Genomic DNA, 144,179 nt, shown 5'->3' on the forward strand with positions numbered 1-144,179 from the left:
AACCTGCACTGCCATCACACAGTACCCGGGTAGCTAGTGTTTCGCCTCCATCAAAATGCCGCGTCCGGTATCGAACCAGCGACATTCTGGTCGGAAGCCGAGCACCGTAAGCACTATACCACTGCGGCAGACGAGACAGGCATTGAAAAATTTCTTATGCTACACTGCTCTCGTGTCATGCGCAAAATCGCTCGCGTTTTCTGCTAATAGTTTTTTTTTCACTTGTGTGTACCTTCTCATCTTTCTGCAACCTCTTTTCTCCCCTTTATCCCCTCCCCAGTGCAGGGTAGCAAACCGGATGTGCGTCTGGTTAACCTCCCTGCCTTTCCTTGCATCTTTATCTCTCTCTCTCTCTCTTCTCTCTCTTTATCTTTTCGGTAACATCTCCGTTTACGGTCTTCTATTCCTTTTACCCGAGTTTTCCAGCACAGGGTAGCCAGCTGGTCCAAGAACTGGCCAGCCTCCAGGTCTTTCAGAGGCCTAGCCAGAAATGCTTTTCGGGGAGAAAAGAGGGAGAGAGGGGTATTCAGGCATCCTTTGTATAAGATAAAAGAGAGAGAGATTGAGAGATTTTATTAGAAGGCAGAGAGTTCGGCCTGAGCTATTGTGCGCTCTAGCCTGCCACTCTATACAGGGGATAAGGGAAGGGGTAAAAAAAAAATAGGGATAAAGGATGGTGATGGTGACAGGATGAGGTGGTGCGTATGTACTGTAGCCATTTATCATAATACCCTAGAGCTTAGTATCCAGTCCAGTGCTTTTGATAGAGTTTAAAACAGCCCTTGTAGTAGTTTTTGACCCTGTTTGGCCGCAAATTACTGACAAAATGTGGATTTCATTTAGTGGCGTTCGTCCAGTGCTTGCCAATGTTGATTGATTGATATGTGGGGTTTAACGTCCCAAAACTACCATGCATATGATTATAAGAGACGCATAAAATTAGTACCAGTGACAGTGGGGCTTGAACCCGGATTCACTGGGTGTCAGCCCAGTATTCTACCAGTGAGCCACGCCGGTGCTTGTGCCAACGTTGAAGTTGACATCTTCTTTTGCGTTACGTACGATGGGCAGTTACAAAATATACAGGCTAAAGTTTCGCGTCCTTGGCAGTGCTCACAATGCGGGCGATGTAAAAGATCAAAATTTGAAAGTGTTCTAGACTGAGTGTGTTGCTATGGCTTCATAACTGCAAAATAGTTCGCAAAACGAAGACACAGGAAGAACAGAAAGGTTAAGCGCTTGGTCCCATCTGTTCGTCCTGTGCTTTCGTTTTTGCGCGTTGTTTATATGTTCGTGTGTGTGTACATGTGGGTGTGTCGACCCTTTTATTGAAGGCTACCTGGGCACCACCATAGATCTCTCTGGGTCATTGTTAACGTGTGTGACCCCCCCCCCCCCCCCTCCTTAATGCGCTGCCGAGGCAGTGACGTCAGCTTTTGTGGTTCTGTGCGACAGCCCAGAAAGAAAAAGATCCTCCTCTCCGTTGAAAAAAAGTCTCAATATACACAGGCATAACCTAAATATTACCCTTCTCCTGCTAGCAAGAACCCTTTCTTGTTAACCAATGCTGTTTTTTTTTTCATCTATTCCTCTTCTCCCAGTTTTCTTGTTTTCGCTTCTTTCTCGTGCTCAAGGTTTACATTCTTCTTTGTATTTAGCTCCTTCTTGTCACGTTGAGGAGGCAGCCTCCGTATCTTGACGAGCGAAGTTGTTCTCGGAACCCGAAATTGCGCTACGGGGAATTCGTACGAACGCCGGTGTTTAGAACCTTGAACCGCGCGAGTCTCATCACCCAGCTCAGAAGTGTGCAGTTAGGAAAACTGGCACTGATCTATATCATAGGAAGTTCCGAGGAATGTCCTGTTTGCACCAAGAAGATAGAATCGGCCACTGCTTTAATTAGGAGGCTTTGTGACAGTGGAAATCCGTAAACACAGAGTTTCGAGAAGTCAACATGTGTCGAGATCGGCTTACTCTGTTGTGACTGGAATAAGCATATTGTTGAAGTGTTTAGCAGAGCTCAAAAAATACTAGTTCTTAATGTGTTTTGCTGAATGTCCGTTCAAACGTACCAACAGATCATAAATTCCAATAAACATAAATCCTTTAGGAAAAGCTATTACGCTTAACGCTGTGCGTTCATGGGAATATATTTGGTGCTTGTCCATAGTAACTTCTAACGCAACAAAACACCATGAGCTTGTCAGATGTGCATCTCACTGGTGGCCTCTTGATAACCGAAAATGCATAGTTTTTTTTTGCATTCCCAGATCTTAAGGTAGTCTGTTGGGACATTTGCAAAACTTGTCGTCTATTGCAGACGTTCCAGCTTGAATACAAAACAGGACACCACGCTGTGACCTGTCGTCTTGGGTCGTTTTGTTGCGCTAAATGTTACCATGGAGAAGCTGTAAGGTCTCCCGCTGAAAGACGAAGGTCTTGACCGTGAAATCCAATCGCATGAAAATTTCGGGTTAATGCGAATAACTATAGGTAACAACGCGTAGGCTCAGCCAGACCTATCTACTGCAATTTCGTGCGGCGAAGTAATTATAAAGTGATAAAGTCACATGGTTCCTCACGCATTTGCCGAAGATTATTCGAGGACAAAAACTAACTTCTTTTTGTTCTCAGTCAATTGTACTTATAATTCTTCCCTCCTTAACCCCCCTCTTCGAAAGCTTTCTGCATCTCCCATGCTTTAGTAGTGTCTTCGAGATCAGCCCACCGTTGGCCAAGCGACGATGTCATGCGATGACGCCATCGCGTTTTATGACAACATAGTGACATCACAATGACGTCACAAACAGATTGATCTGTGACATCACGATGAAGCCACATATCGCAATGAGAGAACCAACAGGGGTAGACGACATTCTTGTTGACGTAAAGGTAAAATAGTGAAACATGAGCAGGTTACACAATACCTTAGAACGGTTGACGGTGAGTGGATAGTGCGATAACATGCTTTCTAGGAGACATCTTGGCGCGCACACAATAGGCGAAAAAAAACGAAAGGCGAGAAGACAAACGGGCGCGCCTTTCGTTTTTGCGCGCCGAGAAGTTTTAAAGAATCTCCTCCAAATTAACTCGCCCAACTTTTGATACCATTAGATAATAACATGCGTGCCAAGTTATGGCAGCCACTCACATCGGCCAACGTCCTGCTCGCTTCCACATGCTTCAGTGTATATGCAGGTGGTAAATGTACACTGTTGCGCGCCACGAGTTGCGGCTGCAGCCTAGGTCGCGAACCCCGAGTGCGTATACGTTGGATGCGTGATTCGGGACCACCTGCTGTAGCTTGTTCGCATACTTTGTGGAAGACACGGAACGCATCCTTTCCGTCTTTCTGGTCCCCCCCATGCGTCGCTTTGTGATGTCCTCGTATACTTGCTTATCGTACCGTTATTGTTGCAGACAGACAGACAGACAGACAGACAGACAGACAGACAGACAGACAGACAGACAGACAGACAGACAGACAGACAGACAGACAGATGGACTGACGGACGGACGGACTGACGGACTGACTGACTGACGGACTGACTGACTGACGGACGGACTGACGGACGGACTGACGGACGGACTGACGGACGGACTGACGGACTGACGGACGGACTGACTGACGGACGGACGGACAGACAGACTGACGGACGGACTGACTGACGGACGGACGGACTGACTGACGGACAGACGGACGGACTGACTGACGGACAGACGGACGGACAGACTGACGGACAGATACTGACGAACAGACTGACGGACAGATACTGACGAACAGACAGACAGATAGACTGATGGACAGATAGACTACGGACAGACAGACTGACGGACAGACAGATTGACGGACAGACAGACTGACGGACAGACAGACTGACGGACAGACCGACTGACGGACAGACAGACTGACGGACAGATAGACCGACGGACAGACAGACGGACTGACAGACAGACAGACGGACTGGCAGACAGACAGATGGACGGATAGATGGACAGATGGACGGATAGATGGACAGATGGACGGACAGATGGACGGACAGATGGACGGACAGATGGACGGACAGATGGACGGACAGATGGACGGACAGATGGACGGATAGACAGACAGATGGACGGATAGACAGACAGATGGACGGATAGACAGACAGATGGACGGATAGACAGACAGATGGACTGATAGACAGACAGATGGACGGATAGACAGACAGATGGACGGATAGACAGATAGATGGACTGATAGACAGACAGATGGACTGATAGACAGACAGATGGACTGATAGACAGACAGATGGACTGATAGACAGACAGATGGACAGGTGGACGGATGGACAGGTGGACGGATGTACAGGTGGACGGATGGACAGGTGGACGGATGGACAGGTGGACGGATAGATAGATGGACGGATAGATAGATGAACGGATAGATAGATAGATAGATAGATGGATAGATAGATAACGATCACGTGCTTCAGAACTTCACTCCAAAAAGCAAAAGAAAATCTGTGGATGACACTTTACTCGGGTGCTTATTTCAATCCCTGATGAGAGAGGGGTATTGACGTGTGTTCCATGTCCTCATTACACTTCATGGCCAAAAATGAAGATTCATTATACCAATGAAGACTCGACAATCAGCGCTTCAATCGATAGACAAGAGATATCCGTGTCACTGAAACCTGCTAACTTCTAGTCTGTATGGAAATAACCATGGCGGTCAAAAGAGGGGAAAGATGGGAGAGATCTTCAAGTAAGTTCCAGTCATATGCGTTGAAGGAGAACAGGGAGAGATGAATTTTATCACCTTGACCAGACTGTTAACGCACAGAACTGGAAGGTCACCTCATTACACGTAGAAGTAACCAGCTCATTCAATGACTGCGTAGCCAACCCTATCTGGCTCAACGCAATCATAAATGAGCTACGCGTAGCTGTGTTATTCCACGTAGCCAGCACTATAGCTGTCCTCTGGACTTGCACTTTTCTGCTGAGGTATTTTGTTGGCGATGGTGTTCTGTTGACCATAGGTGTCTTGTTGCGTCCCAAGCCATACGGTCGAAAGTGTTCGACAATCTGCAGAACTTGCAGTGTCTTGCATATGCTCCAGGATGACTACTAAGTCTGAACGCTAGTTAGTCGAAGCATCGACACGTGAGCGTGATCGTTCCCGATCAATCGTGTTGTTCGCCTTCCTCCCTGGTTCTCTTCTCTCAGCATTGCCACCGCTTTCGCTCGGGCTTAAGTTGCGGCGCATTTCCATCTAGCTCAGTGCGCTTCTCGGAGCATGAAGAAGCAGAAGATCGCGAGTTACAGCGCGCAGGAAAGTCGGCGTGTTTGAGGGGGATCTGGTCTGATTTACGGCTCTCGTGGCCCCTGGCTCCAGCGCCGGCCACGGGCTGATTTACGCACCGGCTGGTGGGAGCTCCTTGTGAGCGCCGCGCCCCCACACTCTCTCTCTTTCGCCCACCACAAACCACTGGTCAGAAACGTTGAGCGATTCGCGGAAAGAAAGGAAAAGGAACGAGAGACGCATCCAACTCAGTATCAGAAGTTGCGGGTGGGAGGAGGAGTGCGAGACAGCTCGGCAACAACTACCGAGCCCTAGATGTCCATCCGGATGACGTAACGTTAAGCAAGCTGCGTACGGCGGCAAAGCTACGCCTTCGGTGATTAGACAGAAACTGTGGGAAGGAGAGGTTGAGGGGTAAAGAAGAGCCTTTGAAGAGCGGATGGCAACAACAGGTGCATAGCGAAATGAACTGCTCCCGCGGATGTTTCAGCGCCGCAGAGCCTGTCAGGGTGGGATTGGCTTGCCTTCTGAGAGACAGCCTTAAGCATTCGATACACGATTCGAAAGAACGGCATATTGACGGGTGTTAAGGGATAATCGTAAGAATATTACTGCGAACACGGACCAACACTTGCTGGCTGCTGTACGAAAGCTGAATCGAAGACCTCCTTTAAGTCAACTTCGGACAGTTGTACCTTCATGAAAATGCCAGGTTATCAGTGTACCTGTTAAAATACGACATTATGATAGATTATCATGTGTCAGATGCCCCCGTCACATAGTAACCTAAGGTGTGTGGGGAAAAATCTGCCCCATACGTTGACCTAATAGGAAGGAGGATGGTTCAAAAACTTCGCCTCGCCCCCTTCCCCTGAAGAGAAATCCTGCGCGTGCCAATGCTCACACGGAAAAGAGGTGTCGCGTTCAAAAATTTCCAAATTTTTTACTGATTGCTAAATAGCAAACGCTCGCCTTCAGCCATCTTCACAAAGTGACGTAATGTTTCGCTGTTTCGCTTCGTTTGGATGTCGAGTAAACTACGAATATTCTCTGGCCCATTTCTCCGCGAAGTAAAGAAATAGAGTTATTTGGACGGAAAACTGGAGATGTTTGTCTGGCTTTTCACCTGATGGGCTATTTCAGGTACTGGGGGATGTATATCATACATACTGTGATAAACTCGTAACGCATCTTTTCTGTCACCTCAGCGGATGAGAAGGGGGTGTCTAAAGGAAGCGTTTCCATCACCACTGTGTTTGTGATTCTGGCATTCACGTCTTATTTGCCTGACTACGCAGCACCGAGACACACCACCGCGGCCACATCCCGTCTGCTTGTTTCGACCACGCTTCTGCCCAAAACAATTTTGGCGACATGTTGTGTCAATAGAGCGTTTTAGTAATGCGTACGCTGCGTACGTGGCGGCGTTGCGTACGTAAGGACGCCACGTTCTGCGTAGTGCGCATGCGCAGACCACAACGCGCACGTATCGCGTTACGTACGCAGCCGCTACGTACGCACGCATGAGATGCGTGCGTGCGTACGTATGAGGTGATCGCGCCGCTCTCGAACAAGTTCGCGAAGCGCGAGACTTCGTTTTGCAAAATGGCGGCATCGAAGCCAAGCACCGACCGGCTCTGTGGCTTAAAATATGGCCGTAGTCTGGCTATAACACTTGGATTGGCTCACATTGGCTGTCAACAACACGTGTTTCTATTTTGATCTACCAGATGACGCAACACGCTTCACGCTCGTTACGTACGCGGGTACTACGGCGTACTAAAAGCCGATGAGTGGCAAACGACGCCACGTAACGCAAGGCGCTTGCGTGATGCGTACGTAGCACCATTCCGCAGTACTAAAACTCTCTATTGTCTAATGCATGGAACCTAACCGAGGTATTGTATTGTTATGATATCACGGGCCCTCCTGGCACATTTTCCCGTCGTTGTCGTCGCTGTCATGTACAGTACTTCAAAGGCTCCAAAATGTCATCTCGAGCCACAGGACGCTGCGTCAAAGCGCTGACTTCATGACGTGCATAACGACGGCTAGCAATCGACGTTTCATGCCTGGTCGGAAGTCATTAAAAGGTCATAATTGCTTTGCGAGACGGCTAATGAAACTTGTGTATGCTTTAAAGGGCGCGCCGCCAAACAAAGAAGGGAAACTCACTTGGACAACGCTGTTCTTTAACATTTTTTAACTTCTTAACCGCAGTATACCGACGTTTTCGGGGTGACGAAGCTCAAAAGCAACCCAGAACGAGAAAAATAACAAACTCAAGAAAAGTAAATATGTAGAGGATAAATGAAAGAAGAAACGGTCGTACAGAGCCCACACAGAGCACGCGTTTTAGCGTCTGTTGAAAGCTCCGCTTTTGAGACCCGAGTCTCCGTCGGTGTAAGCGAGGACGGCGCCGTTACAGTGAGAATAAAAGGAAGGGCTGCAAGCTGGCTACGGTTTTAAACACGTTTCCAGAAAGCGCTTTTGCTTGCTTTAGAGCCACGTACTTCGACGTCGTACGTGGCTGGCTGCTTTACTGTGCCTCGAGCGGCTGCGTCTGCTAGATAGTATAGAGACGTGCGCTCAGGATGGTGTGGGGTCAGCTCCTTTTCTGAAGTTATTGAAAACAGGCGTACTTGGAGCCACCTTCGAGAGTTTTCTCTGTCTTCTTTGGATTTTTTTTAGAACTACGGCTTCTTTAGAAGGGCCCGAGACACGCAAACGAACAATTCCCGTCAGGGTGGCGCCATTCTGAAGTAGCTAAAAGGCAGAACGGCTCTGCCTTCTTTCACAAACGGGCGGAGAAGGAGAGTGAAGCCTCAGGTGGGTCTTCAGGTGTAATGACGCGCTGCCGTCAAAAAAAGCCGATTGCACAAATTTGTTGAAGTCGTTTGTACACCATGGCATTGGATGAATGTTGGGTATATTGTTCCCAAGAGAAGCGCACAGAAACGAAACTGCACGTACGCTTTTCCTCACTCACCCTATGTCGCCCACCACGTCACTCTCCTCTCACTCTGTCGGGCAGTCACTCGTTTTCTAGCTACTCACTCACTCTCTGTCTCTCCGTCACCTACTTCATGACTCACTCACTCTTCCAGTCATTCACTCACTCAACTCCGTCACTCTCTCAGTCGTTCACCGACTCAACTCACTCACTCACTAACTAACTCACTCACTCACTCACTCAATCTCTCTCAGCCACCATATTTTTCTGACTACCCCTTCTAGTTACTCAAACCACTCACTCCCACCCTCCATCACTCCCTCCCTCACTCTCTTACTCACTCACGCACTGAGTCACTTGCTCAACGCACTCACTTATTCATGTACTCCTCTCTCACTCACCCACTAAGTCACTCCCTCCCTCCCTCCCTCCCTCCCTCACTCACTCACTTACTTTGCGCACGCACTCGTTTGCCTACTTACTTTCTCTTACTCACTCACTGAGACCCTCACTCACGCATCCACCCAATCACACTCACTTATTCACCTACTCACTTTTTTCACTCACCCACTGAGCCTCTAACTCACTCTTACCTCACTCACTCACTCAGTCAGTAAGTCACTCTTTCACTCACTTACTCAGTACACTCACCCATTCACCTGCTTTCTCACTCAGAACACTCATCCATTCACCCGCTCTCTCATTCAGAACACTCATCCATTCACCTGCTCTCTCATTCAGAACACTCATCCATTCACCTGCTCTCTCACTCAGTACATTCACTCATTCACCTGCTCTCTCACTCACTATTTTACTCACCCACTCATTCCTGAATTGATGGTGGGACGGATGTGTGGACTTAATTTCAGAACAAGATATTAAGGCGGAGTAAGTGCTGGTTCGGAATGTCCTGCCAATCATGCCTGTGATAAACATATCTGTTGCAAGAGAAAAGCAAAAATAGCATATTTATATATGCTAATTGTTTTTCTTTTGCTTTATTTGTAACAATCAAGTGGAAAGGGGTAGCCGTCTCCAAGTAGCAGTGACGAAAACTCCTTTGTTTATTTTCTACTTCAATAATAAAAAAAGCAGATTGTCCACAATATTTAGGCTGATTTTACCAAAGCATTCGACACTAATAACGACCACATTCTTTTCATGAGGCTTGCAGCCATAGGCATGACTGGTCCTGCACTATTATTAATAAAAAATTACCTGCTCAATAGAAGTCAAGCTGTAAGTCTGCTAGATTTTAAATCTACACCGAAGGTAACAAATATTGGAGTACTGCAAGGTTCTATCATCGGCCCACTTCTTTTCATAATTTATATCAATGGCCTGCCTACTTCTCTAACCCCTGCAGAGTGATTACTTTACGCAGATGACACAGCAATTGTTAACACTGATAAATGCTTCCCATCTCTGACACAAAAATTAAATAATGATCTTTCAAGTTTGACAGCTTGGTGTTTCCATAAAAAGCTACACATCAATCCCACCAAAACTAAATTCGTTGTGTTTCCCTCTCACCAACGTGAATATCATCCTATCCCGCCAATATATATATATATATATATATATATATATATATATATATATATATATATATATATATATATATATATATATATATATATATATATATATATATATATATATATATATATATATATATATATATATATCAATTCGCATTTGAAGCAGATGATGAGGCTACTTTCTTGGGAATACAACTTGACCGCCACCTGAAATTTCATTCTCATATTGCTTTCCTGCGAAGAAAAATGGCTTACGGCATACTTGTTCTAATTAAAGCCCTTGATGTATTTTACCAAGCTATACTACTTTCATTGTACTACGTTTTTATTCATTCTCACCTTAATTACTGTATCACATCCTGGAGCAATACTTACAGTAGTCTCCTTGTCTCTCTCCAAACCATGCAAAATCAATATATTGGAAAACTTACCCATAGTAACCATTGCAGCGATGCTACATTACTCCTACATGTCAACACCATCCTAACGGTCAGTGACACTTTCAAATTAAAGCTAGGCATATTACTGTAAAAGGAAATTAATGATCGGCTTCTTTTGTACATTATCCCTCCATATAATATAGTGAATACTAACTGGACAAGGTTCACACACAATCGCAATTTTACAGAAGGTTCACACTAACAACAGCAAACAAACAATTCACTTCAATGGAATCCATTACTGGAATACTATACTTCCGGCAATCAAAACATCGCAATGAATTGGCGAATTCAAAAAAAGAACTGAGGACCTTCCTCTCATCTCTTTCATGATCTGGGTAGTTCTCGTCACTTCTGCAACACTACTATTCATACCATTTCGCAACATACGTAAAAGCATCGCGACATCATCGTTCATTGCTGAAATTAAGCGTCAGATTTGTTTTTCGTTCATTGTGGATTTTTCATTGGCTTTCACACTGCATTCATCTGAAAACCATCTAGGGATGCTCAATTACCTTTATTTGTTATCTTGTCTTATTTCGGAATTTCGTCCGATTTTAGGAGTGCTGAATCACCTTTATTTTGTATGTTGACTGATTCTGAAATTTCGTCTGAAAATTATGAGTGTTTTTGGATCTGCTTTTGGATCTTGTCTTTTTTTTTTCTTGCCTTCTCTTGCTATGTTTCTTAGACTAACCTTTTTTTCAGCTTGCGATGTATTTTTTGTCTATTTTTTTTCCTGATGTATTGCTATTTCAATTAATTTTTTCTATATTCCTTGCTGTACTTAGGAGGTCCCGATTCAGTATACGACTATGGGACCTCCTTCTGTATACAAAAAAAAAAAATGGTAACGCTGTAATGACGAAAGAAAACATTTTTTTTCTGATTCTGTTTCCTGAAAGATTTTCAATAGGTGGAAGTTGCTTTGTTTACGTAGCACGTATGATGCAGGCGAGGTGCTCTCACTATGCTGGACTTATCGAAAATACAGTTAGGCTGATGAAAGTGTAAATATTGTTAATTGTAGTTAATTGGCATGTGTTAATTGTGAGAAGTTGTTTGAATGACGTACATTACACACCATGTGGCACGTGAACTTCGCACGAAGTGGCAGCTGACCAATAAACCCTCGTATATACTAACTTGAGTCGTTAGGTGAGACACTTGCTTTTCATGAACAAAAGAAGGGGAATAGGAGGCGTAATTCGAGGCTTGAGGGTCACTCTTGGCGACAGAAAGGGTGCTTTTTCACCCGCTTTAAATTATTTCAATTTACTTGATAATTAGATACCACAATCAAGAACCGTACAATTAACGTCTTCTATGATTTCTTTAGCCTAAACGGAGGGAACCGGGCTCGTCCTGGCTTGGCTAGGCTTTTACCCTCTCACCTGTCTCTCACCCACCTCTCGCTAAACTATACTATGTAAGGCTATGCTGCACATGCTACCGACGCTCGCCTTCGCACCATGGGGCCGCGGGTTCCAGTCCCACCTCGCGAAGATTTTTTTTTCGTCAGGTATTTCTTTTTCTCTCTTTACTTATCTTTCACTCTCTCTCTCTTTCAGTACTGGCTCTCATGCCACCCCTTGCTATATGTTACTGTAGACCTCTCCAACGAAGGGAACGATCACCTCCTCTCTCAGCTGTTGGATGGAGGTAAAAAGGCTGACGTCACAACCTCGGTGGTGTACTTTTGGAAGGTCAGGCATACTAACAGCCCAGAGAGGATTATGGCGACACCCAGGGAGTCTTGGTTAACAAGGTGCATACATGGCTATGCTTGCTCCCTGTTCTTAATCTTTTCTTATTTAGCAGGTGCCTTTCTGCCTCTTACTCTGTCTTTTTGTGTCCATTTTTTTATCTTTCTTTTGCTCCCTTTCTTTCTCTCTTTTCGCACCGGCTTTCTTTGTACGTATAGTTCTCCAACACTCTGTATTTTTTACACTCTTTCTTTTCCTTTCTGTCTATTTCTCCTTCTTTGCTGTACTATACAATACACTGCTATGGTATACGCTGCTAGCGTGCCTATACAGCCGAGTGTAATAAAGAAGAAAATATATATCGCCCAGAAGTTACGACTCTCGTATTTTTTATCGTGTGGCCAAAGATTCGAGTTCCACCGCGCTCAGAAAATTTTTTTTTGCCAAGGATTTGTCTATCTTTATATTTCTTCCTATTTCTTTCTGTGTTTCTTTCTATCACGCTGTACTCGTTCTCTTACCCATCAGAGTTATCGCCGGACAAAATCAGCATGCTTTTTCTGGAAGTGAAGCAGAAAAGAAAGAAGACGAAGGGGACACATGCCGATTCTGGATGATGGTTGTTTTCCATCTACGACATACGGTGAAACCTCGACCATCCGAGCGCTGCTTTGATGGTCCTTCGTTTGTTCATATACCAGATGTAGCCACACGGCAGTCGTAATAACGGCTATCATGTGGGAATCGTTGCCGGTGTTGGTGCTCGTGTCCTTGTCCTTGTACCTAGAATTTACAATGCTATCTGGGATTGACAAGAAGCAGTTCAAAATCACCAGGTTGATATATGACGCCGACGACAAGGCCTTGATGCAGATTTACACTCAATGTCAAAATTTACGAGTCAAAACTCGGTCGAATACGCTCCCAAATCTCTGGGTGGTGGTGGTGGTGGTTGTGGTGGTGGTAACAACTTTAATAAATAAAAAAAAAACTCCGGCACATTCAAGGCCTGGGTCTATAGGTCGCCCCCGAGAAGAACCAAAGAGCCCGTCTCCTCGCCACCTTACGGGCTTTTGATAGGGGCCCGACCCCGCGGCGTTGCCCTGTTTAAGCCACCAACGCAATCTTTTGCATAAATAAAGTTTTGTTCATCTTTTGACGTGGATGGGTGGCATTAGCATTGCCTCACGTTTGACGGGTACTGCTTGACCTCAATCGACCGGACAGAAGAACGTGTGAGCGGGATTTCATCTTTCAGAAAAGTTCTGTCGCTTCGAGTTGCCTGTTCCTTTATTCATAATGGCACCAGCCAACTGGCCTGATGTTATGAATAACCAGAGTTGCCATTGGTGGATTTTTTTGAGTAGCCAGGGTTGCTCGCCGAGTGGATGACGACACGCGGAGTTTATGTGTGACCGCATCACGATGACTCTCCCCTCGCGGGACTGGAACTGTCGTCCATCGGATAATTCAATAAAGTCTTTTCTCTCTCTCTCTCTCTTGCGCAAAATTGGCTAACTTTTCACCACGTCTGGCGAGGAAAATGTCCAGTTAATTCCATGACTATTTTCTGGCAACCTTTAAACTACTAGCTTTATTATTCAAAATGGTGTTATTTAATTATCAATAGCAGATCATCTGATCATAATATAATCTCTTTTATATGGACACAAATTTGGCGAGATTATTAAATGACATCGTTACTCTGGCGACTTTTGGCTTGACTTCTGGCACCTTTTCATGTCCACCCAATGGAAACCCTGTGGCAACATAATCACCACCACCCTGTAAATAGTGCAGCGTAATAAAACGACAGAGCCCAGAACCTTCGCTATGAATCCATTCCATTCTAAGTTTCTTTCACTTCAATACTATTATAGAACATTCCAAGAATTCAGATCAGCTGTTCAGAAAACGATTATTTGCTGTGGAGCTCATAAAGCTGAATACAGCTTAAATAGTGCGAACGGTAGTGCCACACCCCTAGCGATTCCCTCCATTGCACGCGCGCACAGATGACGTCCTAGTGCTTCGCAATATCGATCACTTGACAGAGTTTCGCATTGAACCATGGTATTGATTATTTTTTCTTGCATTTTTATAGGTTGTTCACTGGGTACTTATCTGTATTCCAATGATTTGTTGCCTATTTACATTTTTATAGGTTGTTCACTGTGTACTTATCTGTATTCCAATGATTTGTTGCCTATTCTTTTCTCTATTTTTGCTGTCTTTACCAATTACTTGTTATAACATATATCTAAACCTTAGTCTGTATTTAATTTGAATTTTTTGACCTTTTTTCGTTTTTGACGTTTATTGTTTGTAATTTTGCTCATGTAACCCCCCCTATGTAATACCCTCTCACGAGGGCCTTTAGGGGTATTATGAATAAATAAATAAATAAATAAATAAATAAATAAATAGATAAATAAATAAATAAATAAATAAATAAATAAATAAATAAATAAATAAACAAGCCAGGCGCACGTTGCTCTGTCCCCTTGTTATTATCTCTGTGGTCTTAGGAAAAACTTGCATTGTAAACAATTAAATGCACAAAGAAGAGGGCATAAACTTTATTGGTACAAAAATGAGAGAGAATGGGAGAGCCAGACTGAACGGTGCGCTGGACCGGGATTCAGGGGGCCGCAAATCTGGTAGGCCAGTCCATCAGCCTGGCCTGCGTATACGATACCTCTTCGTGCTCCCATGCAGCTGTTGAGGGCACTGCTGCAAAAGCTCATACATTTGGTCGTTTCCTGCGTATGCTAGGCCAAAGTTAGTACATTTGTGTAGCTTCTCTTCTTGCCATATTGCTCCAGCCTTCCCAGGCCGAGTATGCAATGTAAACACATCGAATGCTCGGCCAGAGAAGGGCTGAGAAGCCCTTCTGAGTGTCATCGCTTTAATCCTAGTGCTCGAAGGCTGCTAACTAGTGCCTTGAACGACGACTTTATCCATCTCCAGACGAAACATTAACGACACTGTCTAGCAGCCGCCAACGACCACAGCGTCACCTCTGCCAGGCACGTTAACTAACCCCCTAAGTGACAGGCCGAACGTTTGGTTTCGAGCGTCAGCAGCGTCCAGCTTCAGGTTTGCGTGCGTACCTTCGCTATGAACACGCCACTCTTCGCATTTTTTTTTACTCGTCCTTTAGGGCCGGAGGCCTGGCTTGCCGCCGAATGAATATGAGCAGCTCTCAAGGCACGGCGCTCGCTTCGCTAAGGAATTTACGACTGGTCCGCCTTTTTTAGCGACCACAGCTATTCTGTATACAGCTCGGGGCCAGTATCCACCGTTCGCTCATGCACACTGGAGAGCTCTCGATGTGCCCTGAAGAGATGTCTGGCACGACCGAGCCGTGCCGGGAACTTAAAGAGAGAGAGAGATAGAGAGAGAGAGGAAAAGCAACTTAAGAGGACGGGGGAAGAAGAAAAGAGAAGGAAGGCAAATATTTGTCGTTACGCTGGCGTGTGGATAAACGAACAGCTGAGCGCGCTTTACATGGATGGCTGAAGGCGTGCTCGCGATTCCACGTAACGCGGGTTGATGCCGTGGTCTTTCTGACTTCCGCTAGACGCCTGCTGCGGAATGGCGTCGGCCACGCCGACAGTGACACGTGACTTTCGCAGATGGGGCGCGCCAGCCGCGGTGAATGTAGAATGCGTCCTAAAAGTTCGTGCAGCGTTCGATAGGCTTCGTGAAGGCCTGTATACATGGCTTGCACTGACTTCGTCGTAGCCGCCATGTTGGGAGACCAGCTTTGTCAGATAGCTGCATCTGGGCTCGTCAGGCGGGATGCTTCAGCTGTAACAGACAGACAGACAGACAGACAGACAGACAGACAGACAGACAGACAGACAGACAGACAGACAGACAGACAGACAGACAGACAGACAGACAGACGGACGGACGGACGGACAGACAGACAAATGGATGAACAGATGAACGGACAAATGGATGAACAGATGAACGGACAAATGGATGAACAGATGAACGGACAAATGGATGAACAGATGAACGGACAAATGGATGAACAGATGAACGGACAAATGGACGGATGGATGAACGGACAAATGGACGGATGGATGAACGGACAAATGGACGGATGGATGGACGGATGGATGGACGGATGGATGAACGGACGGGTGGACGGACGGATGGATGGACGGGTGGACGGACGGATGGATGGACGGGTGTACGGACGGATGGATGGATGGGTGGACGGACGGATGGACGGATGGGTGGACGGATGGGTGGACGGACGGGTGGACGGACGGTCGGATGAACGGATGGACGGGTGGGCAGATGAACGGATGGACGGGTGGGCAGATGAACGGATGGACGGGTGGGCAGATGGGTGGGCGGATGGGTGGGCAGATGGGTGGGCGGATTGGAGGACGGATCGGAGGACGGATTGGAGGACGGATCGGAGGACGGATCGGAGGACGGATGGGTGGACGGATGGGTGGACGGATGGGTGGACGGATGGGTGGACGGATGGGTGGACGGACGGGTGGACGGACGGATGGACGGACGGACGGACGGACGGACGGACGGATGGATGGATGGACGGATAGATGGATAGATATTTTAATGGTATCCAGGGAATGTCAACCTGTTTCATCGCTAAGCCTGTTTCATCGCCAACTATATACAATAGTTAGCTGTGAATTCTCGCACGCAAGCTGCAACGTTCCGACTTCGTAACGGTGGCACTGAAGTAGCTTGCCTATGGCCTTGAATATGATGCACTTGCGCCACCTTATAGCCATTACCACTGTAGTAGCGAGGGGAGAGGGTTCAGCCCTCTTCCCCGGAAATTTTTCTATTTTGCATGTGAGTACATACACGAACGCGTACAAACGCCCCTGAGAACATACATCATCACCACCACCACCACCACCACCACCACCACCACCACCACAATCATCATCATCATCACCACCATCATCATAATCATCATTATTATTATTACCATGGTCATTATTATTATTATTATTATTATTATTATTATTATTATTATTATTATTATTATTATTATTATTATTATTATTATTATTATTATTATTATTATTATCACGGTCATCATTATCATTATTATCATCATCATCATCCCCACCATCATCATCATCATGCTAACTGCGTCGACTGCAGGACAAAGGCCTCTCCCATGTTCCGCCAGTCAACTCGGTTCTCTGCTTGCTGCTGCCACTTTATACCCGCAAACTTCCTAATTTGATTTGCCCACCTAACTTTTTGGCCCCCCTTCACCCGCTTGCCTTCGCTTGGAATCCACTCTGTGATCTTCAGTGACCAGCGGTCGTCTTGCCTTCGCGCTGCATGCCCTGTCAATGACCATTTCTTCTTTTGAGTTTCGACTATGATATCCTCAACACGCGTTTGTTTCCTGATACACTCTGTTTTCTTCTTGTCTCTTAGGGTTAGGCCTATAATTTTCATTACCATTGAAATCGGCGTTGTCTTCAGGGCAAGTTGAACCAAGCGCACATTTTGAGGGTGTGCGCACGAATTCTTCTCACAAATTTCCCAGCAGGCCTCTACTGCTGGGCTGTACAAATTGTAAATATTGTTGATCCGTTGTTGTAGTGCTTTTTGTAATCCTCCAGGTTTCTGCTCCGTAAGTAAATACCGGTAAGATGCAGCTGTTACATACCTTCTTGTTGTGGGACAGTGGCAATCTACCATTCATAATTGGAGAATGCTTACCAAATGTGCTCCACCCCATTCTTATTCTTCTCCGCGATTACTACCTGTTTGAAGTAGACGTGCACGTACGAACATACATGAAGTATGGCTGAACCTCTTTACCCTTCTACCTCCCTGCCCCCCCCCCCCCCCCCAAAAAAAAAAGAAAATTGGTCATGCTACTAGTACGGAGGTTCGCCATGTGTCCGACGTGACGTGCAACGCGGATGAGCCGAGCTTGCGAAGTAATGTTCAGTCTGAGAGTGGATAGCGAATTTCGACCGGTTTCCGCGTAAAATCTTTCTCATTTGTTTTATTACATCTGCAGCGATGGATTACAGCAGACGCACAGTCCCCTGGTGACGTCACAAACTGTGACTTTATGTCTATATGACGTACGTACGCAGTACACGTCGAAACAAACACAAACACCACAGCGTGTCGGAAAGGACCGAGATTTTTTTTTCCCCCTCGTACCTAGGTTATACTCATCCCATTTCGAACACAGGCGAGCTTGGACTACGTCGCGGTGCCTGCCTCCCATCCAAAGGAGGCCGTGCGGGGCAATTAACGAGGCGACTCGGGAAAACAGCTGCCCGAGCCACTTTACGACCTTACCTTCGCACACCTTTCCCTCGACTGGGACTTCGCGACGAGCTTGCTACAAAACCCCTCGCCGAAATGCGAGAACCCATCCGCTCTCTCCTCACTGGCACGCAGCTCACACTCGCACACACCTCAACCGAACCTTCTTCTCGAAAGCGCGCAGAGTATTTCTTCCATCCCGCTGGCAGCGTGCATGCCGGAGCGCAGCTGCTTGCCTGCCGTCCTACCATTCCTGTAAACAGCGCTCGCTCTGTATATACCTGGCCGGGATTGATTGATATGTGGGGTTTAACGTCCCAAAACCACTATATGATTATGAGAGACGCCGTAGTGGAGGGCTCCGGAAATTTCGACCACCTGGGGTTCTTTAACGTGCACCCAAATCTGAGCACACGGGCCTACAACATTTCCGCCTCCATCGGAAATGCAGCCGCCGCAGCCGGGATTCGAACCCGCGACCTGCGGGTCAGCAGCCGAGTACCTTAGCCACTAGACCACCGCGGCGGGGCATATACCTGGCCGGGAGTCATCACCCTGTTTCGCCACTGGACCACCCGGCTCGGTGGTCTAGTGGCTAAGGCTTTCGGCCGCTGACCCGCAGGTCACGGGATCGAATCCCAACCACGTCTTCAATTTCGATGGGAGGCGGCGATGCTTGTGACCCGCCTAGATTTAGGTGGACGCTAAAGAATCCCAGGTGGTCGAAATTTCCGGAGCCCTCAAATACTTAGCAAGGGTGGCTTGTTGGCCTTGCTGGTGTAGCGTGTTCATAAAGGTAAGCACGGCACCGAATTGATGGGGACCTCCCGTCCTCGTCAACTGAGTGCCGCGCTAACCTTTCAGAACACCCACCACTACGACGTCTCTCGTAATCTTGTGGTGGTTTTGGGACGTCAAACCAGAACAATTATTAATGAAGCTAGAAAACTGACCATCGGTGGCGTCAACATGGGTGGTGCAAAATACCATCGCGGGACGACGTCCCCTCATGGCGTCACGTATCGACAAAATTTCGGACATCATCATGACATCCCGTCTCATAACGTCGTGTCACAAGATGACGTCATCGCATGACGTAGTCGCTAGGTCAAAAAAGGGCCAATCGCAGAGGCAGCACAAAACCACGTTAGTTGCAGAAAGCTTTCGGATTGGGGACAAATACTTGCGGATTGGGGAGGATCAATACATCGAGTTAAAAGAAAGAAAATCAGCAGCTATGCCCTGGTGGAGCGAACACCGAGCAAATAGCGGAGCTAGTGGTCTTGATCCCCCTTCCCTCCCTGCCCCTCACTTTTTTTCCCCAACATCTAGCTGATGCCGCCCAGTACGGCGTTTCCGCCCCGTTTTCAGTAGTATCTATAGATACTAAGGGTCAGATGTTATCCTCGGCGTCGGTTTGAACCACTTCTTCTTACAAAGCAGAACAGATGGCCATTGCACAAGCATTCCTTGATCCACAAAGGACTGATATTTATACGGACTCTAAATCCGCGGCTAGGGCCTTCACTTCTGGTTCCGTGTGCAAGGAAGTTCTGAGAACTCTCGCTCACAAGGAACTCGCCCTCCACACTATTATTTGGTTCCCTGCTCACCTTGGCTTGAGGGTCGGAGGCCTTGCCAATGTCAACGAGCTAGCCCACTCCAAGGCGCGAGGCTTCACTTACCGCGCCGGGACTTGTGCTTCTCAGAAAGAGCAGTCAGCCCCCAGCCTTCATTTTAGGGACATTTTGACTACCTTCAACAAGATCACGAAGCCCTATCGATTAGATCGTAGGTCCTTTCCATTGCCACCCGAAAAGTTGTCTAGGCCACAGGCAATCTCTCTTCGCATGTTTCAAATGGGAACATAACATAGCCTCGTAACCTATAGCCATTACTCCGATATTTCAGAACATTGTCCGGACTGCCAAAATCGCAGTGATTTTAATCACAAGCTCAAGAGGTGCCTTTCTTTACAAAGAAAAAAAAAGAAGAATTTTCTGAAAACTCCTTTCATTTAATGCTCACGAGTCCGGTTCTCATACAACAACTCAAGGCTGTCCAGAAGGCCCACGAGGCAGTGGTGAGGCTGGACCTCCCCGTCCCAGCGTGGGGGCGGCCCGCGATCCTTCCCCTATAAAACGGGAGTGGAATCCTTCAGGACCCCCAATAAAAGTTTTTCCTCCATCCATCTATCTTGCTGTATTAATATGACCGTGGCGATGGACGCCACAGACTAAAGAAGCGGAAGAATCGCTGTCAGAGGAAAAAGAAGAAACGAAATATTTCTTGTATTGTCTGATCGGTGTGAGTGGTAATAAAAAAGTAGCCATCTTCAAAAAACAGCGCAATAACACGAAGACGGGGAAGGAAGAAACAACAAGACAAGTGATGCTCGCACCTAAGACGCTTATTAAAGAAGACAAAATTTTTCACAACATGGTTCGCGTGCTCAAGGATATATATAAAACATGAGTAAAAACCAAACGTGTGCGAGAACCCACCACGTGTATGTCAAAATCACTTGCTTGAAAAAAAAAAAACCTGACCACCAAATGCCTGAAGATAAGTCAGTAATAAAATTTTGAGTTGTGAGTCATCTAAACAAAACACACTCTTAGCATTTTTTTTTCGAAGATGAGTCATAACTTCAAAAAGCTGGCCGTGAGGTATGGTATTCTAGTCGTGTTTTCCGTTTCAAATAAATTGGCGCAGCTGTGCCAGCGGATCTTCCGCGCTAAGCTGCAAGGATGCCAAGAGGAGCACGTGAAACTTTTCCAGAGTTGTGCCATAGGTGTCGCCAACGAGATTCCCCTGAGTTCTTGAAAGTCCTTTATAGGACAAACGTGACGGTGCTTTAACGACCGCCTCAAGGAGCAGGCCAATACGATAGGAAAATCTGACTGTGCGCATCTTCCTGCGCACGTTAAGTGATGCTCGCATGTGTGCCGCGTTTCGCGCAAGTTAAGATTTCAGGCAAGGGTAGGGATCAAACGGTTGATTGATTGATTGATTGATTGATTGATTTGTGGGGTTTGACGTCCCAAAACCACCATATAGTTATGAGAGACGCCGTAGTGGAGGGCTCCGGAAATTTTGACCACCTGGGGTTCTTTAACGTGCACCCAAATCTGAGTACACGGGTCTACAACATTTCCGCCTCCATCGGAAATGCAGCCGCCACAGCCGGGATTTGATCCCGCGACCTGCGGGTCAGCAGCCGAGTACCTTAGCCACTAGACCACTGTGGCGGGGCTAGGGATCAAACGGCGAGAAAGCCATTAGAAGCGTTTAACACTAGAGAGAAGGGGTCTACCTCTGTCAGTGATACACGAATTGTGCTACATGGACCAAAGTTATTCTTTTTTTTTTATACACAGCTTTTCCCTATGACGAGTACGACGTCACTTGTTCACGCATCTGCGCATGCTCAGAAGATTTCTTGGCTTGCAGCCCTCGCTGTCAATAAACAGTTGGTGGTTCATCTGTCTTTCTTGCTTTCCGTTCTTCAAGTTCCGAGCTCTGCACCACAGATAACGTGTTCAGCCAAGGAAGGAAGAGCAACGGTAGTAGAAAAGAAGGAGGAAATAAGAAGAAAGGAAAGAGTGGAAGTGAAGGAAGGAATGAAGAATTGAAGTGGAAGAAATGAGGGAACTCTCGCCTTCTGTGTCTTTGATAGTAATATCGCGGTTATGGGACGCAAAACTCCAGACATCATTATCATTATAATTAGACTTTTAAAACAGAAATGCGATAACGTGACAAAAGGAAAACCACCAGCTTCGCCGTTTAATCTGTGTACGAAGCGGATCTGGTGGGCTTCTTTTTTTTTTTTTGCGGTGTCACACACACAAAAAAAATGTGATCGTCCAATAAATGTTCTTTTTGCGTAAATATTTGGCCACAAACTACTTTACAACCGGATACCTTGTACCAAAACTCATATTCGTGTGCAAGAAGGAGGAGGTGGCCGCCCCACTATCACTTAAGAGAAGGGGGGGGGGGCAAAGTCAGCCCCTTATATAGACATATTAGGGAGGAAGGCACAGAAACGTAGCTTCGTCCCCCCCCCCCCCCCCGTCTTCCATGGAGGGGCACATTGTGCACCACGCCATTGCCAACTACGGCTCAATTAAATAGGTCAGTTTTATAAGGATCACCCCGTATTATTTAGTGTGTAATGATTACATGAATTTAAAAGATATGTTGTACGATTTAAGGTGACGGTACCACCGTCGCCATCTTGCGAGTAGTTTCTGCTTGAGCCACCAGAAGACGCCACTAAGTCACGTTTGGAAAAAAGGGAGGAAAATGCACTCTCCGCCGTCGTAGCATGCAGTGGCGAAGAGCCTGTTCCTGCTGGAACTAATCCATTCTTTTCGGGGGTGCGGCTGCTCCCATATCTCCTTTGAAACGTTTTAAATGTGCGCGACGCCCTCCCCCTCCCCCCCCCCCCCGCTCCCAATAACAACAACAGCAACAAAAAAAAAAAAGGCACGGACCCGAGAGCCTTTGTACTCCCCAGCAACTGTCTGGAAAAGAGCTGCCTCTCTCTCTCCTGGTAACCTATAACTATTTACAATAGAACGGCTGAACGGCGCTGCCAAAAGGGTTGCTGGAAATAATGGTTTGGTTTCTGAACCGACTCTTTCTCTTCCTCGCTAAAAAGAGTAGAAAGAAAAAGAGTAGAAAAAGAGTAGTTCTCGAGGAAGTTCTTCAGTGGCCCTGAATACCAGCAGTGTTGGGTCGCGTGGTAATTATAGATTTCTCCACTGTCAGCAGCTTTGGTTCGACTGTGAATGTAGTGTGGGTGTCGCGCATGGTCCGCTTGATACTTATGTCGCTACATTCAGAAGCTACCCAGGAAGCTCCTTTACACTACTTCCTAGCTATCATTACACAAAGCCCCTTTTCGGTGCCTTGCAGTGAGCCAAAAATGGTGATTTTGTATGCATGAACGACAGAAGGGCTTTGCCTTTTTGCTAGCGAGAACACTGAGAACATCCAGAACATGAGGCGTGACATTCCTGAAGTACGTTTTGAGAAGTCTTGGTGCTGATCTTGCCCCTTCGTATGAATGTGGAGTGGTGAACACGTTTAGAGCGAGAAAAGCAGTCAGGGAAGCAGAAGTTTTACAGGTGTTTGCAAAGTGGGCGCCAGGTGCAACACCCTCTACGACGGAGTTGCCTTGTCGGCGCTTTCGGGAAACGGGAGACAGCATGAACGAATGGATTCGCAGCGCGCTGTTGAGTACTCAACCAGCGCGTAGCAATGGGCATTTCTGAGAACGCGGCATCCGCTCCCGTCGTAGTGTGATGACGTCAAGAGGCCTCAGCTAGTCTAGAGGGTATTGGCCAGGGGTCGCTCACTATTTTGCAAAGGGCAACATAAAAAAAAAAGAAAAAAGAAAGATTTTTTTGTCGAGCCAGGTGGCACACTTGTCACCACCCCATTATAACGGGGACGCTCATATCATCCATCCATCCAACAAGGCTGTTGCAGTGGTGGTGCGCGACGCAGAGGTAGTGATTTACGTGACAAAAATTGAAGGCGTGCAGACTAACTATACGAACTGGTACGGGGTGTGTACGCCTGTGGAGTGTTTTAGTTTATTTACTTGATAGGTGTTTTTTTTTGTTCTCTGGTTAGGGCGAATTAATCTTGCCCGCCCGATACAAAGGGATCAGCCTCAAATCATTAGAGTCAATGGGCCTTTTTCAGGTCCGAACAGCGCCTCCAGTGGAGATCACTGAATTCGAAACTGGGAGTCCGTGGCCTCCGAAGTTATCCGCCACGGCCCGGTAGAAAAATCTCGTAGGCCTGGTATTTTTCGGGATAATTTGCAAACGACGCCAGGTGCCCTTCAGTTCGCACCTGTCGCCGCCCTGTGCAACGTTTATAGAAGCTGTTTGGCTCTGTTACTCCCCCAAAACATGGCGCCAAGTCACCACCACTTGCACCACTTCGCATGCGCAGGCTAGTCTCCCGAAAAAAAGTCCATTGTTATCCTAGTTCAACCAGCGTCAAGTGAAATATTCAAACACACATACACTGCCAGACACTCGTCACCTCCCTGCGATGGGAAAGCGCGCTTCAGATAATGTCCTACGGGCTTCAAAAATATGGGGAGGCAAGGTCCAGTTCTTTGTGTCCTTCAAAAACGCTTCTACAGTCACCTGAGTACAAAGGCGAGCAACCAAGCAATTCCTGGAATCTTTGGCACAATAGCCTAACCTGCTGGCTATGCATTCCTGATGTACAGTGCAACACGCTTTATTCCCTTCTTCCTTTCTCTCTCTCCTTCTCTTTCTTTCATTTTCAGCAGGATTTAGCCACTGAAGTCTAAAGAAGTCCATCCGTGTTTTGGCGGCTTAGTTATGTTTAGAAGCGCCACTTTTGACGAACGTCGGAACTGACGTGAAACAACTTGATGTTTTTTTTTGACAGATAGCGCCACCGTCAAAAAGTGTTTGCGAGCTTTATTATTTTTGAAAAATCTTTTGTTTCAAGCACCGCTTCGTAAATTTAGTGAGTACTGGTGATTACAAGACACTACATGGTCCTGCTAATGTGCAATACTTGTTGTGAATTAGCCTACAAAATACAAAAAAAGGAAATTTGCACGAACCTGGCAAGCAGAAAAATGAGCTAAACTCACTGCTGTCCTACAAATTTTCTAATTAACTTACGACAATTTTCTCTTCATAGAAACCTAGGGAAAGGCTTGCTGATTTATTATTAAAGATTTCAGAGTTTCAGCTTGGATAGTTTTGTCCCTTCGTCGGTAATGCCTGACCAAGTACCGCCATAAATTGCCGTATTGAAGGAGTAATAACTCAAGAACTGTTCATCAGAACACAAAACAACTTCGCGTACACATAATGTACACTGTAGCCTGAAAACCCATTCAATATTGTTGTTCTGCACAAAATAGAAAAAAAGTTATTTACTCATAAACTTTCGTTATTTTGCCCATTTTCATTAGAGCGTGCATCAATTTCTAATTGCTTTACTGGCAATATCTCTTCATAGAAACCTTGCATAACGCTTCGTTAAAAGGCTCAGCAAATTTCATTTCGTTATGTTGGACAGTTTTGCTGCACTGGCAGTACAACGGAGGCTTGTACAGCAAAAACGCTGTTTTTTGCTCACACTGTTTTAATTGCCATGAAATAACACTCTAGACTAGGCGAAAATACTAGTTGTCATTAGAAAGCGGAGAACGTAAACTTTCTAATGCAATAGAACTCATATTCTTCCATTGAGCAGAGCAAGCACAGTGAGCCAGTAAACAACGACTAAAATGTCGACCTCTTGCCACTGGAGTGGGACCGCCACCTTAAGGTACTTACTCTACCACGGCCACTGCAGTTGTGTTTTTATCCAGTGGTTGGGACTACACACTACGCTACAGGAGGGTGGCAAGTTGTTACGCTCAGCGAACTGGGAGCGCAGAGAAAAACACAAAGGACGAAGCGAGGAACCACACAACACGAGCGCTCATTACTCTGCGCTCCCAGTTCGCTGAACGAAGAAAATGAATTACCATCTGGCCCACATTTTGATCCTTTTGGAAGTTGTTACGCAGAAGCGGAATATGTGGTGACACGTGTGTGTTTAGGAAAAAAAAAACTTCATATGTCACAGACACTTAATGTCGCTAAAACACGTGTTCAGAGTAAATCTTCAAAGATTTAGAGCGTTACATGCACTCTACTATGGGAGAGCCATAAACCATCACGATAGCTCTGTTTAGAAAAAAAAAGTTGATGATTTAGAGCACTTGGTGCTCTACTACAGGAGAGATGAAAGCCATCCCATGTGTTTAAAAAAAAGTGTTTTATTAATTTAGAGCACTAGGTTCTACACAATCATCATCATCATCATCATCATCATCATCATCATCATCATCATCATCATCATCATCATCAGTCTGAATACATCCACTGTAGGACAAAAGCCTCTCCCATGTTCCGCCAGTCAACTCGGTCCTGTGCTTGCTGCTGCCAATTTATAGCCGCGAACTTATTATTCTCTTAGCAGTGCCATTTTTTGGGCGTGTTGGTAAAGGGAGCTTGACGACATATTGAGCGCTAAGAGACAGGGACAGGAGAGAGTGGACACCACAATGCGCTAGCGCATTGTGGTGTCCACTCTCTCCTGTCCCTGTCTCTTAGCGCTCAATATGTCGTTATTATTCTCATCTGCCCACCTAACCTTCTGTCTCCCTATTAAGTTACCCTTAATGACCAGCAGTTGCCCTGTCTACGTGCTACATGCCCGGCCCATGTCCATTTACGCTACTTGATTTCAACTATGATATCCTTAACCCCGGTTTGTTTCCTAATCCACTCTGCTCTCCTGTTGTCTCTAAAGGTTACACCTACCATTTTCCTTTACATTTCTCGCTCCGTCGTCCTTAATTCAGGCTGAACCCTCTTTGTACTTTCCAGGTTTCTGCTCCGTAGCTAAGTACCGGCAAGATGCAGCTGTTATATACCTTATTCTTCAGGGATAGTGGCAATGTACCTGTCATGATTTGAGAGTGCTTGCCAAATGTGCTCCACCCCATTCTTATAGTTACTTCAATATCGTGGTTCGGCTCCGCGGTTATTACCTGCCCTAAGTATACATAGTTATTTACAACTTCAAGTGCACTATTACCGGTCTCGAAGCATTGCTCTCTTCCGAGGTTGTTGTAAATTACTCTACTACGGCGGAACGTAAAGCTGTCCCTTCGTTCGGAACGTGGATCAAGACCAAGGAGGTTTGTGTGTTTAGAAGAAGTTGTTAACTATTTAGAGTACTTGGTACTCTACTATGGGAGAGCATGAAGCCGTCCCGAACTTTCCGTGTGACCCGTCCTGTGTATCACCTGTGTGTCAAGACCCTTGACAGTTGGGTCACTTCCATGACCATAAGCATTTTCACGCGTTTCATGTAGTTCCTTTAGGCATACAGATAAACTTTTATGTCGCTGGTTCTAGGTCGAAAACTTGAACGCCGTCACAAACTTTATCGAATATTTTAATATCAACGCTCAGCCAAGTGCTATATCTTGGGTGCAAACGACGAACTTTTGTTTTCCGGTAATCATTACCTTAATTACATTGACAGTGAAGGAGCACTTCGCGCTCCTGACGGAATCCAACCACCACTGCTCTTCTTGACTGAAAGTCTTGCCGTTTCACATAACCAACGCGCCGGCCTTCCTTTAGGCCGCGCCAGCTGAAGGTGTGTGGGAGCATTGTTAATAGAGAAGAATTTTAAATTTCACCTTTCGAGGTAGTTCTTGAACTTTTCTATCGCAACAGCAAGTGTCCCCTTTTCAGAACTTCAGCTTTTGAAAATGAACAGGAGCCGTATCCAATGACTCGTTATTGCCTTCCAGCGGGCTGCTGAATGCCATGTGGACAGAGCATGGCTCCGTTTTCGTAGTGAGAAGTATCGGTATATAGATCGAAAGGTAGTAAAAAAAATCGGGTAGTGTCAGCACTGGGTCAGATAAAATAATCTTGATGGATTGAAGTAGCAGCCTTCACACTCCACGGTCGACACAAAGAGAACTTCGTGTTGTGACGGTGTCGTTGGGCATATTGTTTTCATTGCGTAGTCCTTGATGAATGTCCTGCATGAGGTGACCAGCTAGACCCAGGAAAACTCGCAGGGAATGCAGATCATGCGACTTGACAAGACTTAAAAGTCTACCAAGCAATATATTCCTCGTTAGAGTTTTCTCGAATGGATAAACTTTTATTTTGTCCTCCAAAACACAGATCACTGCGTTGTGGGCCGCTCCCTTTGGGGGGGGGGGGGGGGGGGGCTGAGATGCCGAGCTCTTCAGCCACCTCGCGAGCTTGGTGGACAGCCCATAGCTGATCTACCAAGGACGAGCTGCGGATTGCCACCTCCCATCTGGCAGAGGTGATGTTCGATAAATGAGCGAATTTGGTACACTGCCAGAGCATATATGTTCTAATGAAGCTATTGGCTATAGAATGCAACGTATTCATCGTCCATCGCATCACGCTGTCCTGTGGGAACCACTACGTTGGACGAACCAGTAGATGTGTAAATGTGCGGATAAGAGAGCACGACAAGACAAAGAACCTGCTACGCGATGCTTTCCTCGCTTCTCATGTTCAGTCGCGTGATATAGGAGGTCAATGTTGAACAGAACTTTCTTTTTAGATCATTATGAGGACGAACTCAACCCCCTCATAATAGAAGCTAAGCCTTTCGATGCTAGGCCAGAGGTTGGCTACGTTTTAAGGTGAGCCACCTAGTTGCAAGACAAAGAAATGGTCTATTCGAATTGATCTTTTCTTTTTCCCTCTTTGCCGGTACCGGCAAAGAGGAAAAAAAAAGATCAATTCGAATAGAAATCATGTTTATTTTCGGGATGCATGTCACAAGGGTGAAATTTGCAACCATCTGTTACACGCAAAAACCCTATTCGAGGTCGAAACTGACATTCAGGCCTTCAGTTTCAGTAGTTACAAGGAGACGGAGCGGGTTCTGGTGCCAATTTTTGGGCTGCAGGCTGTCGACCGTCATCAAATGATACTATCTGTTACGCTGTGATTATATAACTCGTTACTAAGCTGTTTAAAAGTGTGAATACCTCGTGCATGCTTCTTTGTTACTGCCACGTGGTCTGCGTTCACTATTGCGCTTGTAGTACGTACAGATATAAAAAAGCCCGGTCTCAAAAAAATAGTTTTTAAGTGCGAAGCATTTCTTGGTGAACTTCGGCGACACTGAGCGTATCTATCTATCTATCTATCTATCTATCTATCTATCTATCTATCTATCTATCTATCTATCTATCTATCTATCTATCTATCTATCTATCTATCTATCTATCTATCTATCTATCTATCTATCTATCTATCTATCTATCTATCTATCTATCTATCTATCTATCTATCTATCTATCTATCTATCTATCTATCTATCTATCTATCTATCTATCTATCTATCTATCTATCTATCTATCTATCTATCTATCTATCTATCTATCTATCTATCTATCTATCTATCTATCTATCTATCTATCTATCTATCTATCTATCTATCTATCTATCTATCTATCTATCTATCTATCTATCTATCTATCTATCTATCTATCTATCTATCTATCTATCTATCTATCTATCTATCTATCTATCTATCTATCTATCTATCTATCTATCTATCTATCTATCTATCTATCTATCTATCTATCTATCTATCTATCTATCTATCTATCTATCTATCTATCTATCTATCTATCTATCTATCTATCTATCTATCTATCTATCTATCTATCTATCTATCTATCTATCTATCTATCTATCTATCTATCTATCTATCTATCTATCTATCTATCTATCTATCTATCTATCTATCTATCTATCTATCTATCTATCTAGCCACTTACGTTTGGGTGCTCTCGGGGTCACCCCCTTAACTTGGCGTGAACCAAAATTAGCATGGGAGCGGAAGATGGTTTCACGAATATGACGTGCTGTTCAAGACAAGAATATTATCACAATGCCATCGCCTACGTCGTCAAACCCTTCCCGCCAGACGGTGGCACATACCCACGGGCGGGTATGTGCCGTTGGTATGTGTCACAGGGGATTGACACTTAGTACCTGCCGAGGAACGACGAGAACACATATGGGCAATTTTAACGCGCAAGCGTTAGGAAATACCCGACATCGGCAGCGTCGACCCAATGAATGCAAATAATAAATGTTAGGGTCCCAGCTGGAATCAAACCCAGGCATTCTGCGTGGCGATGAAGCATTTTACCAAAGAGCTACGCCAGGTCACGAAACGACTTTTCAAATAGACGCTAATCTTCCTGAAACCTCAATAGTAGTTGCAGTGCTGCCTACCCAATTTTATAAACATTTTGTATGTACTAAGTTGGTTTATGTAGCAGTGTCCAGGGCTAGCACCTTCGTGAGCATCATCGCTTCAATCAGCTTCTGGTGTTGTTAATACGCATGTTCCAGTTTGCATCGTTGCGCAAGTGCAGACAACTGGTTATATAAACATTTGCAACTATTCTACATATGTCTGTGCGTGCAAACTTTGTACATATATTTGGCGTTACTTCATGACGTGTCGCTCAATAAAAAATTGCAACATGGTCACCTTCCCTTCGCATGCCTCGCATAACGTCAATTCCAAGGTACGTGCGATCTGCTTTTTTTTTTGTTGCTGCACCACTCACGGATAACTATCGCTGACAATGAAGGAAATGTTGCCTATAGTCAAATCACGCGTATCCTAAGACGTATGAATGCGGTATACCAGTATTGTCAATGTTTTTCATGTTAGGTATAAAAATAATCTTTATTTCCAGCATGTACTTCTTTCAGATTATATCCAGCCCGCATTTTAGTGATATTTGCCTTTTTTGAATAACTTATACGTTGTCACTTAGCTACCTTCGACGCGTTATGCAGTCGTGCGTTTTGCTCGTACCTGAAGAGCTTAGCATCGCCTGCATCGAAATGAAACGCTCATTGCGCGCAGTCATCAAAGTTCACTGGTTGATTTATATGTGGGCCTTAACGTCCGAAAACCACCATATGATTATGACAGACGCCGTAGTGGAGGGCTCCGGAAATTTCGACCACCTGGGGTACTTTAACGTGCGCGCAAATGTGAGCACACGGGCCTACAGCATTTTCGCCTCCATCGGAAATGCAGCCGCCGCAGCCGGGATTCGAACCCGCGACCTGCGGGTCAGCAGCCGAGTACCTTAGCCACCGTGGCAGGGCCATCACAGCGGTGCAAAAGGCATGACCAAATGGAGCTGCTTGTCAATTGCTTCTTGTCACACGTAATATGTGAATCCGTTCCAACTTTGGGCTTTTTTGTGTTTCTTTTTCTTTGTTTTTTGAGTGATTCATGATCTGTGAGAATATTGGAAATGCTGTGTTACATCCTGTCTATGTTCTCTTGTTTGTACACGCCGCTGAAGTGATTTTGTTACACCAGACAGTTGTACTCTCCTGAAATGTTGTTACCAGTTTGCAATAAACTTCCCTGTCTTTCTCTCTCTCTCTCTCTCTCTCTCTCCTCTGTTGGCGCACGAGACGGCTTTATGCTCTCCCATAGTAGAGTATCCTAGTAATCAAAATCGTTAACCACTCTTTCTCAACACACAGGCCCAGTAGAGTACCCAGCACTCGAAATCGTTGATCACTTTTTCTAAACACAGAATATCGTGAATGCAGGTCAGCATCATCGCGAACTCGTTTTTGGCGTAATTTTTGTCGACACGGCCACATCAAGTGTGAGGCCCGTGGTACGGATTTATGCTCTACGATACTAGATTACCAAGTACTTTAAATCGTTAACAACATTATCTAAACACAATCCACGTGACCTGAAGAGTGGTGCCCCATCACACTTATCAATGTTGTTTAAAAACTCCTTCCTGACACTCTAGCACACCGCTTCAGTCCGTTTCTTTCATCGCTCATAGCTCCCCATCAAGTCTGTTCCATTGCGGGCCGCGACATTTATAGCCACACCTGGCTCACGCGTGGCATAATATGGTATGCCACTGGGCAATGCGCCCAGGGTTTACTTGTTTCCTTAGATCAGGAAAAGGCTTTGGACCTCGTTGAACATAGCTATTTATTCAACGTCTTAAAAGCATTCGCTTTTCCTGTCAAGTTCATCCGCTTTGTTCATGCTATGTATGCCAACTTCAAGAGTATACCCTTTTCCTAGATTCGCTTGAGAGTCGCGAATTCCGGGTTACACGAGGAGTCCGTCACGGTTGTCTTCTCTCCCCTATATTCGTCATCGCCTCCGAACCCTTCCTAAAAGGCTATCGAACGAGATCCACAGATTCGTGGCTTACCCCTGCCTGGTTGCTCTGAAGTTGAAGTAACTGCCTACGCCTGTGATATTATTCTGTACGTACACAATGAACAGTCACTGCTGCACGTCCTGAATACCTTTTTCTAGTTTGGTGGAACTTTCGGTGCTTGTTTAAATTTATCAAAAAGTCAGTATTTTTTTATTGGAAACCCTGTCGGTCATCCTTAAATCATGTTACCTTTGCAGTGGTTCCCCAACACGTAGATACTAGGTCTCGCTTCGGTATACAGGTAAATATTTGCGCATCTGTTGTACAAGCTCTAGCACAAAACATAGATGTGGCTAAGCACTTTTATTTTCTCTTCTTAGAACGCCGGTACTTGTCGCAATCGGTCTATGTCAGCAAATTTTGGTACTTGTGTCACCCTGTCATACCCCCCTCCCCCTTACCATCATGTTTCACAGAAAATTAAGAGTTCAATCAGCTCGTTCTTTTCGTCTGGTGGTACAGAATTGTTATCGCGCCCCACGTTAGCCCAACCGCGCAACCGAGGAGGCATCGCATTCCCCGACGTGGCCGTCACGGCTTCTACCTTATACCTGTACCTTGTACCTTCTACCTGTTTCCGCTCCAGGGTTGTACACGTTCCTTTACAGCAGGAACAGAAGCGCGTTCCTTGTTCCTTCCAAATTTCGGAATGAGTTCCCGTTACAAGTTCCTGTAATGCGAAGGGAAACCGTTACAGTTACATTTCAAAAATTTGAACGTGCCGTTACATTAACTTTACGTTTTACTTTATGATATAAAGATATTGTTTCTCTTAACCCTCAAACAAAATAAAGTAAGGTCATATTACGCTACACGTATTACACGAATTTGACATGGCGAACAGCAGGTTGTACGAAAGGAATCCAAGTAAACACTCTAAGTCGAATTTTCATAGAGTGGGCCTAGCCAGGTGACGTCAAGTTTGCTCGCGCATATAGGGAACTAAATAAAGTTGTTTCACTCTCTCACTTACCACCAGCCGTAATGCACAAACTGCAGCTTGCGTGCTCGTCTATTTCATGTCCCACACGTGGGGCACGTTCCAAGTCAGCCCTCAGAGAAGTAGTCAAGACACTGCCCTTCGGGTGATGATATGTGTGGTTTAACGTCCCAAAACCACCATGCGATTATGACAGACGCCGTAGTGAAGGGCTCCGGAAATTTCGACCACCTGGGGTTCTTTAACGTGCACCCCAATCTGAGCACACGGGCCTACAGCATTTTCACCTCCATCTAAAATTCAGCCGCCTCTGCCGGGAATCGATCCCGCGACCTGTGGGTGAGCAGCCGAGTACCTTAGCCACTAGACCACCGCGGTGGGGCACTGCCCGTCGGGTATTCCAATGGAATATCACCACACATTCGCCACCTATATATTTACACCTTTTTCATGGGAAACAGGATCGAAAGAAACTATACCAAGGCGTTTATTGATCAATGACTCAATATATTCATGGTCATTTATATGTATCCGTAATTAATTTTTTAAACCTTGTATTCTCTTAGTTTCGCGCTGTTGTTGCAAACCAAATACTTGTGTTTACATTTCATAGGAGGTCCTATTTCAGTGTATACTACGGGACCTCCTTCTGTATATTCTTTTTTTGTACATCTTATTATAAAATAATAAAACTTGGTTTCATGTGATTTTGATTTTATTTTAGTGTTAGTAGACAGTAACGTCTAAAAACACATTTGGAACTTAGTTAAGTCTCCTGTTCACAGTCAGCCAACATGTTTTCGAGTATTTTTGTCTGTTTTTCTGTTTTCTTTTCTCTTCTTTCTATATATTTTTCTCTTTCTCGTACATATTTCTCTCTCTCTCTCTTTCTCTCTGCAGTCACTCTTTTACCTTTTTTATTTCACTATCTTTCTTCATTTCGTGCTATTTCTCTTTCTTTCGCACTCACTGTGTCTCTCTGCCCCGTTCTCGCCTCTTTTTCTCCTCTTTACCTTACCACCATTTCCAAATACATTGCTATACTACGATGTGCCGTGCTCTGCTAGCGTGCGCGCATGTTTCAGAGAAACGCGTAGCCAATGATTTCCTCAACATTTCACTTCATTAAAATGGTCAGTCAGCTAAGAAATACGAGCACATCGAAAGCCAACCAGATTCGCATATGCATTGGTGAAGTGCTTATACATCCCTATCGCCGTTGCAGAGTAATGATTAGGAAAAGACCGTGACTTGATATATTCGCTCTAGAAATGAATGCCGACTATTCAGTGATATGTGTTCGTCGTTGAACCGCGTTATGGGCAGAGAACGTATCAGTTCTCTGTCTGTATTGAATTCATTCAAAGTGTCATGGCTATGATAAATGGACGCCACGAAAGCAAAAAAAAAAAAAATCTGGATCACCAAGTGGTTACGAGGGTCGCCTTCGAATCCTGAATAGGTGGTGTCGAATCTCGTCTCGCCGAGAATTTTTTTCCGACTTCTTATTTCTTTCTCTAAGTCTCTTTCTTTCACTCTCTTTTTACTCGTTCTCTCACCCATTGGAGTTATTGCATCCCACGCTGGCCAACACAGTGCACGAATTCTGATAGCGAAGCACCAGCTGAAAAGGGTGATGAGTGTACGTGCTTAACTGTTCACGATAAATATAACTTTTTTATATGACAGACGGCAAACCTGAAGCATAGCAACTCTGCAGGAAACAATGAACTGTCCCTTGCGCGGTTGGTTGGTCTCGGCTTCACTCGCTTCCTTGAGTCTCCGGCGCGCGTCTTAAAGTGAAAACTAGAAGGCAGCGTAGACACGTGGCAAGCAAGTGGTACATTTTTTTTTTCGTGCCTGACGTGGTCGGCCATGCACCCTGTTGTACGTGATGTGCTGCGTGCGTGCACGTATTTGTTGAATGTTGTGGAACGTTTACAGTAGGAACGCCGTTTCCCGCCCGAAACCTTTCCATCGTAGATGTAACGCATTACCGTTACACTTACACCGATCCTGAATAGAATGGTGGCATTACTCCATTCCTCCCAAAAGGATTTAGTTCCTGGAACGTCGTGCCTTGTAACACCATTCCATACAACACTGCTTCCCACTTTATTGCGCGTGTTAAATAACAATGACACGCTGTGCAGACACTCGCACGTTACCATAAAAGTTCATCCCTGCGAGTGCCCGATGGTCCTATCAAATGTGGTCCACAATCCTCCCATTTACCGACTGCGTATCGTGCCCTGCTGGCCTTCCATCGCCGTCTAGAGACTACATGCCCTGGAATCGATGTCGCCGAAGGGAAAGTGCTGGACACAATGGCCGCCCTTGCGGAGCCTTTTGTACCCCGACAGCGCGCCACACGATCATGAGTCGCCCGTGAAAGCACATAGCTGCAGCGTCGTTACCAGGTCATCTTCGTGACTTTGGCGATGAGGCTGGGTCTTGCTCCCCACTCGCCAACGGCTGCAACGATGGCAGGCGGTAGGCGTGTTCCCTTGCCCCAACTGCGTCGTGGTTGAGACCAGCCGGCATGCGACGTTCGAATGTGATGGGCGCCCGCCTTTCTTGGCGCGCGGACCGTGCTGGTTTTCGTGGCCAACGGGTCCGAGAGTTCGTGTCCGGCGGCCGGTTACCCCGGGGTCGTTTCGCGGCACTCTTAGTAGTTGCCGGCCTGTTCAGCCTTTGGCGTAACCGCTGCGAAGCCGCCGCGGCGAATGACAGTCGACGTGCCTTATGTGGCTTATATTAGGGTGCATGAGGCGTGAGGTGCTCGCATTCCTCTCCGAGGAGCTCTTCTTGCAAGAGCGCGAGTTTCTGCGCCATTGGTCATGCCCTTTTGTCAACGTTGAGCAACTTATTGAGCAACAGGTGCAACTTATTTTTCAGCTGGCATGATGCTGAGCCACACCGTCAGGTCGCAGTTGAAGTTCTTGTCGCCTCGCCCTTTCGAACTGTGTTCGCCACCTTGGTATCTCATGCCCTGATAATTTAACCCATTCCACATGGTGTCTATTGTAAGTTATATGCATTTGTTATTATGTTGACACGACTTCTGCTGTTCGCTATATGTTAAAATGTTAGTTTTTGTTTTGTGGTGATGTTATGTGAGTAGTACATTCACTGAAAACGTGAATGTATTCCTGACCACTGATTCGTCACGCATAGTTTACGCTCTATGCATTGTGTAAATAGTTTTTTTTTCTGAACAGCGAGGCCCACGTGATGGATTTATGCTCTGCCATAATTGAGTGCCTTGTACTGTAAATTATTAACAACTTGTTATAAGCCAAGCTTCGAGAGTCTTATAATTTTTTGTTTTTTTGTACATAGTCTAAATAAAGATTGTATGAACAGTATTGACTCTCTTAAAAACTGGGGCGTCTAGTGCTCTCCCATAGTAGAATACGCAGTATTCTAAACCATCTGACGTATCTTTTAAATACTCTGTCAGGGACGGCTGCTATAATTCTCCCGTATCATAGTATAAGCAGTATACTCTGAATAGTAGATGTGTTCGTTGCTTCCATGCAGGATATTTACGAAACGCTGCGCATTCGCTGAGGACGAACAAAAGTCGAGAACCATTCGGTGCGGCAATAATACAGTGGTGCACGCGAAATCGACCATATCATGCGAACGTCGCTCTGTCTTTTCAATGATAAGGGCGAAGCCCCATGCGGCGGAGGCTTCTCAGCCCGTGGTGTCCGTCACAAGGAGGAGTACTTGTACAGGTGCTCTCCTCCACGTACAGCTTTCCTTCCCTTCATTGCAAGCCCCGCCGCGGTGGTCTAGTGGCTAAGGTACTCGGCTGCTGACCCGCAGGCCGCGGGTTCGTATCCCGGCTGCGGCGGCTGCATTTACGATGGAGGCGGAAATGTTGTAGGTCCGTGTGCTCAGATTTGGGTGCACGTTAATTAAAGAACCCCAGGTGGTCGAAATTTCCGGAGCCCTCCACTACGGCGTCTCTCATAATCATATAGTGGTTTCGGGACGTTAAACCTCACATACCAATCAATCAATCAATCAAGCAATCAATCAATCAATCAATCAACCAATCAATCAATCAATCAATCAATCAATCAATTGATCAATCAATCAATCAATCAATCCCTTCATTGCAAAGAAATGTGCGTGCGCGGATGCGGCATGTGTGTGCTCTTCGCGCCTTCTTTTGCATTCGATTTGTGCTACAGCCAGTTAATTCTGACGATCTATCGCAACAACCCCACTTTTCTATTCCCGATAAGAGATTAGATTTGCGCATTCGAATCGGCTGATCACTGACAAGTGGACGATTGACAGAATGTTATTTGGTGGATGTCGGCGCATACAATAGGCAGGTTCACCAGCGCTTCTTTGGGGGCCTGTTTATTTGAATCTGCCTTTTAACGGCATCATGCGTGTCGCTTTTGCAAATAGTTCTGTTATTGATTGAGGTAGTACAAGTACACCTCCCATCGTTGAGTACCAAGTACTCATAATCGTTTAACATTTTTTCTAAACACAAGTACATTAAATCGTTACCCACGTTTTCAAAACACACAAGTACTAGAAATCGTTACAAATTTTTTTAAAAACACCCCACTTTCCATGACACCAACTAGAACTATGCGTCCAGGTTAGTCTTTACTTTTCATTATGACTTCTGTGCTACATATTATTTCATTGAACGTTTAAGGTTTTCGCAGTCCGGCAAAGCAGGCTGAAGTGATTAGTGTCGCCCGTGCTGCAAATTGTGATCTTTTGTGCCTCCAGGAAACAAATATCTTCTCGCTATCCGACGCGCTTGCTTTTAAACGAAAGTTCGACCTAGATTATTATTTCTTTTTCGCTACATCTCGTTTTACGGGAGTAGGTTTTATTATTTTTAATCGGGCTCTATTAGGGGATCATCATGCTTTTTACGATGGTGTGGGCAGGGTTTTGGCTTTAGACTGTAGTTACTTTTCTTTCAGATGAGGGATACTGTGTGTGTGTATGGGCCATCACAAGCTGGACAGTCTAATGACTTTTTTAGAGACCTGGATGTGTTTTTTTCTTGACGGTCGTGATGTCATTCTGATTGGCGATTTCAACTGCGTTCTAAATACGCGGACCGATGTACAAGGTCCTGGCTGGGGCCGGTCTGCTTAAAATTCACGCGAGCTTCAACGCCTTGTCCACCACTTTGCATTACTGGACGCGCACAATTTAGTGCACGGAAATACCTTTTTTTGAAAATGGTGACGTGGATGATCCTCCAGCAGGCTCGACAGGGATTATATCCCACGTGCGTTAGGGGCGTTTGTCTCCGATCTATTCGTTCCCTCCTTCCCACCTTCTCCTCTGTCTGATCATCGGCCTACTGTCTTGAAGCTCGAAGTTCCATTTCCTTTTTTGAAACAGCCATGGCGTCTTGATGTTCGCGTTCTGCAGGACGCGCGCTCAAGATCACATTTGTCACGCGCAATACGTGTGTCGCTCGCGGCGTCTGGTCCTGAAGATTGGGATGCGCTTAAAACACAGTGGCGCCTGCGCTGCGCAGTGGAGGGGCGTTCGCTTCGTCGACGCGTTTCTGAAGAGCTTGATGATACTGCGATGAAGTTACGCATTGCTTTGCGCGCCGAGACGCCTTCTCCTCTGATGCGAGCTTGGCAGCGTGAACGCTTTCAGCGCTTGACTGCTGTTTCGTCCCTGGCGGCAGCAGCATGGCGCTGTAGACACAACTCATGTGCATATCCCGAGGTGCTGCGCTACGCGAGACATTCGTTTTAGGGGCGAAGCTCCTTATAGCGGCACCCGTTCGTCCCTCGTAGCCGTCATAGTGTGTAACAATTGTTACATTTTGACCTCCAAGGTGGTGCCGGTGGGAGATTTCTTCTGTGCGTTGTTGAATGATAAAAAAAAAATAGTGCTCAATGTACATGTCAATGGCTGCTAATGGGGAATAAGAGAGAGGAGCATTCGGCTTTTAGTTAACACGCACGCTGCGATCCCCATTAGTAGCCATTGGCATGTACATTGAGCACTATCTGACAAGAAAGGGTTGCTACGTTATACTCACTGGGTGTAACCTCCTTAGTTTTAGAAAGGGTTAGCGAGCGTTGAGCCACTGTGCCATGAATACAATAAACTAGTATATACCATGAACTCGAGGTGGTTAAAGGTGGGAAGTAGATACGAAGCGCAAGCCGTAAGAAAGTAAAAGCCGAATTCTCTGTCTCTAATTTCCCATTAGCAGCCATTGGCGTGTACATTGAGCACTATCTGACAGGAAAAGGTTGCTACGTTACACTCGCTGGGCGTAACCTTCTTGGTTTTGGAAAGGTTTAGCGAGCGTTGGCCCGCAGTGCCATTAATACAGTGAACTAGTATATACCATGAACTCGAGGTGGTTAAAGGTGGGAAGTGGACCCGAAGCGCAAGCCGTAAGAAAGTGTGCATGTGCCACCTCTCGTTTAGTCCTTGGAACGTCCGCTGGATGGCGGTGCTTCTATAGGGAGAATATATGATGAAAAGATGCGAGATGGTGATACTTGGAGTATTGAATAGATGGACGAACGAACACACAGACAGATGCATGGATAAACGAATGAACGGACGCAGGGGCGGATGCATGGACGAACGCAGGAACGAACGCGCGAACAGACGCACACACGGATGGGCGGATGGACGCATGGACGGTCACACAGACGGACGCATGGACGGACGAATGCTTCGCCCCACTCTGCATCATTTACTCCGTGGATATGCTGCCAATTTTTTGGGGAATCACAGCCATCTGCCTCTATGACAGCACAAATACCACCTGCGCAACCGCTTCCTACGCGTGATCGACCTGTTTTCTTGGCGCATTTTGAAGCAATGTCGTGTTCAGCCATGCGGACTAACTGTGATGAAACACCTTCAATGTTTAGAAGTTTGCCCCGTATTCCTCAAGAAGCTGCAGATTGCCTGCACATCCCTCTGTCGGCTGAAGAGGTTAATGCGGCACTGAAATCTATGAACCGTGGAACGGCCCCTGGGCCAAACGGTTTTCCTGTTGAGTTTTACTTGACATTTTAGAATGAGATTGGTGCTACCTATGCCGCGGTTATCCGGCGATGCTACGAGGACGGTGTCTTCCCATCCAGTTTTCGAGATGGACGCATTGTGCTTATTCCAAAACGTGATGCTTCCTGTGTTTAATTATGAAGATTAGAGACCTATCGTGCTCCTCAACGTTGACTATAATATATTCACGGCGGTAGCAGTTCCACGTTTGAGGGGTCTGTTGAACACCCTGGTAGGTCATCACCAGACTTGATCAGTGCTTGGACGAGAATTACAAAGCTTGTCATTTACCACACGTGATATCATAGCCTATACTCTGTCACGATCTGCGCGTGGTATTCTTGTGTCTTTGGACCAAGAAAAAGGATTTGACCGACTAGAGCACGCCTATATCTTTAATGTGCTCACAGCCTTCGGATTTTCTCATTCGTTTTTGGAAATGATTAGAAATACCTACACTGGTCCGAAACGCACACTATAGTTCTGGGTGGCTGTGAAAGTGCTGCCTTTTCCATAACACGTGGGTTCATCAGGGATGTCCATTGTCTCCTTTGCTATTTGTCATCAGTCTTGAGCCATATGTACGTGCTATTGACGCGGATTCACGGGTCCGGGGTCTTGCGCTTCTTGGTAGCAGTGTCGTAAAAGTCACAGCTTTCGCTGATGATTTAACCTTGTACCTTTCAGATGAAGATAGCCTTTCACGCAGCCTGCGTGTGTTTTCACAGTATGGCGACATTTCAGGTGCAGCGTTGAACACCTCCAATTCCCGGTATTTTTTATTTGGCTCTCCAAACTCCAGGCTTTGCGCCAGTTTTCCTAATCAGCCGGCCGCGTCCCTTCGTATTTTATAGGTATTTTATCAACTACTACGGAATTCGCGAATCCGTTTGGTTAAGCGCTCTCGAAGAAGTAAGACTGAAAATTCAGGATGCACGGGATTTTGACTTCCCGCTTCTTGAGCGGAGGTACCTTGCTTGCACAGACTGTATTTTGCGGTTCCATTTGGTACCTTTCTCACGTCGTGCAACCATCTTTACGTATCGTACGATCACTGCAGTCTGCTTTGTGTTCTTTTTTTTTTGGTCAAGCGGCACTGAGTTGGTCTCTCGTGCGGCACTGGGACAGCAGCGTTCTCAGGGAGGCTTTGCTTTCCCTTCAGTGTCCATACGCTGTCGGCTGCTGGCACTGCGTTTCCTTTTGCGCCTAGTGCAAGGCGAGGATTCTCCCGCACGAACGTTTGCATATTACTTTCTGGGTACTCACCTTCGGCATTTGATGCCTAATGTCCACCTTAACAGGGGGCCGCAGTCAATAACGCTTCCTGCGTTTTATGCAACAACTGTTGCATTTTTTTTCCATGTCCAGTTGAGCTGTACTGGCATAGATGTTTTGAACAACCACATAGTTGAGACAACTGTGCTGCTTTGTTGCTTTCGTTGGTCCCCTCAGCCCACCGTGCTCGCTCTAGACGGGTGTCTTGGAGCTCCTTAACGGCTTCTTTTCTGCCTGGACACCTCCGGGAATTCATGTGACGCCTGGGATGGGGTGTGCTTCCCACTCTCGACCGCCTCAAAAGCTGGAAAATGGTCCAGTCAGCAACACGTCCGAACTGCACCCTTAGGGAAACAAATCAGCATTTTCTGAGGCATTGTGTGATAGCTCGCGTTTTTTTTTTTTTTGGAGAGCCGTACATGCCGGATTTCTCTGCGTCAGAGTGAATTGCTTCGTTTCTTCTGGGCGTTGTTCGCGAGGCCGCTTCGCTTGTCTTCTCAATGTTGCCGGCTCTTTCTGCCTCTGGCGCAACCGCTGCGAGGCGGTTGCAGCGGGCCGCCGCCGCCGCGCGCTCTACCCGATACTAGAGCGATTGTACTCGGAGCTGCTGTCTGTTTTGTCGGAGGAGCTCTTCTTTTTCGGTGAAGAGGAATTTCTTCGGCACTGGTCTTGCCCGTTTGTGTTGGTCTGTGACGGACGAGTGAAACTTGTCTTTCGGCCGGCCTATTATTGGTAGGGTGATCTGTCGATGCGCTGGCAGAAATGGCATGCCAACATGTAAATATGCAAAATGTACATATTCATGTTTTATTTATGTCTCTTGTTTACCTTGAAATATTTTTTGTGGTTGTGTTTGTGTGAACCATCGAATGTACATGTTCTTTCAACGTCATCTCATATCCCTGTTCATGTAAATGACGTCTGTTTTGTCATCATCGTTAGAGTATGTCTAAGAAGGAAATGTTCTGTAGAGTGTTATTGACATTCGTGACAATAATTTTTTTTTAAACACTCAGGAAGCACGTCACGGTACTTTTGCTGTTGAGGCCCACGGTATGGCTTCTTGCTCTCCCATAGTAGAGTACCTAGTACTCTAAATCGTTACCCAATTTTTTTCTAAACACGCCTTTATCTGCGTAGAAAAGGCAGGGACGGCACACAGCTCTCCCATAGTAGAGTACTTAGTGCTCTAAATCGTTAGCTACTTTTTCTAAACACGCATGCCTTTGACTGTGGCTCCGGGTCACAGCGACAGGGATGGCTTTCAGCTCTCTCATATAACAGTACTAAGTACTGTAAATAGTTAACCACTTATTCTAAACACAGACAAGGAGTGACGTTATCATCGGGGAATTCGATCACTGTTCGGAATAAAGAAGGTTTCGGCGGGTGAACTTCGCCATGGGCACGGCGGCTAGTTCCTTTTCTCGACATTTTGGTGCCGTGAAACCCGGGAGGAAGGACCATCAGAGGTGAGACGGAGCGGCCTTGACGAATTTCGATTGCAGTTGCAGCCTCGAGGACTTTTGTGAAGCCGCCGTTGGTTGAAGCTTATGTGCGAGGCCTAACCCTGCCTGTGACGCAGACCGTGGAGCGTGACATGTCGACGATGCCCGGAGCTCTACAATGCGATGCTTTGTCATGGGTAGGATGGAGATGTCTACTTCGCCTGGGTGCGTAGCCGGTCAGTGAATTGCTACGTTACGTTTCCCGACACTTGGCCGCGGATCACGGAGGCCATAATCGCAAGGCTTAGTCAAGTACGAAAGACCGTCACGGAAGCCATCGCCAGCATCGAAAGTCTCCTGCATATAGAGCGCCCCCAAATAAGTGAGTTGCGGAATATTCACCACGTTTTGACCGACCATTGATCTTCTCAAAGGAATTGATAAACAGATAGAAGACATAGTGGATATCGGCCATATCAGAAGCCGAAATCTAGGAAGCCGACGTTTATGTGCGTAAGATTATTCTGGCAAAAGTCAAAGCTGAATATAAGATTGAAGATGCGCTGAAGGCTCAGCAGGCTCACCTGAAGAGGATAAAACAAGGGATCAGAACAAAGTTGCAAGCGGAAGTGCTATCTTCGTCTGTGGCGCAACCATCTAGCCAACGCTTTAAAGATTGCAATATTGTCACACAGAGGTTAATGGCTTAACCCCACGACAGATAGAAAAATGTGTTGGAAGAAGAGAAACCAACGTTTTCACTACAGAGAATACAACACGGAGGACCACCCATGAAGAACAATCTGAACTTCTAGAGACCTAGTCGATGCCTTCAGAGCCCTCGTCAACGTTCAATGCCCGTCAACTTAACATGTGAGCGGCTGCTTGGGTGTGTGTGGGCGAAGAGACCTTTACGATCGAATGGCGTGATTCCTTTGGAAATTCAGAAGACCTTGCAGAAGATACCAAAAATAAGTGCTCACTGAGGTTGGCAATCTCCACTGTGAGGCAGTCCTCAATGCCGTGCTTACATGTTACCGGAGGAATCAAATCACAGCCACAGCAACAAGCGGGAGAAAATAGAAGACGAAATGAAAAGGCCGTTAGAAAACAGAAGCTTACTGCCTGTAAAGCTCATGAGTGTAGCTCTTCGATAAAACTGCTGACACTGAGGAAGAGGAGAAAGTGGATCGTGCAGGCTGCATCACTGCCGATGCCCAAAGCCAAGACCGAATCACAGCAGCGAATGATGCAACCCAACCCGAGGCGGAGGAAGAAGGCAGGTGCTCACAGGGTAAATTCAGCCAAGACGAGAAGGCCACGGAAGAGGTTCCCCAAGAAAGTCAACCCACGATCTTCATTTAACAGCCTTCATTGACAGTTTAGATACCAAGGAAACCTGCTCAGCGACAACAGAGGTGCATCGAAGTCGATGCACTCAATAGCATGAACGCGGCACAAGCGCCAAAAACACCGCTGGAAGATCAAGAACAGAAGAAGACCCGGATGACACTACTAGGATTGACGTGAAACTCTTGGTAATACTGACGAACACCTTTTGTACTCGGAACTCATGCGAGCGTTCAGTTTTCTTTGTCGTCAGGTGCCACTGTGGGGGCGTGGAGGATGTTACAAATTGTGTAGAAGACGAGGAGTGACGTTATCATCATAGGGGAATTATATCACTGTTCGGAATAAAGAAGATGTCGACGGGTGGGCTTCGCCATGGGCACGGCGGCTAGTTTCTTTCCTCAACAAGTTCAACGCAACAAAATGCAGGCCTCATGGAGATACAATTATATGGGCCTTGACAGAGGGGATGTCTACATGCTCTCCCATAGTAGAGTACCTAGTACTCACAATCGTTCAACACTTTTTTAAACGCAGGGTTCGTACAGTGCTTCATACCGCTCGTTAGTGTGAGGTCCACGGCACGGCTTTTGCTCTCCCATAGTAGAGTACCGAGTACTCAAATTCGTTGGCCACTTTTCTAACAATAAGTGTGACACCCACGGGACGGCCTAGTGCCTTCCCATACTAGATTACCAAGTACTCTAACTCGTTACCCTCTTTTTGGAGGCGAAGCTCTCTATGCCGTGGGTCGTGCGTCCGCGATGTATGTAGTAGAAGTAGTAGCCGTAGTAGTAGGTAGCCACCTCCACGACCGGATTAGAGAAGTGGCATGCGCGCACCCTTATTTCATAAGAAACAGCGATCTCTCTTTATTTATGATTAACGTGCGTGGGTTTCCTCCTCCATTGAAAATTTTCAAATGAGGAGGAAACCCGCGCACGTTAATCATAAATAAAAAAGACTGTTGTTTCTGATAAAATAACTTACAGAGACGAGTATTGAGACTTAATCTCCAATAACATTTGTCTTGAATTTGATGATTACTAATAAAAAAAACTAGTATCAGAAGGACGCACTTTCAGCATTTCTGAGCAGAAAGGGTTGTCACGTTAAACTCGCTGGGCGTAACCTCCTTAGTATCATTTAGCAAGGTGTAGCGATGGTTGGGCCGCAGTGCCATAAATATAGTGAACTTGTGTGCAGCCATGAACTATAGAGTATATAGCCATGAACTAGAGGCGGTGGAAGGTGGGAAGTAGACACGAAGCGCAGGCTGTAAGAAAGTGCGTGAGTGCTCGTTTAGGCCGAATATGATGAAAAGATGCGAGATGGCGGTACTTGGAGTGTTCACTAGATGGACGTATGGATGCAAAGACGGACAGACAAACAGATGCACGCATGGACGCATGGATAGATGAATGGATGGATGGATGAACGGATGGACGGACGGATGGATAGACGGACAGACATACAGACGGACGGACAGACAGACTGATATACGGACGGATGAATGGGCGGTTGCACGGACGGACGCCTGGACGAACGCATGGATGGACGCATGGACGGTTGCACAGATAGACGCATGGATGGACGGAAGCAAGAATGAACGGACGGATGGACGCTTCACCCCACTCATCATCACGCACTCCTTGGATATGGTGCGATTTTCCTGAGCACACAAAGACCACGAGCGAAAATTTCGCGTAAGTTTTACAGAGTAGTCAGTGGCTTAAAACGAACAGTTGAATGAATAGATTCATGCAGTGTAGAAGATGCTTCATCGTAGCAAATTAGTGAAATGGTGACAAGTAGCAGACTCGGCAAAGAGAAAGAGAAAAAGCAACCTGCACGAAAAAAATGGAAGCGATGGCGTTGCAATCACGTACCTAACGAGGTGTGCGAGCTTGACTGGTTGAGAAGATGGAGGCCATGGCCTATCCGCGAGACCGGTTAGCACATCGGGGAGTCGTTCCAAATGACCGCTGTCCAAACTTCGGCAAAAGAGAGAAGGCCCAATTGACATGCTATGTTTCAGTGCTGGGTGGCGAAAGGCGTCTGGCACATGGTACAACGCCTGTTTGACTTTCGCACAGTGGGCATGGAAACAGAACGTGGACTGTTTACAAGACTGGTATTTACAGTGATCTTGCACTTACTGTGGTGGCGACGCTATTTAGCGGAAGTACGGCACACGCCTCACATAGGTGCCTATCCCGCACTCCAGAAAATATGGCGCATTGTGTGGAATGACCTCGATGAGCAGTTGGAAACACGCAGTGAAGAGGCTTTACTTCGGCGATGACACACACGTTTCTTCAGAGTAAGGGAGGGACAGCTGGAGTTTCCAGTTAACCCTCCTCCTCCTCCTCCTCCTCCTACTACTACTACTACTACTACTACTACTACTACTACTACTACTACTAGCGTGGGCATTTAGTATACCTATCTCCTTCATCTGTAAATTATCACCATCATTATGTGTTGGTCATGCATCATCATCGTTGTCACGTATGAGCATTTCCATTCTTGGTTCATCGTAATTGTGGGCTGCTGGCTCCTCGGGCCCAATAAAAATCATCCACATTAAGACCCCATACTACTACTACTACTACTACTACTACTATCACTACTACAGCCCAACAGCAACAACAACAGCTACTACTACTACAACTACTACTACTTTTACTACTACTACTACTACTACTACAACTGCTATACTACTGCAGTACAACGACTACTGCTACTACTCCGACTACAACTACGGCACCACGTAGACTAAGCTCTAGCTGTAATAAACGTCGTCTTCTCGCCATATCCTTTGGCGTCGTCGCTGCGTCCAGAAAGACTTACAGCTTTTCCTGTCGCCCTGTCAAGGCGGCTGACACGGGCCTTTCCTGACGTATTCAAAACTTACTTTCTTGACGGACACTGCGTGGGTGTGTGACGAAGTGTTGCGGACGCTGGTCGGTCTGCTTATGGTTTCCGGTGGAGCACGGTCTCATCTCTCTGCTCCACCGACATAGCTGTCTACTCGTACTTCGTTGCTGCGTTCCTGCATTTTTGCTTTAGTTTACTCGAGAAAAATAGAAAAAAAAGTGGGCCGCGTATCTACGTGCTTCGCTGCAAATGTAGTCGAAAAGCAGTAGTCTTCCGCCGGCCATCTTTCGTGCATGGCGTCGCATTTTCAACGCAGCCTAAGAAACATCAGTGCCTTTGAAATTACGTATATATGTATTTTGTAGTAAAAGAATACACCACTTAATACTTGCGTATGGATGTTGGGCCACATATATGCGTAAAATTTCCTCCTTCATGGACAATGTTTACAAGTATGAATGCAGCCAACAGTTCAAGATGGCTGGGCGTTAAGCAAGGGCTTAAACTTTGGCCAAGTGGCTGACGCGTGTAACAGACAGACAGACAGACAGACAGACAGACAGACAGACAGACAGACAGACAGACAGACAGACAGACAGACAGACAGACAGACAGACAGACAGACAGACAGACAGACAGACAGACAGACAGACAGACAGACAGACAGACAGACAGACAGACAGACAGATAGATAGATAGATAGATAGATAGATAGATAGATAGATAGATAGATAGATAGATAGATAGATAGATAGATAGATAGATAGATAGATAGATAGATAGATAGATAGATAGATAGATAGATAGATAGATAGATAGATAGATAGATAGAAGCAAAATTTCTGCGTTCAAGTATCCCAAGAAAAACTATCGTCTTTAAAAAATAACGTTACCGAAAGAAACAATGTTCTCAGGGTGGTTGCTGCATTGTTGACCTGAAGGTCACGGGTTCGATCCCGACCACGGCTCTCAGATCTCGGTGAAGGCAAAGTGGTACAAGTCCATGTGCCGTACCATGTCAGCGCGCGTTAAACAACCCCTGGTGGTATACATTTCTGGAGACCTCTACTACGGCGGCTCTCATAATCGTATCGTAGTTTTGAGACGTTAAGCCTAAGACATTGTTACTATTGCTATTAATATTAGGGTGATAGCCACACTTATATTATTTTGATTGACTTAAAAACCCCAGCAAAGATGAATGACTGAATGATTGAGCGCCACATAGGAAGAAATTGAAGCTGTATACGGGATTTTTGACTTTCTTTTTGGATTAACAAAATATATAACAAAATAAATGTAAAAATTAGTATTTATGGCCTTGAACCAATAGGTAGGAGTTCCCACATAGTGTAGCCTCAAGCAATTTTCTCTAACGTGCGCGTGCGTGCGTGCGTGTGTGTGTGTGTGTGTGTGTGTGTGTGTGTGTGTGTGTGTGTGTGTGTGTGTGTGTGTGTGTGTGTGTGTGTGTGTGTGCGTGTGTGTGTGACAAGGACCTCACCAGGGTAGTGCGTCGGGCCTGTCCTGGGATGCCTGGACTGCCGAGACGACAGCGGCAGCGGCGGCTTCTTTTCGCGATGAAAAAGATTCCAGTCGGCCACGACGGCTGCGACAGACACATCGTGACGACGGCCCCAGATGCGAGGAAGAGTGGCTCTCCCAGGGAGGATTTAGTATAACCTCCTTGGGCTGGCTCTCTCGTCACGGCGTGCTCTTCACTCATGCCGCACGTAACTCGTCGCGGTTATGAGTGGGCTGCACACACGTCGCGGCAGTGATGTTGCTAGGGATGTTGTGGATTCGATTTCTTGTCTCAGCAGTGGTGTTCTGTATGTATAGAGTAAAGTTCGAAACTATAGCTGAAGTTAAAAAAAAAACTATTCTTTGGTTCTGTGGTCCGAAGCCCTGAGATAGTTTTGAGGCCCACCGAAGTTGGGAAATAATCTGAGTCAGCTTGGACCATGTTTAACATGCGCTTGAAACCGGAGTTCACGCGTTTCTTTTTTTTCATTAATAAAAGGGTCGTGCAACGCGTGCGCAGGTCAAATGGCTTCACTAGGGCATCTCATTGCCACATGAATCGACCGCCGCTAAACGATTTTTAATTCCGTCATGTGCGAGCGGAATTACATGAATTTGTCGCACGCTGCAATCGCTTTCCATTTTCTCTCGTTCCGACGAATGTGCATGTCGCCATACAGGGACAGACGTTACAGATAAATGACGTCACGGCACGTGCGCGTCATGACCTATAGCACCTTTTATTTTCCAATGTCTTTTTTGGATGCTTGAACGCTAATATTTTAGTCTGTCCTATCTGTCTGTTGGTCACGTGATTCAGCCACCAGCTGAAAGTTTAAGCCCTTTCCCAACTTCCTGCCACCTTGAACTGGCGGCTGTGTTCATACTTATGAATTGATTGATATGTGGGGTTTAACGTCCCAAAACCACCATATGATTAAGAGAGACGCCGTAGTGGAGGGCTCCGGAAATTTTGACCACCTGGGGTTCTTTAACGTGCACCCAAATCTGAGCACACGGGCCTACAACATTTCCGCCTCCATCGGAAATGCAGCCGCCGCAGCCGGGATATGAACCCGCGACCTGCGGGTCAGCAGCCGAGTACCTTAGCCACTAGACCACCGCGGCGGTGCTCATACTTATGAATATTGTCGGTCAAAAGTCAAGTATTACGCATATCTGAGGGACAATGTCAATACGTAACTATTAAGTGGTATTTTTATTTATTAGAAAATACACAGATACGTAATTCTGAAGACCCCGGTGTTTCTTAATGCTGTACCGACAACGCGAAGCTATTCTCGATAAAGCTGCTGTTTAAGACGACACGATGCTGCCACCTACCAGAGGTTCTGCATTTTACACAAGCTTTTGTTTCCCGACGTTACTGCCAGATGGCGTTCATATTTCACGCAGCGCCTCCAAACAGATCTTTCGACGACATTTGCAATGAAGCACACACATACAGTGTCAAGTATTTTTTTATTTTTTTTGCATTTCGCCTCCGCAGATGTGCGGCCACCGTGGCCGGGAATTGAACTACGATTAACACTACGAACGAGCCATATAAGATCAACGAGCTAAATATCCACGCGCAAGCTCACACTTAACTCGTCACGAAATCGCAGCTACAACAGACCACAGTTTTCAGGCATAAAAGCAACTGAACGCTAACGACTGCATGCTTTCTTCAAGCGCAGGAGGCGGGACTGCTACTGCGTTTGTTATAGTTTCGGCTTTTGTCCTTTAAGTGAGAACTTTCAATGTGGATTGCTTTCAGCCATGTCTCATTCGGTCTTCTCACGAGAATGACATAAGTTGACTGACACGTAAAGATAAATTGAATGGCAATGTTGAATGCATGTAATTAATACTCGGTGAGTTGAACGTTCAATGATTTCATTAAACCGCTTACTTTTATGAAGGTGCTTGAGCAGGCGTTGGTCATCCTAACATCTTTTGGGTCTTTCAAATGTCTAAGTTACGTGATGACTCAGTATTTTTTCAGTGAACATTTTCCGTTAGCTTCGTTTGTGACAAACACCAATAGCGACTAGCAGTCATGATGAGAAAAAGGAATGAAAGAAGAACAACGAGAAAGAAAAAGAAAGCCGAAAGAGAGAAAGTGCCACTCAAGATGAGATCAAAGCAAGCCGGCCCCGACTGCGTGTTGGAGTGGCAGACGGTCCTTTTAAGGAACGCTATACAACCACTTGGAAGAAACTCTGCAGCGCAAGGTGTTGTCGCCCGTGTACCACAAAAGTGTGTGCGCACGGATGCTATGCACATGTGTACTTTAGTCGCGATCGAGGAATGTATACTTAACACATATAGTGCACACAAAGGACAGGCGTGCCACACAGAGGTACGACAGGGACACAGTGCTAAATTCCAACAAATTTTATTCATTTACGAAATAGCATAAGTAAATAAAACCTAGCAGCACACTCAGGCGCATAAGTACGAGATTCGATATTCGATACACGTGGAAGATTCGCAGCCAAAAATAAACATAAAAGTACAATTAGGAAAAATATTAACAAGACTAACCAGGCCATCCCGAAGAAACCATCTTCCTCACGTCATCCTCCTTATCACATTATGAATCTAATTATTTTCTTGTCAGCTCGATAAGACTCACTCTCGCATCTGTCCCGCTTATGCATTTTTCCTTTTTGTTTGTTGTAGGTATTAAGGCGGAATATCAACATACTGTTTTTTTCAAGAATACATGTTCTTTGTCCTGCATAACTCTCGTACTAAATAAAAATTTAGAGGGTTTCTTATGCATTTGTTTAAGACGTCTCCAAAGCGAAAGCCATGTTATTGTTTTTATTCTCAACAGACTGTGTCAACACCCCCTCGCCATCAAAATCTTTCCCACGCAATGCGGTTTTGCTTTACTTCCGATCGGAGGAATCGGAATTGCACCTTCGGCGCACGTTTGACCATGAGACGATGTGATGACGTCATCATGCACGTCATAGTGATGAGTGATGATGCCACGCATTATGGCGACCAGTAATGTCATATTGACGTCATATGGTAACGTAATCACATTATTTTTTGCTTCACTCATGTTCGCGGCGACGGCAACTTTCCGTGTTTCATAAGGTATTTAAAACCTTATTACAGCAAAACTTTTTACGATCCAGTTTTTCGTTCTAGGAAACTGTCGTCCAATTTCAATGATGAGCTTTTTTGCGAAGTCCTTGCTCCGACGGCGGAGAGTGCTTATGAACGAGTATATTTGTGAATGCGCACCATCACTCTAACCTGATAGGAGTCTTCTTCTCACCTCCAGCTTGAAGAGGTTGGGGGGCAAGCGCACGAACACGTTGCTTTCCTTACACCTCGTCTCTGTAACTTACGCCACTGTTCTTCAACCTAGAACAGATAAAACGAGGTGAATTGATTGAAAAGCTCATTACTCTTAAAGACACAGCTATAAAGCCAAGATAGAAATATTACAGGGACAGTAAGGAGGACAATGCTGTTTTACTGTAATAACAATTGTATTCACATTGTTGGTGGGCTTTCGCCGTCGCCGTCATGCTCCGTATAAGGAGAGAAGGCGACCGAACACCTGCGTAAAGGAGGAGAGTGGGAGAGAGAGTAGGCGCATGCGCAGTGAAGCGCGGACGCCACTGGACCAAGCTCGCTAATGAGATACTTCACATGTAAAAAAAAAAAAAACGAGGGAGGAAGCAAGAAACAGCGAGAGACAGAAAGGGGTTATTAGGAAGACAAATACAAATAAAAAGAAGGAAAAGTGGTAAAAACGGGAAAATAGGAAAAGAAAGAAATAGAAAAAGAAAGACAGAGAAAACCAATGACAAACAAAGAAAGGCTATCCAGCCTCGCACTTCCTTCGAGCTTGGTACTAGTAGTGCGAACCTACCTTAATTTTTTTTTTACCCTAAAAACAACCGACAAGTGCAGAATAAATGGGCTGTGTTCCCATTCATCAGGAACGGGGCAGACATAGCAAGCCTATGCACTTGCGTCTACGCATACTTTCGCACGTACAATGGCCAGATTGAAATGAACAAGTGCGCTTGAAGCAAGAAATAATGACTCGTGCCAAATCTACGTTCAGTGTTTCTCATCCCCCCAGCGTTGTCAGACGCACGAGGCAGAAGCCAGAGGTATACTGTTTAGACAATGTACCATGTACAAAAAACTTCATAACATTTCGCTAATCATGGTCACATACATATCGGCACAGCTATGTGCCACGACTAAGGCCACTATGTTGTAGTGAACATATCCCACTGTAATATACATGACAGACACGCTATGTTCTACACACACACACGCACACACGCACACGCACACTCACACACGCGCACACACACACACACACACACACACACACACACACACACACACGTTCTGCAAAATATTTTGGCCTAATTTTTCAAACTCTGCAATGACAGCACTTTAATTCCAACCGATTCGAGGGGCCTTGTCTGTGTATCAGCTGATGTTTCGACAACCTGGCGGAATTCGTCAATGTCCGGAGCAGTGGCGTAGCCTGAATTTCTGGAAAAGGGGTTCAGTCATACTTGGGGTGCGTTTGTCATTCTTGCGTGCGTTTGTACATGTGCGTATACATATGCATGTAAAATATTTAAAAAGGGGGGTGTTTTAGATTCAGCAATCGTATCTGATAGTTTTCAAGAGTCTCAAAGGTGAACTTCACTGCCGTATACTTTGTTCCTTGAGCACCCGTAGACCTTCTTACGTTGCGTTGTCCAGTTCTTTCGCGTCTACAAGTACCATTTAATCAACCACGTATAACCACATCTTCCTCGTGGTGCCTTTGAAGGCGCATTCCATTCATCTGTACATTGTGCGCGCGCCTCAAGCAGTTCCTTGTTCCTGCCACCCTGTGACATAATGGCGAAATATTCTTCATGACGTCATTCACGCGCTCCTTCAGCCATCATTCCTCGTTTCCGCGTAATACTTAAAGCATAATGTGAGCGAATTTAATAAGCGTGAGATCAAGCTGTTGCTCGTCTTCCTCACACCCTTTTACCTCTCACATATTTTCCTCGAAGAAGATGCTCAGAATATACAGTAACAAGTCGTTTCCAGATAACCCTAAATCACGTAGGGCCAGGAAGAGAACAGGCACGTTGACATGTCGCAGATGGATTACACACCGGAGACGCACGACAGACCCTCCAGAGCACTTGACGTCTGCACAGGATAAAAAAAAAAAAACTGAGTTACAAAGTTTTGCAACAGGCGTCAGCACCAGGTCCGGTGTTCGGCTAAGCTTTTTCGTTTCGTTCCGCTTCTTCGTGCTTCTCACTTCGTCCCAACCTCCCAACTCTGAGTGACTGAAGCCCAGAATTTAAAGGTGGAACGTTGAATGCCACGTTTCGTGGCTGCATCGTTTCGAGTGTTACCTGTTTGTACTACGCTCTTGAAAGAATGAAGGAAGGACGTTCTATAGTGACGTGTCCCCCCAAAACACGCTTTTCCGCGATCTTACAGGGTGGCGAAAGCAACGACTGAGCTGACGGAAACGTTCAGAAAAAAGCGCGGACGGGGGGAAGGTATAGGTGCGTTTGTGAATGTATTATATTTTCTTGCAACGTCGTAAAGCCGTCTTGGCGGGGTGCTGTAAAAGCGTTTATTAACGCTGTTTCGCCGGCGCGCGACGACCTGAAGGCGACATATTTCCTCGAAATCGCCTCCTTTTATTGCCCTGCATGCTTTGAACTATATATTCGCTTTATTCGAGCCTTCAACGGCAGTTTTGATGGCGGTATAGAGATGTCGACCCTTGCTGTCAACACTGTCGTTTATTTTCGGAAAACCGTTACGCGATTACTTTGGCGGCAAAAGTAACAGGGGCTTATGGAAAGGATGAAACACGGTTGGTGCAGAGGGGGAGAGTTTTCTATCGAGCTCCCGTCGTACACGACTTAACAGAGTGTTTACGGAATAAAATATCTCTTAACAGTTTACGAGTGACTTAAGGGGTGTTTACGGAAAATATGTCGCAAACTGGTTACGGCGAGCTGAACGGTATACTCAAGAGATTTCACGAACAAGTATCTTGTAAACAAGTTACGGGAATGTTGTGGATTATTTATGTTCCAGCTTAGCGAACTCGAATATCGAAACAAAATGTGACGCATACATGCGTCATAGTGTTTGTGGCGCCATCACATGACATCCTCGTCAACTGGGGCATGCTGGTTCATAGTTTCAATTACCACAAAATGTTGCTTTGCAAAGGCGTTGGCTGTAAAAGAGCGAGAAAAAAAAACGAAATACCACATAGCAGATTGCTTTTCTACGCCCTTGGCCAAATCCGCGAAAAATGAATTATCACGAAAGCATTTCTTACGTGTTGCTGCTCAACAAACAGTCGAAAGCGTTCGCTACAGCCGTTGATGGTGTTCATTCTTGATGTAAACTCGAATATGCAGATGAGCAGGACGAAACTGTCGAAGTAATGATTTTTAGACGAAATAAGTTTTACATAATTAAGAAAATTAGCATCCTCTGGCGTTTTGATCGAACTGCATTATTCAGGACAATAAGACAGTATCTAGTTTAAATTGAACTCGACACATTCTTGTCAATATTGCAGCAACTTCTTGCACAAATTAATGTTAACAGAAGAATAACAACAAGCCATGAAGCAACGAAAAATACTACAAAAATATTTAAGCTTATATTCCAGCTTCTTAACAGGCAGACACCTCCTTTTATTGACTGGTGCTTTCCATGTTGACAATAAACTAATAAATGCTTTGAGGTGACATTGGTTATACATAATTTTATTGAGGTATAGTCTACAAAATGTTGAGGAACCATAATCTAGAAATTTCAAAAGACTCTCAGGCATATGAAGGTAAAGAAAAAAAAATGTTATCAGAGTGTCAATAGCGGCAGCTTTTCTTAAACTTGAAATTAATTTATTTTAACACTCGGGATGCTGAGGGCCGTAGTCAAAAGCTCCTAATGGGTTTGAATGGGACGAGGACCCATTAAAAAATGAGTGGCAATTTGTACATTTTTATTGCAATGAAATTGTACAAATTGAGCTAGCAGTTTTAGTGACAGTTTGTACAAGTGCTAAAAGCATAAAGACTAAATGTAAAAAAACTGTGAAAATGGAACGAAAAACAGAAATGATCATAAATATTTTTTATACATCCAAAATCAATAATAAAGTGTAATAATGCAAGTAATACAGATTAATACAAATTGGGCAGGTGCCCATACGCTTACTACACTTGCCGTCAGAGCATGGATAGGCATATGTGAAAGGAGAGAAAAAAATGCTCATTAAAGTACTAATGTTTTATTTCCCTCAGGTGACAGATGGGGAAGTCTAGTGAAACGGCAAGAGAATACGCAGCATTTGCTTGCCGTAGTTAGTGCGTGTGCGTAGGATAAACCAAGTGTGATTTTTATGCACACCATCGTTCCCGTAGTAAATATTCCTATTTTCTATGAATATCTAGTAATAACGTAACTTGAAAAAAACAGCAATTTTTTGTAAACTTCTCAATATTTGGTGGAATAGGAGAGGTAATTGTTGAATTCCTGTCTAAAATAAATTTTGAACAAAATGACCTGTAATTTTCAGGTCACTTTTGTTTTCACCCTAACGAGTAAAGTATTGGTGGGTTGTGCTATGTAAAACTCACCATAGATAACTATATATTTTTTCTGCTGATTACATATAAGTGAACAGCTGTCATTACATTTAGTAAATAAAAATTGTCCTAAGCTGGACGAATACCATGTGCATAAGTAGTGGTTAACTAGAGCTACACATATCGCGCGTGGATGCAAAATTAGGAAGTTGTAAACCTGCTTTTCACTTATTCATTTTTATTTTTCACCAGGAAATAGCAGTAAATTGACGACATACCTATCGCATAGCTACGAAAATATTCGGGTAACTGTTCAATTTTCACAAATACTTCCCTGAAAGAATTGTTTTCAATTGTGAAGTCAATATTGAACGAATTTATTTTTCTGATGCGTTACTGCTAGACAAACAAGGTAACTAACAAGGTCACTAAACAAGGTAACTGAACCTTGTTTAGCATTAAACAAGGTAACTAAACTAGGTAACTAAACAAGGTAACTAAACAAGGTAACTAAACAAGGTAACTAAACAAGGTAACTGTGTTATATTGAGCGATATAAAGAACGCTTTCTATGCAAGGTTTGTTGTGTTCTCAGACCCTGCGAATGAGTTAAATAACAAGAAGCAGACGGTTAATGCACAACTTGGGTGTTCATCACATCATCATCAACTAACTGTTCAGCAAACGCAATCTATTAAGGCTGGCGCTCTGCTCTGTAATTTTTGCTTTCAGATAGAAGAGAGCTCATCGTCCGAATCCACAGAAGAATGTAAGCTGTTATTTTTGCTTTGTTCAGGCTGATTTTGTTGGTTTGCTTTCTTAAAAACTTGTAATATAACCGGTGATGAGTGGATTCACATCGCCATAAATGACTCGAAGATGGTCTGCCATCTATGGTTGCTGTATTTTGCTTTCTACATTAAGCTTGGGGCTAGTAAGCTTGTATTTGAAAACGAGCGAGACATATTCTTCTACATTCAGATACGCGAAAACTGCAATAAGTGGTCGTAGTTATGAAAATTATTACAGGAAATACGTCGTAGTTTTTCAAAGTTGGTGTATTATTCTTAATAGCATCCGAGTGCGAGCCAATCGGTGTGTATTCGTAGTCAAAACAGCGTAAGATGAAGCACAGGCAAGTAGACATAAGACTACAGCAGTTCTAATTCACTGTCTATTTGCATGTGATTTACTTAGCGCTGTTTTAACAAAGTGTACCAGACGCCAATCTCAAGTATCGAGACCCATACTGGCTTTTATAATGAGACATACCAACACGGCTGCAGAGGTTAGAGCTTCTGTAACAAACAGGCATGTCGCGTTAGACCAACTAATGCGCACTGATTTAAGATTGCTAAGACAATTTTTTAAACGAAATGGTGTCACAGGAGCACAACACCAAAATGCGTAGGCAATCAACCAGCAGCACATATCTCTATTAGCAGTTTATACAAACACTGTCGTGGTAAACACTGGGATGCACTTGATATTCGGTTTTGCAACATTTGCGAGTGTGCATATGTGTATACTTGACAGTAATAGTTGTCTTTCACTGGACGGCAGCGAGTCCATGACACAATGGAAGTACACTAGTAGGGGGCTCTAATTTACAGTATAAAGTGCTTAAAATTTTGAGACTCCATGGCTTACCACTTTTTAATTGCTACAATAACTATTTTACCCGCAATACTGTAGAGCGTGCAGCTTCGCTGTTATTCCACGAAAATGTAGTTAACTTTGACCATCGCCTGCGAAAGAATCAGCGTGGGTGTAAGTAAGAATGCTATAATTTTATTTGCAGGTAAATTGTATAATTACAAAACAACACACTTTCGAGACTGAACAAATTTGTTAAGGGGGCCTTCAAGGCTTCAAGGGCTTCAAGGGCGTGTGAATGTTTCATCAACTTGTTTTTTGAAACGAGGAGATCATGCAGTAACTCAGGAAGCATCAAAGGGAAGCAATCAGGATAACGTGAAAGAACAAATTCTCATCATGCAATTTTTGCCTCGCAGCATTTGTGTTTCGTATACGTATTTACAAAGACTACACGCTGGAAAACTTCGTCCTCGAAACGCTGCCTACCTTGACACTATTTGTGTTCAGGCATTCATGCGTTCCCTGATTTTGCTGTCAAATAGTTGTTTCTCATGAGCGACCACGTGTCCTATCATGATTAGCGCTGTTTCTGAATCAACGCTGATAACATTCACGTGGTTGGACAACCAATGCTTTCTTGTCCATTTTTTTAAAAACCGTTTCTTGGATAGCCGTCTCTACCACGCATTTCAACGCCTTCAATGCTGAGGAACAACATTCCTGTAGGGCTTTCGTGAGGCTTTGCTCGACACTTTGATGCGCAGCCAAGGAATGGATGCATTGGGTTTTTGGTAGCAGGTCATTTCTTATGGTACGTTGTAGCGGGGCAAAGAGTGTGGACGCCAGAGAGAAACGGATGACGACACACAGTGTTGGGTGTCGTGCACGCATCAGGTGCAACGTTGCGGAATCTATGCAAGATGTTCGGTCAGCAAAATGTGCCACCCCGCAGGTATCGTGGACGGTATTTGTCGTTGTAAACGCTCGCGTGAGTCGAGCAGGTACCTCCACGTGATGGGTCACCGCGGCCTGCAAAACAAAACACCAAAGAACGAGAACAAGAAGACGATAAGTGATCCATGCCGTATAATGAGAACTGTGTAACGGCATTTGTTTATTTGTAAGGTACCAAGCATACTCACTTAACATTCAGCCCGAAACGAAACAGAATAACATATTATGGGTGGTTCAAACATGGAAATTCATATTTACGTGAATGCATACACCGTAAGGAGTCTCACTAGATTTCCCAGGGTTGTACCTGATGTGTGAAATGGAGCAGCGGTGTTTAATGGCGCCCACAAGACTAAAAGAGACGACACATAGATCAACAACAGAGTGCCTCTTCGTCTCTTTTTTGAGTACCTGTCTAGTTGGCGCATTTGGTTGTCGTACGTTTCTGTGTCGTCCCTTTCTGGTGTCCATTGATTCATTCGACTCACCTTGCACCACCTGAACTAACTCATGGAACTGGGTCAGGGAACGTTTCAGCGAGTACAGCTGCAGCAACGAGGTGCGAAAACGAATTCGAGATTGCAGCCATATGGTCGGCTGTCTCGCGGCTTGTGGAGGTTGCGATTCGTAAAAGTCAGCTCCACTTACGTTGACTTTCGTTCGCAGCTACCGGAAAGCGCTCACTGACTTGATGAACGCCGTCAAAACAGACACGAATGCGCCAGGCTTTGTCGTCTGCTTTGGTGGCAGCCATCTTGTGCTGCCCGCACCCGGCACTACTTTAGGAGTGAGTGCTTTACGAGTGAACTATACCTTACGCGACAGCATCACTTTTTGGGAGCGAATACCATGGTGGCTCCACCGCCATGTTGAACCAGCGAAATGATTGCCAGAGTACCACGTCATTGTGAACTGGTTCACTAAGTGCAGCCAACTAAGGTCACACGGAGGGCTTGTTGGTGATCCATGGTATCCAAAAGTATAGCGCATTCAAGATATGATAAAGCCAAGGACAAACGTACGCTGTGTATGTGCGTTGTGTCTCATGTTTCGTGTGCTCTGTCCCGTCTTAGATGCGCCATACCTTTTGATGATTTGGACACAAGTGCAGATGTAACGAATGAACCTCGTGTACTCTGTGGCGCTACAACGAAGCTTAATAAATTTAAAATCGGAACTCCCTACCACATCTTGTTGTATCTTACTGACTCTGATGCGGCGGCTCTCTTTCTGGCAAATGAGATTCAACAAGTGTTCGTGGCCGTGCTAGAATGTTCCACCACTTGAAACGCCGTCTCATATTTCACTTCAAGTATGTGGATGACAGCCTTGTTCTGAGACTAAATTTATTCACACATTTTTAGAACATACACGACGATTCCTCAGAAAAAAAAAAGCTAGGCAGCAACAGCACAATGGACCTTCACTTACAAGGTACCTGGACTCGCAGGGTACCTGGACTTACTAAAAAGTGTGTGAGTGAAAATGCATCTCTGATGGAATCGAAGATCCCCGAGGAGCAGTGTTGAAACATTGCGTGTGCAGTATGGCGTAAATATTAAATATAAAAGTCAGTTAAGTTACAGAAATATATTTTGTTAGGCGGGTACGTGAAGCACACGCTTGACACTTTATGTACTTGCCGAGAATAATGTGAAGACAGTGAACCCCAGGCGTGACACTCTGCTGCACTTGATGAAGTACAAGTGAACATGCGAATTCGGAGGTTAGGTAAATTCTTGTAAATTAACCTAAGAGAATATACAGAACAGCATTTATCCAAAAAGGGTGCACAATCAACGATAATTTGTTATAAGCTGTCACGTACGCATTGTATGTTGAAGAGTATGTACCTTAGACATGTTTCATACAAAGCAGTACATGACTGACATGTTGCTTCGCTCTTATCCCCGCCTTTTTTCAGATGAACAGACAGACTCTTACCCTCCAGTAGAACAAGGAAGAGCGGGCGTATCGGACGTCTGCGAGGAAGGTAATGGTCACAATGCTTTGACCAATTGCAACGCTGGTGACTTCGGAGAACCTTCCTGAACATATCAAACCACGCTAGACTGAGCTATTTAACTTATGCTTACGTAGAGTTCTTGAATGGCAAAAAATAAGGCAATTACTGGATAACAGCTCATGTGCAGTAGGGTACATGTTGGGGCTAGTCAACAATGGCCACAAGTAGACTACTATTACCTTGCGCAGATACTTAGTTAACCAGAGCAGAGCATAAGCGCTGTATAACAGTGTAACAGATCAAGTAGTTTACGTCTCTGTGTTCATGGCAGATGAATGGGGAGGCCAGCTAGCAAACTTGCTCTTTATTACTCCGAATATTACAAAAGCATATGACGGGGGGGGGGGGGGGGGGCGTGGTTGACATTAGGTGTTGACCCTTTAAATTGTTGAACATGACGCTAATGTGTGCATTCTGCGGCCTCTTCCTGCGTTGCACATTGGTCCCTTTCATAATGGCGAAGCATACGTATAGAGGACTGTAAGCAAGACAGAACTTGATCTGGAGAAGCTGGAAGCTGGATGAGATAGAAAGTTCTTGAACAGGAGGTGTCGCTGGTGGCAACATTTCGACTAGTCTTCGTCAACGAATACTTATATTTATTTGTTTTGCTTTGGCAAAAACAAGTCTACTTGTCTAGGCGTTGATACCGGGGGCAACTTTCTCTTCGAGTGTACATGAACAAGCGGATGACTCGAGAATTCAAACGTTTGAACGGGAAGTCGGAAACGAAAAATTGGATCACTGAAGCGATTTAAGCGGTAGGACAGTGTCCTGGCTGTGTGGAGTGAGTGGTGCATTCACAGCATATGACTCAGCTACTGCGCTCCAATCCCGGTGTAATCGCAGAGGTCCAGAAATGGATGTGCATCGACCTGGTGAACAGCGACAGCGCGACATTGTCGGGACCGCGAGTGACAGATTTCCCCACGGTGCCAGAGGTCAAGTACGAGAAGCTGAGCCAGACCATCGCCAGGGTCACGCACGTCTATTCCGAAGGCTACGAACTGATGGTGAGTGCAGCAGTGAATGAAAGCGAAAGAGATAGAGAAATGTGAAAGAAGGACAAGAATTATTTGCAAACACGTGGATTTCAGTTTGCGTATCTGTTCAGGTTTACGTTACAACTGCAATAAAAGGGCAGCAGGGTTCACGGGAAGACGTTTACTACCGCCCGCAAAAAAAAAAGTAAAAAGGGGCAGTAGAAAATAAAATAATGGAGAGAACATACAATAGGTGTGCAAAAAAATGCTGTAAAGAACTTGAGCATGATTTTTTTTTCTGCAGCTAAGCTTTTAGTACCATGCATGTGTGCGTCAAGTTTGCGGAGGGCAAAGAAAGCGCTACTGAAGTACTTGAATTCAGTTGGCCTGTGTGACCACATGTAGATTACGTGATCCCCTAAAGTGTACTTGATTCTGTCAACCCTACTCTTTTTTTCTGTCTACGTTTTCACCCATTCTATCGTTCTTCCCCCAAAGCAGGGTAGAAAACCTGACGTGTGTCTGGTTAGCCCTCCTTGCTTCTGCCTCTCTTCCTCTTTTCCTCCTTCTTTCCCCCATTCTCTCGAAACACCCTTGTGCGGCGTACACGCCGATGGGAATGACTTTATTTCGTACTCTCGTATTCAGTGAGTGCTCTGTGTTGTTACCAGCTGCGCGTCCTAATGCCTTGTGCAACGTGTGAGAGCAGGTGCTGCATTGCTCATGCCGAGGTATAAGTCGCCCTTATTTCTTGTACAGTAGTATTAGCCTTCATGGTTGTCTGTTTGTGCAGGTTCCCCCGAACGCGACGATACAAGTGACATGCTCTCAAGTGAAAGTCCAAAGCCCCACTTTCAACTGCTCTCACGACTACCTCATGATCAACAGTGCAAGGTGAGAGGAAGGGGGTTCGGCAGCGATATCAATCAATCAATCAATCAATCAATCAATCAATCAATCAATCAATCAATCAATCAATCAATCAATCAATCAATCAATCGATCGATCAGTCAATCGATCGATCGATCGATCAATCAATCAATCGATCGATCGATCGATCAAATAAATAAATAAATAAATAATCAACCAATCGTAGCCGGTGTTTACGTCAATATTGGGTATCATCAAAATGCGATCTGCTGCCTTGAGGAGCTAACACACGGGATAAAGACTTAGAATGATATGGAAGACAGCCTCCTCTGAGAGACACTGGTGCGTTAAGAAGAAGCAGTATATTAAAAAAAAAGTGAACACTGGTCAGATTTTGCTAAAAATATTGTTTTGTAAAGAAGTGGAGGCAAACAAAGAAAATCACGATATTTTATTTGCCTAAAGTACGCGACGAAGTTTTGGTATAGCTGCACTCGAAACATCGACACTCAAAACGAACTTCCAATGAGCATTGTTAACGCAAGTGAAAAGGATTATTGTAAAATATTTTGAAAGCTGTGAAAGTTTCGAATATTTTTATCAAATGCATATATGGAGACGTTGATGTCAACGCATGGCGCCTTGAATTCGTTTTCCCTTCCACAATATAGACGTCGTTGCTGAGTCATAAAGTAGAGTAGAAACTATACAGAAGGACATACGAGAATGCTCACTCACGCACTTGCTTACGTTCTTTATTATAAAAAATGTCCGCTCAACAAAGAACCTTACACAAATCAAATGCCCACACATAACACAAACGTTAGCTCACATATTATGACAATCGATCCTAAGTCGCTTGCTAATTATTTCTGAAGTGCCACCCTGTAACTGCAACATTCATGTTTTCATTGCTGTTGATAACTATACGAAAGTGCCAAGGTGAGTAGCATATGTTTCTAACTCACACGAAAATAAGTGCAAAGTTTGAAAACATTTAACACACTTCAAACTTCGCTTCACATGCCGGATCATTCGCGAACAGTCGCATATGGTTGAGGTGTGGACAGGTGACAAAAAAAAAAAAAAAGAAAACGCTGGTACTATAGAGTCTCACGCATGTTCGAGGAAATGCACAGCAACTGCAGCACTAGATGATTCCCGACAAAAAGAATAAATAAATCGATGAAAACGAAAGTAATGGAACGCAATGCACTTGGTCTGGGCGCTTAGAAAGCTCGTAAAAAGGGTCCTATTACCGTATCAATGGCCGAAGCGTGAACAACGCTCTTGGTTTGCCGCGCCGCTAGAAGCACCTGTGACGGGCTTTCAGGCCTTTATAGGTAACGCCGCGTGTTCAAAGAACAGCTGACGCATAGTTAGAGAGAGAGAGGAAAGGAGAGTGACAGAGGTGGCAGAGAGAGAGTATGTGGATAAGAGGGAGAAAATGAGAGAGAATGCTATATCGTATATACTCGTGTAATGACCGCAGCCTCATCCCACCCCTCTCCCATGATTTGGACTAAATATCGTGGCGCGCTTTCATTACGCAATAAAATCAACTTTTTTGTGCATGTTTTCAGCGCTACGGGCCTTCTTTGAACTGCACTACTTTCTTGTACTTAGAGAAGCAAGAGAAAAAAAAGAACCATTGTAGCTTTCACGTGATTGAAAGAATGTTATTCTTCACCTTCATCTTCCTGCTGTTCCGAGTTCGTCTTTTCCTGAAAATTGCCTCTGTCCCAGATGAGGTCGTCCTCCGTCCTATAAAGTTTTGTCGAGATTCTCGGTGACCTTGAAGCCTTTCTCCGCCGTCTTAAAAGAAACCAGACCACACGCTTTGAAAATCCGGTTGCCTCTATCCGGGGTGGCTGCTGTTGGCTATACTGCACCGAATTGGCTACTTTTCAACCCATTTGGCGACGAGAATTTGGCGCCACGGCTATTTTTTTGCTTCCTTCAAACTTCTGGTTTTACTCATTAAAAAAGATTTCATCAAAGGCTACTTTTGGCTTGAGTTCAGGCGCATTTTCAAGCCCACCCAACGGCAACCCGTCTACATCCACAGGAGATGCCCTCTTAAGCCGTCCAGTCGGTCTTGTTTGGTAGATGGTAGCGCCTCGGAGGCAGCCACTAAATCTAGGAGGCTGTGTTTTTGCTTCGTGGAGTGACTGAATACTAGACACGGCTGCTTCCGAAGCAGAAAAAAAAAAATGTTCTCGCACCGCATAACGGATGGCTATTAACCATCTAAAAAATCATGATTCTGGCTGAAACAGGTAATGAAAAAAAATTTGTTTCGCAGCATTCCTTAACAAAGTCATGAGTGGGGCTATTGCATGAATGTGGTGATTACACAAGTATATGCGGAAGGTAGGTATATATATTGAGAGAATGTGGATAAGCGAAAGAGTGAGGGTTAGTGAAAGGGCTTGAGGATGATCGAGAGGGAGAGTGAGGGAAGGTAAGAAGGCAAGAGGGGCAAGAGAGGGGGGCAGAGGGGACTGTATTTCGCGCTCCGATTCACAAATACAAACCATTGTATCCTTCTCGCGGCGCCCTTTGATATAGATATAGACGGCGACGCAGAAAAAGACCCCCAGCTGCGCGTTTCTTCGGTCAGTCACGTTACACATGTGGGAGCTGGAAAATGCCGGTAGCCGCGATAGAACCGAAGCCTGGGCGCAAAGAAACATATTGTGTAAACAGCAGCTTTGCCTCGTAATCGGGCGGCACGCATCTTATGGAAGTGAGGCCATTTACAAGAACGAATTCATTGAAAGGATCGTGGGAGGAAAAAAAATAATAAACGTTCGTTGGGCTGTTCTTGTGCTTCATCGCGGCTTATCGTCAGTCGCTTCAGTGATATTACAAATGAAGTTGTGGTGTACCCTTGTGTACACTGGGATTTTGTGGTCAAAAGAACTCGACCAATAATATTTTGCCGAGGTGGTACCGCGGCTGATGCAAGCTCTTTTGGAGCTCATATCAGCATTAGCTCTGCTATATGCCAATACATTAGCATTCGCTGATTATTATTCGAAATATATATATATATATATATATATATATATATATATATATATATATATATATATATATATATATAGTCAGAAAATAAAGGAGCACACTTACAAAAATTGGATACTTTTTTACTCTACGTTTCGGCCGTGGCATGGCCTTCGTCAGGATGAATTTTCATCCTGACGAAGGCTTTGAATATATGACGAAAGAAAGTGAATATATGCGTGCGCACACACGTATTCCCGCCTCCTCCCCTCACTCACTCACTGTTGCGTCATTTTGTAGTTTTCTGACGACAAAAAAAAAAAAGAATATCCATCTTTGTAGATAGTTAGAGACCGCGAACTATTTTGAAATTATGTGTTACAAAGAACATCGCGTTCCGTGCAGAAAACGACCGATTACTTGGCCGCCCAATAAGGTGTTAACTCTCTTCCTCAAAACGGTCTTTCTATTTGTGCTTTAAATTGTGCTGGTAGAAGTACGGTCGTGGTGAACTCTATCTATTCTAGCCACTAGATAAGCAACTTCGCAGTGTACGAGTTAGCTCGTACTTCCGAACGGCGCAATGAAGGGCTGTTGTCTTTCTTTCTGTTTGGTCGCGCAGGTTCTGCAACAACAACTTTCCGCAGGCTCCGTTCACTTTCACGTCTGGCAACCCTGGATCTCAGGAGAGCATGATTGTGCTCAAGACGGCCAACCCGCAGCGTGCTGCGTACAGTTGCCAGCTACAAGTGGTCAGGAGTAAGTGGGAAATACTTTCCAATGCTCCCGAAGAAACACGACGGTTTCATTCCTATATCTTGGGGCACTGGTGTACAAACAAAGAAGTGCAACGTTCCTTCGCATAGCTAGTTACTGCGTTGATGAAAGTCAAGTTAAGAAATGCATGAGCATAAATTTTCACGCTGTTTATTGTAAAATAATGGCAGCAGATTCAGAGCCCCTTCTGGAATCTATGTACAGCGGAGCTCGTTCCCATTTACGTCCTTCACCTCTAACTTCTCTAACTACTTTCAGTGAGGAAGGAGTACGTCGTCCACAACTATTTGTGGCCAGATTGATCCAAGAGGTATTTTTAGCCAGGCTATTGCAGTAGGAAACTGAAAACCGGAAACGAATCTTGAAATTGGAAGTGGAAACCGCGCACGGCATGACGTTAACTTCCTGAGCCTTCTCCGGCCTTTTCCTGTAAGGAATACACGATAATTTCTGACCACGTTTGTATAAAAGTTGTTGCTTAGCTAGCATATAATGGCAACTGAACTGGATTACAGAAATGAGTAAAGAGGCATTAAGCACGTTTTTTTTAGTAGCGTTCTCTCTTTTTTTTAATAATGTTATATTCCATTCCTGTCGTGACGTTACCGACGTAATTTCCTGTACGGAAACGGTTCTTTAAATTATTGCAGGAGCCACTTACACAAAAGCGAAAGCACGATAGTTACCATGCAGAGTGTACCACTATCTATGGGCTAGATACTTCGACCACAGTAGCTGTGATTATTATCGTGATGTCGTTGATGATATTGACCAGAACAGTTGTGGGCACAAGCACGAGAGTTGATTTCATACTTTATTGGCAACCGCCACTTCTCTACACACAGGCCACCAACGCACTCACGCATAAGGTAGGGTGCTACATTCTTGATTGTCCTTGCCATTGAATGTGAACCGCTTGATACATCATGATGAGATGTTCGCAGGTCACGACAAAGAATGGCTCAGGTTTGTGAGAGCTGAATTCACCTGATTGTTGAGTAACGCGATACTCGACATGCGTCAAATGGCAGGGGTTTCTGCATCAGCTTCATTAGACTGAAAAAAAAAGCCATTACGAATTTTGAAAATCAATAAACGATTAAGCCCAGAGAAGAGCACGCGACATGACTTGTTGCCTTCAACTGTCGTTCAGCGATTGTGAACCAAATAGAGAGGAATTAAAGTGAACGAAACCAGGTGCTCTCCCGCTGATGGGCACTCACTCCTGCTGACGGGAAGGCTGTTTTTTCCTTTAATTTCGCTAGCTTTTAATACAGGTAGGTATTCACTGCAAAATTTCTGCCATAGAAGTAATTGCCGTGGCTAAAATCGAATGAGTTATGACAACGTAAAGAGAGTGTACTGGTTTCGTGGCAACCGTTTTGGTGAGAAGCACCATCTCTTCAATATAATTTCCCTACACCTTACGTCTTCGAAACGTTATTTAAGAATCGCGAAACTTACCGAACACACTTGCTCATCCCGTCCAGGGGACCCTAAGCGGGTCATCGACTTGATAAAACACGTGGAATACACGTTGGATGTGAGCGGCGCAGCTTATCGCCAGGAGACAGATTTCGTTATTCTGGTAAGCGTGTGTCTTCATTCGTATGGCTTTTCATTTCGTTACGTGGCTGTCAAGATTTAATACTAAATGCTTTGTGCGACGAGCACTGGGTTCTAAGGCAGAGTTCCAGAATGCTGACCAATGAAACATGACTGGGACTGAAGGTTGACTTTGTTACAACACTGAGCGTCATAACAGTTAAGAAAGCTTGGAGTTTTGCACTGAAGTGTTTGGTGATCGAGATGTCTATCAAGACAAAAAAAAAAGAAAAAAAAAATGTGCGCATTATGAGGCCTGCATTTGAGAGACAATGATGACAGCAATTTTTGAGAGGATTTATAAAAGGCTGATGCTTTCTTTGAGTCCCATTTTCAGCACCTGAAAGAAAGGTAATACATATGAACGATCATTTTTTTTATATATTGTGCTCCATGACAACCCAAGGCTAGAGAGAAAGTTACATACAGCTGTTCCTTACAAACCAATAAATCTGCAAAGATCTGTAGAAAAAGCACAAATAAGCAACGGTTCGCACTTTTTCCGTATGCTGGCTGACTGTGCCTGCACACCTGTCTTCCAGGCTCCTAAGAAATCTTTCGTGGTCATGAGCTGTCCCGTTTTCGAAGTGAGCGACTACTGGCCTTGCAAACAGAGCTACGTTACAATCGAGCTGCAAAAGTGAGTACACGCTGAAGATTCAGATCTTCGTTATAAAACGACGTCTCGTGTCTTTGGCTAATATATGTGAAATAACTTTGCAAGTATCCGGAGACAATATTGGAGATGTGAGGGTTTCGTTGTCACTTATGCATTCACCTAAGAAGACTCGTAGGTGAAGGACATCTGGGGCGGATTTTTACAGTACGCTTTACATCAATATCCAAAGTTTTTTCATTAACTTCCACAGGGTAACTCCCACTAATCAAAATTCTCTAATTACAGGTAACTGGGTCAACCTTCACTAACTGACATTTACTAATTGAGATGCACTATTTACGAATTGGCATATCAATTCAGCGCTAATACCTATTTGTTAGTTATTATTACATAATCAATTTTCGCTAAACATTTGCTTGTTGTCCCCGTTTTAGTTAAACCAGTGCTGCCCTAATTTGCTTTGAGTATCATGATATATATGTGATGTCATGATTTCACTCGCTTTTGTATAGTTCTTGCTCTCCTGGACAAACCAGTGATTTTTGTTTCAACGCTTTTCGCTAGCCGGCTTTTCATTTCAGGTGACCTTTTCATGAGACATATAAGGCTTTCAGCTGAACAGGGAGCATCAGTTGTAATATTCTCTACCAGATGGCGCAGAAGTTCAGTGGAGGCGGATGCTGGAATTGATGAGGGATCATGTAGTATCGCTCATCTTCTCTCCTCCTGATGTTCTTGTTTTCACAGGTATTGTCACTTCCCCACGGCGCATAAAGTGGAAATCGAGATTCCCCCAACAGGAACCGCGGCCATCTCGGTCAAGCTGGCCTCGTCACCCAACGACAGGGTCCAGTGCGTCCTGCACAGAATAGCAGGTGAGTTTACCCCACCTGCCTTCTGGATGGCTAGATGGACGCTCGGTTTCACCGTGCACTGTTTCACAAGTGAATGTTAACTTCTAGCCCCATGATGTTAACTTCCCAACCCGCCCAGCTTCCCGCGTCAGTACAGTGCATACAACGCTACATGAGTATTTGTTCTAGAACCAGGATCATTGAAATATATGGCATTTTTGTAGAGCTTCAACCTGTCCTTCCGAAAGCTGATGGCACGCTTCTAACAATGTCCAAAGAGGGGCTTTACGTACAATTTGTCATAAATAATTATTTAATTATTAGAATATAGCTGATTTCAGTTTGTTTAAGCGTGATATTCGAATATTCATCAGTGCTAATCATAGCTAATCGTTCCTTCTCTACTGGATAAACCGAAAAGCAAGAAGCATCCATTTTCAAGCAACCTTCAATAATCTTCGATGCCTTGCCTATTCGCGTTTAGAATGAAAGAAGAGAGAGCTTTACTGACGTGTTCACTTGTTTGCTTTCTCCTTTATTTCGTTTTCACCAGGAAAGAAGACTGCTTGTGTTGAATCACCCAACACACCGACGTACGTTGGAGCTCCGGAGCGAAGAGGTGATTGTCCTCTTTTGTTTGTATTCTCACTTTGAGTACATTAGAATCAGATATGGCTATTAATGTTATTAATTAAAAATATTGACATTGACTTAGTAACTGCCACTAGCAGCGTTTTTGTTTTCATTGCAATCGTTATGTACAGCGTATGCAACGACAAGAGCAGTGACATATAAAGTCGATGTAGTTGATTTTCATCCTTTTTTTTATTCTGGATATCCTACTAGGCAGAGCTATGAATTCCCTCTGATGCCATTTTCAACAAGCAATAATGTCTTTGAGCATTCATTGTTTCCTCGCGAGATAGTCAACTGGAATAGACTGAATAATGCGATTGTTTTAGAATCCTTATTGGCACAGTTTTCATCTGAATCAGCAGGTACACTTAGCAGTTGAATAGTATGCAATTTTATTTGTACGTCAAATGTATTACCATTTGTTTCAGCACAGACTTTAGGTACCATTATGCTAAAATTACCGAATGGTGACTGCAGTAAGCCAAAGCTCAATGAGGATGACAGAAGGAATAGCGAGGACAAGCACTGGTTCATGATTATAACCGTAATCTTTTGGTCACTAATAGTATGCCTTTATACAGGGTGTTGTTATAATGGCGAAATTTCGTATAACTTGATTGCTACTTGATTCAATAATTCTTGCCGTCATCCAAAGAAGGTCCCAGTTCAGTTTGCTAACTACGGGACCTCTTTCTTTCTATACATCACTTGTGATTTTTGCCTCCTTATCGACACGAAGAGATCCTGATGCACTGCTCTTTGATTTTCTTGTCCCAGCTCAAATATGCATCAACATGGTGGCCAGTCCTATAGTTAAGATCGTCTCACCCTTCAGGGATGAAATGGAGACGGACATGGACATGACCGTCCGGTACGAAGTCATGGTGAGCAGAGAAACGCGTTGGGCCATGATATCCAACCAAAGTTGAGGCACACACTACAAAGAATAGTTCACAAGGATCAGTGAAAATTCTCAAATTTTCGCAACAAGTATTTATTTATTTATTTATTTAAGTATACTGCAGACCTTCTCGGTCCAAGCAGGAGTGGTACATAGGATATACAAACAATGATGTCACGTACAGAAAGGTACCGACACAATCCAAGAAGAAGAAAGAAAAAACTATTGAAGTCCAAGTAGCCAAAGCAACAGTGTCATAATGCAACGTTCAGAATCATGCTAAAAGAACAAACCAGTCAAAGGGAAAAAAAACTGCTCACAATAAATCCCTATTCATACATTTGCGTCTATTGTTCAAAACTTATAGTTTTAATCTTTTCAATAAAGGATTCTACGGTGTCACAGTTCACAGCTATTAATGGAAGTTGATTCCAATATGCAATTGATGACGGAAAAACAGAGTTTTTGTGAATGTTGTTGTGACTTGTGGGCAGTCGTATTGTCTTATTGTGGTTAGTTCTCGTGGAATGCCTGAAAGGTTCAAGAAGATAGTCTGATCTGGATATTGCATATTTCCCATGATAAAGAAGATACAGGAATTTAAGTTTAGAATGTATTCTCCGTTCGGAAAGGCAATGAAGTTCGGCTCTTTTACGCAGATTAGTAACACTGGTATACCTGGAGTAATCGGAAAACACAAATCGAACTGCTAAGTTTTGCACTCGCTCAATTTTTCTAATGAGAAATTTATGATGTGGACTCCAAATTATATCGGCGTATTCTAGTGCTGGTCTAATCAGGGTCTTATAGGCAGTTAGCTTTACTGCAGGGGGAGTGTTACGGAGTTTTCTCTTTAGGAAGCCCAATTTACCTTGCGCTTTCGAACAAATAGCAGTTATATGTGGATCCCAATTAAGGTTGGATGTTAATGTAACTCCCAAATATTTAACTTGATCGCTTTTGGTAATTTCTAAATTGTCTATTGTATAAGCAAATTTGAGTGGTTTTTTCTTATTCGTGAAAGTTATGGCAACGGTTTTCCGCGCGTTCAATGTCATTCCCCACTGGGAACACCAGGCTTGAATTTTTGTTAATGAGTGATTAAGGTTAATCTGGTCCTCAGTTCGATTTACCCTTGTGTACACAACGCAGTCATCTGCGAAAAGCCTTATTTGAACGGGTGAGTCAATGACCATAGGAATGTCGTTGATGTAGATAAGAAACAAAATTGGTGCTAAGACTGATCCTTGTGGTACGCCCGAAAGGACGTTCAGGCGGTTTGACGTGTGGTTGTTCACAGCGACAAACTGCTTGCGGTTGTGTAGATATGATGTTATCCATGTAATAATATTATCTTCAATACCAATTGCATGCATTTTAGTTATTAGATCAGGGTGGCGAACGACGTCAAATGCTTTTGCGAAATCTAAAAAAACGGCATCTATTTGTCCTCCTTCATTCAGTACATTTGCAATGTCGTTGGTAATCTCGGCTAGCTGCGTGACTGTCGATAAGCCAAATCGAAATCCATGTTGCCTATAGTAGAGTAGGTTGTTAGTTTCTAAATGTGTTATAATGGCTTTAAAAATTATATGCTCTAATATCTTGCAACACGTGCTGGTTAATGAAACCGGGCGGTAGTTACTGGATTGTAGTTTAGAACCGGATTTATGTATTGGAATAATCTTTGCCATGCGCCAGTCATTAGGGATTGTCTGCTTAACTATTGAAGTGGTGTAGATTTTATGTAGATATCGGCTTATCCAGTCAGCATAATTATTAAGAAAGGTGTTCGAAATATTGTCTGGGCCTGGAGACTTCTTAGTGTCAAGGTTGCGGAGCAGGCACTGAACACCTTCTTCATTAATTTGCAATTCTGGCATAGGGTTAATTAAAGGATATGATGGTAAAGATGCTCCAGAGGACCCATGCGCGAAAACTGAGTGAAAGAAGGCATTTAATTCATCGGCTATCTGGTCTGGTTGCGTGATGATTTTGTTGCACGATGTGAGCTGGGTAATATCAGAATGCTGCTTAGACAAGTAGCGCCAAAACTTTTTTGGCTCAGACTGCATGAATGATGGAAGCGTGTCAGAATGGAATCGAGACTTAGCGCTGCGAATTTTGTTGTTCAGTGTAGCGATAAGGCCTTGTAGTTGATCAGATTTTCCGGCCTTGCGTCGCCTTTTAATCTTCCTTTTTAAATGTATGATCTCCCGCGTCACCCACGGATAATCGCGGTCAACGCGTTTTCTTTTTAAAGGCACGTGACGAGCTTCACAATCGCCCACGATATCTTTAAAGCATGTCCACAGTTCGTCCACGTTGTTAATTTTATCGAAAACAGGAAACGACGATTCTAAATGGGCGAAGATAGCAGCGTGGTCTGCACGTGCATAGTCCCTGAAATAAGTAGCTCTGGATTCCTTTGTTTTTTGAACTAGTGTTAAAGGACACGAAAGGGAAACAATCTTGTGGTCGGAAATCCCATCTTCAACACCCACAAAGCAGTTTTCAAGAGAATTACTTACAAACATGAGATCAAGCACAGATGAACAAGAACCTACAATCCGCGTAGCACTAGATACTAGTTGTGACAATGAGAAACTAAACGCTGTTAGCAACAATGATTCCGCACTTGCTACCTCTCGGTGATCATGACCCAATTCATGCCAGTTAATTCCTGGCAAATTAAAATCTCCACATAAAATTATCTTCGAACGTGAATTTGTGTGTTGTGCAATATAGTCGTGCATAATCTCTAAATATTCAGGGGAAGTATGTTATGAGAACTGTCATAAAAACGGGGGGGGGGGGGGGGAATGGAGGGTGTGGGAGAGTGGGACGCCTTTCTACTTTTCTGCAACGTAGCATAATCTGTTTGGGATAGTTGTAGATGTTTTTTTTTTTTTGCGTGGTGACCGTGGTGGACTCTCTAGGGTGGACACGACTCGTAGAATGCCAAGTCCACCATATTCTGTGCTCGCCGGCTGGCACGAAATTTCATTGTCGAATACCCACGTGTCTTTGTTGTGTTCAGGTCGTCGAAAAGCACACTATGCACACTTTTCACCGGAATCGCGACCCCATCAACCCAAAGTGCAGCTTAGAGCCAGTCCTTCCTGTAATTTGTTAACATCATTAATTGAAGTTAATCTAAAACAGTCGATGACGAACCGTACCGTCTGACAGTTCACAGTTTGAAATATTCTGGTTACGAGCGATGAACGCTGCTTTGCATGCAAGTGATTAGTTGTTCTCTGTTTCTTTTTTTTTCTATATTCTTTTCCTCCTCTCAATTGTGCAGAGTAGAAAACCGTGTGCAACCTAGTTATTTTCCCTGCCTTTCTTTTACCCCCCTGCTTTCTATTGATCCATTTCTTTGACGTCGTTTCGATACACGTATGTTAGAATACTGGGCCAGTACTGATAATAAATAATATATATTAATTAAAAATAAATTATTAAGCAATAAATATAAGTAATTACATAATAATAAAATGTGATGTTAAAATTGTTCGCAAGACAATATTTCCACTTACCGCGGTGATGGGCACATCAGTAGTGAATCCGGCCGGCCTATGCCATTATGCGCTCACGAACGAAAGTCTTCGTGAATTTGGCCATTTGCTTGATCAAATAGTTGAACAGCCGATACAAAAAAGGTGTCAGTAACGAATGCGACCCGCAAACACTGGGAAGTTTTTTTCCAGCGCCATGCTTTTCTTGTCCCAAATCGATATGGTTTCATTGTATAGCTACCTCCTTCCTCACCCAGTACTACAGGCTCTTTAGGTAGTTTGACCTGCATTAAGATGAAACGATTTTATCTCAAATGAAGCTGTACACAAGGCGACGAGGTGGAAGAAGACAGGTACTTCCTGTCCATACCTTACTTGTCTTCTTGTGTTCTTCGTATACGAAAATTTTCTTTTGTTAAAGGGCTATCGACATCACTTATGGAAGCTCAGTTTACCGTTTTGCACAAATTTCCCCTATACAGGGACGACCATGACCAAGTATGGAGCTCAACAAATGCCGATAAGATAATTTAGCTTGCTATTATAGTCACCTTTCTCATGCCACATTCACCCACAGTGGCAGGACCTTGACGTCAGGCTACAGTACTAATTATGGTGACTTCTCGCAGTAGTGTGGCTAGTTTCGATGACGTAAAGTACGAAAGCTTTCAAAATGACCACCTGTGCGTCACCAAGTGAGTCATGGTGAAGAGCGGGCGGGGATACTCTGCACGAGCACGCGACGAGAAGTTCGTACTGGGATGTGACGTCAGAGTACAGTAAGAACTGAAGCTGTCCTTTAAACGCATATTGTAATTTGTTCTGTAGGGTGCTCACATGCTTGGTAGTACTATTGAGAGCTTGTACTTTCAATTGAAGCAAAAAAAAAAGTAAACTGCAAATTTTCATGTCTGTACCCTTTCGAAATGCTTCTTCGTCTTCTCAAATGGAGAAACAAGTGTTGTTTATTCCAATGCTATCTTGTCGCTAAACTATGACTTAACGATTCTTCTTATTGAAATGAATAATTTTTCAGCGCAAGAGTTAGATGTGCAGCCCTCTCATTCTCTCTTCAAGTTCTGTCGCTTTCGAAAAGCGGTGTACTCGACCATATATGGTATGGTATGGTATATGGTAAAATACATTACGACCGTCTCTCGCAGAGTGTGCCGCACATGGTCCATTACCTGTGGTGCAACGACTTCAGACTGGATACCGACTGCTCCAAGGAGAGGCTGCACTGGTTCAACTACAATGACAGGTAACGTTCCAGTGATAGATCCACTGTACAAGACAAACGGCATTATTCAAGGTTCGCTTAATCACGTCAGTGATGTCAGCAGAATGCAGTACACCTCATAGTTCTCTTGCAATGGTCGACTTGGGACATGTGTCGATCTTCTTTCCCCTACCATTGAAATGTCTAGGCCGATCAAGTTTTCTCGGTCTTCGACTCCGTCAAATTGCGCGCCCATTCATGGGAGTTGAACCTTCTCCTTCGCGCTGTCAGTCACACTAACCACCGGCCGAGTCATGGAGGGTCATACAATTACAATCACTGTGATCACGTGTTTTTTGTACACAGCACACCAACCTCAGCTTAATTACTATATATTGGGGCCAGGGCAAGGAGTTGTTGTTAAAGCCGTAGTCGAGGTTCTCTGCAACACGCGTGATCTGGAATTGAGAGCAGTTTCGAGTGACTTTGACTCGATTTCTCTGTGAGTACCACTGCCATGGTCGAAACCTAAATTAGGCACACACATCTGCTCCTCCAGCGCACACTTGGGGTAAACATGTGGTTTGTTCTGTGTATTTGTGCTTACTCTATTATATGTATTTCTGTAAGATAACTATTAGCAGTAGAAAATTAGAGCCATTCAAATCATTTTCATTTGGGTATTCTCAGGTTGTGTGGTCATTCGCGGCCTCGTGACTTCACTTACTCTTACGGGCACGTCGAAGACAAGGCCACGTACAGCCTGACGTACAGGAAGCAGCGAGGCGTTCGCCAGGGACATTTCTCGTGCTTCCTGTACAGAGAGCCTCAGAACAAAGGTGAGGCCCGCTTCATTTCGCATCACTTCCCAGCACAGCAATTAACATACCTTCACGTCACGCCACAACACATCACTTCGCGTCCCTTCACCTAACTTCGCTTCACTCCGCAACGCAGCACTTCACGTCCCTTCACGTAACTTCAAAACACAAGACTTCACATAACTTCATGTTGCTTCATCTTACTTCACAAAGCACCACTTCAAATCTCTTTACATCACTTATAAACACAGCACTTCAGACCACCTGACGTCCCTTCACAACACAAAACATTACTTATCTCACATCACAACACGTCACTTCAATTCACATCACCTCACACCACTTGACTTTACTTTGCATCAGGTAAAAATTTTACCGCATGACGCAAGACTAAATACTAACAAAAACGCCTGCAAAGCGTGGCAAGTTCACTTTACAGATTTCTTGCAATGGATTAAGTTTACTTCCATTATTTCTGCCGTTGTCTGTCATCTACTAAGTCTTGGTGATAACGTGGATAGAGATCCGTTCCTGCGATTTAAAAGAATTAACGTTGTTATGAAATCATTACCTTATTCAGGCTCTGAGTTCAAATAACCGCCAGCATACTCACCAAACTCGTAGTAACATAATGGCACATTGGCACAGCACTCAGAGCTCAGCACGGTACTGTAAAAACACATAAAGAGATAAAAGCACACAGGCAGTCTCCGCAAACCAAGCATTCTCTGACCACGAATTTCATTCTAAATATATCAAGTCTGTGATACGCGTTATCGATTTTATTGATAATATGTCTTATGAATGCGTGTTCGTTCAATGTTAGTCTGAGTGGTCACAGCGACGAAAAGATTTGTCGCGAACAGTAACCTTCATATGGTTTAGACCTTGATTCGGGCGTTGTTCATAGAAAACAGAGAAACCTGCTTGCAAGTTTTCTACTACAAAGACTGTGACTTAACGAGTTGCGAAGTGCACATAAGTCATGTGAGGTAGGAAAAGTGAGAATAGGGAAATGTCAAAAAGTACTTCAGAAGAGAACATTCTTCCTATTAACGTAAGACAACTGCTCCGCATCGCACAATAGTATAGGGGAATTGCTCTGATTGTATATTATTTTCTGTATTTGCTTGACTGAGGGTGTCTGAGCATTGCTTCAAGGTTCTTTAGCCTTAAATTCTCAAGCAGAGTTAGACGTTGAAATTTAAGTTTATATCTTGTATAACTGATAGTGACATCGTAATTCTGCCAAGAGAGATTATGTACAGCACCTGCTGCAGTGTGAGCTATTTTTAAACAGTTTTTTAAACTGACTTGAAAATCAAGAAGTTACGCTTTCATCTCTCAAATGACAAGGTAAAAAGTTCATCTTGTTTTCGGCAAATCAAGTCGTAGATGCCTAAAAGCACATCAGTCAACCTAGCTAGTAACCTTAGCTAGCAGTCGCTGTTTATATTTGCTGTACTGAAATTGCACTAAGTTTTGAATAGGTTTCAGGTACATACACATTGGACTTGTTCTCCAAGAACTCCGCCACAATTGAGAAACACTCTACGAAGAGGATATTCCCACACGATTCGCAAGTCATCACCTACTACGTCCTGGTATGCCAAATCTATCGTATTCTTTAATAAGGCTTGCAGTATATAATTGATGTAAGAGAAACGTGGATGTGGATATACTTGTCTTCCCTACAGCAACTGCATCTCGTATCACCATATTGTTAAAGCAGCGTCAATAAGCTAATGGCATCAAAAACATTGTGCATGTGCCCTTGCTAGCCATTGAGTAGTTAAAAAATAATATCGTTTTATCATTTTGTCATACAACGCCTGTTCATTTTTGTTCGAGTTCATTTTCATTTGAAATAGCTCGACAAGTGTTGTTAAAAGACCACTTTAAAAGTTGAAGTACGTACAGCGCGAAGTCAAGACGGGGATACAAAATAAGAAGTCTGTGTCTCTTCTTTTGTATCCCCGTCTTGAGTTCGCACTGTACGTACTTCATTATGCAAAACCAACTAGCCCAAAGTTTCACTCTACTGCTTTAGAAGCGGTTTCATCAGGACCGCTAAGTCCTGATGCACAATTTTTCTGCATTGGTATCATGCACATTCACTTTGCAACTATGCCTCTCTGAAATGCGCCTCATTTGTGCATAAGATGTCTTCAGCAGGTCATGACACATTGCAAATAAGTGAATAGCCACTGTGCGAATGAATACTTGCGACCTACTGACGTCAAGTATATCAAGTGCAACATTATTTGCTGTCTTTTATGCACAACGTATATGGGCACGTCCACGCATGCGGAAGTCGTGGGGTTATTGCATCTGTGTGGCTTAATATGAAGTTGTTTTTGGGTGCACGTGTTTTATTAGATGAGTTACATTTAAATGGCGAGTTGAATGGAAACTCATTGGCCAGCAACAAACATGAAGACAATCGAAACAAGATGCCGACCACGATAAAAGCAAAAAGCAAGACGCTTCGGATTTGCGAAAAAGGCTCCCGTAGGGGAGCCGAAACGTCTGGCTTTGTGTTTTTATCGAGCTCAGCGTCTTGTTTTAGTTGTATTCAATAAAATATGAGTTTTGTTTAAAGTGTTATGCTAGTAATAATAGTTATTACAAATAAGCTCTGTGTGGCTATCTTTCTTTTCACCTTTTAGTTAAGTATAACTCATAAATCTCGACGTCACATGGTTCACTAAGGTGACTATGTTTACTATGCCGACTAAGTTGACTCGATTGATCGTTGTGGTGGACTGTTTCGGAACTTTGTCTGCAAGCAATGATCTTTTTTTTTTTAACATGATATGCTTCAAAGCAGTGATGCTACCTTTGGGCGCACGTACTCCGCGGTTACAGTCACGTGCTGTAAAGTCACATTGCCAGTTTTGTCACTTGTGATTCTCGCAGGCACCACCGGATTCCGAGGTCACCGTCACGTGTGAGGCTTTCGACATCCAGTCAGGCCGCGACTGTTCTAACAGTTACTTGAAGATAAATGATCGACAGTAAGTTGAGTGCTGCTGTTATGAAAATCGAGATAAGAAGTCTCAATTGAATCATATCGAACGGAGGGTCAGGCGAATGATTTTAGGTAACTATTAGGCCCATTCTACTCATTGCTAAACCATCATTATTCCGTACAAGACTTAAGGCTGAGGTTGAACAATTTTGATGTAACTACGCATACAATACCTCTCAAGGTGTAAAAGGAGAACAAACTCGCATACAAATTTATCACAAAGGAATACTGACGGCCCTTTTATAGCAAATATGCTTGTATGGACACGTAAATACACAAAAAGGCGCATATATATATATATATATATATATATATATATATATATATATATATATATATATATATATATATATATATATATATATATATATATATATATATATATATATATATATATATATATATATATATATAGTTGTAAAAGTGACTGCTGTCAATATCCTTAGTTGTCAAAGAAGCAAAACACTTTGTTAAGAAAGAACCAGACCTTAATTAACCGCATATAATAAAAATCAACCACTTGTTAAGCACCAAGCCTTTCACGTTCGTTTGGTTCATTCTGTTGGTTTTAAAGATGTTGCCTTTCTCTTAAACGAACTAGCCACGAAAATATTTCTTGCAGCCTCCATCGTTCGAAGTTTATTTTTCACCTCACGACTGTGTATTTTGTGGACTGAGACGAGACGGAGATATATACAAAGTTAAATTATCTCCAATTATATTTTTGGTAATGTTAAGAAGTACTCTATGATTAATTCTGCACACTGATGTTGCATTATTATATTGTGCCATATCACTTTTCTTAATTCCGCAGGCGTACATCTCTGAACTTAAAAACCGATTACTTGGTGTCCATTCCCGACCTCAAGTTTTTATTATTCAATCATTGATTCACTATTTTTCAGCAGGAGTGGGCTATGCAATACTTAACCCTGGGAACTACGATAACTGTGGCTGCGGTATATCAGCTCAACTAAAGGTGCCTATAAATGCGTGAAGCCATCAGGGACGCACAGGAGCGGATGGATTCCGTCGAGATCTTCTCATTAAAACTGTTAATTTCACTGTTTTTTTCTCCTGAAACAATCCAAGTACTTAATCTAATTTACCAAACATGTAATTTCAATCGGCCGGATAATTGCGTAGACATCATAACCGGTCGTCATCATAGTTAACTGACTAGATTCCAACAGAAGGCAAACAAGTGAGGGAGAGACAGGAAGTTGTGTGGGCAAATGATATTAAAAAGTTTGGGGCTATAACGTGGCAGCAGAAGACGCAGTACCGGATTGATTGGCGGGACGTGGGAGAGGCCAATGAGGGTGGTGATTTGGGCTTGTTGGTATGGCCTTTGTCTGCGGCATCATGTATTACCGTGGGAGAGGCCTTCGCCCTGCAGTGGGCGTAGTGAAGCTGATGACGATGATGAATTTGGAATTGACACTGTCAGCATAAGCGAAATGAATGTTTCTGTAACTGGATTTTGAAAGTTTTCAGTGTTGTTGCGGGACTAGAAGTTGTCTATTCCCATATACGGTGTTCGTATGACTATCTACTAGTCTGGTATGCGACTCTATATACTATATCTTGTGTAGTTTTCTGTGTCACTACATGAATGAACTTCGTGAATATCTGATCATTTTTATGACTTCCCTTATTTGCAACAACTCGTCCGAGGTGCTATTTTATGCAACATATTTTTTTTCCATCACTATGATTTTAACTTCTCTGAACGGTGAAAGGCGTAGTCGGTGCTATATAAAGGTGTTAACACCTTTTAAACGACACATATTTAATAGAAACGTGTTTCTAGTTCTGGCTATGAAGGGCTACTGGAAGTTCGAGCAGATATGACAACATTGTTTCCTTTGACATGCGCCAGATACTGTGACAGCAACGTTCCCGGAAGACAGCGGCTCGAACTGACGTACAACTACGCCACCGTCGTCTTCAGAGATGGCAAGGATGCCAGCAACTCCTTCAAGTGCACCTTCAAACGAGGCGGCAGTACGTAACGCTCGTTTTGTTTTAAACTTTTGTGTGTGTGTGTGTGTGTGTGTGTGTGTGTGTGTGTGTGTGTGTGTGTGTGTGTGTGTCGCCACCGAAAACGACGTTTCATCGGGAGTGTTTGTTTTTTCTACGCGAGCAGCACCAGAGACAATGCAAAGCTTGATGATGCAAACAAAAACAAAACCGTGTTTGAATTCGTCATTTAACGCTTAAGCAACAGCGGAGCCGGTTGATCTTAGGGGGCTCAACGTAGTCTTCCTAACCAACGTTACGTCATTTTTCGGCGTAGACAGAAGTAGAGTAAAACAACAGCCCGCCACAGACCTTGCAAGGATGTCCGAACTCCAGCGGAAGAAATTAATGCGCTAAAGTGCCTGTGGAGCAGCCGGTAGAAGCGCGGTAGAAGCCCTTCGCCGCTCATACTCGACTCGCGCCACAGAGGCTGCAGATTGTCTCCGTGGGAGGGCGCCACTTGGTGCTGACGACTCCTCGGCGCATGTGCGGCTGGGCGGGGTTAAGCCAAGGTGGCGCGCATCTGTGGATTGGTTATTACTGGAGGCAGTGGCGAAAAAAAAATTTTTGCGCATGGTTTACCTCGAGCTTTAAAAGCATCGCTGTTGAAAAGGGCTAACGTTTCCGATTATATTTTTTTCTCATCACTTGAAGCATCACTTTTTTCTAAAGTTTTTAACGTGATGGCGTTAAAGAGCTCGTTTCGCAGAAATTCTGGCGTTGGTGTTGGCGGTTGTGAGCGGAAAATCATCTTTGCGTGACCGAAAAGTCGAGAAATATGCAAATAAAATAAATAACAAGAAAGTACGATTACGAGTGGGAATCTAACCCTGATCGTTTTCGTGGCAAGCGGCCGTTCTACCAGATTCACTCGCTGCCACGCCTCTGCTTATGAATGCAGCGAAAATAGCTTCCTCTGCTTGGAAATGCACCGAATGCACCATGCTTTACAGATACGTGCGTCCTGTATACATGCCTCAAAATAAAACGTCAAATACTGTCGTAATAATGCGTGGAAAAAGCGTCGTACATTGCCATCGGGTGTGAGAACATGGAATAATTATGACTTAATATTTTTAAAGCCAGTTCACTCCCTATACAGAAGGCACACGCACTACTGCACCCCTATGAACACGTATAGTTGGTGCATAGCAATTTCTAAAAGATTCCATGTATTGAGTGTTCGAAGTATGCACTAGGAAGAGAACGTCGCTGGCGTTCAACTCTTAAAGCCGAAGCTTATGGGTTCCGCAATTATTCGGGGGGATTCGGACTTGTTTAATGAGGAAGCTGTATATGGCTAGCAGATGATGTGTTTGTAGAAAGAATGGTTGACAATGTAGAGCACTATGTACTCTAGTATGGCCTAGCGCTAACCTCTCCGTAATACGACTCAGCGAGACACCACGTGTGTAAAGGGGTCGTAAAAAGGTGACTCTTTAAACGACAATGCGGGGCGGCCGACATCCACACGCTCTAACTAGGCGACGTCAGCGTGAGTAAACCTGCATGTACTCTTTGCTTATCGAGAAACGTGGAATTCCATGGCATAGCGTTTCCTAAAATTAAATAGAGGGGACTTTCGCACTGCTATCGTTCAGCGACCATGGTAATGGTAGTGCACGCATTTGCCTATAGTCTTCGTACTTATGGGCGACGAATCCCACTTGGAGCTTTGTTTATAGCTCTCGTTCGGTTTTGTTTCGAAGGAAAGGGCAAATCCTTTTGAACTTTTTGACCCGATTTTAAACGACAAGCATTAAAAAATAAAGTAGTGAAGCGCAAGTTTAAAGCGCAACCGCTGAACATTTGCTGATTTTTTTATTTTGTGAGAAAAAAAGCTCCAATCGACCCACGAGCTCACACTGAGATGGAAGTACAGAGATCAGACGAATCCGTGCACTACCCATCATTCCCATGCTCGCTGGAGCACCGTACATTGCATCTTCCGTAGACACTATAGCGCTGCAGAGTTCCCTCTAGTGTATATTTAGAAAACTCTATGCTCTACAGTTCTTGCGAGTCGTCTACAGTGATTCCATGGCAGCACTACGGGCGTTCGCCAAAGGGACGGTCTCTGAACAAACGCTGAGAATACTGCAAGGCAAGAACATGACGCATCATCTGCATAGTTGGTTCCCAGCTTACCTTGGGCAAATCAACGATTCCCCCCCCAATCTCAATGAAGCAGCACACGAGGCGGCGCGAGAACTCTCCAACCGCGCCTCCCCGGGGATGCGTTTTACCGTTGAAGGGGATAACCGGGAAATTCTTACAACATATAACGAGCTCACTAAACATTTCTACCTGTCTAGAAGGATTTTCCCTCCACCTCACAAAAATCTAACCCGGCCCCAAGCACTTACATTAAGGCTTTTGCAAACGCGGATGTACCCTACTTTGAAAATGTTACACATCATGTACCCTGACCTATACCCAAGTAATCTTTGTCCACATTGTGGGGAAATAGCTTCATTAGAACACATGCTCTGGCAGTGCACCAAATTCGCTCATTTATCGCACATCACCTCTGCCAGATGGGAGGCGGCAGCTCATCCTTGGCAGATCAGCTCTGGGCTGTCCACCAAGCCCGCGAGGTGGCTGAGGAGCTTGGCATCTCAGTCCCCACGTGGGAGCTGCCCGCAACACAGTGATCTGTGTTTTGGAGGACCAAATAAAAGTTTATCCAATCCAATTGCGAGTGTGCGCAACTGTGGCATCTGTCAGTGTCTATACCATACGCGATCCGGGCTAACTTGAACGCTGCTGCTCAGGTCATGTTAGGCGCCGTTGTTGCGGGACGCGGATCACGTGTGGAAAAGACGCCGACGAGCGTCTTTTGTGCGCTCGCAGATGCCGTAGAGCTCCGCGACTCTCGATAGGAAGAGCGTCCAAGCAGGTATACTGGGGCTGATGTCCCTTGATAGCGCGTGTGGCTGCCGATGGTGCCGACCATTTTACAACCTCTTTAGGGTAAGGTGCGTTTCCAAAGATAGTGGTTGACGATTTCGAGTACGCGTTACTCTATATATATACTATGGGAGAGCTGTAAACCGTCCCACGGGCCTTACGCCTGATGAGGCCGCATCCAACCGCCTGTGTGTGTATAGAGAAAGTGGCTAACGATTTCGAGTACTTCGTTTCAACTATGGGAGAGCAGCGAGCCGTCCTTTGATGAATGTGGTTAAAAAAGTGAAGTTTATTGTACACTTAACTTGTACGTGCACAAACGAAACATCGAAAACAAGTAAAGACAGTGTATACATCTTACAAATGAGCACCAAAATCTAGTTGATCACTTGGTATCCAAATGTTACAAGTGAAAGGAAAATTAAAATGAATCAAGTTAATCACATTTTTACAGGATAACACTTATGCATGCGCACTAGAGTGGGCGCATGCCTAGTACGGGACAACTGGAAACCTCAGCTGTCCCTCTCTTACTTTGAAGAAACGTGTGTGCCATCGTCGAAGTAAAGCCTCTTCGCCGTGTGTTTCCAGCTGCTCGTTGATGTAATTCCACACAATGAGCCGTATTTTCTGTAGTCCGGGATAGGCGCCTCCATGAGGCCTGTGCCGTACTTCCGCTGAGCAGCATAGCCACCACAGTACGTACAAGATCACTGTAAATACCAGCCTTGCAGACAGTCCACGTTCTGTTTCCATGCCCACTGTGCGAAAGTCAAACAGGCGTTGTGCCATGTGCCAGACGCCCCTCGTCACCGAGCAGTGAAACAGGGCATGTTGGGCCGTCTCTCTTTTGCCGCAGTTTGGGCAGCGGTCATTTGAAACGACTCTCCAGTGTGCTAACCGGTCACGCGTAGGCAATGCCCTCCATCTTCACAACCAGTCAAACTCGCGCACCTCGTTAGCTACGCGATTGCAACGCCATCGTTTCCATTTTTTCGTGAAGGATTCTGTTTTTATTATTATTTATTTATTCATTTATTTATTTATTTATTTATTTATTTATTTATTTATTTATTTATTTATTTATTTATTTATTTATTTATTTATTATAAATACCTACATCGCCCATTGGGCATTGTTGTAGGGGGGTTACAGTAGAAAATAGAATACAAAACAGCAAAATTAAAAGCAAATAAATCGTGCATTACAGTATACAGGAGAAATCAACACTTGTAGTACAGCATTAGAACAAAAGTACAAAACACAGGATTATACAACGAAAGCAGTAATTATACATATAAAAAATCAACAACCAAGAGAAGTACAAAGCCAACGTTAAATATATGGGTTATTTCAGCAGCTCAAAATGCTGTTTCAATGGCTGTTAGGAAATTAGAATCAGAGAATATTGGTATTTTTAGTGCATTCCAGTCACTAATAGAATTTGGAAAGAAAGAGTATTTAAGGACATTCAATCGACAGGTATATTCTCTAATTTTATATAAGTGATTTTTCCGTTCGGACATATAACTAGGCGTCTTTAAATACCGCTCTTTATTTAGCCCAGTCTTACCGTGATATATATTATATATCACGGTAAGATATATGTATATCACGGTATTATATATCACGGTCCTTCCTCTCTGCTCAGTGTGGTATACTTGTCACCATTTCACTTGTTTCCTGCGATGAAACATCTTCCAGACCGCATGAACCTATTGATTCCACTGTTCGTTTTAAGCCACTGGCAGCTCTGTAAAACTTAAGTGGAATTTCTGCTCGTGGTCCGATGTACGGTTTGGCCATGAAAGTACATTTTAGTGTACTGCTCCAGTACATCAAGAGCCTGTATACTCGGGGTAGTTGCTGTCATCGAAGAGCTTCTGTTTTGTTTTTGCAGCCAGCGCTCTCATGAATGTTGGTATGTCTGGGAGACTCAAGCCTCCACGGTTTGCGGAAAGCTGTAAAAATTTCCTTTGTACTCTCTTGCAGGTTTTTTCCTCCCCAGAGGAAGGTTTGTGTTTAGAAAAAGTGGTTAACGATTTAGAGTGCTCTGTACTCTACTATGGGAGAGCTAAAAGCCGTCCCATCAATTAGATTTTGGTGCTCATTTGTAAGATGTATACACTGTCTTCACTTGTTTTCGATGTTTCGTTTGTGTACGTACAAGTTAAGTGTACAATAAATTTCCCTTTTTCGGATCAAAACGTTGAGGTTAATAGTGGGTAGTATCGAGACGTAAGATCACTGCATGTTGGGAAACACTGTTTCGAAAGGTCTCCATACTTGCACAAGCTTCTTCCCAGGTTTTGTAAATGTGTGCAGGTATACATGATACCTTTGGCTACATAAATATTTTGTACATCATATGCTTTGAATATTCTTCAAATTCTTTAGGCTAACGCGAACGCACGCAAAGTTTCAAGCCCGCATATTTCAAACGAGGCGACAGAGAAGTCGAAAGTTGTAACAGGACAGGCCTCGAGAGTTCGTGATAAACAATGGGCAGCACATATCAGTTTCGCTGGTGATCAGTGTGTACGATGTGTACGTTGAATTGTCGGTAAAAAAAAATGGCAGCATATCCACGGAGTGAATGATGGATAGTGGGGCGAAGCATGCGTCCGTCCATTCGTCCTTGCTTCCGTCCGTCCATGCGTGCGTCTGTGCGGCCGCCCGTGCGTCCATCCACCCATCCGTGCGTGCGTCTGTTCGTGCGTCCGCACGTCCGTCTGCGCGTCCGTCCCTACGTTCGTCCATGCATCCGCTCCTGCGTCCGTCTATGCGTCCATCCGTCCGTGCAGCCATCCGTGCGTCCGTCCATGCATCTGTCTGTGTGTCCATTCGTGCACCTATTCAACACTCCAAGTATCACCATCTCGCATCTTTTCATCATATATTCCTCATATAGAAGCACCGCCATCCAGCGGACATTCCAAGGACTGAACGAGAGGAGGCACACGCACACTTTCTTACGGCTTGCGCTTCGTGTCTACTTCCCACCTTTAACCACCTCGAGTTCATGGTATATACTAGTTCACTGTATTCATTGCACTGCGGCCCAACGCTCGCTCAACCTTTCTAAAACCAAAGAGGTTATGCCCAGCGAGTATAACGTAGCAACCCTTTCTTGTCAGATAGTGCTCAATGTACATGCCAATGGCTGCTAAGGGGGAATGAGAGACAAGAGAATTCGGCTTTTAGTTAACGCGCACGCTGCGAATGTTTTATTGTTCAACAACGCACATAAGAAATCTCCCACCGGCACCACCTTGGAGGTCAAAATGTAAGACTGGTTACACACTACTATTACGACTACGAGGGACGAACGGGTGCCGCTATAGGAAGCTTCGCCCCTAAAAACGATTCTCTATCGCTCCACTCCGTCTAATGCATCGTCCTGATCGCAGTCGCCTGCTTATCCTAAAAAAAAAAAATTAAGCTATTTAAATTCCTGCTTAGGCTGAACATATTTTGATCTACAAGAAAAAAAAAAAACAGGAAGAAATACAGTGGTGCACACTAGACAGTTAAAGCTAACAAGCGCATGGAAATGGGCTAATCAAAAGCTAACGTAATGGATAGGAGCAGATGTGGGCAAGCATACCCTGTGGGCTACTTTTTTTTTTTTTCATTTTGCATCTCACTGTCTCACCAAATATAAGTGGCTCCCACGCACCGTGATGGCCCGCTTCAAAATTAACGCGTCTGATTTCTCGAAGGTATCAACGAATTGTCAGCGCCACTCCTCGCCTCGTCGTCTTCCGACTTCGAGCCGGGAGTAAGGTAAGCACAATATGACACGTGCCTATGCACACCGCTAGCGTCCAGCGTAAGAGGTAAAAAAGGGTGGACGGCTGTTTTCTCTTGCCAGTCAAAAAACACGGCTCGGGCATTCAGCTTCAACGTGGCCTATAAGAGATCAGCGCAGCTTCTTGTCTCCTCCGAATCGCTTCCACTCTTCCACCCCCCACCCCCCACCCCCCGGCCTCTTCCTTGCAGCTCCATATCTTTCCCTCTTCTCTCCCTCTACCTCCTCCATTCCCTTACTTTCCGCCTCCTTCGGCACGGGGTTGACTTAAGTGAGCCACGATATCTGTTGAAATATGATCCGCGCGTGACCGAGACGTCGGTGTTTGTTTTGTTTGTACTTGTTCTTGTACGCAACGTGTGAATCAATGTGTCCCCCACATCGGCTCATGCGTGTACGGGGAAAAGAGTAAAAAAAGAAAAAAAAAACCTCCACCACCACGTGCGTGCTCACTTTCGTCACAACACCTTGTCTCTTCTTTTTTCTCTTTACGACCTAATACGGTCCTATATATATGTGACGCCGATGATGCCTCTGCTCATTCGCCTTCATGACTCCCTGTCGCGGTCGCCTTGATTTATTCACCGATCGGTGTCTTATACGCGTTCACATACGCCTCATACAGCGGGTGCGTGTGTACGAATGAAAACGCCCCCGCTGCTTGAAAGATGCCAGTCGTAGAGCAAGAAACGGACGTTTGACGTTGGTCGCCGTTTCGTGCCGCGTTTTCGCAGTTGTAAGCAGCAGTCTTCAGTACGCTTCTTCGTTTGGGAGGCCGCGCTTTTAGTTGGTTTGTGTCGCAGCTTTGGCATTTTTTGACAGCTGGGAAATGCGAAAAAGTGAAACCCGCACACCGCGCTCGCCACCAGCTCCCACGCATGCGCGTGCACAAACATGCTTGACGTCACAAGTTTGATAGTGTGACGTAGTTGTGTCTGCGTTCATGTGCGCTACAATCCGCATTACTTTGGGAGACGCCACATTGCATGCGCCTTTTCCCTGGTGGAGAAATCGATAAACATCTATTTACCTTGAATGCGTTCGCTCCGACGATATCAGTTTTCCTGGCCTCAACGGCAGAGGGCAGCAGAAGAAAAAAAATTAAAAGGATGGGTTTTGCCCAGAGTGCTGCAACAACAAACCTTACTGCAGCTCTGTTGTTGGCAAAGCGCTCTGATGACCGTGATGTAGTGGAGAAATCTTTTCACATATGACCATTTTTTATTGTAATAAACACGTAACTTGTTGCACACAGAAACTCATTGTAAGTTTTCGAGCAGTGACCTCAGCATTCCGATTGTTGTAATAAATAAAGCTTGAACAGGTTGAAAGATGCAGAGGAACAATATTGAGATTCGAGATTTGATTTATTTTCTGTATATATAACAAAAAAACGAAGAAAAAGCAAATGGCGCCATAGCCTGATGAATGATTTTGGTCCAAATTACAGCCTTATACTAAAGTGTCATAGACAACTTAGACGCAAATAGAGAACATCATTTCATGCAGAAACTCACAATCAGCATATTATAATCGGTTGTATAAACATCACAACTTGTCCAACAAGATGGACCTCATAAAGCTGTCTCAGGGGCAGTCAAGTGGCAGAGAGAGAGAGAGAGAGAAAGAAAGGAGAGCAATTATTTCGCTCGACAACGTCTTTGATCAGACTAACAACGCATTCATCCTATCGATGTTGTTGCCCAGGTACGGACAAGTGCGCCTTCGAGAAGAAACTCCCCACAACGACGCTGACACCGTGGGAGACTATACCAACCACGGAATCTTCGGCGAGCCAAAGTGCATCTTTCCCCGAGGAAGGTAAAACAACTATTCCTTGCCAACTGCTGACGCGGTCAGTCTTATAGTCTCTGCGTAACTTCGCGTCCTCTGACAGCAAAGATGTACAGTCGTCCAAACATTTAACTATAGCGCACGAGCGGCCATTCGCCATACGACTGAATGGAGTTCCAAAAAGCGTGAAAACAAATGAGGAGCTTTTTTTTTATTGCGATAGCCTTATACGGACACTATCGGCTGGATCTTGCCGCCGGCGTCGATGCCATGCACCGTATCTTTATACCTGTCTATATATACGAAAACGCAAGAAAGAAAAGAAAATCCAGGGAAAAAAAAGCATCCTGGCACGCGCAATCAAACGTGGAACCTCTGCATCGGGAACGCGAGGCGTTAACCACTGAGCCACCGCGGAGAACGTTCTTCACCGTACAAACGGCAAGCTATTTATATCTACCACTTACCGCTGCTGTGTTTTGGACATTACCAGAAAGATGGCGCAATAAGCGCCCGTCGCGCCACATCCCGCAGCGGCGCCCGCTCTAATCTCCTACGCGTACTTTGCCCGGCTTACCCTCAAGTGCACGCTTACAAAGCACATGCCCACAGAACAATTATTTGCAGCTTCGTTCCGTCGTATGGCGCTGGCAGACGGAAAAGTCACCGCTGCGCACGATAGGTAAAGATGTGGGCGGTTGTGCCCACGACATCGTCAGGGGAAAATGTGGCGCTGGTATGTAGTCTACGCTTGAAAAACTGCATATGGTCCCTATACAGTTACTCTAGTCTATGGTAGAGGTACTGTATGTGATACCTCTAGGTAGCAGAGTTGCGCATCTCTTTTCTAAACTTCACTAGCAACCATGCCTTGTGGAGAAGCTGACGCTGGGCCCAATGTTTGTACTTTTCGACGACGCCGCCTTATAGAAATGAATGGACCCTAGCCATCGACAGTGAAGGCAATGACCGGTCTTCGACACGCCAAGCATGTCGATCGGCGACACTATAGGTATGCCGCCTGCGAAAAACTGGCGCGGCTTTGTCACATAGCTTGCTATCCGTACCTACGCACGACTGTACTACCTAAAGGCAGCATATACCGTAACTCCAGTCTACGTGAGCTTAAAGCATCGTGATTCAGCTGGTGATGTGCTGGTGCGTGGAATAAGAGTGTGTTTGTTTTGTACTGCAAACGGTTTTCAACTGCTATAAGCTATATTTAGTTACCTTTCAGTCAATTTTGTTTTGAAAACTATATGAGTAATCTTTTCTAATATAATGAACTGTTTAGCAAATGCTTAGCGCAATATATTTTGTTTTGTGCTCGCCTCAAACTTTCGCGAATTGTGCACATTTGATCGGTCTAAAATAAATGGGTTGATTGATTTTAATTGGTGCTTTTATTATTATGTTTTTTTGTAAATGCCATCATTCGGTTGTGGCTGCTTTGGGGGTTGCATGGCCCAGTCAGGCAATTTTCGCCTTCATATCCGCGTCCCCGAGACAATCTCTAAATGATTTAATCTCCAGAATCAACGGATGTCGATCTCCTGCTTTCAAAGAACTTTGCGATATCACCATTTGACCATCTACAAATGAAATGCGAAAATTCATAGCACAAAGTCTTGTACAAGGGTCACACTCCTAAAGAGGGTACTATGCTCAACGTGGCAGATCAAGGTCTCGCGAAGAAAATTCTGAATTAAATATAACTTCAGGAAAAAAATGCAACCAGCACATTCAAATAAGCACCGTATTCAAACATTCAGACTTCATGTAAATAGGAGTTACATAAGGCGGAGAAACTTGACCTTTTAAATTCAATTATATTCAGCAGTGTACACTAATCAAGAGGTACATAAATGCAACGAAGGCTTATATGCATAGGCGAAAGCGAAATTCGTACAAACTATAAGTTCAACAGCTATCACCTATGTACCTCTGAAACTTGGCGAATTGCGCGGCTTACCAGTAGTCCACTTAAGACGAAAAAAAAAAAAAAACGATGCACGGGTGGCAAATGCAAGTTTTGATTTCTGGACAGGTGTAACCAGGAATTGAGAGAAAAACTAACAAGCTGTCGGCGTTAACGCAGTTATAAACACTGGGGTCACACATTTAAACTTCGTACGATAACCACTTGTAGTCTCAAATGATGAAACGTTACTCGACACTGGGCAAAGAAAAGACACTGATGCACAGGACAAGCATGTGCAGGAGAAGGTCTGTCCCACGAATCAGTATCCTTTCTTTGTCCTGAGTCACATTCGCGCTATCCCATAGTCAAGATTATTAAACAACTAGCGCAACTACAAACTTTGTTAAACCACCCGTACGGAATGCTTGGGGGGAGGAGGAAGGGCCACTTTTTTTTAATTCAAACTAGCCTAATTAGCAATATACATATCTAAGCAAGCTTATCGGGGTTTTAAGCCTGTTGATGAGGCAACCGCTAACATTCCAGGTATTCAAACCTTTTCAAATAAATACCCGAGGAAATGCGTATAGAATGCCGAGATTTAAAATGCCACTGTTTGAATCTCAATCACTGCCGTCTTGTTGAATTTCGCGCGCGGCGCCACGTACACGAGGGCAGTGCCCGTTGCGCAAACCAGGTGGTGCCACCAATTCGAAAAACGTGTGCCCCAAAGCCAGTTTGAGTATAGAGACGAGGTTACACTCTAACGAGGTTCTGTCTCGCAATCGTTTCCTTACTTTCAGGCGCTTCCTCCTTGCCACTTATTTCTTTAGATGACGCTTTAATATATGCTTATGTTGATGGTCGATGCATTCCTTGCTTTTCTATGTTTATATGCGTACGTGATCTCCGCCTACATTGCAGACAAGAGTTTGACCACCAAGCAAAACTGTCAGGAGAAAATAGATAGCTGCTATGTTTCCTGGATTGCAATACTGTCGAAGTTTTTACTAAGAACAGTTTGTTAAGAATTTTAAGGCGTAGTACGTGGTGGGGGGAAGAGCCTGGAGATGAGTAGTAGAATTTTCTGATTGCATGTTCTTGGGTTTGTATGCATGTGTGAGCGTGCGCCCGAACATACGAAATGCACATATTTCGGGTTTTTTGGGCTCTGAAATTCCCGGACAGTCTCCAGTGGCAGGGTAAAGTGTCAAGGCCAGCCACTGTCTGAATGGTTACGGGATTGAAATACTCCTACGGTTTTGTCTCAAAGCGTTAAACCATGCTGACACTTGTCATTAGCTAATGTAATTTAGAACACAAGTATAATTTTCACTCGGTTGAGCCCACGGTGACCTGAAAGGTAAACTTGTGAGCATGCATAATCGAGAAAAAAAAAAAGAATCGTTCTGTACAAGAGATGACTATAAATAAATAATCCCACGACCTTCGGGTCAGCAACCGAGCAGTATAACAACCAGACCACCATGGTCGCTTCGGTGATGCTTTGTGTAGATGGTATAGTTCTGACATGAATCTTACATGCGCTCATTACGTGAGCTCCACTTACCGATGTCTCTTCTCACGCAGGGGTGACTGCTGCGCCACCAGGAACCACCCTCGTCACGCCGTTCACCGAAGAAACTGTTCCGTGGTACACCATCGGCTCCACCACGCCCCGCGCCCCTGAATACTCCCCCAGCGTCACTCCTGAAGTGGGTGAAACGTTTCCCGAAACGCCGTTTCCCGGAGCTGTGACCGAGAATCCAGTTGAAGCCACCTTATTTCCGCAACAACAGGAAACTAGCCCATCCATGCCGGGTGCTTCCGTAGCGGCCACGACCGAAGTTGAACTGCTATCCAAAGTTGCAACTCCATCCACGGGCCTAGTACCCGAATTTTCGCAAAGCGTTTCACCACCGGAATTTCCCACTGCGCCGTCCTCAGCACAGCAAGAGACTTCCCACACGCTTCCACCTGAAGTGCCCACTATCCCAACCACGTCGTCTACGAACAACGTCGCGTTTCCGTCGCGTCCAGTCGGCGTCTCGCTGCCGGAGACATTCCCGTCGGGCGTACCAGTTTTCCCAACTACAGAAGTGTCGCTGCCATCTGGAGTGCCCAGTAAACCAGGCGCGATTGTACCAACAATTTCTATAGCCGCTACAGAACCCGAATTCGTGACAGGCACTCAAAAAGAAGTTACTGCTACATCGCCATTCGACGTTTCTGTAGTGCCAACGACACAAGTGTCGCTGCCAACAGGCGTATCAGGCAGACCGAGTTTTATTCCTTCGGTTTTTATGGGTGTTTCCATGCCGGAGACGGTGACATCATTTCCGACCTTGGTGACGCAGAAAGGAATACCCGAGACATTCCCATCCCTTGTTCCTTTTGTGCCGGCGAGTCCAGTGTCACTTCCGCCCAGTACGTTTAGTCCAGGGATGCCCTCGCTTACAGGGGGACCTTCTGTGTCAGGAACATTGACTGGATCTCCAACCTTTGTTTCTCACGCAAACGCTTCCACTTCGTTTCCTCCGGGAATGCCCGTCACGCCAACCACTGAAGTCTCCTTCCCTTCGGGTGCAGCAGGTGGACCAACCCTCGTTGTTCCATCAGTGTCAGTAGGTGTATCAGTGCCAGAGATAACTGGCACACCCCCATCCACCGGTCAGAAAGAAAGTACCGCGATGATGCCATCTGGTATGTTCACTGTCCCCACTGGTGAAATATCTGGTCCTTCTTTTTTACCAGGCATATCAACGGCTGTGGCGCCTAGTTTTCCAGCAGGTGTTTCCATTCCTGGTGTACCAACCATGGAGGCACCGCCATTATCTGGCATTCCAGGCCAGCCTACAGCTATCGTTCCCACAGTGTCAGGAGGGTTCTCTGTGCCAGGCACAAAGCCTGGTAGTTCCCAACCTTTACCACATGAAGAATTTACCACTCGGGTACCATCAAGTGCTCCAGGTGCTCCGGCTATGGAGGCTTCACCACCTTCTGGTGTTCAAAGTCAGCCGACAGCCATTGTACCCTCGGTTACCGTAGGAGTTTCTGTACCAGAGACAGAGACCAGTACTATGCCGTCTTTTCCTCACGAAGAATTTTCTACCCATTTCCCATCAGGGCCGTCAGGAATACCATCTACAGAGGTGCCGCCAATATCTGGCGTTACAAGCCAGCCTACAGTTATTGCTCCCTCTGTTGCAGTAGGTGTCTCAGTGCCGGAGGGAGAACCTGGTAGTTCACAGACTTTGCCACATGCAGAAATTACAACTCCGATACCATCAGGTATTTCAGGTGTGCCGATTACGGAGATATCGCCACCTCTCGACGTACAAAGCCAGCCAACAGCCATTGTGCCTTCACTATCTGTAGGAGTTTCTGTACCAGAGGGAGAGGCTGGTAGTGTGCCGTCTTTCCCTGTTGAAGAGTTTTCTACTCCTTTCCCATCGGGACCATCAGACATACCAACCACAGAGACGCCGCCACTCTCTGGTGTTCCAAGTCAGCTTACAGCTATAGTTCCCTCTGTAACAGCAGGCCTCTCTTGGCCGGAGACAGAACCAGGTAGCTCGCAGACTTTGCCCCACGGAAAAGTCACGGCACCCTTCCCGTTAGGTCCATCAGGCTTACCATTCACAGAGGCACAATTACCTTCTAGTAGTCCAGCTCACCCTGCAGGTATGGTTTCATCGGTATCTCCTGGTGTATCTGAACCAGGCACTAAGCCTGGTGGCTCACATACATTACCTTACATGCCAACAACGGAATTATCAATACCGCCTGGTGTTCAAGGCCAGACAACAGCTATAGTTCCTTCACTATCGATAGGCGTTTCTGTCCCAGAGACACACACCAGCAGTGTGCCAGCTTTCCCCCATGGAGAGCTAACCTCTTATCCAACAGGAGCTCCTGGCCAGCTAACAGCTGTTGTGCCTTCAGTATCAGTAGGTGTCTCCACACCAGAAAGTGGCGCCAATACTAGACCTTCATCATCGGAAGAAGAACTGACGACAATATCCCCGTCAGGCCCATTGGTCACTTCAACAGAGAAACCAACACCTTCAGGTGCTCCAGGCCAGCCACCAGGAGTTGTTGCTTCAGTTTCGGTAGGCGCCTCTGTTCCCGAGTCACAAACAATTACTCAGCCGTCTTTCCCCCTTGCAGAATTTACTAATCCTTTTTCGACAAGGCCTTCTGGTGTGCCAATAACAGAGCTGCCAATACTACCGGCCATTCCTGGTGAGCATACTGCGACCATTCCTTCGGTGTCACTAGGTGTCTCAGTGCCAGTGTCACAGAGCAGCAGTACACCGTCTTTCCCTTATTCAGAATTCTCGACCTCCTTTCCACCAGGACCTTCAAGTGTACCAACAACAAGGTTACCAATGCCACCAGGTGGCCCTGGTCAGACTACTGCGGCCATTCCATCAGTATCGGTAGGCGTTTTAATGCCAGAGACACCGACTGGTAGTCAACCATCTTACCCCCAAGAAGAATTCACGTCGCAGCGCCATTCGGCTCCGTCAGTTGCACCAACTACAAAAACAATGCCACCTGGTGTTCCGAGTCAACCTACAGTTGTCGTCCCATCCGTATCAGTTGGTGTCTCAGTGCCAGAGTCACAGACTAGCAGCCCACCATCTTCCCATCATTTTACGACTACATTATCACCAGCACCACCACATATACCCATTACAGAATTACCATTACCATCTGGTGTTCCGGCCCAGCCTACTGCAATCGTTCCCTCGATGTCGGTAGGAGTGTCAGTACCAGAGGCACCAACAGGTAGTCAACCATCCTATCCCCATAGAGAAGCTACGACACCGTTCCCGTCGGTACCAACAGTGGTTCCAACCACAGAAACAATATCATCTGGTGTTCAAGGTCAATCTACCGCTGTTGTTTCGTCAGTATCAGTTGGTGTCTCAGTGCCAGAGTCACAAACGAGCAGACCACCATCTTTCCCCTATTCAGAATTTGCGACTGTGTTTACACCAGGACCCTCAGGTGGGCCTGCAACAGAGTCACAAATGCCATCTGGTGTTCCTGGTCAGCCTACTGTGGTCATTCCTTCGGTGTCGGTAGGAGTATCAGAACCAAAGGCGCCGACTGGTAACGAACCATCTTATCCCCATGGAGAATTTACGTCGCAGTTCCCGTCGGGCCCAACAGTGATTCCAACTACAGAGACAATGCCGTATGGTGTTCCAGGTAAACCTACTGCCGTTGTTCCGTCAGTATCCGTTGGTGTGTCAGTGCCAGAATCACAAACAAGCAGACCGCCATCTTTCCCCTATACTGAATTTACGACTGCATTACCACCAGGACCTTCAGGTGTACCTGCGACAGAGTCACCAATGCCATCTGGTGTTCCAGCCCAGCCTACTGCAATCGTTCCCACGATGTCGGTAGGAGTGTCAGTACCAGAGGCACCAGCTGGTAGTCAACCGTCTTATTATCCTCATGAAGAATTCACGTCGCAGTTCCCATCGGTTCCATCACTTGTTCCAACTACCGAGACAATAATACCTGGTGTTCAAAGGCAACCTACCGTTGTCATTCCATCTGTATCAGTTGGTGTCTCACTTCCAGAGTCACAGACCAGCAGACCACCATCTTTCCCCTACTCTGAATTTACGACTGAATCACCACCACGACCCTCAAGTCTACCTGTGACAGAATCAACAATGCCATCTGGTGTTCCTGGTCAGCCTACTGCGGTTATTCCTTCGGTGTCGGTAGCAGTGTCAGTACCAGAGGCGCCGACTGGCAACCAACCATCTTATCCCCATACAGTACTCACGTCGCAGTTCCCGTCGGTCCCATCAGTGGTTCCAACAGAAGAAATAATTTCATCTGGTGTTCCAACAGAACCTACTGCCGTTGTCCCATCAGTATCAGTCGGTGTGTCAGTGCCAGAGTCACAAACTAGCATTCCGCCATCTTTCCCCTATTCTGAATTTACGACTGAATTTCCACCAGGACCCTCAGGTGTACCTGCGAAAGAGTCATCAATGCCATCTGGTGTTCCTGGGCAGCCTACTGCAGTCGTTCCTTCAGTGTCGGTGGGAGTGTCAGTACCAGAGGCACCGTCTGGTAGGCAACCATCTTATTATCCGCATGAAGAATCCACGTCGCAGTTGCCATCAAATCCATCATTGGTGCCAACTACTGAGACTATAATACCTGGTGTTCCAGGGCAGCCTACCATTGTCATTCCATCTGTATCAGTGGGTGTCTCACTTCCAGAGCCACAGACTAGTAGACCGCCATCTTTCCCCTATACTGAATTTACGACTGCATTACCGCCAGGACCTTCAGGTATACCTGCGACAGAGTCACCAATGCCATCTGGTGTTCCGGCCCAGCCTACTGCAATCGTTCCCTCGATGTCGGTAGGAGTGTCAGTACCAGAGGCACCAACTGGTAGCCAACCATCCTATCCCCATAGAGAAACTACAACGCCGTTCCCGTTGGTACCAACAGTGGTTCCAACTACTGAGACAATCGTACCTGGTGTTCCTGAGCAGCCTACCGTTGTCGTTCCATCTGTATCAGTTGGTGTTTCACTTCCAGAGTCACAGACTAGTAGACCCCCATTTCTCCCCTATACTGAATTTACGACTGCATTACCACCAGGACCATCGGGTGTACCTGCGACAGAGTCACCAATGCCATCTGGTGTTCCGGCCAAGCCTACTGCAATCGTTCCCTCGATGTCGGTAGGAGTGTCAGTACCAGAGGCACCAACTGGTAGTCAACCATCCTATCCCCATAGAGAAACTACGACGCCGTTCCCGTTGGTACCAACCGTGGTTCCAACTACTGAGACAATCGTACCTGGTGTTCCTGAGCAGCCTACCGTTGTCGTTCCATCTGTATCAGTTGGTGTTTCACTTCCAGAGTCACAGACTAGTAGACCCCCATTTCTCCCCTATACTGAATTTACGACTGCATTACCACCAGGACCATCGGGTGTACCTGCGACAGAGTCACCAATGCCACCCGGTGTTCCTGGCCAGCCTACTGCGGTCGTTCCTTCGATGTCGGTAGGAGTGTCAGTACCAGAGGCACCAGCTGGTAGTCAACCATCCTATCCATATAGAGAAGTGACGACGCCGTTCCCGTCAGTACCATCAGTGGTTCCAACCACAGAAACAATATCATCTGGTGCTCCAGGTGAACCTACCGCTGTTGTTCCGTCGGTATCAGTTGGTGTGTCAGTGCCAGAGTCACAGACTAGCATTCCACCATCTTTCCCCTATTCTGAATTTACGACTGAATTTCCACCAGGACCCTCAGGTGTACCTGCGACAGAGTCACCAATGCCATCTGGTGTTCCTGGGCAGCCTACTGCAGTCGTTCCTTCAGTGTCGGTGGGAGTGTCAGTACCAGAGGCACCAACTGGTAGTCAACCATCCTATCCCTATAGAGAAGTCACGACGCCGTTCCCGTCAGTACCATCAGTGGTTCCAACCACAGAAACAATATTATCTGGTGCTCCAGGTGAACCTACCGCTGTTGTTCCGTCGGTATCAGTTGGTGTGTCAGTGCCAGAGCCACAGACTAGCATTCCACCATCTTTCCCCTATTCTGAATTGACGACTGAATTTCCACCAGGACCCTCAGGTGTACCGGCGACAGAGTCACCGATGCCATCTGGTGTTCCTGGGCAGCCTATTGCAGTCGTTTCTTCGGTGTCGGTGGGAGTGCCAGTAACAGAGGCACCGTCTGGTAGCCAACCATCTTATTATCCGCACGAAGAATCCACGTCGCAGTTGGCATCAATTCCATCATTGGTGCCAACTACTGAGACAATAATACCTGCTGTTACAGGGCAGCCTACCGTTGTCATTCCATCTGTATCAGTGGGTGTCTCACTTCCAGAGTCACAGACTAGTAGACCGCCATCTTTCCCCAATACTGAATTTACGACTGCATTACCGCCAGAACCTTCAGGTATACCTGCGACAGAATCACCAATGCCATCTGGTGTTCCGGCCCAGCCTACTGCAATCGTTCCCTCGATGTCGGTAGGAGTGTCAGTACCAGAGGCACCAACTGGTAGCCAACCATCCTATCCCCATAGAGAAACTACGACGCCGTTCCCGTCAGTACCAACAGTGGTTCCAACCACAGAAACAATATCATCTGGTGTTGCAGGTCAACCTACCGTTGTTGTTCCGTCAGTATCAGTTGGTGTATCAGTGCCAGAATCACCAACCACCAGCCCACCGTCTTTCCCCAATTCAGAATTGAAGACTGAATTACCACCAGGGCCCTCGGGCGTTTCTGCAACAGAGTCATCTATGCCGTCTGGTATTCCCGGTGAGCCTACTGCGGTCGTTCCTTCGGTGTCTGTAGGAGTCTCATTACCAGAGACCCCGACTGCTAGCCAGCCATCTTATCCTCAAGGTGAATTCACGACGCAGTTCCCGTCAGCTCCATCAGTGGTTCCAAATACAGAAACAATACCAGCTGGTGTTTCAGGCCAACCTGCGATTGTTGTTCCATCAGTATCTGTTGGTGTCTCAGTGCCAGAGTCGCAGACCAATGGCCCACCGTTTTCTTCCCCGTCAGAATTTACGGCTTCATTTTCACCTGGTGTTTCCTCAGCTGTGACACCACAAGTACCGCCTTCCGAAACACCAGGTCAACTAATGTTTCCTTCGAGTGTTTCTTCTTTCCCAACAACAGAGGCGTCGCTTCCGTCGGAGGCATCGGGTGAGCCGTCAACTGTTTCTCCATTCGCATCATTGGGTGTGTCCGTGCCAGAAGGAGGGACGCAGCCAACGCTTCCTGCTGAAGAGGAGAGTGGAACGAAGACCCCATATTTCGGAGTCCCTTCGAAAGCGCCATTTCAACCAAGCATAGCTGCTCCTTCTATGTCGGCAACTGTGTCGGTGCCACAGTTTGCTGCGAGTTCGCCATCATTTACACCAGTGACAGGCACGCTTTCATCTGCCATGACTGTTATTCCAACAAGTGAAGTGTCTTTGCCTCGTGGTGTTCCTGGCGAGCCTACTGCCATCGTTCCGTCATCTTCAGTTGGTGTTTTTCTATCTGGTCCTTCGCTTTCTCCTGGAGAAATAAGCTCCCATTTTCCGCCGGGTGGTTCTGCTGTTTCCACGACGGAGGTATCTTTGCCATTTGGTGTAACAAGCTTTCAGGGTGTCCCGGTGCCGTCATACTCAGTAGGTGTTTCAGTGCCAGAAGTAGCGACTTCCACTGCGGTGCCACTTACTGTTGAAACTCGTACGTTGCCCAGTGGTTCCATAGCATCAGAGACGGTGCCGAAAACCCCAGCGCAAATGCCGTCAACATTCCCACGAGGTACACCAGTGGTTATGACAACTCTACCATCAGTTCCGATGGGTCCATATGTTCCCAGGGGAACACTGCCCACGTCATCCGTGAAAGTAAACGTTGAAACTGAGACTACGCCACCATCATTCGCATCTGTTGAACTCTCCACGAACGTGGGTTTTCCATCTGGTCTTCTTCCAACATCTGTGGTCGCAGTTTCTGAAGCAACAGTCGGTGTTTCGGTGCCATCTACATTTGTTCCAACTGTAGCTACGCCAACGACGCCATCTTTTCATGGAACCAAAGTAGCAAATACTTTCACGTCCACTCAGGTACCACACCAGACGGGGCCTGAAGAACCGATCAGCACAACCCCCAGTTTCATTACACCAGAAACTGAAGATATCTGGGCCTTGTTGGTCATCATAAGGACCGACTTGAAGATGTACAAGGTTAATGCTACTGTACTTCATACTCTCTTGATAAAGGCTACAACGATAGGAAGCCATGACGCTTACACCATCATACTTCTCGCCTTAAAGGACCTAAAGGTTACGTGCAAGTACTTGGCGCCTTCGGAGAGGATTAAGGTCGCATACGAAGTCGCCCATTACCTGAAGTCGCATGGGACGAGAATTGCACACGATGTTGTTGTGAAGGCTGTCGGTGTCTTCCTCTGTGCCGTCGACCACAAGGACATAATAACAAAACTGCTTTCCGAAAACACTTATATGATCTCTATTTCCGAAAGTGTAGCAAGTGAGCTATCGTGCCCAGACATGGAACACTTAGTCCACCTGCTCTACGCCGACCGGAACCGGACGAAAATTGAAGAGTCTCCATGCGCCGGTATCCTCTGCGAAGAGGTTCCAGAGAACGTAATGGACACTATAGACATGCTCGTTGACAGGTACTTCCCACAGAAAGCCCACGAGAAGAAGTGGCTTATGCTAGACATTGCGAAGGCGCTTAACCTACAGCCCGAAGAAGATGAAGAGGGTGACGAGATGGTCTACTACAAGATGGGCGACTACGACGTCTTTTTGGAGGAACTACGGGAGCCCACCATTTCCGACGAAGAGAAGGCCCTGCTGTTCGGAAAGTTCTTCGCCGAAGTACGCAAGGTTGCGAAGGCCGAGCGCAAGCTCAGGCTCGACGACCTGGAAGAAGTCTGGAAGATGGGTGGCGGCAAGCTGCCACAGCCCGCGGTGAGGTCGTTTATAGCTCTTCTAAAACTCGTTCACAGCAAGAGAATATCCCTGAAGACCGAAGAGAGGATCCGTCTGCTGAAGCTTGCACTCAGGTGTGATGGTCACGAGTGCACGAAGCTTAGCTCCAGTGACATCCACAACCTCATCTTCGCGTTGTGCAATGTGGGAATTCGCGATGGTTTCGGTCTTCCGAAGGAACTGAAGAGCCAAGTCACAAAGTTTATACTAACGCTGAAAGACAGTTACATCGATTCGATATCGATAAGAAGGTGGAAACGCAGTTCTAACCTTCTGAAACCTAGGTCGCACGATTATCTTTCAGCCAGCTCTCCATCCGAGCTGCGATACCTGAAAGACTGGCTCCAGAAACCCATGGCTATTGCACAGAAGAAAGGGCTCCTAAAGAACACGGGACGTTCTAATGATGACCCATCTGGCAGCAAAGGGTCTGCACTCTCGCAACTTTACAACGCCTACGTAAATGAAAAAAGGCCGGACATTAAGACAGTGCTCGCTGAGCGGTTGCTTGACACATACAACGATTCTTTCAGGCATCTCGGTTCTGAAATCGAAGACACCAAAAAGTTCGTGCTTACTGTTGTTCAGCAGCTGCCGTTGACGTCTTCCAGGCACAACGACTTGGTCCTGGGCATTCTAGAACAATGCATTCGACGAGGCAGCCCTTGTCTCAACATTAGTAGCAGCGAGAGCATAGCACCCCTGAAGGTAATACTACAAAACATGTCGCTAAAGCAAAGTCCGAACTTCGTCCCAAACCTAATTCACCAACTTTTCGCCGCTGCGAAGAAGGCAAGAACCCACGTGGACTTGTCATGGCTGACCAACAATGGCTCGGCGCGCAGAACGTTTCAGACGAGAGTTCCACACCTGCTTGAAACACCGTCTAGAGCTTACAGATTATCCTGAAACACAAGTATCGAATTTAGTACGCACTAAAATCATTCTACTATGCCCGCGGCGAACGAATCTATCGCTAATATTGTTTATTTGTTTGATAGTGTAATAAACCCCTCCGGTGTTTTTTCTTCTTCCTTTTTGTCATTGTTCCCCAAGTTGTGCGCATGTTCCCGTGACATGCGGTGTACAGACCAGCAAATGTGACAGAATCGGCTAATGTACAGCAAATAAAGAAGAAAGAAAATACTGGCGTCCAAACCTGCCGGCCCGGTAAAAGAGAAATAAAGAATAGTCCGGAAATTTTCTGTTTCGTTTTTTTTTTGCGTATTTGTTTCTCGTGATTGAACACGTGACTCTTCTTGTCATTCTGAATAAGAGTGACCAAGTAAGAAATGCGTACGTATCTTTGCCTACACACACCAAAAGAACAAAAAGAAATGACAGCATACCCACGGAGTAAATGACGATGAGTGGGGCGAAGCGTCCGTCCGTCCGTCCGTCCGTCCGTCCGTCCGTCCGTCCGTCCGTCCGTCTGTCTGTGCATAAACTGTGCTTAGTACGCCGGAGGGACGGACTGCCCAAGACCATAAGAAGCTTCGACATTAAGAACAGCAATTTCTTCCTGTACACATCTCGAACTTTAAGGAATTGAAGGATACTTTGCAATTTCCAAAGTGTGTTCGGTAAATGTCTGTACCCATTGAGACGGGATCGATCCGAATAGAGCGGGATGCGCGTATCGCCCTTCTTGCGTGATTGGACACACTGGGCACAGTGAGGCTACGCAAGCAAAACGCCAGCGCTGTGTAGCCCGACGCGAGGCACCGTTGGCCCGTTCCGACGGCCACCTGGCACCACGCCAGGGCACGCATGCACGCGCGAACGTACGTACGGACGTACGGACGGACCGATATAAGCATTAGCCAATGAAGGCTTTCGTCTTAATATTGTTTGCTGCTGCTTCCGCGCGAGGACAGGGGCACGGCCGCCACGGCGGCTGCAGTCACTGCAGATTGCCTCTGTCGGCGCCGCTGCCGCTGGGAGGCGCCACTTACCAGCAACGAGTAAAGTCACTTTAGCGACGAGTTGGCTGACCAGCTTTGGGCAGTACAGCAAGCCGAAGAGGCTGCTCAGGTCCAAGGACTTCGAGGGGTCACGTCAGGCACCACCATCATCACTGATGGAGATTGGAACAGGACAGGGGTTAATCCTGTATCGTTCCGGCCACTTCCGAAGAAAACTGCCGAAACAGCTCTAAATAAAGTTCATTCAGTCCTTCATGAATATATATATATATATATATATATATATATATATATATATATATATATATATATATATATATCGGTGGCAAGTTATTGAAGAACATATTAACAAATGGGAACGCTTCCTAAGCTTTATACTTTAACTTAACATGTCGTTATTGGTCTTGTTGGTTCATAGGTCAAATAGACAAGCTCGAACTGCACGATGAGACAACGCATAAAAACACAGAGAACGTCTGTGTGGGATTTGAAGTTACGCGTGGTCTTTGCGCAGCTTAAGTTTCTCTGCTGAATACTGTAACTACGCTGCTTTACGTAATGCTTTTACTAACACCCACTTTACAGGTGAAAACATCTCTTCAACGCTCGAAATTCGCAGCACTCTAATTGTCGAAACTGACATTCACTACCATTCCTATTCAGCTATCATCATTCAAGGCGGCAGTAAACTACCCGAACGCATCCTAAACGAGCCGCAGTCCTGTTAGCGTGCAAGCTGTCGGTTACCATTCATTTTACCTGCATAACCTGCCTTTCATAGTATGCACCTTATTGCCCATTGCGTTTTTAACGCATTTACATATTTTCTATGATTCATGTTACTCGTTTCCTTTCGCTTTCATGCTGCTTTCTGGAAGCGAGCCGCCGTTCCATGCATTTAACGCGTGTGCACCTGGTTAATGCAACATACCAATATGAGAAAATTGGAAGCTGAATAAATAATGATGGTTATAATGATACAGCTGTCACACAAAAATTATGGCGAAGGGGCAGAACGTATTCACGCCGCAATTGAATTATCTCCTTGCGTTGCCTCTCCTGCTAACCAAACCAACTACTTTGGTTTGGTTAGCAGGAGAGGCTATATACGCAAGGAGGCAACGTGGTTGGTTTAGTTGTGCTGTTCAGAACTTATGCCAGTCACAATCATCTATGAAATAAACATACGAAGAGAACAAGAAAACACTTGAATAAACTACATTTCTTTTATTTGAAACAAAATGATAAATCTATCAGCGAACTTCGATAGAAACATTGGTCTAGGTTAGGTTAGGTTAGGTTGTTGTAGTTAGGCGGCGGATGTAACCTCGCATAATTTGCAGGCAATTGCCCCGCCTGCTTTCCTCTTTGCTAATTGTAGCTAATGTCCTTTGTTTCTTTTTCAACTAAACACGAGCAGGCTCTTAAAATAAAACAAATCGTACATTGTGTTTGTTGTATGGTGCAGCGAGATAGAGTACCGGCGCAATACTGAATGAGGAAACATTGGTCTACCCTACACCTCAGTATGAACGACAGGCACTGCTAGAAGCAGAAGTGAGGTGTTTCATACTTTTCGTCGAAGTTTCAAATGCTAAGCATTTCTTCGCAAACTGCAGACACTTTGAGCGTTTTTATCCATCTATCTATTTAGCCGCCTAATTGCGGGTGCTTTCGTGATCCCCTCCTTAACTTGAAAGCCATATATGTCAGCGACCCAGGTGGTTGAAATTTCTGGAGCACTCCACTACGGCGTCTCTCATAACGATATGGTAGTTTTGGGAAGTTAAATCCCACATGCCAATCAAATCATACATGCCAGCGAACTCACTCGGGAGTCGACCCACTTGGACTCGCTCAGACTCAGATTGAGCCCCGAGTCTGAGCGAGTCCGGGTGAGTAATATGCTAGGCGAGTTTGTTTCCGAGTGGCTGTGTATGAAGAACACTTTAGTTATTGGGAGTCCTAGTGAGTTCTAAGCGCACAATATGTTTAAGGAGGGAGTCTTTGTGAGCTGTACAATTTTTGCCGACCTTAACTCCTCTTAGCTTCTATCTATTTTCTTCCTATTATTCTCCCTTTTGCCCACCCCAAGTGTAGGGTCGCCAACCGAGCCAAGCTTGGTTAACCTCCCTACCCCCCTCCCTCTCTCTCTCTCCCTCTCTCTCTCTGTGTATATATATATATATTATAATGAGGCGTTTTAGAGTTGCACTCTTTTATAGAACAGGAGAGCGGTCACGACACGTCAAGTGGTAATGGCGGAACCAGCCTGAGTCCCCAGCCAACCAAACGTCGTCTTCTTCACCGACTGAGTCATACCCCCTGCCCTTCTGAGTAGCATTCATCTTCTTCACTACATTTTCCTCCCCTCCGGAAAAGAGCCATCCTGGCGACTCATGGGCAGGAGACAATAGAGGGATCGTAATACGGTTTTAGGCGGTCTATGTGGACGGTCTCACGTCCACGGCGTCGTTGATCATGGGGCTGTTCAAGCGGCTCCACGATGTAATTGACGGGTGAAGTTTGTTTAACCACACGGTAAGGTCCGTCATACTTGTACATCAGTTTCGTTGAGAGACCAGGGCTGGTTGATGGGATGCGAAGCCAGACAAGTTCATCCGATGCATAAGAAGCCGGAGGCATCGGGCTATCGCGGTGGTGTTTCTGGCGTTGCTGTTCAGCACTTGTGAATGAGCGGGCAAGCTGACGACACTCTTCCGCGTATTTAGCAGCTTGTGACATCGTCGTCGACTCAGCAACATCCGGGTGGTAAGGAAGGATGGTGTCTAGCGTGCAAGAGGGCTCGCGACCATAAAGGAGGAAATATGGCGAGAAACCAGTGATTGTCTGGACAGCAGTATTATGCGCGTAGGTTACAAAAGGGAGAATACTGTCCCAATTGGTGTGATCGGTTGCGACGTACATCGACAGCATATCTCCTAATGTACGGTTGAATCTTTCTGTAATGCCATTTGTTTGAGGATGATACGCGGTGGTGGTGCGATGAATGACTTGGCATTCCTTGAGAAGCGATTCGACAGCGTCCGACAAAAACACACGCCCTCGGTCACTCAGGAGTTCACGTGGTGCACCGTGACGTAAAATAATCTGATGCAGTATGAAACGACCGACGTCGCTGGCTGACGCAGAAGAGAGTGGTGAAGTTTCTGCGTAGCGCGTAAGGTGATCGATAGCGACGATTACCCAGCGATTTCCAGCCGGTGTAATCGGAAGAGGTCCATACAGATCAATACCAACACGGTCAAACGGTCGGGCAGGACAAGGTAAGGGTTGTAGTGGAGCTGGAGAAGTTGGAGTGGGATTCTTCCGGCGTTGACAAGCGAGACAGGAACGTACGTAGCGACGGACGAAGCGATACATTCCACGCCAGTAGTAGCGGTGGGACAGGCGGGTGTAGGTTTTTAACACTCCGGCATGGGCGCATTGTGGGTCGGCGTGAAAAGAGGCGCATATGTCTGAGCGGAGACTTCTGGGAATGACTAGAAGCCATTGGCGTCCTTCGGAGAGATAATTACGTCTGTATAGCAAACCATCTCTGATAACGAAGTGCTGTATTTGACGGCGCATACTTCTAGGGATATTTTGCGAGGGAGTTCGATTCAACAAGTTGATAAGTGAAGCGATCCAAGGATCTTTTTGTTGCTCCTGTCGCATGTCACTGACACTAAGTGCAGATACGTCGGGGGCAGGCGAAGACGGCGGCTTGTCACTACATCGTAGAGGTGATCGGGACAACGCGTCTGCGTCGGAATGTTTTCGGCCAGATCGGTAAACGACGTGGATGTCGTACTCTTGTAGCCGAAGCGCCCAACGGGCAAGCCGGCTGGTGGGATCTTTTAACGAGGAGAGCCAACATAATGCATGATGATCTGTAACCACGCTGAATGGGCGCCCGTAAAGATATGGTCGAAACTTGCCTATGGCCCATATGATGGCTAGACACTCTTTTTCGGTGACAGAATAGTTGGCTTCTGCTTTTGTGAGTGCACGGCTGGCGTAAGAGACGACGTACTCATCAAATCCAGGTTTATGCTGGGCGAGCACAGCACCGAGGCCAACTCCGCTAGCATCCGTGTGTATTTCCGTCGGGGCAAGAGGATCAAAATGTCGCAGTATAGGAGGTGACGTAAGAAGGTGGCGGAGTGTGGCAAATGCATCATCACAAGCTGACGACCAACTAGAAAGGTCTTTGTTGCCGGCAAGAAGGTCAGTCAAGGGCGATATGATGGAGGCGAAGTTGCGAATAAAACGACGAAAATATGAACATAAACCGAGGAAGCTGCGAAGTTCTTTTAAGGTCTTCGGCTTGGGAAATTCGGCAACGGCACGGAGTTTCGTCGGATCCGGAAGAATGCCATCTCTAGATACAACATGGCCCAAAATTAGGAGTTGTCGAGCGCCGAAGCAGCACTTCTTCAAGTTGAGCTGTAGACCGGCGGCGGTGAGGCAAGTAAGCACTGTCTCGAGCCGCTGAAGATGCGTTGAAAAGTCGCTTGAAAATATTACAACATCGTCTAAATAGCACAGACATGTCTGCCATTTCAGGCCACGGAGGATGTTGTCGATCATGCGCTCGAAAGTGGCAGGCGCATTGCAGAGCCCAAATGGCATGACGTTAAATTCATATAAGCCATCAGGGGTAACAAAAGCCGTCTTGGGGCGATCAGCCTCAGCCATGGGAACCTGCCAATAACCTGAACGCAGATCTAGTGACGAGAAGAACTCCGCGCCTTGTAAGCAGTCAAGGGCATCGTCTATGCGAGGTAGCGGGTAAACATCTTTGCGCGTGATCTTATTCAACCGGCGGTAGTCGACGCAGAATCTTATTGAGCCATCCTTTTTCTTGACTAGAACAACTGGGGAGGCCCACGGGCTGTTAGAGGGCTCAATAACACCTCGCTTCAACATGTCGTCAACTTGTTCCGCGATTATGCGACGCTCAGATGCCGATACCCGATACGGACGCTGACGTAAAGGAGCGTGAAGGCCAGTGTCGATTTCGTGAGATACAGTGGAAGCACGGCCCAAAGTCAGTTGCTGGTGGTCGAAGCTGGCACGGAAGCGCTCGAGGAGGGCGATGATGTCGGTGCGCTGCTGGGCCGTAAGGTTGGGGTCGATGCAGCGCGAAATTGCGTCGGTGAATGATGGGGAAGAGGATGACGCGCAGCAATCAACAGCATCAATAGGTAGCGTAGTCGAGTGGTCAGGAACTACACGTGCACTCGAGGGATCAATGTCATCGGCAAAGCCCAGGCACTCTCCGCACAGTAACTTGGAAGGCGAGGGAAACGGTTTTGATACATAAATTGCACTTGATCCATCGTGAATATTCAGAACGGCGAAAGGAATCAGGAAGCACTTGCGGCGAACAGCGGTTACAGAAGGCGTAAAAAGAACAGTTGAGCCACTAGAGACGTCACAGGAAAGCGGAACTAGGGCGGACGAGAACGGGGGTATCGAAGTGTCGGCGGCAACGAAAACTTTTGCAGGTGAAAGGGACGAGTCGAGTGAAGCAGCGTCGCATAACGGCGCGAACTCCACTTCCGCGCGAGCACAGTCGATGACGGCATGATGAGTGCAGAGAAAGTCCCAGCCTAATATAATGTCATGGGAACACTGCGGGAGCACTACGAACTCGACGACATATATATTGTCAGCAATAACGACACGTGCTGTGCATGCAGCAAAAGGGCGAATTCGTTGCTCGCTCGCAGTGCTTAAAACGAAGTCGTGTAGAGGCATCGTGACTTTTTTTAGTCGACGGCAAAGTTTTTCAGTCATTACAGACACTGCGGCGCCAGTATCGACCAATGCAAAAACAGGTATACCTTCAACGGAGACAGCAACGACGTTGGACGGCGAAAAACAAGGTCTTGTGGAGTTCGAAAGATCCGCAGTTCTTGCCCCCGGAACCGCGGCTCCTAGTTTTCCTCAGGGACAGGGCGAGGTCGACGGAGCATAGGGGAAAGGGAACGGCGTTGAGGTGAAGGCGACCGGTGTCTGTTGAAGTTCCGGCGAGGTGAAAATGTGTCCATGGTGGTAGTCTCGCCATATACAGCCGGCTCCGGTCGTGGGGGTAAATCATAATTGTTGGGCCTGACGTCGTCACGCAGGAAAAACTCACGCCGTCGACAAAATCGTGCCACGTGACCCGCAATTCCACAGGCGAAGCATATGGGGCGGTTGTCTTGAGTGCGCCAAGGGTTCTGAAAGCGTCGAGGTGGTGGTCGGGAGATAGGACGGGCAGCCTGGTACATAGGCTCAGTCGGTACGACAAAGGGACGCGTGGACGTAGGCGTTCGCGACAAAGAAACGTGGCCGTTCGCGACAGGTGGACGTCGGGTTCCGTTCAGTGCTTCGGCATAGGTCAATGGAGCAGCCACAGGTGGTGCGTGAGCTGTTGGTAGCGCCTCGGACACTTGCTCCTGGACTACTCGCTGTATTGATGGCGCTAAAGTAGATGGGGCACTTTCGGAGGTATAAGGCACGAGGGACAACTGGCGTGCGACCTCCTCTCGTACAAATTGCTTGATCTCGAGAAGCAAAGTGGTGTGATCTATAGAGCCAGCCGACGTTAAAGCGGAGATGGTTGCACATGGCGCGGTAGCACGACGAGTGGTGTCACGCTGTTTCCAGAGCTCATCATAGCTCTGACACAGTTGGATCACTTCCGCTACCGTTTGCGGGCTTTTGGCGACAAGCATCTGAAATGCGTCGTCAGTCACGCCTTTCAAGATGTGTTTGATCTTCTCGGCTTCTGTCATGGCCGAGTTGACACGCCGGCAAAGGTCGACCACATCTTCGATATAACTGGTGTAATGCTCACCATTCTGCTGAGCCCTGGTACGCAAGCGCTGTTCGGCCCGTAGTTTGCGAAGTGCTGGACGGCCAAACAAGTCCGCAAACGCCGTTCGGAAGGCCGACCAGGTGGGGAGGTCTCTCTCGTGATTACGGTACCACAGACTGGCGACGTCGGTCAAATACAATTGGACGACAGTAAGCTTGTGTGCATCGTCCCACTTGTTGTGCTTGCTCACCCGGTCGTATTCGTCGAGCCAGTCTTCCGCGTCTTTGTCATCGGTTCCACTGAAGGTAGGTGGATCGCGTTGCCGAAAGGAGCCAAGACAGACAGGAGCTGCAGTAGTTGGAGCCGAGGCGGCCGCCTGCTGATCCTCGTCCGTGGACATCGTAGCAACTGGAGGCAACGTACGGTTTCGCAGTTCCAGGATTAGGCGTTACCCAGCATCTCCACCAATTATAATGAGGCGTTTTAGAGTTGCACTCTTTTATAAAACAGGAGAGCGGTCACGACACGTCAAGTGGTAATGGCGGAACCAGCCTGAGTCCCCAGCCAACCAAACGTCGTCTTCTTCACTACAATATATATATATATATATATATATATATATATATATATATATATATATATATATATATATATATATATATATATATATATATATATATATATATATATATATATATATATATATATATATATATATATATATATATATATATATATATATAGAAGTGTGCGAGACCCCGATATACGAGACCCCACAAACTATATATACCCACTATAGGCTGCTTTTGAACCATTCTGCAAAGTATTCACCCATTCACCCGCACAGCCTTCTCGGAACTATTTTCGACAAAAAAGATATGCAGCCGTAACGTTGGTGATACGCCAATATTGGTTGCAGTGCTGGGTCATCAAATTTTGTAAACACTACATATATGTACAGTCAACCAAAAACGTTCATGGACCACGCGAGCGCGTAGCCAGAAGCCTCTTCAGGACCCTTCCGCAACGTCAGCGGCATTCGACAGTATCGCAGCGCCCGAGACGCATCTCTCTATTAGCGTGATGCCAGCAGTTCCTTCACGTGACGTCATCATGAAATACGCTCTCTATTGCTTGATGTGCGACAGATATCTGTTGTGAATTGTCTCCTTCCCGATTTTGCTATGCAATCACACACCTGTTCTGTTTTGCCCCGCAGGAATATCAGGTGCGATGAACTGATACCACTTCGTTTCCTGCGTGTGCCATTGCGCAAGCCACGATTGCAACTATAGCCCCGCCGCGGTGGCCTAGGGGCTAAGGTACTCGGCTGCTGCCCTGCAGGTCGCGCGATCGAATCCCGGCTACGGCGGCTGCATTTCCGATGGAAGCGAAAATGTTGTAGGCCCGTGCGCTCAGATTTGGGTACACGTTAAAGAACCCCAGGTGGTCGAAATTTCCGGAGCTCTCCACTACGGCGTCTCTCATAATCATAGCGTGGTTTTGGGACGTTAAAACGCACACATCAATCAAATCAATCGAGACTGCAACTAGTAGTATTCATGCCAATATTCTTGTGTTTTACGAAGAAGTAAGTGGCGAGAAGTACACAGCGCTTGTTGAAAAGGGTTGTGAAGGCGAGGAAAAAACTACCGTCTCATCTTAGAACTCGGCGTGCTAACAATAATTGTTGGGGTTTAACGCACCAAAACCACCATACGGTTATGAGAGACGCTGTAGTGGAGAAGCTCCGGAAATTTCGATCACGTTGGGTTCTTTAACGTGCACATAAATATAAATACATGTACCGCAAGCACTTTCGCCTCCATCGAAAATGCGGCTGCCGCGGCCTAGATTCAATCTCGCAGATTCGATCCCGAGATTCGACCACATGCACGGCGGTTAACTCGGCGTGGTTCAGGTGTCTTTTAAAGGCAACTAAAACACCCGAGAAAGGTATATAACAGCTGTATCTTGCCGGTACTTAGCTACGGAGCAGACACCTGGAGACTTACAAAGAGGGTTCAGCTTAAATTGAGGACGACGCAGCCTGCAATGGAAAGAAAAATGGTAGGTGTAACCTTAAGAGACAGGAAGAGAGCAGAGTGGATTAGGGAACAAACGGGGGTTAAGGATATCATAGATGAAATCAAGAAGAAGAAATGGACATGGGCCGGGCATGTAGCGCGTAGACAGGATAACCGCTGGTCGTTAAGGGTAAGTAACTGAATTCCCAAAGAAGGCAAACAGGTTAGGGGGAGACAGAAGGTTAGGTGGGCACATGAGATTAAGAAGTTTGCGGGTATAAAGTGGCAGCAGCAAAGACAGGACCGAGTTAACTGGCGGAACATGGGAGAGGCCTTCGTCCTGCAGTGGACGTAGTCAGGCTGATGATGATGATGAAAACACCCGTTCTACCAATACGTCATCCGTGACGAGCACACGAGACGTGGGAAAAACAGTCAGGCTCATAGAATGCTGCGCCGCCGTGTGCTTCGGCAGCCGCAGGTGCATTGACAATTCTATACGGCCCGTCATAATAAGCGTGCTATTGAACTGACGGTTCCCCTGACTGCAGTGATTGCCGTGCTATACGCTTGTCGTGCTTTGAATGGCGTTCTTCGGTTGACAGGGTGCGCACATCCGTCGGCAAAATAAGTCAGGACGTGCGATCGACGACCGCAATATGATAAAACTAAAGTCTCTGGATGTTCTTGGGAAAGTACCATCTTTCTTTTAACTGAAGCCGCCACGCCGAGCACCCTCCTCTCCCACCTTCCACCTCTCCCACCATTCACCTCTCCGCTACACGGGCCGTCGCCCGGGAAATACGTCACTATCCTATCAAGAATGCTACGATAATGAACGTGCTGCGCGTGACTTAGAATTATACCAGACGCCCAGCGATAGTGAAAGGAGAGGCACGACTGATAGATGTGTGGCGATGGATAGGCGTTGCGCCCGTTATCAGCGTGACATGACATTCTTGATTGGAAAGTGGCGCGGGCCGGGTTATAGAGCCGGCGCCCAGACGGTGACCCAATGGGAGAGGATATAGATAAGGTTTGGACACTTGGGTGAGGAGGGGTGGACACTTTGGAGAGAAGGGTTGGACACTTTGGAGAAGAGATGGAGGAGAGTGACGCTACTTTCTCTATTAAGTGACTTCAGAGAAAACTGCATCACCGTGCCATCTGACGTGGTGAGTGCACATGCGCGTCCTTGCATTTTCGCGTCCATATCTTTTTACTCGCTTACAGCGGACTAAGTGATTACACGTAGCGTTGTGCGCCAGGCGTCGCTTTCTTCGATCCGTGACGCGCTCAGTTTTGCGGGGGCACGATGGCCGTGGAGGGTATGCTGCTCGCTATGGCCTGATTAAATACATACCATCTTTTGTCTCAGTGGCAAACCGGCACCACAGTCATCCTTATGTCTGACGCCTAGCGCGAATCGCTATACGTGCAATCACCTAATCAGCTGCGAGCTAGTAGCGAGATATACCCTCGTATTCTAGAACGTCCCTCAGCTCAACGCTTCACCTTCACTTGAGAAGGCCGACTGGAGCGCCGTCTCTAGGCAGAGAAAGTCACTGCATATCAGCGATAATCTGCCACGATTACATAGTAGCGCAGCGTCAGTTTCAGCCGAGCAGTGGCTCAGTGCTCAACTCTGTCAAGTGAAGGGTGAAAGTCGAGTCGAGGAGCGTTTGTGAATACGAAGGTTAGATGTGAAAATGGAAGGAAGCGCATGCGCACTCACCACGTCAGATGGCGCGGCGATGCAGTTTTATCAGATTGTGGTCGTCGCTCGCGCGTCCCCCGGACTTATTTTCGCAGACGGTTTACGTCGCGCTCGCTCTGTCTTATTGTTGAACAGTTTTTGCTGTTTTGTAAAAAGAAGGCTGGATAGATGTGTGCCTGTTCTCCCGTTGACTCTGAGTAAGTTACACCAGGCTTGTCGACGCGACGACATGCGACGTTCCATCAAGGTCGTGGCTGTGTCAACGGCTTCGTGAATGCGACGATCTGGTCAACTGTAGGTGAGTAGTCCTATCAGACTTGATTATTGAGTGTCAAGAGCCGCTAGATCAAACGCCCATCGAGTAGTTGATTGCTGGACAAGATATATGTTTACCGAGTTCAGCATAGCGCATGCTTTACTTAATCGACTTCAAAACATGCTCTGGGAACTATTAGCTGAGTTCACTTAAGATATGTGCCAGCATTACGGCAGGACGCGTTACCGGAAAGTTTAACGCCGTATTATCGGTGCCGATTGTGACTGTCGCAAAATATATCGCAATTCTGGATTTCGCACTTTTATGCGCTTGATTAGGATGCTATTTGCACTGTCGCAATTAATGTGCTTGCGCTGAAATTGGGAATCATTCGCCATGGCAGCGGTTTTGATGCCAAGTGCAGGGCAATGTATATGGTTGGAGGTGCGGTCATTGATTGATTCAAGGTGAAAACTCATTGACGTTTCGGGACCCGTACAGGTTTCTTGATCACACTAAGCAGGCAAAAGCCGTAAGTTGCTTTTTATTATAAACTGTGATGTAATGAGGGGGTGTAGCTTGCAGCCTACCGTAAATACTTGACTAAGAGTTGCGCTCGTGCAAGGACGTGCTCCCCCCGATTCGGCGATCCAAGCTGAGGAAAAAAAAAAAAAATCCTCGCCAGCCATCTAGAGTGTCGTGGCGTCTCGCGTATGGCGCGTTTCGCGGGAGGCACCAGATGGCAGTAACTGTTCTGCGGCTTCGTGACGCGGCGCCATCACTGAACCAACGTCATCACTGCACCAATGCGCTGTCGCTGATCCAATGCCATGGATGGACGGCACTGAGGAGCAGTGGCGTAGCCAGGGAGTAGAATTCCAAGCCCGTGTCTCCTCCCCCCCCCCTCCAGAATTTTTTTTTCGCCATAGTATACAGAGCGAAAGCTGACCATTTCAAAGATGAGCCTTCCCATTCCCCCGAACAAATTTCTGCCTACACCCCTGCTCCGGACAATTGGATACGTGAAGATGCGGATGACCCAAGCAGCAGCCACGTGACTTTGGTGTTCTTTTAATGTACCCGCGAAATCACCAGCTTCGCCGATGTAAGCGCAGCTACAGTCTACGCATAGTATTTTTGTAGACAACACCGGCGTATTTCTCGCTAAGCCATATTTCACGCTCCAAAGCTGATTCGTCAGCTCGTTGGACGCCATGTGCGCAACGTGAAGGTCGTACCTTGAGAAGATACGTCCCTTAGCTTTGCTTACCACGTGAACATACGGGACGCCAGCTCGTCTCCAAAACAACCTGCCTTGGGATGGCCCGCGACTGAGGTCACGTTCTTCAACCTCTTTAATGAAGGGGCTGCATAAAGGCATTCGACTGTGCCGACGCATCTGTCAATCATAGTGACTTAAAAAGAACTTGCTGTTCGACGAGTTGGTGACTGATTGCATGACATTGTGATCTCCCCCCTCTGCCTCATCCACCCGGCTTCCACCTCTGTGCGCGCGCCTAGGGTTTCGACAAGAAGACTCGTTTCAGGTCAGGCCGCAGACCTGTGAACATGTAGATATGAAAAATCCTTGAATCCGGCTGTCGCTGGAGTTGACGAGTGGCCTTGTCTTCTTTGATGTAGCAATATAAGTCAAGACCAAACGTTGAAACGCCGGACCGGCACCCTCTGCGTGCGAAGATATCATTTTCACGAAACCTTCATCGTCTCCTGAACTTCTTGCGTCATTAGAACAAGGGACAGATATAAGCAGACGGTAATCGTCCCTTGAATGCATCACATGGTGGCACTTGTGCTGCCGAACTGAAAGTGCTAGCTTGCCCCAAGGGTAGTTGTTGAAACGTGACCCTTTCACCCCCTCCCCCTTACCTTCGCAATGGAGAAATCTGCACGCATCTACGGTCGAAAAGATGGCCCCGGCGACATTCCCCGTTCCGTGACTGATACTCTTCTTCTCACCACACTGTCTCCTCTGTTATGTTCGTCCCGCATTTCTATGCGCTGTTATTAGATGAACATGAATAAAAAAACTAGTGTCGCATTCGCGCTCTAGCAAAATAGCACATTAGAGAGGAGGAAAAATAAAGCGTGAACCGAACGAGCAAAAACGAAAAACGCTAATGAACCCACTCGAGCCGCTTACAACGCAATGAAACATGCAGGTGGCAGTGAGTAAACAGGCATTGCAAGACTAAGGGAGCTCGAAAGCTCAACTCGTGTAAGCTCGTCTCTCCGAACGCGCACATGTCTCTCCCCACATCCGATCCCTGTGTGAAGTAGCATCTTCTTAATCGTCTTCCTCCTCTCCTTCTTCCGCTTTTCTTCTTCTTTCTATTCTTGCTTTGCACCAGCACACAGCATAAAAACAAAAAGAGGCCTCGCACCATCACTTGTCGTTTGCAGCGCCCAGCCTGGCCCACAGGCGGGGCTACAGTCACGAGTCTCACTGCGAGCGGCAAAACAAGAGCATTAACAGATTCACGACCGTCCGAGACGAGCCCGTGATTCCGCCTTGGTGGCCCACCTTCCTCTCTTGCTACTCACTTCCTAAGAAAAAAAAATGAAAGATGACGAACTAGAAACGATGGGCGAAGGCTGTGCAGAAGAGTCGCAACCCGAGCCGGCCCGCATAACCGAACAGAACCGCGCGTATACATCTACGTGGGAGCGGAAAGTCTCAAAACTTATGGTGTAAGAGCAAGCTATGTGTGTGTGAGTGGGATAGTGAGAGAGAGGTTGAGGCGCCAGTGAAGAAAGGTGGTAAAACGCGTCAAGAAGTGGCCGAGTCAGTGGGCCTTGTATCAGTCGACAAGGACTGCGGCATCCACCGATGATGAAGAACGCCATAAGAGCGAGAGCATGGCAACAAAAAAATGATCGTGTACGTGCCAGTGTGGGAAAGGGGAAGGAGGGAAGAGGGAAAGAAAGAAAAGAGGAGAGCAGGCTAGAAACGACGCGCTTTGTACGAGAAGGCTGCTGGAAGAGCCGTGAATAAGAGAGAGAGAGAGAGCTGAGGAGAAAGGAAAGCCCCACGTGGACAACCTGCAATTTGCTAGATGATGAATTCGGTAATGAGAGACGGGAGCGAAGAATACGATGAGTCTACGCACTCTTGGCTCGCACTGTTGTGTGCCGCCCCTAATGTGGAGCTGTTTTCATTTTGTACTGTTCTTTCCTCTCATGGTTCTGCATCATCAGCAGCTACTTCTTGTTCTCGGATATTCATGAGCACCGTAGTACAGGGAGTTTGGAAAAACTTGTCTCCCAAGTCGCATGGTTGTACGGGTAGCGCCACCACGGCTCGGCATGGGGGGGGTTCGCATTAAGTACCGAAGAAGTAAAAAAAAAATGAAGTAGCATTCTGTATATTCGCAAGAACATATGCAAGAACATGCATGCAGTCACACTCCGAGACGCGGTGCTATTTCGACTGAGTGGAGATGGCACCTACCCACCTTCTCTTCGTGTACGAAGAGAAGGGGGTCCTTTTTTTTGGATATTTATTTCGGAAGGGACGGTGACCCTTGGGGGGTCCAGAGAAGAACGAAGCCGTAAATTAGAAACGTGAGATTTCGTTTCTGTGAGAGCGAGTCTGCGGCGCGAAGTAGCGCGGTGTAATTTCGGCCTTCCTTTCCAATTTAGCGCGTTCAATGTATAGACACCCTGATACTCCGGCCAAAAGGAAAGATTTATTTTGGGGACGTTTCCATCCGCGCCGTTCGACGGGGTTTTAACGTTTCTCGAATTAAGGCGCTTCGAAATTCGCTCACGACAACATTCAAAAGGAAATTATTTTAAGTAAAAAAAAAGAAAGTGGACCGAGTACGCCGCGATCAGAAGCTGTTAACGCGGAATTCGATGGCTCACCTCGCGGGGAGTGAACTCTTTTCTCGCCGTACCCTTTAATTTTCTAGCAATTCTCGTTCAATTAGGCCCATGTCGGCGCAGCTGAATTTCGGCTGCCCAACAAAGTAACATTAGAAAGACCAAAGCTACACCGCTGTCTTTTATATTGACGTACCTCTCTCTGCGAATCAGGATCCAAGGTGTTCATCGCGGCATCACTATACAGCTCTGCAGAAAAAAAAAGGGTCACAGGATATCCACGAGATGAATGATGACGAGTGGGGTGAAGCGGACGTACGGACGGACTGACGTATGCTTCACTCCACTCATCACCATTCACTCCGTGGATATGCTTTGATACCGTTTTTATTGACATGCAATCATTTTAGAATCATTTTATTTTTCGCGTCAAACAAGGGAGAGAATACATGATTAGTATGTACAGAAGGTGGTACAATAGTAAGAACTGAATTGGGACCTCCTGTACATGAAAACGAAGTCAATAACACAAGTAAAATGGCAACTCATGGACTTAGTAATAGGATTATTAATAATAAGAATGACTATTCGAATCAAGTAAGGAAATAACTTATAAACAGCGTTAAAAAAAGCATCGAACAAGTAATGTGCCATATTCGATGAAAGTAGGGACAAAGCGAAAGATGATTTCAAAAGGAATAAATAGTAATGCAACGTAGTAAAGCTCAAACCAATAAACAAAATATAAAGAAAAATAAGGGAACTCACAGAAAAGGGATACAAGAATGAGGAAAGATGAGGAGATAGACAAAAAACTGCCGAATGAAAACACCTAATGCCGTGAAGAACCGGAATCAAACAAATCAAACAGAAAATGTTTAAGTTCAGATCAGAATCTATGAGCATTTAGTGATTTTAGAGTCGACGGTAGTGAATTCCACGAAGCAAGTGCTGAGAAATGTAGCGACTGCTTGCCGTAATTTGTGCGAACGATGGGTAAAATGAATTTATTGTTTCCAGCTATATGTAATGCTGGAAACATTGCATTGCTGAGTAATTCAGGGGACGAATTGCAACTCATGATTACGGAGTTAGACAATGAGAGCAAAAGGTGGGTCTTAAAATTAATCTGCAGAAAACGAAAGTAATGTACAACAACCTCGGAAAGGAGCAGCGCTTCGAGATAGGTAATAGTGCACTTGAAGTTGTAAAAGACTATGTCTACTTAGGGCAGGTAATAACCGCTGAGCCTAACCACGAAATTGAAGTAACTAGAAGAATAAGAATGGGGTGGAGCACATTCGGCAAGCATTCTCAAATTATGACAGGTAGATTGCCGCTATCCCTCAAGAGGATGGTATATAACAGCTGTATCTTGCTGGTACTTAGCTACGGGGCAGAAACCTGGAGACTTACAAAGAGGGTTCAGCTAAAATTGAGGACGAAGCAGCGAGCAATGGAAAGAAAAATGGTAGGTGTAACCTTAAGAGACAAGAAGAGAGCAGAGTGGATTAGGGGACAAACGGGGGTTAAGGATATCATAGTTGAAATAAAGAAGAGGAAATGGACATGGACCGGGCATGTAGCGCGTAGACAGGATAACCGCTGGTCATTAAGGGTAACTAACTGGATTCCCAGAGAAGGGAAGCGGGTTAGGGGGAGACAGAAGGTTAAGTGGGCAGATGAGATTAAGGAGTTTGTGGGTATAAATTGGCAGCAGCAAGCACAGGACCGGGTTAACTGGTGTAACATGGGAGAGGCCTTTGTCCGGCAGTGGATGTAGTCAGGCTGATGATGATGATGATGATGATGATGATGATGATGATGATGATGATATGTAATGCAACTGGTTACTACGACTACGACACGGGACGTATGACCAATGGCGTAAGGAGCTTCGCACCTTAAAAAAAAAATTCACGCACATCTACGAAATGAATGCTGATGATGAGGCGAAGCAGTGTGCGTCGCATCATGAATCATGGCCTTCTATTTTCTTCTCGTTAACATCCTTTTACTTTGTTTTTCTCCCGATGTGGTGGTGCAGTGGTTATGACACCCGACTGCTAACCCGATGGTCGCAGAATCCAGTTCCGGCTGCGGTGGCTGCATTTCCGATGGATGCGGAAATGTTGTAGGCCCGTGTGCTCAGATTGAGGTGCACGTTAAGGAACCCCAGGTGGTCGAAAGTTCCGGAGCCCTTTTGTGTCCTTCTTGTCTCTGTGTCGTCGTTTTGTTCTCGCGCTATAACTGTAAGGCGTCTTCCGTAAGCATAGCGTGATTTTGGGACGGTATAAACCCCAGGTATGATTACTTTGTTTTGTTTTTTCTAACATTTTATTTTGTCATTTGATTCGATTGATGGGTGGCTAAATGTCGGTGTTTTTCAGCTTATAAAGTGGACTTTTCATTCGTTTTTTCTTTGGTTAAGAGCCTTTTGATAACCGTTTTCTTCTTCACAAATGTTTTGGTTTCTACATCTGCTCTTGACCCCGGGTGATGGCGGGTGGACGGAGGGACACTGTGCGATTTCAAAGTGCCTCGCCTCTCAAAAGAGACCGCACAAGGGCTGACCATCCTACCGTGGTGAAGCTTCATGGTTATGACACTCGACTGCTGACCTGAAAGTCATGGGTTCGACCCCATTTAGATGGTAGTGGAATGCTAGAGGCCCGGACACTGTGGGGCGTAGTGCCCGTTGTAGAACCTCAAAAGGTCGAGATCCATCCACACACAGAGAGAGAGAGAGAGAAAGAGAAATTCTTAGAAAAAACATATTTTTTGCCGGTGTCTATACATCTCTGGCACCCACTCTGTCAGGGATGAGGAAAAGAACTATAAGATTTCAGGAGAGAGAAAAGAAATATGCGAAAAAAATTAAAAAACACTACCCGTACAAATGGTTAACCAGCGAACCCTGAAACGTGCGACCATGGTGTTTATCAGTGGGCTCAACCAGACGTGCCAGTGAAGCGTTTCGTAATTACTGGTTACATTAACGCCAGCACTAGTGCACTTGTTCTCTCGGATAGTGAACTCCTGCAAGTGCATGTTCTCCAGAATTAGACCTTGCCAGCTCTTTTTCGTGGCTTCTTGTGCCCATGTTTCGTTGCGCTGCTCAGATAACATTTCTACAAGACTTTTTTCTATTGCCTAGTGCAAAGGTAACAATAATATCAAGATGCGCAAAATACATTAGTGTCTAGTCTAGACACTAAACACTAGTCTAGACGCTGTCTAGTCTAGAACTTTTTCATATCGTTGAGCACGTCGAGTATAGCGACCCCGTCTGGTGAATCAGGCTGGGCTCGGAAAAGATCTCCCTAATTTGCACAACGCGTTCAATAAAATTGTCTCTCGAATATTTTACAGGTACAACTGTATGGCGTACCTGCATCTAAGTTTTGCCCTAATCGACGGAGATCCGGAAATATTATTATGCCACAGGCTTTCTATTTGCACGAACCTTATGCCTTAAGGATCCGGAGGTATTTTTTCCCCAAAAGTACGCTGGAGAACGCCCCAGTAAAAGACTGCATCCCTGCAATCTTAAAGCGCGCACCTGACTACAGTTGCATACTCTTTGGGCTGCATAGCCCGACGAGTAGTCTGCTGTAGTTGGGTGCGCAGTCCAAGATGGCCGGAGAGGCCTCGCCATGATATACGACCCAAGTGCGGCCGTCGATCGCCTCCGCGACGAAATAAACAGTTCCCCCTCATGTACGCGGTAATTTTATCCAAAAGCGGGTTCACAAGCCGTTCTGTCATGATGTCAATTTGCGATGCGCACCAATTTGGCTTGCATGTGCCCGCCTTTGAGCATAAAACTATATAATCGTTGGGATAAACGTCCAAAAACCACCGTGGTATAGCTCAGTTGGTAGAGCATCGGACGTGTTATTCGAAGGTTGCAACTTCGATCCCTGCACACGGCAAGTTATCTTTTTGTCCACTTTTCTACCTTCACCATTACATTACAATTACTCCTAATTACATTCCTTATACTTTTCTTGGCATAATTGTCAGTCAGTTCTAATTAAAATTGCGTCTAACAAAGAAAACAACTCTGTAAATTTACCCTGCTTTCCTTCATTCATACGATTATAAGAGAAACGTCGTGGTGGAACGCTCCGAAAATTTCGACCACCGGGGGCTCTTGAACGTGTACATGGGCCTCAAGTATTTCCACCTCCATCAAAAGTGCGACAACCACGGCCGGAATTCTATCCCGTGACCTGCGGTTCAGCAGTGGATCCACCATAATCATAGACCAGCGTGGTGGGTGCCTTTTAAGATAAAATGCCGCGGAGTTCTAAAGCTGTATCTAAGCATACAGCATACCACTTGATTGTAGCACGCTCCCGGCACGTAAACTCACAGTAGGTATTTTTTGTAATGCAAAAAAAAAAAAAGAAACATACTGTAATACAACATACATAGGCTGCAGCTTTCATACCCCTCGAGGCTGTGAGATTGGCAACGTTCCATCAAACTATCCCTGGCGGCATTTCGTGCTATTTCATTTAATTACTCAATAAAACAACTGTCAAGAAATTGACCCTCTTTAAATTTTCTCCAAATGAGTGCGTGCTTTGCCAGTCAACTTTTCATGTCCCAAACTCCATCAAACGACACTTCAATGAACGACGATCATATTAAACTGCTGACAACCGTGACCGAGCTCCAACTATCCCTCGCTTTATTATTTCAGCTGTTGTAAGTGATTCCAGATGCTGGTGACTGCTGCTGCTTTAAGCTGTTGATAGTTGTATCCTATCAGACCGCATTCACCCTGTTGATCCCTGCTCGTTCTTTTAGCCTAATTAGCTAGTAATATGCATTGTCATTTGGCTTCGTTCATCCTATCCATCGGCTTCAGCCATGACTGCTCACGTGCCGTGGGCATTCTTTTCCCGTAGGCCTCTGTCTGCTGCCTTTATTCATTTTTAGAACCACTGTTGCTGCAACTTTTGCAGCGCTAACCTTAAGCTTTCGCCGCTCCTTGTGTTCTGTTTTTGTTTTGCTTGCAGCTTTTTTTTTGCCTGCTTTCCAGACCCCCTCTTTCGTCGGCGTGTGCTTGAAGGGTGCACGGGGGGAGGGAGGAACGTGTCTTTTTTCCTAACCCTCTGGGGGAAATCGCAAAGTCTGCTCTACACATTCACTGCTCTGTATGACGTGTCCTGACACTGAGCAGGACCCATGAAGGCTTTAAAGATAATGGCAACCAAACATCCCTGACGTTGCATTACAAATACTGCATCCTACCCACGTTTATCCTCGAAAGGGTGGGGGAAAGTCACAAGTCGTCATTAGAAGCTTGCCATCTCTTCAGTTTCACTTCTGCATCCATTGTGTAGCTTTTGTTCTTCGGATTCAAAACTGGACGGGAAGTACGGAAGGAATCGAACACAAGTAGACTAACAGAGTGCTGCTCTAGTTGGTACGTACTTATGTTACGTACTTGTGTTACGTATTGATGTATTTACGTTACCTGTTCCCGTCGTTTATTGTCTTTCGACTTCTTTCTATAAAGTGTTCATGTTTCCACGCCTAGGCTTTTAACGCAAGCTGAAGTATATACACGACGAACGAGGACGCTGTACTAACCTGTCTGTACACTTCTACTTGTACGTCGTGCTTTCTGCGCAGTCTTTTTTTTTTCAACTTCGTTCTAACTAGACCCTTAATGAACTTTACTTGAGTTCATTTCTTCGCACTTGACCAAGTACTCGCTTTCTGGATTTCGTGCCGACCGGTTGTGCCCCCGCGATCTCCGACGACAGCACAGCTCTGGCCGACTGGCTCGCCCTACGCCATCTCCTGACGCCGGCAAGAGCTCTCGCTGAGTGGTGCCCCGTCCTCGAACTCCTGTGACCGTGTCCATCTTTCCTATCTTCTCCTTACTTCCGGATGTGGCTCTTCTGCGCCACGCTCTCTCCTTCCCCTCTCTCTATCTCTATACCTTTTAATCCTATCCTTTTAATCTCTCCTTACCCCCATCCCTCGTGAGCTACTGTTGAGGTGTCGCACTATTGTGCAGACAGTTACGGGGCTCACATTTGTCTTTTCTATCTTTTAAGAGTCACATAAAGAAACAAAGAACCTGACCGATAAAAGTGAAAGGGGCCAGGGGCTGAGAATCTTTGCCCTCACCCATCTACTATTTACGGATAACCATGCACACGCCTATATGCCCTCTATTTCTCACGAGCTGACGGAATCGAGTCAATTTGGTAATGAAGCTCGTTAATCAACTTCCAAGGGGGTCTGTCGGCACCACCCCCCTTCGCCCGAACCTCCACCTTTTATGCCCCGACTGTTCATACAAGTCATTATCTCCCGCACGTGATCTCACCCTTGTAGCTGAACACGGATATGCGAGGCGATGAGTAGTGTTAGATGGATGACGCAATGAAGCAGGCGATGGATGTACGACTAGGCACGAAGCGGAGGTCTGCTAAGTGGAGAGGAGGAATGTAAACAGGCGTAACTAGTCCATTAACTACTGCCTATTAAGGAGTAACAGCGTGATGTGGGTGGTGTGGAGCCGCAATGAGGTTACGTAATTGGTGCCACGGGGAACACCGAGGAGCCGAAGAAATGGTGACGGTACTATTACGGCGCACGGTGACGGGCTGTCGAGGTGCTTGCGTTTGAAGGACTCGATGCTGGCCTCTTCGCTGGCGAAACGGGTCAAGAAAAAAAAAAAAAGCCACTGTTTCAAAACATTGTTTAAAATTGTTTGACAAGTGCAACGAATCAATGTTGCGACAAAATTTTCATTTCACGTGGGTAAAACTGGGTATCAACGAATGGACTCGTAAGTTCCAAAACAGGCGGAAACTCCACCAATAAATATGAATTCTGGCTTTCGGTGCTCTAAATATTTTTTTTATAATTATTCCCAAGGACTAACACTAAGTTTTACTCAATGTAACGTGTGAAAAAAAAAGGTAGTTTAAGCAGCGGCGAGTTGACTTGATACTTGCACACCTGCTTCTAAAGTTCACTTTTGCTTCTTACTACTAGTGTAATTAGGTGAAACGAAATGAATCTTTATTTCAGACATGTATAAATAAAAACATGGCTGTGGAGAAAAGAAAAAAAAACCGCTCAATTGCGACTTGAAAAAGCTCCCTCCTCCCCCTCTCCAACGCACACACATTGGTAGAGCGGTATACACGGTAAATAAATATCAAAGACGAAGAAAAAGAAGTTGAGTAAACGAGTAAGCAAAAGACGGTATGGGTCAAGTTCACCCTGGGAGATGAAGGCGCCAGTTTTCAATGGCACTGATCAGTTTGCTGTTCTGTAATTTGCTTAAGGGATGTCCACGACCAAGGTTCCTAACGCTTTGATGTTCGAACTAACCACCACTACATGTCACCACTACGCTGCTATTGCTGCGACCGTCTGATTCGTGGTGGTTTGTCGAACATAGCTTTACTCAAGGTATGCCTGCTCACTACCGCAACAGATGTTCCGCTTACTTCTGATAGCTAGCTACCTAAGTGATCGACAACCCTCGTCACTGAATTTTTGATTCTGTGCACGTGTTAAGGGCTCTTAAATGGTATTCCCTCTCCTTTTATTACTATACGCCCTTTCTAGCGTCCCTTCTCTCTCGGAGCAAGGTAGCAAACCAGACATAACGACTTGGCTAACCTCCCTGTTTTTTTTTTTCATCTTTAATAAAAGCTGTGATTCTACGCTTATTGAAAAGTGTCTGGCATCCATGATTTAATACGTTATTCCCGGCCGAATTTGAGTTCCGTATGTGCTCGCATATTACCAGCAATAGCTGTATTGGCCCGAGCTCGCTAAATTATAGCTAATACAGGGTAGTGTTGGCAACGGATGATTGACGTCGACGTACTGTACGTTGGCTCTCCTTACACAGGATAAACCCTATCTTCATCAAAATCTCTAGCCAGTGAATGAGTTGTCTACATTATTCTTCTGCCTCGCTTTACTCTGCTCTTTAAGTCTCAGTCCGAATGAACAACTTGAATATTCAGCATGGTAGTAGTAAAAAAAAAAAAGCCTTTATTACTGTTATGAGAAGTGTTAGCCCCACAACTTGGCTCTATATACCAGGTGTTTTCCCACACCGTGGTTCTGCTGGTCAAAGCCTCCATCCTGGCTCTCTGAACAAGGTCTTCTCGAACTTCTGATAAACTAATAATTGGCTCACCACCCAGTCCACTCGAGTAGAGTTAGTGTTTGGGCATATGGCTGGATCGCATTGACAGGCCCAGACCATGTGGGAGGTATCGGCTATCACACCGCACTGGCAACTGCAATTAATCTCCTGTCACAGATTGATTTCTGTGGGACAACGTCCCGGATCTCAAGTGGGGGCTGGCATATTAAGTGTGGTCGAGTGTTATTTGATGCAGTGTGTTCTATGGCAGAAAGAAACTTTGGAAGGTTCACGTTCCCGCTATGGAATACTTTGGTTACGCAACAGCATCTATCATAAGGTCAAACACCAGTGCGTTGATCATAGCGTCAAAATGTTTCATGATTGAAGGAATGCGAGCAACACACAGACAACATTGGCACAAGCACAAGAACCATAAATTAAAGACCACTGTCCATAAAATTTCGGGTTGGCATATGTTTCTCACTAGGGGCGTCTAGAACGCATTCAAATTCGTGGTCCGCTTCGCACGCCATGCCGGCTATAGTGAACCTGGTCCCGTTTTCTCACGGACGCTGATGGCGCGGATGATTCGCGCAGATCGGCTCCATCACAACTGCGCGGTCGAGCGTCGAGAACTCGCGAGACCTGATGACGTACGAGCTGGCTATACTCGCGTTCGCGTCCGCTTTCAGACCTCGGAAATAGGTGGACAGATTTTCGCATAACTTCCCCGAGTTCCCACACAGATAGGTGGCAGCTTGCGCGTGTACCACATGCCTATCTACCTACCCGGACTTGTTTGTTCTTCCCCGCCCCCAGGGGGCGGAACCGTCGGATGTTGGCGATAGTGTGTATGGTGGTGGCGGAAGGAATATACCCGAACGACGTCGAGTTCTCCGGAGAGAGGGCTAGACGTATTCAGCCCGGTAAAATGGATGAACCACCTCTCGGCTGAACGGACAGACTGATAGCACGGCCAAGATTCGCGAGCGATTACGTCCGGCCCCGAATAATTGAGTGCACCGCGTGCCTGGACCGAGTAGCCTGGCCTCATTATGTAAAGGTTCCCGGCTCAAATTCGAAGCGTCGAAGTGCAAGTTTCAGAAGTCGACGGACAACGAGTTGGCACTGTTCGCACGTGCGTGTCGATCACAGTTGGTTTGTATATTTATGCATTTTATTGCCTCATGAAATTAACTCGATATGGAGTCTTGATAGACTAACTTGAATTTACACTCTTTGTCCTCCGTTCAAACATCAGTCATACTGTAAAATTTTCACGTGCTGCTATATGGAGAAATGGAAGTGCACCCTCTGAAGTTGTGTTGAGTAGCGACGTATAACCAGCATTTGATTGGCTTCTTTTTTTTTTCCTTGGGTGTGTGCTTTCTCACATTTACAATGTACAGTCGACCACAAATGTTTACGCACACGCACAACGTGAGCACGTGGACAGAAGCTTCTTCACGACTTTTCCGCTACGTCAGCGGCGATAGCCAGCAGCGCTACGTCCGAGCAGCGTATCTTCTTAGAACTATGGCCCCTTCTGTTTTCTAACTGTGTGCATATATATATATATATATATATATATATATATATATATATATATATATATATATATATATATATATATATATATATATATAATTTTTCACCTTTCACGTTTTAATTTAACACGATGTGCTTTTTGCCATCTGCCTCTACGTGCTTCCGCCTCTCGAGCAGTCATGCACATAACTGGTATCAGTGGCAATCCATGATCGCGAAGTGATACCAAGCCAACGGAACGCCGCTCAAGGCACGCTCTGGCAGCTTCGATCCTGCTATGAAAAATAGGAATTTGACGATCATACTGCATATGAGGGATTCGTGTGAATACTGCTAGCTAACAATGTTGAAAATTCAAAGGTTAGAGAATAACCATAGAGTTTCCCAAAATTAACTAGAGGGCACTCTGGCGCTGCGATCGTTCAGCGACCATGGGAATGATGTGTAGTACACACACATTTGCCTAGTCTTCGTACTTGCGGGCGGCGAATCGTACTTGTGGCTTTGTTTATTACTGGTTACGGTTTTGTTTTGAAAGAAAGAACGAATCCTTATGAACTTAGGGACTTGATTCGAAGTAGTAAGCTTAAAAGAATAAGGTTGTGAAGCGCAAACGGTGAACATTTGCTAATTTATGTTTTCGTGAAAGAACAGCTCCAAGCCACACGAACACACACGGAGCCAGAAGCAGGCCAGAAGTACGAAAATTAGACAAATGTGTGTACTACCCATCATTCCCATGCTCGCTGAAGCGCCGTGTGTAGCAACTCCCAGAGACACTAGCGCCAGAGTTCCCTCTAGTAAGTATTGTGGGAAACTCTATGTGAATAACCAGAATAGCTGCTTCCGGCCATGCACTGCGGTCGACGGTAGGTGGCGCACCACTAAATGGCGCGGACGGGCAGTTTGTCACGTGCTAATGTGGTCCGCAAACTTTAGTGGTTGAGTGTTGTTTTTTAAATACACATACAAAAAATATTCAAGAGAGGTGTTGAACGTTCGTAGTATTACTCCTTCCGCATTTCCTCGCCCCTCCCTCCAATTTCTGAATGATTCCGCACCTGATGTAGTTTTACATTGCTTCAGGGATCGGAGGCGATGCAGGCTATTTGTACCTCACCTGCGTTTCGAACTGCCTCCGAGATCAGCCCTACTTTGACAGTGCGATACTTTCGTGTAGCCACATTGGTACGTGATGTCACGGTGACGTGATATCGACGTCACAAGTACTGGCATCTGTGACGTCATGCAGGCGTCTCGGGCTGCGTGAATTTTTGCATCGTTCGTTTTTACTGGCATTGATTTACTGACCACCCCGAGTGTTATTTTTTACGCCACCGACGGTCACTTTCAATTAGGATGACTGCCATTTAGGCATGTTGGTAAAGGTTCATGTAGGAACAAGCGCTAAAAATACACAATGCGTCCTCTCTGAGTGTGTGTATTTTTTAGCACTTGTTTTAACATGGTCCCTTTCAAGTTTGATAAGGCGTCTAACGTTTACGCCTCAACAAAAGAATGCATGAATTGAAAGTTCACTCAGAATTCTGTCACACTAGCACGCACTATTGCTTTACGTTTTTTTTTTTCAAGGGGCGAAATGCAGAGAAACTCGTGCACCATATGCGTAGCCAAGGTGAGTTGGGAGTTATCAACCCCGCCAATATTCAAGTTTGAATGTGTAAATATACAAGCGCGCACACGAACACACACACAATCATGCATAAAGTGTGATTGAATCCTTCCTCACAACCCTGGAAAAAAAATTATGGCTACGCCACTATCGTGTCCTTGCACCTACAAGTGCACGTTAGAGAAGCCCAGGATCAACATTATTCCGAATTTCCTTGATATAGTGCATTTTCACAGGGGGCTCCTGATTCACAGTTACATCACGTTAGGTTCTCGAAATTATATATTTGTCAATCCCAGAGGCATAGCCTCGTGTGAGCTTCCTAGCCACCCCTGTTTAACAGGCCCGTTTCTTTTGATTGTCCTGCGGGAAGGTTCACTAAATCAAGCACTCACTTTTCTGGTTATGTAGAATGCCTGAACCACTTCTCGTGTGTCGGTGTCATTATTCACAAACAAGATTTCTGTGTCAGCAAAAAAAAGAAAGGGTACACACTCACCCTCACAACAACGCTTGGGCAAGTTTGTTGATTTCTAATGAATTCTATAGGTTTTCAGCTTCTATTACGATCAACCCTTGACCCCCCCACCTCCCAATATCGCTTGATTTTTTTGTTTTGATGTTTCTCTTCTACTCGCTCTTCTCTTACACAGATGTATTTTAGTCAAGCTGTGTCACTCATGTACTGATCTTGTGGTTGTGTTTGTGCCCCTCCTGCTTGGGCCTTTTTGGCCTGCAGTATTCCACAAATAAATAAATAAATAAGATAAAGGTATATAGCTTTTAACACACTCAAGCAGCCACGTAACAACGCTTTCGTCTTCAACGATACACTGCTCGCAACTGCCGGACCGTGGTTCGCGCATGCGCACCTGAGAGAGCTCACGCTTTTTTTAGTGTCTGGCTGGGTGGCACAGCGCCATTAGGAGCGGATCGTGGCGTCTTCTTGACTGAGTGCGCGCGCCGCGCCGCATATACGCACGCGCTTTATACCGCGCGACGATCGGCGGAACAAGAGAGACGAAAAAAAAAAAAAATTCGAAGCCGAGAGATGATGGAGCGGGTTCGCATGAATATTGAGTGAACCGAGACCGCCTACTTTTCTGCCTCCGAGTATACGTATACTCGCGCCGCACGACGCCGAGGAAAACGGGCGTCGTTATGTAAGCTCCGTTCGCAGCGATGAAAGTCGTCCGCGAGGAGTAATCGAGCTCTGGGGACGAGGAGTAATTGTTTCCGTTACTCCCCTCCTCGTCGGGGTGCTTTCTCTCCGTCTCTTCCTTCACACGAACATTATTACAAGCGCCTTATATACGGCATGTATAAGATACACACCAGGGTTTACGCTTACAAGAACGTGTAAGCGATCATCTGGTGATCCTTGTTATTTGACCACTTGTTTCAAGCATGAGAAATATATGCACACGTTGTGGGAGTTCTACGTATTGAAGGGGTGTGGTCGTACGGTGGTCCAACTCCATGCGTATTTAGTCGCAATGGTGGTTTTTGATTGATTGATTGATTGATTGATTTGTGGGGTTTAACGTCCCAAAACCACCATATGATTATGAGAGACGCCGTAGTGGAGGGCTCCGGAAATTTTGACCACCTGGGGTTCTTTAACGTGCACCCAGCAATGGCGGTTTTTAGTACCCTAAAAGGGCGCAATTTCTCAACTTCCTCCGGCCTTAGAAGTGTGGCAGCTTGGGCTAGTTGGTATGGCGTGACGATATTTATAGCGCGAGAACAAGACGACGACACAGAGACAATGTCTTTCGTGTACTTCTTGTCTCTGTGTCGTCGTCTTGTTCTCGTTCCTGCGGCCGTCACATGGGCGCGACGTGATCGTAGACGCCACGTATGTGACGTGATCGTAGACGTGATTGTAGACGCCACGTGACGTGATCGTCACTGGTAGACATGATCGTAGACGCCACGTATGACGTGATCGTCACGTGACGTGATCGTAGACGTGATCGTAGACGCCACGTCTTGTGACGTGATCGTAGACGCCACGTATGGCGCCACTGGTAGAGCAGCACGTCACACTCGACTCTGGATCTAGGAGTAGTGGCACTGACAGACACAGTATAAGGATCGTAAAGCGGCACGAAACCGACCAGCCTCGTCACGTTTCGTCTCGTCAGAAGACGACGAGTCGTTTGACTCGTCACGACGGGCTTGTAAAGTGACGTTTCAGCCTTTGAACACTTACAGGGTCCCTTAAGCATCTGCCTGTAAGATGACTCGAATGCAAAAGCCTTCTTCTCCTCCTCAGCAGATCGTGTTGATCGCAACCGTCCAAGACGTTTCTACGTCAAACGCGTTTACCACTGGCCTTCACGATGGGAGGCACTGCAAGATTTTTGCGCCACATGCACTTTGTTTTGCACTGCCTCCGTGATCGGCATACCTTTTTACCAAGCGATGGTGTCAAGTGAGGACGTCCTCATGTGACGACACTTTTACGCGATGTCATGGTGACGTCGTGATTAAGTCACATCATGCTGATCTGGGACGTCGGGATGATGTCATATGGTGACGTCATCACGAGATGTTGATCTTTTGCATCACTCGTGTTGACGCCGACTAACGCCGAAGGTAAATTTTCACCCGTACTGAGGCATCCAAGGCTTTCGCCCTAATATTCGTACGTCACCATAACACTAATTCAGTCGCAAACCACGGTACAGCTGACACGCTAACGTGATTTTCAACTTCCTTCTAGACGCCTTCTAGGGTATGTTCCACTACAGACTGAGAATGTCAGTGAATACGCAGAGTTAATACACTGATCATATTGTAAACCAAGGCTTTCGCCTTCTATTCAGCAAAGTATGAGAACCGTGCCCGCCGAAAAGATTGCACTAAACTAGCTCTCAGTTATCCGTCCAGTTTCACCGACAGATAAAGTTGCCGAAAGATGTGAGGAGATTAATAAAAACGTGAACGCGCTTTATGACTTTTTGTAATCGCTTATGAAGCACTCTCGCTTGGAAAATTTCATGTTTATTGACTCTGTAGCATTTCGTATCAAGAGGTTGTCTCGTTTTGATTTTTATACTTACAAGGTTTTGATTTTTATACTTTTATACAACCCGGATAATGTGATCGCGTCCGCCTAGTTTTGCTACCTTATCTCACTACATTATGCGTTCTGGCACTGCTGTCGCAGCAGGAAGTTCGAGTGTGCGGTGCATATAACAAGCGCGCGTGTGCGGCTTAATGTGCTGTGTTTACCTCTCTTGCCTATCTCCTCTCTATCTTTCATCTCCCCATCCCCCTCCCATGCGCAGGGTAGCAAACCGGTTGTCTATAGACTGGTTAACCGGCTTGCCGTTCTTTCCCTCCTATTTTGCTTTCTTAGGATCTTTAATTAATTTTTTTTTCAGTGGTTCGCTTGGCACGTTTCATCAGACTTTCACTGCACTGCACGCAACTCGCTCGACGCAGTAAACGAGGCACGCTATAGGATTCAGTCGGCATGCTGTAATTGACGAAGTCCGCAGCAGCGACGGACCACTTGTTTCAGCGCTTTCTCGTCGGAGAGCTACTTTATTTTATTTATTTTTTTTCGTCATGCGCGCTTGCCGGTCGGTCGCTCGGTCTCCGGGTCTCTCTGTATATTGGGCGCGAGCTCGCAGAGAGCCGTTCAAGCGTGCTTCGGAGTCACTTTTATTTCGCGCATCGGCGTTTCGACGTAACGCGTTTTCGTGACACCTGATGGCTACGCCTGACTGCGTCCCGAATTCTCTTTCCCCTTCTTTTGCGTTGACTAGTTCGTTTGCGCCAGGCCCCGAGGGCGAGCCTAAAAGTTTTTTAAGTCCGCTATCGTCCGTCGTCGCATGCGAGTGACAGGCGCGCGCGTAGGCAGGTACAGCCGCCCGAAGAGAGTTTTGTCGGGAGAACGATCCTAGCGTGTACCATTTCACCGGTGACACGCGTGAAACTAAAGAAAAAATGCTGTGAGAGATTTCGAGAGGCTGTTGATCGTGCCGGTTGTCTGCCTGTTGTTTACCTTTGCAAAGGCAGCGTCGCACGCGGTTGGGAGAAGTGTTCGGCACTCGGCGAAGCGTGAGTAGAACTGTAAAGGTAACGCCAACCTGATGGAAAGGGGGAGAAGAAAACAGAGAGTGAGAGAACGTGCGTAAAGTGGACGTACAAGTAGCTCGCGGTTCAGTCATGTCTGCTCACGAGCTCTTAATTGTGTGTCAATATAGTATAGTGGTATCTGCACGACACGCAGAGACATCAGGTACCTGTAAGCGCCCTGATTTGCAAGCGTTGAGAATGTGAGAAAGTACCGATAAGGAGCGCCCTTTATAAGTGAGACGTCGTATTCGGCGGGTGCGCCTGCCGCTTATATGCGTGTTGCTTCGATTGATTGATTGATGTGTGGAGTTTAACGTCCCAAAACCACCATATGATTATGAGAGACACCGCAGTGGAGGGCTCCGGAAATTTCGACCACCTGGGGTTCTTTCCCGTGCACCCAAATCTGAGTACACGGGCCTACAGCATTTCCGCCTCCAGCGGAAATGCAGCCGCCGCAACCGGGATTCGATTCCGCGATCTGCGAGTCTCAGCAGCCGAGTACCTTAGCCACTAGACCACCGTGGCGGGGCACGTGTTGCTTCAAGCATTGACTGTAGCGAATTTGCGATTTCATTGCAAGTTCACCGGCCTAATAGACGCTGGCAAAAATCTGTTTTTATAATAAAGTCTATCAGTCTCTCTGTGCGCCTTCCCTGTGCAAACAGTGAACGAATAAATAGGTACCAGTGAAATAAAACGAAACAGAAAATATCAATAACTAGAGAAAACTCTTTTTTTTTCTCTCTATTGCATGCGTTTCTTAGCGCTGTGACAAACTCTAAAATTATAGCTAACCTGCTCGCCTTTTTGTCTGAATAGTTTGGTTCCCAACACTTTCAGCGGTGCTTGAGGTTTAAAGGGGGCTCATTGTGACAGTGTTGATTCATGTATTTTCATGACGCCATGGGCGTGATTGACTTGGGCGTGTCAACAATAGTTCGAGCATAGGAATTATGTTCATGCTGAGGGCACCGCCACAATGTTGTTGCGGTCAGAATATGCTCTAGGTGCACGTCGTCCAGAATGCGTTGCAAGGTGTCGGCGACTTTTAAATGATGTTTTTTAAAGGCATGAACACAGAACGCAGTGTTTTCACGCCTAGTATACCTTGCATTCACGAAATATTTCTCTGTACTTTTCTGTCTAAGTCCGTGGGACTTGCAGAAGTGGCCTTCTCCACATAAGCGCAGTTATTGCTAAGAAGACAGCTTTAACGACTGCCTTGATTGCGTGTTCACAAGGATAGCTATGCTGTTTCCCATTCCCCATTCTTCTGGTATCATGGAGTATTAAACCAGATCTTTGTTCAGCTTAAGCTTACCACATTTAGTTTCTTTAATCTCCGTTTTATGCGCGTCTTTTGCAAGTACATTGAATCCCCTGGCCATTTAGAGGCATTGTGAACAATATGGCAAGTGAAAGCCTCTTGATATGATGTGTAAGACCCCCACTACATCATCCAGCATGAACGACTTCTTTTGTTTAGAAAAAAATTTATTTACATCATGTACAGAACACAAAGGCTTCATACCATTCCAGTAACAGGGCACATACACCTCGGCACATCTATATTTCACGACTAACATCACTACGTTACAGTGAAGACATTTGCTCTAATATACATGGCAATGTTGGCATATATGTACACAAGAACTCAATGCGATATCATGATACAATGGTATAACGATACAATAGATGCAATGAAACACGATATGTAACAAATGAAATCATATAAAACAACTCAACGGGCGCTGCTTAGCACCAAGACGGTTGAAAAATGAGTTGTATCCTTTCGTGTTCCACCTTGACGAAAGGGCACGACCAATGCCGCAGAAACTCTTGCTCCCCGAGGAAGAAAAGCTCCTCGGAGAGGAACGCGAGGATCTCTAGTCTCATTCTCCCCAGTATCGGCCACAAAGCACGCCGGCGGCAATTGGCAGATACGGCCTCACATCGGTTTCTCCAAAGGCTGAACAGCCCCGCAACTATTAACAGAGCGGTGAAGCGGCTACGCGGAAATCGGCCGTTGGACACGAAAGTTCGCACACCCTGTCCCCGAAAACCAGCATTAACCGCACGCCAAAAAAGGCGGGAAACCACACATTCAAACGTCGCATGTCGATTGGTCTCTACCATGACGCAGTTAGGGCAAGTGGAAGTGCGAACCACCTGCCATCGCTGCAACCGATCTCGCGTGGGGAGCAAGCCCCAGCCCAACCTCCAGACAAAGTCTCTGAGATGCCCTGGCAACACTGCGGCAGTTATTGGTTTCCAAGCCCGGTTCATTACAGATTGACCATGCTGGGGCACCAAGGGTCGTAGAAGGGCGGCCATTGTGTCCACCACTTTAGAACCGGCCACCTCTATCTCTGGGCACGTAGCTTCCAAACGTCGGTGAAATGCCAGAAGGGCTCGATACAAAGATGGTAACTCAGTTGATTGGGGACCTTGGCTCATTTGGCTATCAGACAATAAGACACGTAGTGATGGCCCCAGATGGTAGCGAGCCAGTGTCTGAGCGGGCATGCCATCATTGCTCAGTATTCGCAATAGAGTGCAGAGGCACAATGTAGAAGACGTGACGGAAACGTCGGGGAATGCAAAACCACCTTGATCTCGCGGTTGAGCTAACGCTGGGCGCGATAACAATTCTGTGCCACCAGACCAAAAAAATACGACTTCTTTTAAGCTACTTTTTTAGGGGCGAAGCTCCTTATAGCGGCACCCGTTCGTCCCCCGTAGAATGTAACAAGTATAACATTTTGACCTCCAAGGTGGTGCCGGTGAGAGACTTCTTCTGTGCGTTGTTTAACAATAAAAAATAGTGCTTAGTGTGCATGCCAATGGCTGTTGATGGGGAATGAGAGACAGGAGCATTCGGCTTTTAGTTAACGCGCAGGTTGCGATTACCATTAGCAGCCATTGGCATGTACATTGAGCACTATCTGACAAGAAAGGGTTGCTACGTTATACTCGCTGGGTGTAACCTCCTTAGCTTTAGAAAGGTTTAGCGAGCGTTGAGCCGCAGTGCCATGAATACAATGAACTTGTATATACCATGAATGAACTCGAGGTGATTAAAAATGGGAAGTAGATACGAAGCGCAAGCCGTAAGAAAGTAAAAGCCGAATTCTCCGCCTCTCATTTCCCATTAGTAGCCATTGGCATGTACTTTAAGCACTATCTGACTGAAAATGTTTGCTACGTCATACTCGCTGGGCGCAACCTCCTTGGTTTTTGAAAAGTTTAGCGAGCGTTTGGCCTCAGTGCCATGAATACAGTGAACTAGTATATACCATGAACTCGAGGTGGTTAAAGGTGGGAAGTGGACCCGAAGCGCAAGCCATAAGAAAGTGTGCGTGTGCCATTTCTCGTTTAGTCCTTGGAATGTCCGCTGGATGGCGGTGCTTCTATATGGGGAATATATGATGAAAAGATGCAAGATGGTGGTACTTGGAGTGTTGAATAGATGGACGAACGGACACACAGACAGATGCATGGATGGACGCATGAACGGACTCAGGGGCGGCTGCATGGACGAACGCAGGGATGGACGCACGAACAGACGCACGCACGGACGGGCTGATGGACGCATGGACGGTCACACTGACGAACGCATGGACGGACGGAAGCAAGAACGAATGGACGGATGAATTCTTCGCCCCACTCTTCATCATTCACTCCGTGGATATGCTGTCATTTTGCTTATTAGTATTCCTTTTCTCGACATGCGGTGCCGAGGAAATGACACGAAAAAAAGTTTCCCGGCTTTAAAAATTCAAAGATAGCCACAAAATGTTTATTGGTAAATTTGTTAATGGAGACAGTTCCATAGAATACCATTAAATGAAATGAGCTGCCACGAGAAACCACCTTTTTTATTTCTATTGTTGCTTGCTCTCTGTTTTTTCTCTTTTTTTGGTCAGGCAATGCAAACTTGGTTCTTTTTTTTTTCTTTCAAAGCTTCTTGCAGGAGCATATGACACAATGGTTTAACTATATTACCACTTGTCCGCACATGCCCGCTTACGTACTTTTCTACTACTTTTGATTAACTTATTTCTACGTATCTAGTTTTACTGCTTTTACTTTTGCGTCGCTGCCCAAGCTGCTATCACATCTTTGTAGCTTGAGAAACACTATCACGCAGTCAGCCAGCCTTGATACCCATGTGTACACGTACACGCCCCCCCCCCCCCCCGCACACACACACACACGGAATTTCAACTCGCCGGCCGTGAAGCACGACGCCATAGAAAAGAGACCCAAGGAGCGGCGTTGTGGCTTGTGCGCGCGACGCAAACACCACGTCGCTCGTCGTTTGATTAAGCATGATTCAGCGATCTCGTTTGGCGGATAGACGCGGCCGCCGCCGCGAGGCGGCTTTAGGCTTAGCAACGGCGTCGCGTATTTATACAAGGACCTGGCCGGGGACTCGCGGCCGGTGAGCAGCCATCCGCTGGGACCTCCCCTCGGAACAATGCCGTGCAACGCTCCTGATGCTACGACCGCTTCGCGGACTGGTGGCAGGGTTTGTACAGTATGTTGTTTGAACGGCGCAACCATGCACAAACGAAGGCAGATTATTGCGAAGACCGACTGTACGAAGAAAACATATTGCGGATGCATTGGCTGACGATGTACTGATCACTCTTAGGTTCACTTCGGGGGCGCGTTCCCACCAGCGACTCGCATTCGTTGAATCGCCTTTTTAGGCTGCAAGTGAGGGTCTCCTCGTTCGAAAGTTACCCGACTTGACCAGTTCTTCAGCTCCGCGTCTGAATTCTCAAAGCTATAGCTGAACCAATCAACGGTACCGGAGCAAGCAGTTCGGATACGTCGAAATGTCATTTCATCCGACCGTTATTACACCCGGTAGCGTTAATAGTGCAGCGTGGGTGCGCAAGCCAGGAGCTCACGCAAAGGAACGCAATTTCGGCAGGGTGTGACAAAAAGCAAGCCATGGTCGACGTTCTACAAATGAAGTTAAGCATGAGTAGCCTTCGGTCACAAGTCGTGGAGTTGTGCCAACCACCGGTGTGAATGGTGTCACAGAAGGTGAATGTAGCCGTATCGCTTGATGCATGCGTTGACGTCGCTAAACGTAGCCAGGTTTAAAGCTGGGAGAGTTCGTGAGGGTTCATCTTCTAGCAAACATGCGCAGGGGAAGGGAGCACAGGGAAGGAATATGATTTCGTCTCTCTGTTTTCGTTCCTCCTTGATGTCCCATCTGTTGCGCACTTTACTACAAGATGTAGCCAGGTTAGCAGAAAAAAATTGATAACATATGTGGCGCAAAATACTTTCTTCGCATAAACCGGGTAGGATTAAAAAACGCGCAGGGCCGCTTACACAATAGTCTTCTATGACTCGGAGGCGCAAATAATCTATTTTGTTCTTTTCCGTCGATGTACTCGACGACAATTGCCCAACGAAATTTGCGGATGCTTTTCATTTAGGTCCATGGCCCCCTCAGAGGACAATGTCCTTCATGCTTACTGATAAGAAGCCACGTAGTATAGATGGCGTCAAAATCTATGGCTTCAAGCCGTTTGGCGTGAGAATCTCGAGATGGTGGCGCCACTCGCCTTATTTCCCCCCCGTTTTTTTGCTTTTCTAAACACCATTTTGCGGTAAGCGCGATCATTTCGGTATTGTGAAAGAGTAGCTTACTAAAATGAAAAAAAAAATACAGCATATCCACGGAGTGAGTGAATGATGATGAGTGGGGCGAAGCGTCCATCCGTCCGTCCACGCGACCATCCATCCATGCGTCCATCCATCCATGCATCCATCCGTCCGTCCACGCGACCATCCATCCATCCATCCATCCATCCATCCATCCATGCATCCATCCGTCTGTTCGTGCGTCCATCCGTGCGTCCATCCATGCGTCCGTCCGTCAGTCCGTGCGTCCATCTGTCCGTACGTCCGCACGTCCATCTAGTGAACACTCCAAGTACCACCATCTCGCATCCCCTGTGGCACATACCCGCTCCGCGCGTCCGTCCATTCGATCGTCCGTCTGCTAGTCTGTCTGTCCGTCTGTCCATGCGTCCGTCCGCGCGTCCGACTAGTGAACACTCCAAGTACCGCCATCTCCCGTCTCGCATCCCGGGAGCTACTTACGACAACGACGGAGGATGGACAGACCCACGCCTTACGGAGCTACGCCCCTGAAATCTGTTTTCTCTTTAGCGCCCCCTTAATGGTACACGTTGTCACATTTGCCTTTTAGCATCAGTGCACGCATTTACCACAGACGTCCAGAGTACGGATAGGATGGGAAAGATAGTGGTGAAGGTGTGCTCTGAGAGAGATAAAGAGAGAGGAGGAGGAGGAGGAGGAGAGTATAGATCAGACTTGACGGTGTAAGTAGGAGGAGGGTATATATCGGGCTGGAAGCGTTCTTCACCAAAGGTACAAGCGCTGGGAGAGGAGGTACTCCGTGTCGCTGGGTGTAAGCACGGTGTCGTCGTGGATCCGTTATCTCCCTCCCACCCTCTCTCCCCTTCGCCGAAGCCACTCTCGCGACACCCGGGGTATAGCAGCAGTATAGCATAACGCACAGCGCGACCACCACGAACTTCCCCCCGCTACCGATTGCCCCAGGCGAATCACGTGACACTGCGGGGGAGACGACGCCAAAGCGTTTGATACGGGCCCCAGATGAAGAGGGGGAGTGAGGGGGAAAGGGGAAGGGGGGTTAGCGAGCCGTACACGTCGTTTGAAGTGAGTAAGTACGCAGACGGGGCGAGTTTCGCTGTGCTTCTTGTATGAAATGACGGGAGTTCAAGCGCGTCGCGTTCCTATATGGCTTTTCGCTCCCGCCTCTCTCTCTCTCTCCTATATGGTTCTGCGTCATTCTCAATAAATGATTGTTTGTTTTAGAGACAGGCTTTGTTTCTTTTTTTGTTTTCTCCTGGTCTCTCGTCCTTAAGGTGGAACGCTATCTGTGCCCCGAAGCAATGTTGCGTCATTACGGGGACGTTTTTTATCATTCTCTTCGTCTCTCTAATTGTATGTCAAATGGTTTCTTCGTCGTGAGTCACTGTCCTTTTTTTAGTCACCGTTTCGTTTCCAATATCCTTGCCAGAGATGTTACAAAGTGCGGTCATACCCTGTAATATTTAAGCAGTCGAGTAGTGCCGGTGGATCCCAGTAATATCGATATTGTGCAGAGGCCATTACGGAAACATTTAAAACGAAGCTTTTCCCGCCATTCAAAGTGTTAAAATCTAGGCCTGACGACAACGAGCACGGTTTTTGGTCTTCTTCAACGTACGGGTTTGGTATTCTTCAGTTTTTTTTTTCCCACCACTCAAGCTCTAAGGAGTGGTTTTTACGCAAGTACATCAGACATCACGAATTACAATACTGTACCGTATAGCAAGCTATAGACGCTTCACGAGGAACTTACATTCCGGAGAAATTCATGGCCCTCTTTTTCACAAGCCAGAAGTTGTCGCAGTCAGTGAGTTAGCAGTCTTCATGAATTTCGCTCGATCTTCAAGAAACCGTGCAAGAAAAACACGCGACCACTCTCACCGGAAGTGACGCCAGCGCCAATTATTGCGGCAGCAGCCACCCGCGACCGCGTTTCTTGCCAGGTTTGCATCCGACGCTTCTGCGGTGGTGTCCACCGTGCAGACATTGCGCAGGAGAGGAGAATCTATACAAGAGACTCTTCGGCATCTTCGCGTAAGAGCAAACCAGCCAAAGGAAACGTTTTCGTGCTCGCAGCTCACAAGAATATTCTTTGGAACTCTTTTACCTTTTGGCCTCATTTGCATATTTGCCAGCCCCTGACTATTTCAGTACGAACCTTGACACGATGCATAAAAAAACGAATAAACTGTTCACCAAAGGCATGCCTGGCGAAAGTCAAGCGCTGACTGCTTTCTACGCATGTATACACATTTCTAAGACCTTTGACGATGACTGCCAGTGTAGCTGTGGATTATTATATCCAGAAACATCATAACACGACACGGAGTACAGGCACTGATGCACGTCGCGCACACTTCTATCCGTGTTTTTCTTCGGAAGAGAAAAAAAAAACACAATGCCCGGCTACTGTCCTTTGATAAGCCCGTTGTTTCAGCAGCGTGGGTTTTGCCCCGCCCGCGGTGAAAGGTCAACGCAATTCAGAGTTTCACAATATAGCCAATAGCACGAAACTCTATCTCTGTACGCAGCTTTGACCAACCTTGCTCATCTTTGCACCAGCTTTTTGTTTCGCGAATTCTTCGAAATGTTTCTCGCGCGATATTTTGTTCGTTCGAGAATGCCACTCTCCGCGACTTCGCTGTCAGCCTACAGGTTTTGTCCATTCATTTACTTACGATCATTCTCTCTTTTTTTTCGCTTTTCTGAAAGGATCATCGGCTGCTTTCCAGTCCATGCGCTGATCAGCCACCGCCTTCGGCCATATCGCGCCATGCTCTCTCAGCTAGCAGTTGCTGCTGCTGCTACTACGCTGGCAGTTGCCACTCCGCGGGACCAGGAGGCACAAATTGGAGCTGGCAGCCAAGGAGCGGCACAAATTGGATCCGCCCGAGCTGCCCGCGTCCACGCGTGGCTGTCGCCACGTTAGGCTTAACGAGAGCCGTCAACAGCTGTACGTATAGCGTTATAGCGCCTCGCGACAACGGTAAGCGAGGAGAAAAAGAGACGAGCAAGAAAGAAAGCCATAGTAGGATAGCGGATAGGTGGGGCGGGGGGGGGGGCACTGGCAACGAAACTGGCGCTTCGAGACGAGGAAAGGTAAATTGAAAGAGGTGGTGGCAATGATTCGATTTGTACCCCAACGACTACGGCGCCCCCTGTGTGTGGGTCCTGCTGGGCACCTCTCTCTCATCGCGTCTGTCCTGCATCGCACTCGTCGCCTACTCCCGGCCGTTTCGGAATATAAGGTCTACGATATGTAGTTCGACTTAGCTAGCGAGATGCACCCCTTGGGAAGGGCGTTGCCGTACTGTTGACGTTTTTGGCCTTCTACGCCATTTTCCTCTGTGACGTTACACCCATAGCTTTTTATACTATAACGCCACGCTCGCCAAGCAATACCATGTCGACACAACTACCAATGACAGAGAGAACACGTGCAGCGTGAATAAAGAACCACGTGAATATGTGCACGCCGTGGTGGCGTTTGTACAGCATATAATGACTGCTTTAGCATCCTGAGGTGAGATGATGAAACGGGACTAATTTTCACGGCGTTGATTGGCATAATGAGCACACCCATCCTTGAGGCGACGCTCAGGTCTGTTGGATGCACTGGGTGGTCTTGCGTACTGAGTGTTTGACAGCCGAAAATTAATATATGGCGCTATTGTAGCCGTATGCAGCTGTGCAGTCTGGACCTATATATAGAAGCTTTCGCATCGGGAAACATCATCGTGTCTGAAGAGTGGCGAATAACTTAGTTCACGCACTTGTTTATTGGTTGGTGTTAGTTTTTGGCGGCAAATGAGTGTCATATATTTTTTCTCACTTTTATCAATTTTACCGTACGTCACAGGCTGGAGACATGAGCGAGCAT

General features: G+C 45.9%; 3 protein-coding genes across 3 annotated transcripts; all 3 read left to right on the forward strand.

The window, feature by feature from the left end:
* The first annotated feature begins 61,592 nt into the window (after positions 1-61,592).
* Positions 61,593-79,552, forward strand: LOC142772189 (uncharacterized). The gene is made up of 10 exons (XM_075874359.1): positions 61,593-61,796; positions 62,560-62,660; positions 66,268-66,404; positions 67,913-68,010; positions 68,570-68,667; positions 69,394-69,521; positions 70,914-71,020; positions 75,722-75,819; positions 76,468-76,616; positions 79,518-79,552. The coding sequence occupies exons 1-10, from the start codon at positions 61,593-61,595 to the stop codon at positions 79,550-79,552; spliced, it is 1,155 nt and encodes a 384-aa protein (XP_075730474.1).
* Positions 79,553-93,574: 14,022 nt separating this feature from the next.
* LOC142772190 (uncharacterized) lies at positions 93,575-97,772 on the forward strand. The gene is made up of 3 exons (XM_075874360.1): positions 93,575-93,605; positions 93,678-97,504; positions 97,689-97,772. The coding sequence occupies exons 1-3, from the start codon at positions 93,575-93,577 to the stop codon at positions 97,770-97,772; spliced, it is 3,942 nt and encodes a 1,313-aa protein (XP_075730475.1).
* A 169-nt stretch (positions 97,773-97,941) lies between these two features.
* Positions 97,942-103,831, forward strand: LOC119165607 (uncharacterized). Its single transcript, XM_037417727.2, has one exon. It carries the CDS (start codon positions 98,111-98,113, stop codon positions 103,538-103,540), a length of 5,430 nt encoding a protein of 1,809 aa, XP_037273624.2. The 5' UTR covers positions 97,942-98,110; the 3' UTR covers positions 103,541-103,831.
* The last annotated feature ends 40,348 nt before the right edge of the window (positions 103,832-144,179 follow it).

Source organism: Rhipicephalus microplus, chromosome 9 (assembly GCF_043290135.1).
Source record: "Rhipicephalus microplus isolate Deutch F79 chromosome 9, USDA_Rmic, whole genome shotgun sequence".
In the NCBI taxonomy this organism is placed as follows: domain Eukaryota; kingdom Metazoa; phylum Arthropoda; class Arachnida; order Ixodida; family Ixodidae; genus Rhipicephalus; species Rhipicephalus microplus.

Excerpts from the sequence above, each read along its gene's own strand:
- LOC119165607 (XM_037417727.2), top strand. The coding sequence starts at position 98,111 with ATGCCATCTGGTGTTCCTGGGCAGCCTACTGCAGTCGTTCCTTCAGTG.
- LOC142772189 (XM_075874359.1), top strand. The coding sequence starts at position 61,593 with ATGACTCAGCTACTGCGCTCCAATCCCGGTGTAATCGCAGAGGTCCAG. Across the intron at positions 62,661-66,267 it reads CTCATGATCAACAGTGCAAG|GTTCTGCAACAACAACTTTC; the intron begins GTGAGAGGAAGG and ends TTGGTCGCGCAG. Across the intron at positions 68,011-68,569 it reads AGACAGATTTCGTTATTCTG|GCTCCTAAGAAATCTTTCGT; the intron begins GTAAGCGTGTGT and ends CCTGTCTTCCAG.
- LOC142772190 (XM_075874360.1), top strand. The coding sequence starts at position 93,575 with ATGGTCGCTTCGGTGATGCTTTGTGTAGATG. Across the intron at positions 93,606-93,677 it reads GGTGATGCTTTGTGTAGATG|GGGTGACTGCTGCGCCACCA; the intron begins GTATAGTTCTGA and ends CTTCTCACGCAG. Across the intron at positions 97,505-97,688 it reads CAATCGTTCCCACGATGTCG|AGTCACAGACCAGCAGACCA; the intron begins GTAGGAGTGTCA and ends TCTCACTTCCAG.